This window comes from Schistocerca cancellata, chromosome 2 (assembly GCF_023864275.1).
Source record: "Schistocerca cancellata isolate TAMUIC-IGC-003103 chromosome 2, iqSchCanc2.1, whole genome shotgun sequence".
NCBI lineage: Eukaryota > Metazoa > Arthropoda > Insecta > Orthoptera > Acrididae > Schistocerca > Schistocerca cancellata.
In genome coordinates, this window is record NC_064627.1 from 324,563,376 (window position 1) to 324,707,554 (window position 144,179).

General features: G+C 42.8%; 1 protein-coding gene across 1 annotated transcript; it reads right to left on the reverse strand.

Annotated features, from left to right (window-relative positions):
* Positions 1-33,474: 33,474 nt before the first annotated feature.
* On the reverse strand, positions 33,475-83,785 carry LOC126153714 (uncharacterized). Its single transcript, XM_049916088.1, has 4 exons — positions 83,505-83,785; positions 67,364-67,560; positions 33,737-33,947; positions 33,475-33,631 (listed from the first exon to the last, which is right to left on the reverse strand). The coding sequence occupies exons 1-4, from the start codon at positions 83,783-83,785 to the stop codon at positions 33,475-33,477; spliced, it is 846 nt and encodes a 281-aa protein (XP_049772045.1).
* Positions 83,786-144,179: the final 60,394 nt, after the last annotated feature.

The following is a 144,179-nucleotide window of genomic DNA, read 5'->3' on the forward strand; positions in this document are numbered from 1 at the left end:
GTTTTAGTTAGCTGGTAAAATAACGTCGAAAAAGCAGTTAAGTTTACCATTGGAAATTTTATTCTACTCACAAAATATTGTCTATAAATTGCACTATTGATAAAAGGAAATATTTTAATACGGGATGATAAAAACCAACTGCGTTCAACAAAAATGTGAACGAATATTCCCTGAGTGGGTTTCCAAGTTCTATAATGGATCGAAGGATGACCTATGCCACATCACATCTATAATCTAGGTTTAAATTAAGTTTCATAAGAGATAAAACTATCAAAAATGGTCTAGAGTGACCCTCAGTTATCTTTAATTACTTATTTAACTTGTCGTAAATTACAGTTGCTGATGTGGCTTCTCAATAATTATATAACAGAAAAATCATCGCGTTTCAGATTTTAACTTCAAGTAGCAAATGTGAATACCACGAAGCTTAATTGACGATCGAAACTAGTATTATGTAAAAAGGGGATGTAACAGATGAGACTTCTGCAGTTCTGAGTGAAGCTTTATGCACACAAAAATGCGGCATCGCGTGCGTTCATTACCTTGTCGGTTTTCGTCAGGGGGCGGCGGCCAGCGCAGCTCCATCCAACTCGCCGTCTCGGAAGAAACTCTCCCCTAACTTCTCCTTACTACAATTTACCGAATTTGGTTTAAAAAAAAAAACTATCTGGCTGTGTTTTCATCTGACCAATCAGGGTCTCAATGTTAACTTTAAGCTCCGCCTACAAAAATTCTGTCTATCCAATGAGAAACGTTATACTTTTCGTGGTGGGGCAATGTTTTTAACGTTTGCAACGTAACAGAGACGCGAAAAAGTCTCACGCTAAAACTTGCAGCTGGTGTGGCCCTTTTAGTGTTATCGTAAGATCTATACTGTTCTTCTGGTCCTGACGGTTACTTTTCGTGGTGGGGCAATGTTTTTAACGTTTGCAACGTAACAGAGACGCGAAAAAGTCTCACGCAAAACTTGCAGCTGGTGTGGCCCTTTTAGTGTTATCGTAACATCTATAGTGTTCTTCTGGAGAGCTCTAGCTTTGAACATGGGCTAGGGGGTGGTCCTGTTGGTTAGCTGGTGACGTGGGTGACGGTCCCTTATTGTAGGGCCTTCTAGCTTAACACGATTCTGCTCTCGGCTTCTGTTCTCGTTTCTCCCCTCGGAACTGCGTCTGTCTCATGGTGGGAAGGTATGACATGCATTTAGGCATTCTTGTGTTAGTCTGTGGTATTCCATTTGCCCACTCGTTACTCGTATTACTTTGGTTAATTTAATGTCACGATTTATTCGGAGCTATGTGACATACTACTGGATTTGCTTATCATGTCAGGGTTTTCATGGAAGGTGTTGGATTTGCCTGACACCTTACAACAAGCAGTCGCGACGTGGCACCTTGGAGGAGTCGCAGCACTGTCTCTAGAAAGTCATGACTCACTCTATCAAAGGGTGGCCGAAGTCCACTGTCACTAAGGCGCCGCGACTGTAATCGCTGAGTGCTGTCTGAATGTTGCCGACACCGCTAAAGTACGTTTGATCCATAGAGATGACTTGAGGGACAGAGAGCCGAAGGAGAGCGGCAAGAATCCGTCACAATTTAACGTCATCAACGACCGATGATGTCCAACTCCCCGACCCCCAGACGGCATCGGGAAAGGGATAAGCAGACCTACCACGAATTCCGTTGGGATGGGATGGTCAGGGTTCGTCAGTTCTTAATACATTCCAGCCCAGCGTGAAGCCATGATGTCGTGGAATACGCGGTGTTAAGCCATGATGTCGTGGAATGCGCTGTAAAACTCCAGCGGAAAGCTATCAGAACCTGGGGCTTTGTTTGCGAAGAGCATCATCGACGTCTTCATCCGTAATCGTCGCTGTGAGAATCTCCAAAGCAGCCCCACCAAGGGTTCCTGTCAACGAGTGGAGTACATCGTTCATTACCGCGGCGTACCGGTCCTCTGCTGCGAAGGATAAGTAGTGATATCTTCTGAACAGAATGGCGACCGTTCCCGTTGCTTGGCCGAGCCCGACAGTGCGTAAACATTGATGATTCGGACACCACGGAATATCACAGCAAGACCCCTAGGCGATGGTAGATGAGCCACTTTGTCAACCTCAATGCCGTCCTTTAATAGGATAGCCGTCTCACTACCACTGTCAGCACAAGGCGTGAGATAAGAAACGTAGCCATAGATTGCAGGAAACGTCGCTAGGTGAACTTACTGAGGAAAGGCAACATCGAGGTTCGACGCCCTCAACATTTCGCGGAGCAATTATAGTTTGACAGGGGTGCCAATGGTGTTGACACTGATCGAGCCACTCTTGTAAGCTTGTCGCGGAATTGTGACTACTGGGGCACTCACTGAGGCAGAAAGAGCAGCTGCGAGCAGGAATGTCGTCCCAGCGGGCGGCACATCCCCATCTTATACCCTATCGATTAGCAGTTGTGATTTGAACGATAGATATTTCGTCTTCTGCATCATCAGACCACCCAAAGGTGTGTGGATGGTCTGCGTCCAGTGGAGTACCTGTCAAGTCCAAAGACGTTGTTACTTCGGTAGCGGAAGACTTGTGCTGGCTCAGCTGCTATTCAACATCCATAGGCACAGCGCCTGGTACGTGCGAAGATGGTTGTACCTCCGATGGGGAGGCAGGATGGTGGTTCCACCAAGGAATCGTCCATCGGGAGAATATTTTGAGAGGTGCGTTCGTCGTCGTCTTGAGATTGCGTCCTGCCAGCGTCAGACGGGGCGATCCGCCGTTTCCGACGTCTCTTCGGCGACCGTTGCTTGCGTACGTGATCTTCAGTGTCCGAAGATGCCTGGGGATACTGGTGGTCAGGCACAAAAGCGTCGGTAGGCACAACCATAGAATCAAGGGCTCCAACTTTCTCTTACGAATACGAAAATATTTTGTTGGCGCCCAACTAAATAGGGAGGAATGATCATCATAATAAAATAAGGGAAATCAGTGCTCTCACAAAAAGATGGAAGTGTTCGTTTTCCGGCGTGCTGTTTGAGAGTGGAACGTTAGATAAATAGGATGAACCTTCAGCCAAGCACTTAAGTGTGAATTGCAGAGCAATCATGTAGATTTAGATGCAAATTTGATAATTTAAAAAGTTGGTGCTACACTATTCATTCCTTTCTCAACATGTACCACAGCCCCATCGTTCTCCCCTAACGTCAGTTACAGACGCCTCTATCACTAGTTCGCAAGTGGCATTGTAAGATTTGTGTGGTATGTCAGGAAGATTAATTTACACACTTATGAAATAAAAACTCCCGAAAGCGCACACTGATGAGTAAAATGCTATGGGATATGCAGGCCAACAGAAAATAATTCTGTTAGATATATGGGAATGGGTTTGCTGTGGATTATGGTCATTGACTATGTCATGGCTATTGTATCTATAATCGGGATCTGGATCTGTCACCTTCGGATCGAGGGTCATCGACACTCGCCATTGTAGCCACTGCATCTTACAGTTATAACAATTTCATTTCTACCTTCAGCTTCTGTTTGAGAGTGTTGTAAGTGGCTCTGCTGAAAGAATAAAAGGAAATATCTGAGCTCCTATTATTTTACAATCCTTTCGCTGTCGCCCCTTCCTCTGGGAACTGATCAAGTAGACGATAACGACCGAGACCTAAACCAGTTACCTAAAGTTTCAGTACGTACTGCTCCTTCCTCCGTGGCACGGTAGTTCATAGAACCACTGAAATGTTCCAACACAGTGCAAAGATTCGCCATGGGTGCCACTATACCAACCAAAGTAACACAATTCTACTAACACCAAATACCAGCTCTATTCTGAAAATTATTTCATTTGGCTGTACTGTTCGCCAACTATTTTTGTATTAGATCAGACGCACAGGTTTAGCGATCACTTTCTCATTCACCTTATCAGGTTTTTCCTACTGCACTAATAACTTAATTCGTTTCCAGATATTGCAAGTATACGTTCACGGTGGGTGTATAATACACAGCATGGAATTTTCTACGTAAATTTTTGAGATAAATGCACTATGTGATGGCAGTTAAATTCTCGGGAGACTGTTTGAACACGTACCATCCAATGTTTTATGACACTAAATAAGCTCAGAATTTAGAAAACGTGGTTCAGCTTCCCATAAATAACAAAAATTTTAGTTTCAAAGACGTTAAAGTAGTAAAGACATTAAGTTACAGATGTTATGTAGATTATATTGCTACTGTAGAATAAATATTTACTAGAACTATGAGACTAATTTAAAGATCGAAAAGTGAAGTAAAACTGTGTAGAATAAAACCTAATATAACGTTATTGTGAGCAGCTAAGATTACAGAAAGAAATATTATATACCCAAACAAAGAAACGTTTATAGGTGGGAACTATCTAATCAGATCTTATTACACTGTAATCAATTACAGTACTTGTGCTTTGAACAGAACGGGAAATGAGCGCGTTCAAGTATAAGGAATTTGTACATTAAATAGAACTAACATTGAAGTGTTGAATGATGGTACTACTCAATGTACAACGACTGCACTGAACACTGAGGTGACCGAAGTGTGGGATAGCGATATATACATATACAGATGGCGATAGTATCACGTACGCAAGGTATAAAACTCCAGTGTACTGGCGGAGCTGACATTTGTACTCAGTTGATCCATGTGAAAAGGTTTACGAGGTGATTATGGCCTCACGACGTGAATTAACAGACTTTGAACGCGGAATGGTAACTGGAGCAACCCGCATGGGGCATTGCATTTGGAAAATCGTTATGTGATTCAGTATTCCGGGATCCACAGTGTCAGTGCCGAGAATACCAACTTTCAGGCATCACCTCTCACCACGGACAACGCAGTGACTGATGGCCTTTACTTAACGACCGAGAGCAGTGGCGCTTCCGTCGCGTTGTCAGTGCTAACAGACAAGCAACACTGCGTGAAATAACCGCAGAAACCAATGTGGCAATGCAGCGAAGTATGGGGAAATTGGTTATGGTAGCAGACGACCTACGCAAGTGTCTGGTAACAGCACAAAATCATCTGCGGCATCTCTCGTGGCCCCTTGACCATATCGGTTGGAGCCTAGACGACTGGAAACCATGACCTGATCTGACGAGTCCCGACTTCAGTTGGTAAGAGCTGACGTAGTGATCGAGTGTGGCGCAGATCCTATGCAGTCATGGACCGAATTTGTCAAGAAGGCACTGCGCAAGCTGGTGGTCGTTCCGCGATATTATGTTTACATGGAATGAACTGGGTCCTCTGGCTACTTGAAGACCATTTGTAGCCATTCATGGACTTCATGTCCCTCCCTAAAAAACGATGGATTTTTTATGGATGACAATGCGCCAAGTCACCGAGTCACAAGTGTTGGGGATCGGTTTGGAGAACATTCTGGAGAACTCGTTCAAATGATTTGGCCACCCTGATCGCCCGACATGACTCCCATCGAACGTTTGTGGGACGTAACCCAGAGGTCAGTTCGTGGAGAAAATCCCGCACCTGCAACACTTCAGGAATTATGAACAGCTATAGACTCAGCATAGCTCTTTATTCACATGAAGTGCTGAGTGCTATTGACATGGGATTTCAGATCGATTCCGTATTTCTGGATTTCCGGAAGGCTTTTGACACTGTACCACACAAGCGGCAGGTAGTGAAATTTCGTGCTTGTGGAATATCGTCTCAGGTATGTGACTGGATCTGTGATTTCCTGTCAGAGAGGTCACAGTTCGTAGTAATTGACGGAAAGTCATCGAGTAAAACAGAAGTGATTTCTGGCGTTCCCCAAGGTAGTGTTATAGGCCGTTTGCTGTTCCTTATCTATATAAACGATTTGGGAGACAATCTGAGCAGCCGTCTTCGCTTGTTTGCAGATGACGCTGTCGTTTATCAACTAATAAAGTCATCAGAAGATCAAAACAAACTGCAAAACGATTTAGAAGAAATATCAGAATGGTGCGAAAAGAGGCAGTTAGCCTTAAATAACGAAAAGTGGGAGGTCATCCACATGAGTGCTAAAAGGAACTCGTTGAACTTCGGTTACACGAAAAATCTGTCTAAGCTAAAAGCCGTAAATTCAACTAAATACTTAGGTATTGCAATAACGAAAAACTTCAATATGAAGGAACACATAAAAAATGTTGTGGGGAAGGCTAACCAAAGACTGTGTTTTATTGGCAGGACACTTAGAAAATGTAACAGACCTACTAAGGAGACTGCCTACACTACGCTTGTCCGTCCTCTTTTAGAATACTGCTGCGCGGTGTGGGATCCTTACCAGATAGGACTGACGGAGTACATCGAAAAAGAAAGGCAGCACATTTTGTATCATTTCTGTGACACTCTCTCCCATATTTCGCGATAATACAGGATTTGGGATAGACATCATTAAAACAAAGGCGTTTTTCGTTGCGACGGAATCTTCTCACGAAATTCCAATCACCAACTTTCTCCTCCGAATGCGAAAATATTTTGTTCACACCGACTTACATACGGAGGAACGATCACCAAGATAAAATAACGGAAATCAGAGCTCGTACGGAAAGATATAGGTGTTCATTCTTTCCGCGCGCTATACGAGATTGGAATACTAGAGAATTGTGAAGGTGGTACGATGAACCCTCTGCCAGGCGCTTAAATGTGATTTGCAGAGTATCGATATAGATGTAGATGTATTTCTGCAGGGGCTTCCAACGGCTACGTCAGGCAAAAGGAGGTTCGACACGATATTTGGAGGTATCTCATGCTTTTTGTCACCTGAGTGTATATTGATAAGAATGTAATTATCATTGAACGTGATCCAGTGTATGTATTTAAATTCAAGGTAAAAATAATTCTGTGTAAATTTACCAAAACATAAACGAAAACATCTTTGTTCATCTTAGTGCACAGAATCAATAACGGCTACTAAGCACCAGCAAGAAATCAAGAAAATCTTTTAGAGTCATCTGAAAATAGATTCGTGATAAATACGAAACCGATTCTGGAATACTTTTAACCATATGTGTGGCTGCCTGCTTTTAAATCATAAACAACTGACATCTATTGTACGCTACCGGCGGACTATCGATAGCTGCTTGAAACGATACGCGGCTGTTTTTTTTCCCTTTTATTCTGTCGTAGATGCTTCCTGAAACATCGAGGCCCTTTTGTCGACACGACATTCGTCCACATCTCCTGGGGCACGAGTCCCCCATGTGTTTAAGCAGCATGTGATGCTCTGAAATGACATACTCGTCACAATACGGAGAGGGCCCGAGTAGACATCACGTTAATCATTGTACTGCTGACGGATTATCTATTGGCTCTGCTCCGAGCTATTCCTATTACTCCTCCGTAACAATTGCCCTGTCTTCTCGTCTCAAAGCATTTCATCCAACAGATGCCCCGGAGATGGATCCTTTACAATGCCACTCGCTTTAAGCCCCGTACTCCAGAAATTGAATCTCAACCGAAATATTTCTCAGCCCATCGACCTTCGGGCCGAACTACATTACGAGTGTCTCCTCCGCGGCCGCGCCTTCATTGTCGACGAGAAGCGCCCAGTTCAACTTGACGGGCGCGCCAGCGCTCGTGAAAAGCTCGGCCCGCAAATACGTCGCAGCTGGATGGCAACTTGAAATGCCACTGCTGCCCCCGGCGGCCACAATGAGGCCCCAGCGTGGGCGAGCTTCCTCTCCCATTTGTCCCGCTGAAAAGCCACGCTGCCCGAGAATGCGTCGCGCGCGGCTGGCCCGCCATTGTAAACAAACCTGAGATATAGTTATCCCGACAGCGGGGCTCGCCGGGATCGTCCGTCTGCGGCAGGGCACTCATCATTCTGGTGGCCGCTCCCGGCTGCGGGCAGCCCGTGTATGGTCAGCACACACACCTGCTCCGGTCGGCCACACAACGGAATTACTGTGCACGTAGGTCAGTTAGCTGCCTCCGATGGCCTTGCCTTGTCAGCGCGCGGTGCGGGCAGTTTATTCGGTGAACCACTGAACATACCGAGAAAGGAAGAAATGGGTGTTTCTAATTACGGTACCGTGCCTGGTCTGCAAGAAGATTACCTTGAGGTTACCTGGAGGTCTGTCTGCACAAAAATTGTTCAGCAATAGGCGCCAAGGTTCTTTCCGCTTCTCTATGTTCACGACAGTCTGTAGTGCACCATGTCATCTGCAAACTTCGATCTCAGCGTTTGTTGGCAATGTTCTGAAGCACTTCTTTCTGTCGCCCTCGTAACGCTTCTTTCTCGATCCATTTCTCAGCCATTCGCGTCTATTTCTTTCCCTTATCTTCACTGTTGTTTGGTGAGGGATAACATGGCCTTGAAGAATGCAGCGGTTCAGTTATGATAGGTTATAACACTGCGCGTTCAATAAGTAATGTAACACTTTTTTTCTGAAAGCATGTCAGTTTTATTCTCGATTCCTCTACACCACATTATTCCCCATTCTTTCTGCTATAAAAGCCTATTTCTCAAAATAGTGTCCGCCACCATTTTGAGAGGGCCTGTATGCTCACATCGTATCACACTACTGGGCCACGTCGGAGCCAACGTCTTGATCCGGGCTCTAGGATGGATGAGGAAGAACAGTCCAGTGAAGTTCTTTAAGCCTCTCTCGGGTGGGCAGACTTCTGTAAGCCTTGAGTTGTCATGGAGCAGGAGAATTTCGAAAGAATTTTTGTGGCGACAAACACGCTGTAGTCGTTTCTTCAGCCGGCCGGGGTGGCCGAGCAGTTCTAGGCGCTACAGTCTGGAACCGCGCGACCGCTACGGTCGCAGGTTAGAATCCTGCCTCGGGCATGGATGTGTGTCATGTCCTTAGGTTAGTTAGGTTTAAGTAGTTCTAAGTTCTAGGGGACTAATGACCTCAGAAGTTAAGTCCCATAGTGCTCAGAGCCATTTGAACCATTTGAACCGTTTCTTCAGTCTCCTGAGGGTTGCACAATGCGCTTCTGAGCATGAGGGAGGACATGAAACAGAATAACCCCTTTATAGTTCCAGAAGACCGTCGCTATAACTTTATCGGCCGAGGGTGCTCGTAACGCGCAAGCAATGCTGCACTGACGGGCCTTCGTTGTTCCTTATAGTCTTCTGTTAGGCCTCAAGGAACATATCGGGCGCACACTTTTCAGTACCTCAACTGGTGGACGAATGTGTCAGCACTACTAGCAGAGACGTCCAGGCCGCGCTGAATTAGCCGAGCTGTCTTCGGCGCTGCAGCCACGGACTGTGCGGCTGATCCCGGCGGAGGTTCGAGTCCTCCCTCGTGCATGGGTGTGTGTGATGTCCTTAGGTTAGTTAGGTTTAAGTAGTTCTAAGTTCTAGGGGACTGATGACCACAGATGTTAAGATCCATAGTGCTCAGAGCCGTTTGAACCGATAACATTTTGCACACTCTAAGTAGGCTGTTTAGGTTTTTATATTGGTAACGCCACATAGCGCTCTGTATGAAAATCACTGGCTGTGCTGTGTGCAGTCTGTGGCTGGGTGGCATTGTTGGAATAGTCGCTATTGTAGTGTTGGGCAGTTGGATGTGAACAGGGCGTAGCACTGCGCAGTTGGAGGTGAGCCGCCAGCAGTGGTGAATGTGGGGAGTGAGATGGCGGAGTTTTGAGAGCGGGTGATCTGAACGTGTGTCCATCAGAGAGAGTAAATTTGTAAGACTGGATGTCATGAACTGATATAATATGACTTTTGAACACTATTAAGGTAAATACATTGTTTGTTCTCTATCAAAATCTTTCATTTGCTAACTATGCCTATCAGTAGTTAGTGCCTTCAGTAGTTTGAATCTTTTATTTAGCTGTCAATATTGGCGCTCGCTGCATTGCAGTAGTTCGAGTAACGAAGATTTTTGTGAGGTAAGTGATTCATGGAAGGTACAGGTTATTATTAGTCAGGGCCATTCTATTGTAGGGAGTGTTGAAATTCAGTTTGCGTTGCGCTAAAAATATTGTGTGTCAGTTTAGTGTTGATCAGAATATGTAGAGAGAGTAATGTCTGAGCACGTTCAGTTTTGCTCAGCTGTTTGAAAAACAAATAACATAGAGGTTTATCAGCACAGTAATTCATAAATTTTTCTAAGGGGACGTTTCAAGTTGTCATGGAGCAGGAGAATTTCGTTAGAATTTTTGTGACGACAAACACGCTGAAACCGTTTCTTCAATCTCGTGAGGGTAGCACATTGGCTATTGAGTTGATCGTTGCAGTATGAGGGAAAACAAGAAACAGAATAACCCCTTTATAGTCCGAGAAGACCGTCGCCGGCCGAAGGTGCTCGTAACGCGCAAGCAATGCTGCACTGACTGTCCTTCGTTGTTCTTTATGCTCTTCTGTTAGGTCTCAAGGAACCTAGCGGGCGCACACTTTTCAGTACCTCGACTGGTGGACGAGTGTGTCAGCACTGCCAGCAGAGACGTCCAGTAGAGCAGCGATGTGTTGGACTGTGATCCGTCGGTCACTTCGAATGAGAGCGTCCGCAAGTTCCAACATTGCTGGAGTCACAGCTGTGTGCGGTCGGGTGGCACGCGGGAGATAGGCCGGCTCTGGCCGACCTTGTTGCGATGATGACAGGCGCCTTACGCAACGGCTCACCGTGCTTTTGTTCACTGACAGGTCTCCGTAGATATTCTGAAAGCACCTATGAATATCTGCGATGCACTGGTTTTCCGCCAAAGGAAAATTACAGGCCTCTGCTTGGCACGTACCTCCGCTACAGAGGCCATTTTGAAGGCTGCGTATAGCGCCGCCACATATTGGAACTTCACGGAGTTACACGAGCTGAAGCAGGATTATTCCACGATATCCCACAAAAAATTTCGCATTTTTTTCCACTGAATCTGGTCGTGAAAAAAAGAAAGTGATGCGTAGCTTATTGAACGTCCTCGTATGTTGTTGTTGTCCTCAGTCCTGAGACTGGTTTGATGCAGCTCTCCATGCTACTCTATCCTGTGCAAGCTTCTTCATCTCCCAGTACCTACTTCTGAATCTGCTTAGTGTATTCATCTCTTGGTCTCCCCCTACGATTTTTACCCTCCACGCTGCCTTCCAATACTAAATTGGTGATCCCTTGATGCCTCAGAACATGTCCTACCAACCGATCCCTTCTTCTGGTCAAGTTGTGCCACAAACTCCTCTTCTTCCCAATTCTATTCAATACCTCATCATTAGTTACGTGATCTACCCATCTAATCTTCAGCATTCTTCTGTACCACCACATTTCGAAAGCTTCTATTCTCTTCTTGTCCAAACTATCTATCGTCCATGTTTCACTTCCATACATGGCTACACTCCATACAAATACTTTCAGAAACGACTTCCTGACACTTAAATCTATACTCGATGTTAACAAAATTCTCTTGTTCAGAAACGCTTTCCTTGCCATTGCCAGTCTACATTTTATATCCTCTCTACTTCGACCATCATCAGTTATTTTGCTCCCCAAATAGCAAAACTCCTTTACTACTTTAAGTGTCTCATTTCCTAATCACCCTCAGCATCACCCGACTTAATTCGACTACATTCCATTATCCTCGTTTTGCTTTTGTTGATGTTCATCTTATATCCTCCCTTCAAGACACCATCCATTCCGTTCAACTGCTCTTCCAAGTCCTTTGCTGTCTCTGACAGAATTACAATGTTATCGGCGAACCTCAAAGTTTTTATTTCTTCTCCATGGATTTTAATACCTACTCCAAATTTTTCTTTTGTTTCCTTTACTGCTTGCTCAATATACAGATTGAATAACATTGGGGAGAGGTTGCAACCCTGTCTCACTCCCTTCCCAACCGCTGCTTCCCTCTCATGCCCCTCGACTCTTATAACTGCCATCTGGTTTCTGTACAAATTGTAAATAGCCTTTCGCTCTCTGTATTTTACCCCTGCCACCTTTAGAATTTGAAAGAGAGTATTCCAGTCAACATTGTCAAAAGCTTTCTCTAAGTCTACAAATGCTAGAAACGTAGGTTTGCCTTTCCTTAATCTTTCTTCTAAGATAAGTCGTAAGGTCAATATTGCCTCACGTGTTCCAGTATTTCTACGGAATCCAAACTGATCTTCCCCGAGGTCGGCTTCTACTAGTTTTTCCATTCGTCTGTAAAGAATTCGTGTTAGTATTTTGCAGCAGTGGCTTATTAAACTGATTGTTCGGTAATTTTCACATCTGTCAACACCTGCTTTCTTTGGGATTGGAATGATTATATTCTTCTTGAAGTCTGAGGGTATTTCGCCTGTTTCATACATCTTGCTCACCAGATGGTAGAGTTTTGTCAGGACTGGCTCTCCCAAGGCCGTCAGTAGTTCTACTGGAATGTTGTCTACTCCGGAGGCCTTGTTTCGACTCAGGTCTTTCAGTGCTCTGTCAAACTCTTCACGCAGTATCGTATCTCCTATTTCATCTTCATCTACATCCTCTTCCATTTCCATAATATTGTCCTCAAATACATCGCCCTTGTGTAGACCCTCTATATACTCCTTCCACCTTTCTGCTTTCCCTTCTTTGCTTAGAACTGGGTTTCCATCTGAGCTCTTGATGTTCATACAAGTGGTTCTCTTATCTCCAAAGGTCTCTTTAATTTTCCTGTAGGCAGTATCTATCTTACCCCTAGTGAGATAAGCCTCTACATCCTTACATTTGTCCTCTAGCCATCCCTGCTTAGCCATTCTGCACTTCCTGTCGATCTCATTTTTGAGACGTTTGTATTCCTTTTTGCCTGCTTCATTTACTGCATTTACTGCGTCCTCGTAGTACAGTTGATAAACATAACCTGAGAACCAGCTGACAAATAACATTCCAGTCTCTTTTAATATAGTAAAAGAAATAAATAAAATTTTTAGCCATGTCTGGCCTTGTTACGAGACATACAACCCTGATAATACTTGATGAACACTCATCACCAGTAGTGTAGAGGCGCCATTATCTCTCTGTGCTTTGTAAAACATCATTTTCCACTGTGCTTACAGTCAGTGACACCTAGCGGCGAAGCCCCTCAGTTGTTTGTTTTGTACCGTCAGGCACAGAGCGCTAAGGGCGACCACTAAATGACCGGCCATCAGTGTTCATCACGCAATCTAAACCAATGTGTCTACCTCCAGTACCTAGGCTTAAAGTTGTATCGTGCCTTTAGCTGCAAGAACATTGTATAGAGATCATAAAGAAGGTGTGCAGCAGGAAAATCTTATCTGCAAACTGGCAAACACCAATGGGGAGCACAGAACAGTTGCCTGCGCACATCCCCACTTGCTCTGTGGTTTTCTGCTGCGATGCAAGCCGCACCAGTCTGGAAGAACTCTGAACATGCCACACTGATGTGGCTCTTTATGAGGCAGACCATCTAGTCACAGAGTGCCTAGCACCAATCCCAGTCAACTTTTCACTCATGGGTGTACCACCTGCAGATTAAGAAGACAAGTAGCAGCAGAGAAATAAAAAAAAAAGGAGCAAGAAACAGATAGGAGGAACCCAATGTTCATGAATCACGCTTACCCTTCACAAATGAAATACAGAAAAAGTATCCTACTTTCACCGCAGTTCGAACTTCAGTAGAAGCCCGCCGAACAGGGCTGTGAAGAACGAAGTTTCCTGTAGTATTACATACGTTAAAACAAAAGCTACTATAAGGCTGCCATATCCTGAAAGACCCTCACTGAATTAAAAACGGGAGTGATAAAGGCAAGACTACTTTGAAGAAATGGTGTAACAGTGATGATGAATTTTGTTGAGTGTGGCGCCAGGTAGGCTCTGAACAGTTGTTAGTTTGTCGTAATCTGAGCGAAACCTGCGACTTGGAAGACTAGTTTGTATCGAACGAAAGTGTCATTCTGGCGGCTGGACTCGTGAGGTGTGAAATATTCTGTAATTAATATTAGATTGCAGTTTTAGATGATATTGTATTTTAATGTTATCATACGCTTCTCGAGTTATGTTTCTCAACGCCACTACTCATACTGCAAAAAGCTATGTTAATTCTTTTACTCATAAATACGCATGTCCTCTCTTTTTTATTTGGATCTGACGTTGATTATAATGATCGAAACCGGTAATTAAATTAAATAAAGAAATTTTCCAGAGAAGACTGTTTTAGTTTTGACAAATTCATTGTTTTTTTATCAGGCTCCTCTTTCTCTCGCACTTCCACTCTTCCTAGCGGTTATAGTTTAAATCTACTTTCCTGTAAAATGTATGTGTCTTCTCATAAGGGATGCAAAGTTTGTGTGTGTCTTTTTTGCACTATCGTAATTTTTAAACGTTTTATTCTACATCAGATGTAACTAAGGGGTCCCAAAGTAACAAGAGCACATAGTTGAACATTTTGTCGTTCGCAGCCTGACGTGATCATAAGTTGTATCGCTCAGTTAAAGTTTGTGTTATTGTTGCGGTGTTAGATTAAAGTTTTGTTTCCAGATACCTGACTGTGCCGTAACTGAATGAAATTCGTACGATAGGAAGACAAAAGACGCAGATATAATCTAACTACCATTCATTTACGAAAAATTTCATCTGCAGAAAGGCTGGATTACCAAGTGCCAGCGGAAATATCTATTACTGTTTCGACATCAACCATGTGTTCTTTATATTTGACTATTACAGAGACTGGACAAAATCATGGAAACACCAAAAACACATTACCATGTCTAATACGGTGTGGGGAACGTTTGGCATTCAAAACAGCTTCCATTTGTCTGGGGAGGAATAAATACAGAACCTGTGGGTTTTAATGAAACTCTTATACCACTCTTCCTGCGAAACAGTGGCAACTTCAAGCAATCATTATGATGACGCATATTGATCACGAACCCTTCTCTCCAAAGTAGACTACAAAGGCTCTATTATACCGAGATCTGGTCACCGTGGTGGGCAGAGGAGATGCGACAATTCATCCTCGTGCTCGCAAAACCACACTAGAACGATGAGAGCGGCGCCCTCGTCAGTTGCGCGGTGACTTTTGCAGCTGCCGCCCTGTTATTTATCAGAACAACCCTCTTAAATGACCGTCCGTCACGCTCACTCAACACAAACTTTCGTCCGCGTTGTGACTTAGCCGATTAAGTTTTTCACCTATCACTGTTTACGGTATAAATAATAGATACTCTTCCTCTTGAAACACACACCATACGAGCACCAAGAATTTGCCCAAGTTCGAATTCAGTTAGCTGTGACATAATGCGCTCACAACTACACAGACACTGTTCGGACCACGAATGACGCTTGCAACGTATTGAGCACATGGTACAGGTGCTGTCCGTGGTCAAATACATCAGCGCAACCTGCAGTTTGACTAGCATCTGCATTTACGTTCGAGGCATGCATTTTTCGCAATGTTCTGATATTTTTCGATAATTTTGTCCATCCCCTGTACGTCAGTGACTTGATAGCGGAACTTAATCTACCACCGAGAAAAATACTTAAACCACACGCTGTCCTGAGGATAAATACACACCAGAAGTATCACCAGTAGGAATACGATTGAAGAGTGGGCAGGCGAAAAAAAAAAGACAATACGACAGCTGCAAAAGAGTGTTGCGCTGATAGTAAACAAATTCGTGAAATTAGTGAACTCACAGAAAAATCAGAATATAGAAACCGGAGACTGACAGTTACTTGTACAAACGAGAGGTATAGGGGAAAGTGCCTAAAAGTAAAAGTAAAAGCTTCTGTTGGGAAACTAAAACATGAGCAAAAGTGTCAAAAAAACTAAGTGCAGGAGAAAGTCGCCATAACTTTATGCAAACTGTCCCGGTGAAGTAGTGATTGGTAAACATTCCAGTTTCAGTTCATATGGCTCTGAGCACTATGGGACTTAACTTTTGAGGTCATCAGTTCCCTAGAACTTAGAAGTACTTAAACCTAACTAACCTAAGGACATCACACACATCCATGCCCGAGGCACGATTCGAACCTGCGAACGTAGCGGTCGCGCGGTTCCAGACTGTAGCGCCTAGAACCGCTCGGCCACCCCGGCCGGCCCCAGTTTCAGTAACACAAGCTTCGATGAGTAGTATTTTGGAAATGAAACTTAAGTATAATGCAGGTTTTGGAAAATTGGCTGGAGTTTTTAGTACCGGTATAATCTACACAACGACAGAAGAAGTCAAATTTAACGAAAAGTGGGCTTGATTGGTTTTTCAACCCTGTGCAGTTATGTTGAACTTTTACTTATAAGATATATTATTATCATTATTATTTGACCATGAATCGTAATAGTTAAGGAAACACTCACTTGACACACTACAGAACGACACATCAACAGTGGGAGTTACAGCCCGCTCAAGATACCAAAAATCGCTTAAGCTGGAAACTAATATGCAAGTAAATGGACTCTAAAAGTCATGTTAAAAAATTAAAAAATTATTTGATAATGTGACTACCTGTTGTGTCACATACTGTGGCGTGGAAGTCTGTTGCCGCCAGAGGCTGATTTAGGTCTGTCGGATTCCCAGTGCAGCTAAAATTCTTTTTTCGGTATGGTCGGGAACCACGTGTACTCCTGAGCTGTTTCGCTTGGAGTATCACCCACTAGTTTTCTAAAAGTATTGACAGAAATCCAAAGTGGAGTTTGAGTTCATTATTGTTCTTCCCTTTTAGTTTATGTGAGAGACTCAATCCTTTTTGCATCACGAATGGTTTTTGCTGGTTGGCGAGTATCATCTAATTGCTGGTTAAATCTGTAATTGTGTAAGATTTATGTCGGCCACACGAGTAGTTTTTCTTGAACCATAACAGCATATGTTTAAAAATTTTATTTTAGTGTAAGTCCACAGCCTTAACGTGTTTTGAGAATGAAAACATGTTCCAAGTAGGTTGTAGACTTCATATTATCCGTGCAATTGCCCAGTTTCAACCGTGAGTCATTTTCAAGCTTGAAGCTTAAAATATGTGCTTCAAAAGACCCACAGTAAAACTGGCCAATTGCACGAATATTAAAAAGAATACAGCCTACCTGGATCGTGTTTTCATTCTCATGACAGCATGTCTTCGCCATCCATTGCTAGGCACTGATCATTATTTAATTCATTTATTTAATTTTTTCGTTCAGTCCCCTCCGTATTACAAACTTCTGCAGCAGGAAAGCGATGTCTGTGTCTCTTGTGATTTTCAGCTTAATTAAGATAAGTTCACCGAGTTATGACCACGTGAAGTACAGGTTCTTTTTGTGATTCAAATGTGGAACTCAGTCGAGGCCTGTGGAGACAGCACACCGTGCTTCAATGAGGTTGTAGACAAATCAACAAAGGTAGTATCTTTTCCGTGGACCGACAGATAATTCAGTTGGGATATCACTATCACAATCAGCATTTGTTCTGTGATTTACAGACAAATCAGTGGAAATATTATCATTATAGTAGTCAGATGTGTGTATACTTTCTTAATTAAAAAATTTTCAGTGATGTTGAGCCACACTCATACAGTATTTTTTTAAGGAATACATCATTATTTGACCTTATATTAATGTGCACTTCCTGTGTACAACCCAGATGTCGCCTTTCACGCTATTATCGAGTACAAAGATCTTAGACACAGCAAAGTCTAAGGTCACTGAACTCGATAACAGCGTAAAAGCCGAAATCTAGATTGTACGCAGGAAATATACAGAAATATACAGTCAAATGGCGGTCTATTCCTTAAAAGACTTTGTTAGCTATTCTTTCATGTAATTATTGATCTAATACAGACAGCACAAACATGTGCCTTGCACAGGTTGTCTCTATGAGGAATAATCTATTTGCTCTATAATATAAACAAATGCCACATAATTGCAGGGCTAACCTTTCAGTTGATTATTGGGTTCTATCTCCATTCTTTTTACTACAAGACCAATTCAGTAATTAAGTCAGATGGTGGTTTTTACATTTGTAAACAACTGTTAAGACAGGTAATTTGTCTGTTTAAGTAGGTACATTTCATTTGGCAACTCCTGTCAAGATTATTCACTGAATAGTTCAAATAATAATTTTATGCACGTATGTGTCAACGTTTAGGAAAAAACTTGGCATCTTTTAAGGGCTCAATCTATGCTTCCGGCATCCAGATGGAGTATTGGAAAAATTTCAAATAAAATTGAAAAGTACTTGCAGTTTACCTTCATAATTTACTAAAGCATGAAAGTCCAAACAAGCAACTCATTTAAGAGAACCCTGTCCCGAATACTGGCTCAAGTCCAGTAATACTAGAAGAAGTTAAACAAATATTTTTGTGTTTGAGAAACAACAGTGCCTCAGGAGAAGACAGAACAATTGCGGAAATGTTGAAACTAGGTGATGACAAGTTGACAAAATGACACTGGAGGACATCTGGCGAACTGAGGAGCTCCTCCGCCCCACCCTCCCCCCTCCCAACCCACAGCTAAAAAAGGAAGGTTTGCATTAATTTATCAGCTTCACAAAAAAGAGCTAATGTAAGCAACAACAGAGAAATGTCCTAGTCGGCTTCAAAATCATGAAAATCATAATAGGTTGGTAGGACGATAGACCTCTTACTTTGAGACTGCCAGGGAAGATTTACAAAAAACAGACTGACGAACAATTCCTAATCCTTATAATACAACTTTCGAATTCGCAAAAGCAAACAAACAATACTCATATTTGCTCAAAAAAAGATGCAGGATTGTTGCCTCGTGACGTCTTCGATAAACAACAGCAAAAGAGGTTATCGAGGATATCACCCGGCTGTATTCCCGTAAGTTGTTTCTAGATTTTACACGCCGGGAGAAATTCAAGTTTCACTGTGATCACATTTGTTGACTTGAGAAAAGCGTATTATCCATAGACAGACACTAAAGTACTAGGGTAATTCACAGTTGATAAAAAAAAACGAGCGATTCGATCAAACAAAGCAGCACTGACACAGAAACGAACACTAGATTTTGGGACAACTTCCTGTACCACTCGAGACCAAAACAGGGATCAGACAGGAGGGTGTTTTCTCCCCACTACTGTTCATTTTAGTACTGAAAAAAAAAGGTATTGGAAAATGGCCAAATTAATGCAAGGCTATAATTATTCACCTTGATTGCCTACAATTTGCTGACGATATTACAATATTCTCTAATAACAGCAGGAAAAAATATTTAGAGAATTACACAAAATAGTGGTGAAACAACGATTCAGAATTTTTACAAGTATGGAAGCAGCCAGATCGGGATTCAGCAAACAGCCTTTATCTATCAGACATGGGAGCAATGTCCCAAGTGGGCAAATTGAAATGTTTAGTTGAGAGTACTGAATCAACATGGCATCTTTGGGAAGCTAACAAAGAGACAGTTGCAAAATTACGAAGACCTTACAGCCTATTTGGAAAAAACTTAGTAAAATTTTTTTTATCAAAACTACATTGCAATACAAAGAAAAGGACAGACGTATTTTACACACCCGAAAGTACCACAGTCTTTAGCAGATCTCGAATTAAAAACAAGAAAGAAAAATTTAGAGGAAAATCATACAACCAAAACGAGACTGATACGGCATGAAGAAGAAATCAAAGAAAATCGATAAACTTACAGAAAAAATGAAAAATGCATCAAGGGTGATTACAATTCGTGGTCACTTACGGAGCCTTGCAAATAATATTCTGTACTTATATCCATAAAAAGCAAAGCAACAGGCTAATACATGTGCATAAAGACCTCAAGAAAACCATCTATGAAGGAATCTTGCAAGATTAGCTCAAAATTTTGTTTTTACTTGACAGTCACAAATTTGCTGAGGAGTTTCCTCAGAGAAACACAAAATGGACAGAAAAACGGATGGAGAAATACAGCGATTGAGTGAGGAGATAAGGAAAAGAGGAAAATTCTACATAAGCTCAAACACGCTCCTTAGATGAGCGCAAGGGAAATAAAAATAATAATAATAAAAAAAAAACATTCGTGGATAAGAGTCTTAGTGAGTCTCACGGCGAAACAGGTACGACATTCCCAAAAATAATGTTGTCCTATCCTACGAACCAAAGTGTGACAGCAGAGAACGAGATCGTGTATCCTTCGACCCGACGAAAAAGAAATCAACCGGCCGCATATATTTGGCTGAGTACCGGCTGGACTACACGGCCGTCCCACCGGGGCCACCAGGGACAACTCTGTCCGCTCCAGAAAACACCGTAGTACAGCACTCCCACACAATCCGCCACTCCTTTCATTTCTGTTGCTTGGTCCGTTAACGCGCTACCGACTCACGCTAACCAAGGGCGACGTGTTCCTAAGTAGCGTCTTCTGAATGCAAAGGTTGAGGTCAAGTTGAAAATCCCCACAAAGCTACCTACAGATGTTTCCGAAAAATACGATGGGGTGGATTCAGGGAACCTGGGGATATGGGCTTTATACTTATTATAAAATCGTTGTTGTGAGTTCCTACCAATGCTTCTCTGCGATAGGCAATGGCAAATGCTGTATTTCTTCCAGTGTATTTCTGTTTCTTCACTTTGAATATAATTAATTTGGCATTTTTTTCTTGATCATATGTGTTGTTCCCCAACAGAATTGTCTCAGTTGTTCTAATTTTGTTGTTGTTGTTGTGGTCTTCAGTCCAGAGACTGGTTTGATGGAGCTCTCCATGCTACTGTATCCTGTGCAAGCTTCTTCATCTCCCAGTACCTACTGCAAACTACATCCTTCTGAATCTGTTTAGTGTATTCATCTCTTGGTCTCCCTCTACGATTTTTACCCTCCAATACTAAATTAGTGATCCCTTGATGCCTCAGAATATGCCCTACCAACCGATCCCTTCTTCTAGTCAAGGTTACCAACCCAACATTATAGGTGCGCGAACAAAAATATTTCTTGCGAATAAATCATTGAATATCCTGAATTTATTCATGAAATGGGTGTACTTTCAGACCAGTGCATCAAAACAGAGTCATTCATATTCATATTAATGATATAAAAATTCACTACAAGAAAAAAATGCAACACCATCAAGGACAAGTTCATTTTAATCACAATTAAGAGTATATGCTAGTAATTTCAGATCAAATGAAACACACACGCTACAGCAAACGGTACCCAAACAGTCGCATCAATACACAGTGGCGGCACCGAAGGCGCCGCAGACATGCATGCAGACATAAAGGCGACGTATGGTACCCAGAGATAGCCACAAGCATCTTGCGCCTTTTCTTACATTTCAGCAATAGTCTTTCAGGCCCTGGAGAACCCGCCTCATTATGTCCCATACATGTTCAATTGGCGAGAGATCTGCTTATCTCGCTGGCCATAGCAGTTTTACACGAAGAACATCACGTTGCGTCGCGGCAGCCGTATGTGGACGTGCATTATCCTGTTGAAAAAGCGTGTCACTTCCCTGTTGAATAAATGGCAATAGAACGATAATAACAGCTTGCTCAACGTAGCAGGCACTAGTTACTGTACCCTGCAGAAGCACCAAATGTTATCGCGAGCTGTAACTGGTGGCCCCTAACACTACGAATCTGGGATGGGAGCTGTGTCTCGTGGCGAATGCACTCTGGAATAGGCAGCTCACCGGGTCTACACCATCACTCGCATTCAGACAGAACCTACACTCATCACTGAAGACAACAGAGCGCCATTCCGCTCTCGAGTCGATTCTTTCACGACACGAGAGTAGTATGAAGTGGTACTACATGTGTTTTAAATTTTGGTCATGATCGTTCCTGGGGTCTTATTCTATGAAATGTTAATTACGAGTTCCGTCCCTAAACTCTAAAAAAAAAAAAAAAAGGCACGAAATTACTACTCAGCAATAGATGTTGAACATAAACAGAGAATAAAAATGATTTGTGCCTTTTTTAGGTGCGCAAAGAAATGAGTTAAGTTTGATATGACTGTCATTGGAAAACGTCGAGCTGTTAATTTGCAGCAAAACTTCAAATGCCTGGCGTGGACTTCAGCAGACGAAAATTCAGGCAAGCATGTCAGCAGACCTGTGGTGTACTGGACGCTTTAAAGTGACTTACAAAAGTTTAATATCTGCAGATAGGGAGGCGATTCAAAGAATTGGGGATGGGGTCGCGGATGCCGATTAAAGTCGACCACACATCGTGAAGCACCCCTTGCATATCCGTCGTCGCTGCTGCACACGCTGAACGACTTGCTACATCTCACGGAACGTGCAACCACAGCGCTCTCCAGTGGCAGTTGTCGGCTTCAGTTGGTGCGCTAATCACACCGTTTGTTTGCCCAAAGGGACAAGCGAGAAATTGTTGCGTTTGTTAGCAAGCACCTGAATGGCAAAAGGGTTAGCGTCACTGTCCTCGATGTGTAAGAATCTGCGTTCGTCTGCCCGTACCATCTCAGACTGGGTATGAGGTCCAATCAGCCCTTGTGAGGCCCAATGAGGAGATTCTTGAATGAAGATGTACCGTCAGGATTCATCTACTGACAATAACGGCTGGAAGGATTAGCGACACACTGATCAGGTGTTCCATGACCAATCACTGACCATACACTGACCATACACTGTCCAGTGACAGTTATGCGACCACCTATCAAAAGCCTCACCTTTCGCAACATGGACCTCTGCGAGACCTGCAGGAAAAGAGTCAGTGAGGTTGTAATGTTACATTAATTTGCTATGAAAGCGGTGCTGATAGACAATAAAAGCGGGTTAAAATCTTTTGATAGTCATACGACAACCGGTGATATATATATATATATATATATATATATATATATATATATATATATATATATATATATATATATATATATATAAAAGAGAATTTAAATAAAAAGAAATAAATCAGTTTACATTTGAAAATTTATTTTAAGATTGATCATTAAATTTCAGCATATTAAACTTGATTCATAACTAAGCTGGTGCCTTATTTAGGACTGTGAAAATGTGAGTTTGTAATCTTACGGAACACATCAAATATGGAGCCAAGATTGGGAGACTGCATACAACACTGCATTCATAAAATAACACACGAAGAACGTTGAAACATATGCAAGAAGAAATTAACCACAACCAACCGATTCAATTTTCACCCAAAGAAATTACGTTTGTAGCACAATCCTGTCCGTCATGTAATTACCACACACTGGTATACTAAATTCATTCGCATTGAAGATTGATGATGCTAGTTAGAGTTACTGATCAACACGTGGTTCCACTTTACTCATAAAGTAGTGACAAAGTAACTACCGGAATATATTCTGAACTTCACACTCGAATTACACTGCGTTGCAATTTAAGATAACATCAGATATTTTAGAGCTAAACCTGAAATAAAGGTGATTAAATTTTCAGTTAGGCTGTACTTAAGAAATCCATTGTCCTACGGACTTAGCAGACACACGCTTAGCCGGAGATCTTACCACTTCAGACGCTCGCCTCGGACAGACTGACCTGGTCCCTTCGTGAGGGTGGCTCACAAATACAAACGGAAGTGGCCAGAGGGGCAGCTTCCTATACCAATGACAAGGGACGGACAGGACCATAATAAGGATAGAAACCTCTTTGCTTTTAGAAAGCGTAGCTACCTGTTCCGACGTTGGTCCTACTGTTCTCTAGCAGACAGGCTTGTCTGCTACCCTCAAGCATGCAACTAGAAAAACATTTGCTCATTCATCCTCTCACACAGAAGGGAAGGGGGATGACAGTATCTTATCATACACAGTATATAAAAGAAAGCGTATGTAGGTTCCGTATGAGACTGTGTGACATGAATTACATATAAACTGTGTTTTAAATTGTAGTAGTGTGACAGATCGTTCTTGTTTATGTGTAAAAGTAACACGTTTCACTGCTCAGTCTGCTCCCAGATAGTCAGAAACACCACCGTAAATTTAGAAGAGGAATTTATGCCGTAAATGACAACAGATTTAAGAAATTAACATGAAAGGAATCCAACAGAGACCTTTCAAGGTTGTGGAAAGTACTATCAGGGATGCGGAGCCATGCCTATTCCATTGACGCGATCAGCTGCGCTAGGTTTCTCGGTTAGGATCCATAGCCTGAACAGGTGTTCCGACAGACTCTCGATAGGATTTAAACCCGGGGAGTTTGGTGGCCAGGGGAATACGATAAACTCGTCCTGTGGAATCTAGACTTTGATACCACATGCCAAGGAGAAACAAAGTGCATGTGGGGTAGACATGATCCCCGTGGATAAATGCATATTTGTGCTGATCCACTGAGCTTCCAGAATGACGAAATCACCCATGCAATCTCACTAAAACACGCCTCCGACCATAATGCTTCTTCCTCCGGCCTGTACCCTTCCGAATAAGTTTCAGGGTGTTTGCTTTCAGACGTTTCATGCTGTGTACGCCTGGCGTATATTTAACATATAACAAGAACCAAAATATATGTTTTACAGACGTCACGGTCATTTTTCACTGTAAAGGAAACGTATTCATAAAACTCGCTATTGTGATTTTCGCCCTGTGGCCATTATCAGGTGGAGTACTGCGATAACTGAGCATCTCTGTACTCCACATGACAATGGCTGTTTTTTTTACAGTCGATGGGTGTCATGTATTTTTAAAAAATAAACAAGATTGTGACCTCCAACCCAAATACACTCCTGGAAATGGAAAAAAGAACACATTGACACCGGTGTGTCAGACCCACCATACTTGCTCCGGACACTGCGAGAGAGCTGTACAAACAATGATCACACGCACGGCACAGCGGACACACCAGGAACCGCGGTGTTGGCCGTCGAATGGCGCTAGCTGCGCAGCATTTGTGCACCGCCGCCGTCAGTGTCAGCCAGTTTGCCGTGGCATACGGAGCTCCATCGCAGTCTTTAACACTGGTAGCATGCCGCGACAGCGTGGACGTGAACCGTATGTGCAGTTGACGGACTTTGAGCGAGGGCGTATAGTGGGCATGCGGGAGGCCGGGTGGACGTACCGCCGAATTGCTCAACACGTGGGGCGTGAGGTCTCCACAGTACATCGATGTTGTCGCCAGTGGTCAGCGGGAGGTGCACGTGCCCGTCGACCTGCGACCGGACCGCAGCGACGTACGGATGCACGCCAAGACCGTAGGATCCTACGCAGTGCCGTAGGGGACCGCACCGCCACTTCCCAGCAAATTAGGGACACTGTTGCTCCTGGGGTATCGGCGAGGACCATTCGCAACCGTCTCCATGAAGCTGGGCTACGGTCCCGCACACCGTTAGGCCGTCTTCCGCTCGCGCCCCAACATCGTGCAGCCCGCCTCCAGTGGTGTCGCGACAGGCGTGAATGGAGGGACGAATGGAGACGTGTCGTCTTCAGCGATGAGACTCGCTTCTGCCTTGGTGCCAATGATGGTCGTATGCGTGTTTGGCGCCGTGCAGGTGAGCGCCACAATCAGGACTGCATACGGCCGAGGCACACAGGGCCAACACCCGGCATCATGGTGTGGGGAGCGATCTCCTACACTGGCCGTACACCACTGGTGATCGTCGAGGGGACACTGAATAGTGCACGGTACATCCAAACCGTCATCGAACCCATCGTTCTACCATTCCTAGACCGGCAAGGGAACTTGCTGTTCCAACAGGACAATGCACGTCCGCATGTATGCCGTGCCACCCAACGTGCTCTAGAAGGTGTAAGTCAACTACCCTGGCCAGCAAGATCTCCGGATCTGTCCCCCATTGAGCATGTTTGGGACTGGATCAAGCGTCGTCTCACGCGGTCTGCACGTCCAGCACGAACGCTGGTCCAACTGAGGCGCCAGGTGGAAATGGCATGGCAAGCCGTTCCACAGGACTACATCCAGCATCTCTACGATCGTCTCCATGGGAGAATAGCAGCCTGCATTGCTGCGAAAGGTGGATATACACTGTACTAGTGCCGACATTGTGTATGCTCTGTTGCCTGTGTCTATGTGCCTGTGGTTCTGTCAGTGTGATCATGTGATGTATCTGAGCCCAGGAATGTGTCAGTAAAGTTTCCCCTTCCTGGGACAATGAATTCACGGTGTTCTTATTTCAATTTCCAGGAGTGTATATTAAAGGTCACTGAAAATGCTTCGCATGCACTCTAAATGGAAAGTGGGGCACCATGAGCACGAATCCGATATTTACCAAACCTTGTGTAGATGTTCATCGGATAACGGGTATTAAATGATTAAAACTTTCTTTCATTTTGTAACATGTCCCCCATCAACATAAGGTGCTTTTCCACATGCACAAACGCAGCATTGTGTCCATGGCAACAAACCGCTTCCGAATGTCTTGAGGCATTTCTTGACAAGCCTGCAACATGTGTCATTTCACATAGATGGCTGCCTGGAGGCTGATGCGAAAGTACACGTATTCCTACCGCAAGCGAGGCGTGCTCTGTGGGTGACGTGTCAAGGAACAGAGTAGGACAGTGAGGGATCCTCACATTCCTGCAGTGTTTACGGCAGTGTGAGGGTTCGCATTTTCCTGCTGCAGTATGCCTAAAGTACCCTGATCATCGAAGGTATGAAAACAGGGTTTACAGTTGTTGCCATATCCTCGTGGTCACTGAAAGTCTCTTCAGCAATTACAAATCGGTCCCGTTAGCATGCCCATTAGCTCTCTGCACCATGGTCCCAGGAGATGGAGAGGTATGGGTCTGAAGAATCGCCGCTTCCTGTGGCCTTCTGCGAGCTCGTCTACGGATACGGTGGCGCCAGACACCACAGACAGGCGAGAGTTATCGACGAATGATGCCACAGAGTGCTTCAACTGACTCTGGCTCTGCAGAATTTAAGTCTTGCTGTGTGTAGTACGGAGTTAGCGGTAAAAGCCGCCGGGCAACTCGAGACAGCTTTAAGCAGTCTGTTCCAATGGTTCACGGTGACACTCCGACTGTAACTTACAGACAGATTGCACCTGCAGTCACCTGTCAGAGCCAGTCGAACAACCTTACGATGTTCTCGCGGTGTTTTCTTCACACACGTCCCGAGTGCATCTCATAACGACTCGTCTGTAACAACTGCAATACAGCCAGTTGTTTGTGTGACCTGCCGGCATTATCCTTCCGTGTAAGTTTCTCAAAGTCTGAAAGATAGTGTTAATCTGCACCAGACCGTCGTCTGAACCTGTTGTTTTGCGAGATCCACCTGAAAAGTTCCAATACCTCTAGAAACAACCAACAGCAATCGTATACTCACATCAATCGTCTGTAGGAATGTCATTTTTTCTTTTGGAAATACGGAAAATAAGGTTGCAGAAAGATGAAATTACAGCCAACATATCCCTCAGTCTTTCTCTTGGTTTACGTGTTGACAATGAAGATGGGCTCTTGGAGGTCTGGCTGTAGGCTGACACTAGTGGAGAACATTAAAAATAAAGGCTTAAGAGAGTATGATCTTGGGCACCACTATAACGGATACAATCGAAGCGAAACTATTGATTTTGTATGGGCATATATGATATTTGGGTGAGCAGAGATGGCCTAAGAAGGTGACAGAATGGATTCTAACAACTGGGAGAAGAAGAAGAGTACGCCGAAAACAGCATGGGAGGGAGGAATCAGAAGAGATACGTCGAGAGGAATCTGCAGGTGACAGATTGGAAAGATAGGCTTTGGTAGCTAGGTTGTAAGAAACAACAAAAACGTGTTAAATCGCTATGAAAGGTGTACATACGCCTTTTCTACAGACACGGATGTGTAGGAATATTGGTTTAGTTGCGTTCAGTCAACAGTCAAGGGTCTATGGTGCAACGCTTTCCATCTCCGTCCGTGTAAAAGGGGCGAAATGTGTCTGATGACGAAACAAATAATCTTTCTTACTGGGCAATCGTCATCGTTGTGCGGTCGTTCCCCATAGCGACGTTAGACATCTTCAGAGGTTTTTGATGGTGCATCACTAAAATAGACGTGCGGCTGCGGCTGGTCATAAACTGGTAGAAATAAGGAGAGCCAACAGCTGTACTTTTTTATAAAACATATTTACAATAAGTTAGGGATCTGGTGTTGAGTGGAAGGGAACTGGGCCACACATTTACATACTAATATATTTAGTAAAAACGCAAACCAATTTATTAAAACAAACAAAATGTTGCAAGACAATCTAAGCAGCTACCCCCAGAACTACTTAAATGTGATAGTATTACATACACTACTGGCCATTAAAATTGCTACACCACGAAGATGACGTGCTACAGACGCCAAACTTAACCGACAGGAAGAAGATGCTGTGATATGCAAATGATTAGCTTTTCAGAGCATTCACTCAAGGTTGGCGCCAGTGGCGACACCTACAACGTGCTGACATAAGGAAAGTTTCCAACCGATTTCTCATACACAAACAGCAGTTGACCGGCGTTACCTGGTGAAACGTTATTGTGATGTCTCGTGTAAGGAGGAGAAATGCGTACCGTCTCGTTTCCGACTTTGATAAAGGTCGAATTGTAGCCTATCGCGATTGCGGTTTATCGTATCGCGACATTGCTGCTCGCGTTGGTCGAGATCCAATGACTGTTCGCAGAATATGGAATCGGTGGGTTCAGGAGGATAATACGAAACGCCGTGCTGGATCCCAACGGCCTCGTATCACTAGCAGTCGAGATGACAGGCATCTTATCCGCATGATCCGCATGGCTGTAACGGATCGTGCTGCCACGTCTCGATCCCTGAGTCAACACATGGGGACGTTTGCAAGACAACAACCATCTGCACGAACACTTCGACGACGTTTGCAGCAGCATGGACTATCAGCTTGGAGACCGTGGCTGCGATTACCTTTGACGCTGCATCACAGACAGGAGCGCCTGTGATGGTGTACTCAACGACGAACCTTGGTGCACGAATGGCAAAACGTCATTTTTTCGGATGAATCCAGGTTCTGTTTACAGCATCATGATGGTCGCATATGTGTTTGGCGAAATCGCGATGAACGCATATTGGAAGCGTGTATTCGTCATCGCCATACTGGCGTATCACCCGGCGTGATGGTATGGGGTGCCATTGGTTACACGTCTCGGTCACTTTGAACAATGGACGTTACATTTCAGATGTCTTGCGACCCGTGGCTCTACCCTTCATTCGATCCCTCCGAAATCCTACACTTCACCAAGATAATGCACTACAGCATGTTGCAGGTCCTGTACGAGCCTTTCTGGATACAGAAAATGTTCAACTGCTGGCCTGGCCAGCACATTCTCCAGATCTCTCACCAATTGAAAACGTCTGGTCAATGGTGGCCGAGCAACTGGCTCTTCACAATACGCCAGTCACTCTTCTTGATGAACTGCGGTATGGTGTTGAAGCTGCATGGGCAGCTGTACCTGTACACGCCATCCGAGCTCTGTTTGATTCTATGCCCAGGCGTATCAAAGCCTTTATTACGGCCAGAGGTGGTTGTTCTGGGTACTGATTTCTGAGGATCCATGCACCCAAACTGCGTGAAAATATATTCATATGTCAGTTCTAGTATAATATACTTGTCCAATGAATACCCGTAGATGTTATGATGAGTGTGCTAAGAATCAAGAACCAACGGATGCTATTAACCAGATGCCCTTGCTTCCGCTTCTTGAAACTGGCAGACAGAAACTCAACCCGGCACCACAGTGGACACAGACTTCTTGCAAATTCAAATGCTGAGATCGTCCGGTTCCGTGTAACGCCCAGAGATATCTTTTTCAACGAGCAATCTCCACGACTCCAGCCGACACTCAATCCCATCGAAACTGCAGCGACCGAAAACCCAAGTTTTAGCAGCGGGCCAAGAATACTATCGGCCACGAAGTCACGGCGGTTCCTTCACCGCTGTCAAACACACCGCTCAGCCACTCGTGAATTCGAGAGCGCCTCTTGGCGGCGACAGCGTTTGAATGCTGGCCAATGGATCTGCCCTCTGCAGACCGCTCGAGAAGCTATTGCGCCCAGAGAGGCTGGTAACAAGGGGGAACTACCGATATCAAAACGTGTCTGCACGGCACAATATTAATTACACTACCAGTTTCGCCACTACTGTAGCTCCATCTTCAGGTTCAAATGGTTCCTATGGCTCTAAGCACTATGGGACTTAACATCTGAGGTTATCAGTCCCCTAGACTTAAAAACTACTTAAACCTAACTAACCTAAGGACATCATACATATCCATGCCGAGGCAGGATTCGAACCTGCGACCGTAGCAGCAGTGCGGTTCCGGACTGAAGCGCCTAGAACCGCTCGGTCACAGCTGCCGGCCCATTGTCAGGCGTCTATAAAAACTGAATGGTGATATCCAAACCTCGATGCGTTACGACGGATACCATGCATATTGACTGGTCTCATAGATTTCTATTTACACGATTTGTGAACTCCAACCCTCTAATAACAGACGCTAGCTTCAGAGGTGTTGCTAGCCCCGATGACTCTAGCCACCGGACTAACGAAACCAGGAGAACCGACTGACCAGTGGAATCAAGAGCATTTCTGGAGATGTCCAGTTCAACCCTGTACGAAACGTCAAGAAGGAAAAAAGATTGATGGACTATGACCACACATCTCGGAAGATTCAGCAACAACGAAGACAAATAATCTCTGCTGATCCATCATGGACAGGGGACATCAGCTAGTTAAGTAATTGTCAATGTCAATGAAGTTCTCCAACAGCTGTATAACTGAGATGTTGTTTTATTTTATCTTGACGAAAACCACTTTTGGCATTTCACTATGTCATCTTCAGGCCCCATCTGCATCTCTCAGCCGGCCTCTGTGGCTGAGCGGTTCTAGGCACTTCAGTCCGGAACCGCACGACTGCTACTGTTAGATTAGATTAGATTAGATTAGATCAGTACTTGTTCCATAGATCATGAATACGACACTTCGTAATGATGTGGAACGTGTCAGGTTAATAAGTGTCTATACAAGATATTACATTACACAAAATATTACATGACACTCAATATTTTTAATTTTTTTTGTGGGGGTTGGGGAAATTACCGACTTACTATACCCAAAAATTAATCTAACGAGTAGAAGGAGTAGCCATTAAGAAATTCTTTTAATTTTCTTTTAAATGCTATATGGCTATCTGTCAGACTTTTGATGCCATTAGGTACGTGACCAAAGACTTTTGTAGCAGCATAATTTACCCCCTTGTGAGCCAAAGTTAGATTTAACCTTGAGTAGTGAAGATCATCCTTTCTCCTAGTGTTGTAGCCATGTACACTGCTATTACTTTTGAATTCGCTCGGATTGTTAATAACAAATTTCATATATATATATATATATATATATATATATATATATATATATATATATATATATATATATATATATATGTATATATGTATATATGTATGTATGTATGTATATTGTGAGGCTACAGTGAAAATCTCTAGCCCTTTAAATAAGTGTCTGCAGGATGATCTTGGATGAGCTCCAGCAACTATTCTGATTACACGCTTCTGTGGAATGAATATTCTTTTACTCAGTGATGAGTTACCCTAGAATATGATGCCATACGAAAGCAGAGAATGAAAATAGGCGTGGTAAGCTAATTTATTCAGATGTACATCGCCAAAATTTGCAATGACGCTAATACCATAAGTAGCTGAACTCAAACATTTCAGCAGATGCTCAGTGTGTTTTTTCCAGTTCAACCCCTCATCAATGCATACACCTACAAATTTGGAATATTCTACCTTAGCTACTGATTTGTGATCGAAGTCTATATTTATTAATGGTGTCATTCCATTTACTGTGTGGAACTGTATATACTGTCTTTTGTCGAAGTTTAATAAGAGCCTATTTACAGAGAACCACTTAATGATTTTCTGAAAAACATCGTTTACAATTTCACCAGTTAATTCTTGTCTGTTGGGTGTGATAGCTATACTTGTATCATCGGCAAAAAGTACCAGCTTTGCATCTTTGTGAATATAGAATGGCAAGTCATTAATATATATTAAGAACAGCAGAGTGCCCAAGACCGAACCTTACGGCACCCCATTCTTGATTGTTTCCCATTTTGAGAAATCACCAGGTTTTTGCATATTATGTGAACAGGTTCGAATCCTGCCTCGGGCATGTATGTGTGTGATGTCCTTAGGTTAGTTAGGTTTAAGTAGTTCTAAGTTCTAGAGGACTGACGACCATAGATGTTAAGTCCCATAGTGCTCAGAGCCATTAGAACCATTTTTTTGAACCTCAACTGTTAAGTCCACTAGTGCTCAGAGCCATTTGCATCTTTCAAAACAAACAATAATGCCATACAGCACCAAAACCTTGCATTTCGAGAATTCAAACCATTTCACAAGTCCCTGTTGTCGTCAAAATAAAATGAAATAACATCTTAGTCACACCGATGTTGGAGAATTTCATTGATATTGACAATTACTAAGACGACTCCTCGTGATAGTCTTCAGCGTATAAGCAACCTTAAGCAACCTTACGGGGCTCCGGAAAGGCTCAAAATCATGAAAAGTTCAATTTTTACTTTTTTGCGTTTTCTGAATCTGCAGACTATTATCTTTTAATAGATATATAATTTATTCAATTCCAAAGACTACAACTATTTTTAAATGTTTTTTGAAATGTGTTCTACATGGGCGTGACCCACTGTGGCGCTGTTAAACTGCTGTCAAATGGTGTTATTATTAACGTCCGTATTAATCAGGTACATTTTAGTGATGTGAGATAAAGTATGTGTTCTGGCTAACCTGTGATGGTTCAATATATGGTTCAATATATATCGCTGGTGTGATTGTCGATTGTTTCATGTTTATTTACTCTGTCGTTATCTCGAAAATATTCGTAATTAATTCTGTTTCTTGAGTCTCTGTTTTGTTGAAGTATAATAATGAGTAAAAGTAAAGTTATTAGAAATCCTCTGAAGGCTTTTAAGAGAAGGAGAAATGTTGTTTAGAAATATGGGAATGAAGATAGGTTCTTACATGGTACGAGCGATGCTTGCTTTAGACAAGGAACGCCTTCGGGCTGCAGACAGGGCTGTAAAGAGTCTAGAAATACAAGGAAGAGTAAACAGGAGGAGGAACAAGAGGAAGCTGGAGGAGGAGTTTGCAGAGGATGAAGATAATCCATCCTATGGACCTGGAATGCACTAAAAAGTTAATCCAATCTTTGTCGCTCGATTCCCAAAACTTTTATTTTCTCATACTAATTACATGTTTTCTAAGCATCTTCCAAACATATTTGTTTCAAACTTTGAGTAAATGTTACACAGTACCTTCTGCATAATTTAACACAGCCTTTTTCCAAAAAACTGTATATTTTTGAATATATAAATAAAAAATTGCAAAAAAATGTTGTGAATTTTCATTACAATTGAAAAAAAAATCATCTCTAATAAGTTAACTAAAATTTTGTAAAATCCCTGTGTTAAGTTGTAGCCCATATTCCAATAAATAATCTGTAAAAAGTTCAACTTCCTACCTCAAATACTTTGTGAGGAAAGATGTAATTTATAAGCGTTATTTTAACATTGCAAGTATAGGGGGTTCCGCTAGTGAAGAACGTGATATGACAGAAGGTATAAAAACTGAGAGTTTTTGCTACGCCTTCATTCATCGAGCTGAGAGATAATACGGGCGATAGAGGCTGTGGAAAAGTATTTTTTTGCCATCGGCTGTTGACGACGGGTGCAGTGTGCAAGCTAACGGTGCGGCAGGTGTGGCGGGGAGGGCGCGGCAACAGGATCCGACAGAACAAAGCGAGAGGCGGGAGGCGCCGGGCTCCCCCAGCGGGCCCCTGCAGCAGCAGCAGCAGCAGGTGTCGCCGCGCCGGTGGCGGACCGTGGGAACGGCGCGGCCCTCGCGAGCCCGCATGCAGGCGGCATTCCGGCGGGACCGCGGCAGGGCCGGCCGGCCGGGCTACTGGCTGGGCACGGGCCGCGCCGCGCCGCGCCGCGCGCTGACCTGGCAGCCAGCCACGCACGCGCGCCGCACACGCCGCCCGGCCGCGCCGGCGGCAGCGGCAGCGGCAGCGCCTCGCCTCTCCTGGCCTTCCCACGGAGCTGCGGCCTTGCGGGCGCCTGCACGAGCCAGCGGCCGTGGGACGCGCCTCCTCTGGCTGCCAAAGGGCCCCACGGGTTGCCAGACCCCGGCACGCGGGACGCCTCATTAGTCACTGTCGTTACCAATATAAAAATATACACTACCTGCCATCAAAATTGCTACACCACGAAGATGACGTGCTACCGACGCGAAATTTAACCGACAGGAACAAGATGTTGCGATACGCAAATGATTAGCTTTCCAGAGCAGTCACACAAGGTTGGCGACGGTGGCGACACCAACAACGTGCTCACACGACGAAAGTTTCCAACCGATTTCTCATACACAAACAGCAGTTGACCGGCGTTGCCTATTGAAACGTTGTTGTGATGCCTCGTGTAAGGAGGAGAAATGCGTGCCATCACGTTTCCGACTTTGATAAAGGTCGGATTGTAGCCTATCGCGATTGCGGTTTATCGTATCGCGACATTGCTGCTCGCGTTGGTCGAGATCCAATGACTGTTACCAGAATACGGAAACGGTGGGTTCAGGAGGGTAATAGGGAACGCCGTGCTGGATCCCAACGGCCTCGTATCACTAGCAGTCGAGATGACAGGCATCTTATCCGCACCGCTGTAACGGATCGTGCAGCCACGTCTCGATCCCTGAGTCAACAGATGGGGACGTTTGCAAGACAACAACCATCTACACGAACAGTTCGACGACGTTTGCAGCAGCGTGGACTATCAGCTCGGAGACAGTGGCTGCGGTTATCCTTGACGCTGCATCACAGACAGGAGCGCCTGCGATGGTGTACTCAACGACGGACCTGGGTGCACCAATGGCAAAACGCCATTTTTTCGGATGAATCCAGGTTCTGTTTACAGCATCATGATAGTCGCATCCGTGTTTGGCGACATGGCGTTGAACGTACTTTGGAAGCGAGTATTCGTCATCGCCATCCTGGCGTATCACCCGGCACTTTGAATAGTGGACGTTACATTTCAGGCGTGTTACGACCCGTGGCTCTACCCTTTATTCGATCCCTGCGAAACCCTACATTTCACCAGGTTAATGCACGACCGCATGCTTCAAGTCCTGTACGGCCTTCCTGGATACAGAAAATGTTCGACTGCTGCCCTGGCCAGCACATTCTCCAGCTCTCTCACCAACTGAAAACGTCTGGTCAATGGTGGCCGAGTAACTGGCTCGTCACAATAGGCCAGTCACTACTCTTGATGAACTGTGGTACTGTGTTGAAGTTGCATGGGCAGGTGTACCTGTACACGCCATCCAAGCTCTGTTTGACTCAATGCCCAGGCGTATCAAAGCCGTTATTACGGTCAGAGGTGGTTGTTCTCGGTACTGATTTCTCAGGATCTATGCACCAAAATTGCGGCAGAATGTAATCACATGTCAGTTCTAGTATAATATATTCGTCCAATGAATACCCGTTTATCATCTGCATTTCTTCTTGGTGTAGCAAGTTTAATGGCCAGTAGTGTATATCCATCTCAACAGTGCTTTTTATAAACACATGTTTTGCCTCATTCCCCAAAATACGGCACTCTCAGGGAAGTGAAAAATCTGGTGGACGAGGAGCTGGAGACGTCACAGTGTGGAATTTCACATTCCACTGCTCTGCTGACATGTCGTTAGCAACACAAAAATTTATTTCCGACTCGACCTCACCTTTTATTAACGTATGTCCGATTTCATTGCCTAAAAGTCACCCCACATGCAATTTGAAAAAGCGCATGCTTGAGGATCTCGTGATGTCACAGTGGTGAAATTTGAGGCGTATGAGAAAGACAGGCCGTGGCACGTACGTCACAGCACCTGACACTGCATGTATTAAGGCCCGCGCACTCCAGGCCAACGAACGACGGAGACTGCATTCGGCCAAATGTTGGTCTCCAATGCTCTGGCCTTCGGCTCCTCATCCACACCAAACGATGGGCTTGAGGCCAAGGCTCAAAATGGTTCAAATGGCTCTGAGCACTATGGGATTTAACACCTATGGTCATCAGTCCCCTAGAACTTAGAACTACTTAAACCTAACTAATTTAAGGACAGCACACATCACCCAGCCATCACGAGGCAGAGAAAATCCCTGACCCCGCCGGGAATCGAACCCGGGAACCCGGGCGTGGGAAGCGAGAACGCTACCGCACGACCACGAGATGCGGGCTGAGGCCAAGGGATTCGGCCATGTGGACCGAGCGAGGTGGCGCAGTGGTTAGACACTGGACTCACATTCGGGAGGACGACGGTTCAATCCTGCGTCCGGCCATCCTGATTTAGGTTTTCCGTGATTTCCCTAAATCGCTCCAGGCAAATGCCGGGATGGTTCCTTTCAAACGGCACGGCCGACTTCCTTCCCCGTCCTTCCCTAATCCGATGAGACCGATGACCTCGCTGTCTGGTCTCCTTCCCCAAAAACAACATTCGGCCATGTGGATTCTGTTATGCCTTGCTTTGCACGCTGTGTGTGAGGAACAGAGTCTGTTCATGAACAGATACACATTTATTCTAGATCCTGTAACACCGAAAATACAGATAAAAATCGGAAGAGTTCTCGGGAGATACGGAATTAAGTGTGTGTTTCAACCATCTGTAAAACTGAGAAACCTGTTGGGTTCGGTCAAGGATGACCATCGACTGGGGAAATGTGGCGTGTACAAGATTCCTTGTCAGTGTGGGGCAGCGTATATAGGCCAGACATGCCGCACAGCACATGAACGCTGCGATGAACACCAGCGTCATAATTGCGGAACACTGCCCGAATACAGGACATCGTAAGACTTATGAAAAGACGGAGGTTTTATCTCCGGCATCATCCTTCTGGGACAGCGTCATTAAGGAAGCAATACATATCCTTACAGCCGATAATCTCATCAATACGGGATCTCAACTGAGCACAGCCTGGAACCCTGCATTGGCTGCTATTAAATCACGACGCGAAAGTCAAGATTCTTCCATAACAGGCCCGTCATAACACTGGCCTAGTACGGCCGTTGGTAAGTAACGTCTGGCCGCACTTGACAAACGCTGCGTACAGGGCACGCGCGGGAGAGCCGCTCTGCGATTTCGGCAGAGGGAGTTTGAATAGGGCAAATCACTGCGCATGGGCCGTTTCCGCGGCTGCGCATTCTTAGCGCGCGTGTTCTAAAAACGGGGCGTCGGTGTGCGGATACCGTCAGTCGTACCTAGCCACGAGCAAGGTTGAACCACCTGAAGATGTCGCACAGTTGCTCCGAGGAAATATTGTGGAATTTGCACTACGTGATCCTGCAGCAAACCCGTGAAGACTATTTACAACACATCCGCTGGGAAAGCTTGAAGAGTCACACCTTCTGCACCGTCCAAAATTTCCGACCTTTAATATTCGTTCATAACTTGCACTGTACTTTTGATTTTGAAGCCATAAGCTGCATTACAGAAACTATAGGTAACACGCAATCCATGTACTAGTGTATTTAATTTTGACTGTATATAACTGATCGTAATTAAAATGAAAATATTGTAAATTGCTGGATAATAGCCAAAGGAACCTTATTGACGTGTATCGATAGCAACGACGAAACGGCAGCAGCTGTGCCGTTGTTTATCTTTGGGTGTGGAGAGTCTCTGTCGCGATGCGAGCAGAGAGGAAGGAGAGTAGCCTGAGTTGTGAAAGAGTGCGGGTGTGTTTGTTGGGCGCTCCCACCGCCGCGGTGTGCAGCTATGCTCGTGCCGATGAAGACGCGCCTCTTTTGTTAAGCCGCGGGTATTGAGTGCACGGCAGGAGCGGACAGGCGGAGGAAGCTGCAAGTCCAACTACTGACTGTCCCATAACTATCCTCCGCTCTGGAGACGACTCGGAGTTCTCATTGTGCAGCAGCAGCAGCAGCATTGTCGTCGGCTATATTCTTCGTCTTCCGCACAGCTACAACATCATAAGACTGTTAACTGACAAACTTAGTAATGTAGAGCCTTTGCACAGCAACAATCCTTTCATAAAGTATGAATAATTTGAATAATAACTTACAATAGTTAAAACATGTAGGGCACATGTGTTGTCGTTGTCCTCAGACATTATTATCAAACAGGGTCCTTTTCCTTGCCATGCAATCACAATGTGTCCTAAGAACATCAAAAATTAACCATTTACTGCCAGTTTCAGTCTAAATTTTCTGCCTCAGTAACTGTTCATTAGCCGGCCGCGGTGGCCGAGCGGTTCTAGGCGCTATAGTCCGGAACCGCGCTGCTGCTACGGTCGCAGGTTTGAATCCTAGCTCGGGCACGGTTGTGTGTGATGTTTTTAGGTTAGTTAGGTTTAAGTAGTTCTAAATCTAGGGGCCTGATGTCCTCAGATGTTGAGTCCCATAGTGCTTAGAGCCATTTGAACCATTTTGTTACTGTTCATTTTTGTACTGCATAACAGAGGCTATTTAAAGTAAAACAAAATTTCACTGGCAAAACTAATAACTAAAGATACAGCACAATTTAAGAGTGAGAGTGCAATTTCGTTTATTGTGTATTTAGCTTAGCGAGTGACTTCTGCTCGATTGGTATGTATTTTATTGTTGTTGTTTTAAAAGTAAAATCAATAGCTCATTTGCTTACAATGAATTCTGTTCAAACTTTCAATATTCAAAAGTAAATTGATTGCCTTTTTCTAAATTTTGCATTACATTACACTGAGGTTACTGAAACCTATTTTTTTGCATAACAAAGTTCAAGCGAAGCCAGTCATTTATTAAACCCGTAATTTCATTTAACGTTACGTTCAAAATTTAATATTTCAGAATAAGTAACTGAAAACTCACTGCTTTTTGATTCATTTATTTTCTCGTCAACTGTTGTGCTGAGGAACACGCAATTGATGTACTTGCGTATTTCTTTTTGATTGTATATAACTGATTGTAATCAAAGTGAAAGTATTGTAAATTGCTGGATAATAGCCAAAGGGACTTTATTGACGTGTATCGATAGCAACGACGATATGGAAGTAGCTGTGCCGTTGTTGCCAAGCCAGTGATTATTTGCTTAAATTTCTTTGCATTACCTTTCTGAAGATTCTGGAGATTCATTGTCCTAGCGAGCTCGCGTTTAATTAGGCCTATCCCTTTTTTTAGGTAATCAGTGTTTTCTTTGTGTGATCAGTGATTTTTGTAGTAAATATTACTTGGTACCCTTTTTTCCCATGTTTAGTTCGTGGGCGATTGCACCATATTCCACCCATTTCAAAATTATCATTTACATTCAGTTTGAATTTAGAATAGATTCTTCTTTCAGGAGAGTCTGTTGTACACATTCCTCCAACTAATCGGCGTTATTTTCCTTCGTAATGACAGCCTATTCACTGTAAAATTTCATTAGGCATATACGATCACTGTCAGTTATATCGCAATCCAGTAGGCAGATTAGGAAGGGGGAGGTTACAATCTAACACCAAATAGTTTGCGTAAAAATAATACATAACCTCGTTGCTGTATTAGCAGCGTCAGTTGTAGAAATATATACAGATACAGAAGCTTTATAGCTTACATGTTGATTAGCTTACATATATATTTCCCGTGGGCTCTGCAGGGAGCCTAGCGTTTGCGAAGTGTGAGCAACAAGCCGACTAGTCTGACGTCACGAGTTCGTTGAGGAGCCCGCATTTCTCGTGGGCCCCAGTGCAGTTCCATGTCACTCTACACTGCGGAGCGTAAAATGACGAATCCGGCATGTAAGACTTCTGCAGTGAAAGTACGACACCAATCATTTTTACCTCACAAGCATAACTGAGGAGCTACCACATTATACTGAGTTAAAATACGTATTTGATGGATTTTCTTTATCACAGAGCTGTTTCAAAGCATCAGCAAATCGAGGATCTCTCGAACAGGCGTCATTTTATATGCGATTTTTGTAGTAAAGTGACACATAACTACATGTCGGTAGATAAAGGCTTACTGTAGTTGATGTTTTTAGCGTTACAACTTTTGTGCTACGAAAAGACACCGTTCCAGCGCTACGGCACATCGATAACCTATCAAAAGCTCGTCGTTTTGATACAGTTCGCCATAGTTAACTATCAAATAATGACAGTTGTAGATACAGTAATTAGACAGTGTATACCTTATATAGAAACAGGCTGCCATCTTGAAAAAAGGAAAGGTGATAGTGTCGTATGTTATGAGCCTCCAAAGTAGCATGTTCGCGTCCCTCTCTTTCCAAATTTTCTTTTTACTTTCTGTTTTCTAAAAGATTCTGGTCTTTCTTATTAATTTAATACAAGTATTATCTGCAGTAATTCATTATAAATAACGCGGGACTGCTACGGTCGCAGGTTCGAATCCTGCCTCGGGCATGGTTGTGTGTGATGTCTTTAGGTTAGTTAGGTTTAAGTAGTTCTAAGTTCTAGGGGACTTATGACCTAAGATGTTGAGTCCCATAGTGCTCAGAGCCATTATAAATAACGTAAATGCTGCAATTATTGTTGAAAAGGCCAACGATTGGAATGTTCCCGCAGTGGCCAGAAATCTTCACCAGCTGACAGTCTGTCACGAAACACAAGTTACGCACTGGAAGGTATTGCCGTTATCAAACTCTCTAAAAAAAAGGGATATACGATGTATTAGTTTTATGGACTGCCTCATATTTGTATCCTGTTGGTAAATACTTTTTCAATGATGGTGAGCTACTTAGAAAAAAACCTCCTCCTCTACTCAAATGAAACTAAGAAACGAATCTCGATCCTGAATTTTATAAGTTGAAGTACATTGCTTTAGAGTGATGTTAGTCAATGCAATATGGATACTAAGGATGCGCAAACTGGCATTAGATACTATACTTTTATTGTATTCAGTTTAAAACCGAAAGTAGGATGAAGATAACATTAACTAATAACTTCTTCTATTATGTACGACAGGTCGCTGTACAGCATTATTCGCTATTCAAGCCATCTACGAGCCCAGAATCTTCTTCGCAGTTTCCTCCAGTTTTCTTCGACAGTCGCCAACACAGTAAAGGTGGCTTTAAGCGCGTTCATTTTCGTGAAAAGAAAAGAAAAAAACGGAAATGAGCTTTTGGCGTCATTGGCCGGGAGGCCCCTTACGGGGCAGGTCCGGCCGCCTTGGCGCAGGTCTTATTACATTCGACGCCACATTGGGCGACCTGCGCGTCGGACGGGGATGGAATGATGATGAAGACAACACAACACCCAGTCCCTGTGCGGAGAAAACCCCCGACACAGCCGGGAATCAAACGTGGGTCCCTTAGGACGGCAGTCCGTCACGCTGACCATTCGCCTATCGAGGCCGACATTTTTGTGAAGAAACAGTGTAATTTACGCGCACATGCCGCAGAAGTGGCTGTAGAGCGATGTGACAGGTCGTTGCAGAGCGTGCAGCAACCGCGACGGACTGATCGTCTGTCGTGCTTCGTGGGGAGAAACACATGCGATGTGAGAACGACCTTTTAGGCCTGCGCTCACAGAGGCATCGAAACATGTGGATTCCGCCAACGAAGACGACCGATCGTTTCGAATCAATACTGAGCCGTGGCGCGGCTCTCGGGCGCAAGACGCTATCGATTACTCCTCTGGTCGAGGTTGGCACTATGTGCGATCGCGAGCGCCTCCTGTCGGAGCGGGTCCTGACGGGGGAGTGAGTGCGAGTAACGAGAGTCTGGGGGCGGACAGCAGGGGAGAACGCACATTGCGGCCGCATTCTGAGGCGACAAGAGAAGAGTTGTTGTGCACGGCCGAGAAGGGAGCGTTGAGCAAGGCGGCAGGCAGCATCGCTTTCCGGGGGACAGAGTTGCGGCAGTCCAGCGAGCGGACACCAGCTCCGGGAACAGTGCTCCGGTTTGTGGACGTGACGTGGGTCGTATTTTGGCGCAGTATAGTTTGCTTGGTACGCATCTGCTGCTCCCTTTATGCCCACGTGTGTTGTTCTGTCCGTAAGTGCATTGAAAAGGTTACGCTCCGGCTGGAACAGTGGCTTGTGCTTTACGTTCATGCACCCTGATTCATTTGTTTTGCTGCAGGCAGCTGTAATTTCAGAGACTTTTTTTTTTTTAAATCGCGATTGTCTTAGCCCGGTGGTGCCTAGTATCCGAGAACAAGACAGCTAACGTGTGACCTGTTTTGCGTTTTGGTGGAGTCCTGTTTGGGCAACCTAGTTATCGCGCACACAAATGTATTGCTGCCGAATGAGGTTAGCCCTAATCTTGTGAAACTGAGCTTTCAGTGACTGGCTCTTCTGCAAATTAATTGATTTAACATTTGTGGTGTATTTTTTTTATTTTTTTTATTTTTTTGCTTTCAATGGTGAATTTCTTGTCATTCATTTGTGTATGTTTCGCCGTTAATGATAACTGTAAGAAAGATAGCAAGGTCTTGAAGGGCTTGCGTATCGTGACTATATTTTGGCTACTGTTTAATTTGATTTCTTGTTTATCGGTCTGGTTAAAACTTATGCCAAGTTTACTAATTTCCGCCTGTGGTCCGGAAGTTGGTTTGAAGGTAAATCCGTGGGTAAATCTTCACTGGACCTAACTGTTAACTGATCTGGCATTGAACTAATGCCATTATTAAATCGTTTCTTTTGTGCTATAAATTGTATCACCATAGAGAAGGAGACATTGCACGTTCTGTGGTCGAGGGGTAGGCACGGTTGCTGCTTTGCGCGTGGCGTCTTGTCGCTCGCTATCATTTCCCGCGTTAGTACGGGCGGCGTGAGATTTGTTTGCTCGCGGTTGTATGGCCGCTAGTCAGCTGTGCCTGCTCCCGCTTCAGGGTGTGCCGTGTTTCGTAAGGCGTACGCCGACTTTCAGTCACTGTCACTCCTGTGTTGCTGTCGGTCGCTTACCGAAACGTTAGTCTGTTATAGCACGGCGGCCACTGGGGCGTGACGATGTCGGTTGATGACCAGCGTTGGGGCGGTCGTCCGCTCTGAGTGGCTTCGGTCGCTTCGACTTAGCAGTTACCTTTTGATTAAACAGATCAAATTTGTTTATTTTCAGTAAATTCCTCAGTAGTTTGCGAGAAAAGTTGTAACTGAGCTTTTCATAATTTTACACAATTCAAGCATTTTGGTAAGGCATTTTCCTATATATGTTTTATTTAAATGAGAATTCTTTATTGGGGTTATTCACCTGTTGAAGCTTAACATAAAATTTGTAACTTAGCTTTTATGATTTTATTTTATTTAAATATTCTTGTGAAGCAGTCCTTTATCTACGTTTTATTGACTGGTAAGTCATTGTGTTATTCATTGGTTGAAGGTTAACATATGTTTGTAACCAAGTTTATGTCCTTGCTTAATTGAGATTTGTCAAGAGCCTTTATTGGTGGAAGATCATTAAAGCTTGGGTGCTTGTAATTGTGAATACTGTTGTCTATGTTGTGGGCTACCCTTCCACTTCCGCAGCCAAGCTGTCCTATCTACCAGTACAAATACGCCTTTACATGCGCGGTCACAATGCAACTGCTCTCATCGTCAGAATGAACAGACTTCAGATGACAATCGGTGAAATTCAATCCTATATTCTTTGGTATAATCGGTCGACATAATAAATACGGATTCCGATCAACTCTATGTTTAGTCCAATAAAAAAGAAGTTTGTGACATCCTGAGGATGAAAAATATTGCATTCGGTTTACAACTCGGGCCAACGGCCCTGCCGCAGTGGCAACACCGGTTCCCGTCAGTTAAGCGCTGTCGGGCTGGGCTAGCACTTGGATGGGTGACCAGCCGGTCTGCCGAGCTCTGTTGGCAGTTCGAGTACACTCAGTCCTCGCGAGGCAAACTGAAGAGCTACTTGATTGAGAAGTAGCGGCTCCGGTCTCGGAAGCTGACATACGGCCGGGAGAGCGGTGTGCTGACCACATGACCCTCCATATCCGCATCCAGTGACGCCTGTGCGCTGAGGATGACACGGCGGCCAGTCGGTCTCTTTGGGCGTTCATGGCTTGTGCGGGAGGAGAGTTATAGCTCGGAATCTATGGACTGAAATTACAGCTTATTATAAACCACGGGTAGACAAAATTTTTGTCGGAAATTATAGTCGTAAATTACACAGTCCAGTCACATTAATGTGACCACCTGTCAAAAGTCTTTTGCCGTGCGGACGTGCAGGAAGATAGTCATTCAGGTTTTGGAAGGTACCGGAAGGTATGTGAAACCATACCAACTCCAACACCGTGGCCAGATGCGTTAGGTTTCTCGGCTGAGAATACATGGCGCGAACAGCCCGATCCAGGTCGTCCCACAGATTCTCGATTGGGTTTTAATCTTGGAAGCTGGTGGGCAGGGGAGTACGGTAAACTTCCTGATGCTCTTCGAACCACACACGTACACTGCCAGCTATGTGAAAAGTTGCATTGTCTTGTTGGTAGATGCTATCGTGCAAAGGTAAAAACAAACGGCATGTAGGGGTGGACATGGTCCCTAAGGACAGATTCACACATGTGTTGATGCACTGTGCCTTCCAGAATTACGAGATCACCCATGGAGTACCATGAAAACATTCCCCAGGCCAAACACTGCCTTCTCCGGCTAAGACTCTCCCGACAGTCGCTACAGGCCATATGCGTCAATGGCCATCTGTCCGATGGAGACTTATCGAAATATTCAGCAACCAGTTTCACAAAAGAAATTTAATTTCCTTAACCGGCTTCAGGCATCTAGTGCCCCTCTTCAAAAGGCTGTTCCGAAAAATATGCCACAAATAAGTGGAAATTAGATAAGAATATTACAATTAAGGACGAAAGTTTTTAAGATTTTTAAAATTTTTAGAGATAAAAATTGTACTTACTTATTATTTGCAACGTCAACAATAAGTTGCATGCGGCATATTGCTGTGATCCTACAAAAATTCAAAAGCAGTAAGTAATACAATAATGAATCCATTAATACAATAAGAGCTCGTAAATGCTTACATGTGGTTCGTAGCGCCTGTACAAAAAATACCAAACAAATGCAGATATCACGCCAGAAATGCAGCTATTCTGCTAATGACCTCCTTATCTTGAGAATGGTTTCACGGTGGGAATGAAAGTACGATAAAATAATGATAAAATAATAACGCAAAATCTTATACAACTATGGTTGTCACACAAAAAAGTAAGAGCACATACGCAGGATGGTAAGTATTATAGAAAAACCTGATGATAAATAGTCTAACATAAGTTAGCACCAACGACAAGTAGCGCTGTGGATGGAAAATTTGGGAGCTAATCTCCAAACGGTTGCCTGCGATCAGTAGCATGCTAGCAGGGAAGCTGTCAGCAACAACAAATTGCGAAGTGCATCATGGGGCTGGAAACTTTAACTGTAGTAAGTGGAGAGACAAGTCTCAGTCACCGGCTAATATTAACTATCGGAAAGTGACTGTAGAGGAAAAGAAGCGTGGGCACAATTATATCATAGTAAAAAAACGAGTACTGGATTATATGCAGGGCGCAAGTACGTCTCTTGAAAGAACTGTAACTGAGGGCATTTATACCAATTGTACGGTACTGTAAGTTTTAGAACACATCGCTCAACTTGTGTACAGATGCCAATAGCTTGGCAGCAGAAATACGGCCGCATAAACAGCGCGGGAGACGCACCAAGGGGCGAGAAGTAATAATGGGAATATATGGAAGAACAATTGCTAGTCAGTAGGTAAAACGAAGAGTCGAATATAACTATAGGAGAAAGAAAACGGGGGGGGGGGGGGGGGGGATTGTTGTACACTTTTGTTGCAGTGAAATAACTAGTTTAGTGGTCACAGTTCGTACTAATTGACGGAGTCATCGAGTAAAACAGAAGTGATTTCTGGCATACCCAAAGGTAGTGTTATAGGCTTTCTGCTGTTCCTTATATACATATATAAACGATTTAGGGGACAACCTGAGCAAAGGTCTTAAGTGGTTTGAAGATGACGCTGTCGTTCATCGTCTAGTACAGTCATTAGAAGGTCAAACACAATTGAAAAATGATTTAGATAAGATGTCTGAATTATGCAAAAATTGGCAATTGACCGTAAATAATGAAAAATGTGAGGTTATGCACATGAATGTCAGAAGAAATCCGATAAACTTCGGTTACACAACAAATCAGACTTATAGGCCGTAAATTCAGTCAAATTTCTAGGAATTACAATTACGATTAACTTAAATTGGAAAGAACACGTAGAAAATGTTGTGGGAAAGACGAACCAAAGACTAAATTTTATTGGCAGAACACTTAAAAGATGCAACAGATCTAGTAAAGGGACTGCCTTCATTACCCTTGTCCGTCTTCTTTAGAGTACTGTTGCGCGGTGTGGGATCCTTAACAGACAGGATTCACTTAGTCCTTCAAGAAAGTTAAAAGAAGGGCAGCACGTTCTGTATCATCGAAAAATAGGGGACATGATACGGAATTTGGGGTGGAAATAATTAAAACAAAGGTGTGGCTCGTTCCGGAGGAATCTTCTCAAAACATTTGAATCACCAACTTTCTTCTACGAGCACGAAAATATTTTGTTGACGGCGATCTACATAGGACGAAACAATCATCACAATAAATAAGGGACACCAATGCTCGCACGGATATAGTAGGTGTTCGTTTTTTCCGAGTGCTGTTCGAGAGAGGAATTATAGAGAATTAGTAACCCTCTCCCAGGCTCTCAAGTGTGATTTGCGGAGTAACCATGTAGAGGTAGATGTAGAAATGTATACAAAGTCCTAAATACGCTTCGGGAAGTAAATGTAACCAGCGTCATTCACGCAAGTTTTGTGAAATCAATACAATAAGTTTAAGTGTCTGACCGTGAATGAGTGAAAGGGCTTATTAACCGTTAACATTATTTGTAACTCAAAACTAGAGCATCTGACTTTATAAATAGAATGTCTATAGCTCATTGTTTAATATAGCTAAGCACCTGTACTGGAGATAAATCCCCATCTCTAGACTGTAGATGTTTTAGTTAATAAATGGTAACCAGCGGCAATGTAAGTAGCTAACCACTTAGAAGTGAAAATGCTTCACCACTTAGTACTGTGGATCTCTAAAAACTTGTAACTAAAGACGATCAAGTTACTACAAATCTGTGTAAAGAAAGTTAAACTAACCATATGGCTCAAATGGCTCTGAGCACTATGCGACTTAACTTCTGAGGTCATCGGTTGCCTAGAACTTAGAACTAATTAAACCTAACTAACCTAAGGACATCACACATCCATGCCCGAGGCAGGATTCGAACCTGCGACCGTAGCGGTCGCTCGGCTGCAGACTGCAGCGCCTAGAACCGCACGGCTACTCCGGCCGGCTAACCATCTGTAACAAATGTATCAACAGTAAATGATTGACTAATTGAAACTGTGAGAAGCTGTTTAAATGTGTCTGTATATAGGTAACTAACAGCAAGTAATTGTGTCGGTATATGGCCAAGCTATAGTGTGTAAAATATTACTAAAAATTTACTGTTTACAAATAGCTAATTAGTGAACATATGAACATAGCCACTTACTGTTAATTATTGAAACTAGTGTAGTGAACGTGACCTGTTGAGTGCAACTTACTGAAGATAACTGCAAACAAGTAGTTGTATTGGCGGCTGTAACTTACCGAATGACAGTATTCTACATATGAAAATTAATAGGTTCACATAATTAATTATCTATGCCTAAGAAATCCAATTATATACCAGAGGCCGATTATATAGCACTGCAATCGTAGTAGATCAATAATAATAATATGTTAAGGGGAAGTTGGGGAAATTTGCGGGGGGGGGGGGGGGGGGTCGAATGGGGGAGGAAGTGGGGCCGGCCGGTGTGACCGAGCGGTTCTAGGCGCTTCAGTCTGGAACCGCGCGACCGCTACGGTCGCAGGTTCGAAATCTGCCTCGGGCATGGACGTGTGTGATGTCCTTAGGTTAGTTAGGTTTACGTAGTTCTAATTTCTAGGGGACTGATGACCTCAGATGTTAAGTCCCATAGTGCTCAGATCCATTTGAACCATTTGGGGAAATGGGGCACGGAGATTAGTTTTAAATACACAGGGGGAAGAAAGAGAGAAGCTAACTACATATGCTAAAGGGTGGGAGCAAAACATAAAGTGTAAGGGGAATGGGGGAGGTGGTTGGGGGCTGGAGAAGGGAGAGGTGTGATAGAGTGGTAAACGGGGTGGGATGGAGTTGGTGGAGTGGAATGGTGGGTGTCGGAGGAAGAGAGGGGAGGGGGGGGGGGGATGTGATGAATAGGAACAAAATTTGCTTCTGTCAGCTAAATTCTTATACTGATGAGGTGTAGCATTAGTAGTAATTAGTTGCTACGTAATTAAACCAACATTCTGCACCCTATTGAAAATAACATACTAACTGTAACGAACTGGCCGTAATGTACTCATTTAACTATAATGGAATGATTGTGGCATTAACTGTGGCTAACGACGTAATTACATTCTATCTAAGAAGGTCGCCAAGTTCTTGTAACTAATTCTGTGCAAGAGAGGAATTAATTATATACTAGGAAATGATAATAAAGCACTGCAACTGCAGCAAAGCAATTAAACGGAAAAAATATGACTGATCTGAAAAAGCCACACGTCGCGAGTTACTGGACATCCAGTTGCGGTATTGGCGTGTAAATTCCAGCTTTCGTCGCAGATGAACAGCAGTCAGTATGGGTCATAAACCAAAAGCCTTCTGCAGAGACCCATACGCAGCAACGTTCACTGAAATGTCGTTCGAACAAACACTGTTGGTGGCCCCTTGGATCACGTGAGCGGTCAGTTGCTCATCAGTTGCGCCTGTATTACCCGCGCCGGCCGCTGTGGCCGAGCGGTTCTAAGCGCTCCAGTCCGGAAACGCGCTGCTGCTACGGTCGCAGTATCGCATCCTGCCTCCTTAGGTTAGTTAGGTTAGTTAGGTTAGTTAGGATTAAGTAATTCTAAGTCTAGGGGACTGATGACCTAAGAAGATAAGTCCCATGGTGCTCAGAGCCATTTCTATTAGCCCGTATACGTCTCTGCAGCCGTCGTTCATCCCTGTCATCTATGGCGTGGTGCACGACAGTTCCCGGTTTTGGATAACGTCGTTTTGCCATGCACGGTATACTTTAACAACGGCGGTAAGCGAAAAGTTTATAAACTTAACTGCTTCGGAAGTGCTTCAACCGCTGGCCCGGAAGCCAATGACCATGACCTTTTGGACGTGAGATGAATCACTCTGTTTCCGCTTACCACAACGAGTGGTTCAAAATGGTTCAAATGGCTCTGAGAACTATAGGACTTAACTTCTGAGGTCATCAGTCGCCTAGAACTTAGAACTAATTAAACCTAACTAACCTAAGGACGTCACACACATCCATGCTCGAGGCAGGATTCGAACCTGCGACCGTAGCGGTCGTGCGGTTCCAGACTGTAGCGCCTAGAACCGCTCGGCGACTCAGGCCGGATCCACAACAAGTGCACTGTTGTCCGCGTCCCTCCGACACGCTTTATGGTACGCCCTCCACTGCTAGTGCTGCCACATGCCGTCTGTGTGTGGTTGCTCGTTGACCTCGAACGTAGGCGGTGGTCGCATTAATGTGACTGGACCGTGTATAACCTCAAAAAATAATTTGTTATAGTGAGAGGGGTGGCTTGCTTAAAGTTACTGTAGTGGTTTTTTTTCGGGTTGCGCTAGATAGGCATTAGCTGTCTACGAATTATTATTACTGCTTAATGGCGTTTTTATGCAGGTGGGATGGTGATTCTGTTGTTTGATATTGTTTGCAAATTTGTTGTATTTGTTTCCACTTTTCAGTGGTGTACGTTCAAAACGTCTTATTTTAAAATTCATATTTGTCATTCACATGATAGGTTAATTCACATAATTATGTCTGTTTTGCTGAATTTCTTTGAAGGTCGCAGAGTGCTCGTAATGAGGAAAGAGTATACAGTACTCGCCACTTTCTTTTCGAGACAGATGTAGATCAGTCACATGCATTCCGCATCTTTTTAGTAGTAAATGCCATTATGCAGCACTCGTCTCCAAGCACGGATGTGTGGCGGCATCCTTCGGGCCCAAGGAGGTTAAAACATATTCTAACTTCCTTGACAGAATAGATTCTGACCTAGCCAAACCTCCTTCATATCGTCAGACACTGACAATGATCGGTCGATGTTATCGGAAAGCCTCTGGCGACGACATCTGGCGACCACTGTCGGTGCCTATATGAAAGCAGCCTTATACACTATCACCGTATGTAAGTCCGCCCCCATAACTGAATGGTCAGCGTGACGTACTGCCGTACTAAGGGGCCCGGGTTCGATTCCCGGCTGGGTCGGGGATTTTCTCGGCTCGGGGACTGGGCGTTGTGTTATCTTGTTATCTGCATCATCATTTCATCCCTATCCGGCGCGCAGGTCGCCCAATGTGGCGTCGAATGTAATAAGGCCTGCACCAAGGCGGCCGGACCTGCCCCGTAAGGGGTCTACCGGCCAATGACACCGAACGCTCATTTCCATTTACCGTATATAAGAGACACGCCTCCTTAGCGAAGCTATGGACACACGCCTGACCGCTGGCACTCGTCTACTGGTTAAGTCTGTTGGAATCCTGGCGATGGACGAAATTTTCACGGCCATTATGCGGCCGGTAAGGGCAGGAGAGGTGGTGGCACAAAGTTCCTGATCACGAGTCTTTGCGCCAGTGTCCTGGATTGAATTTACACTTCTTCAAAGTGTCTCATGACGTGAGAGCATGTGACACTGCTCGTGGTTTCCGTTTGTCAAAGTGGGACGTTAAACAAGGCGGCCCACTTGGTCCTTTTAGAGAGGACTGTAAGTGCTGGCATCAGTCTGCACCCCTTCCCTTCTCTCATCATCATCACCGTCATCATCATCAACATACAGCTACACTACACACACACACACACACACATATATATATATATATATATATATATATATATATATATATATATATATATATATATATATATATATATATATATATAGGGTGAGTCACCTAACGTTACCGCTGGATATATTTCGTAAACCACATCAAATACTGACGAATCGATTCCACAGACCGAACGTGAGGAGAGGGGCTAGTGTAACTGGTTAATACAAACCATAAAAAATGCATGGAAGTATGTTTTTTAACACAAACCTACGTTTTTTTAAATGGAATCCCGTTAGTTTTGTTAGCACATCTGAACATATAAACAAATACGTAATCAGTGCCGTTTGTTGCATTGTAAAATGTTAATTACATCCGGAGATATTGTAACCTAAAGTTGACGCTTGAGTACCACTCCACCGCTGTTCGATCGTGTGTATCGAAGAGCACCGAATTACGTATGCATCCACAGGGAACGGTGATGGACCTTAGGTACAGAAGAGACTGGAACAGCACATTACGTCCACATGCTAACACCTTTTTATTGGTCATTTTCACTGACGCACATGTACATTACCATGAGGGGTGAGGTACACGTTCGACGGGCGTTTCATACGACGTGGAGGACGCATTAATTGGCCAGCCCGTTCTCCTGATCTTACACCTCTGGACTTCTTTCTGTGGGGTACGTTAAAGGAGAATGTGTACCGTGATGTGCCTACAACCCCAGAGGATATGAAACAACGTATTGTGGCAGCCTGCGGCGACATTACACCAGATGTACTGCGGCGTGTACGACATTCATTACGCCAGAGATTGCAATTTTGTGCAGCAAATCATGGCCACCACATTGAACATCTATTGGCCTGACATGTCGGGACACACTGAATTCCACTCCGTAATTGAAAACGGAAACCACGTGTGTACGTGTACCTCACCCCTCATGGTAATGTACATGTGCGTCAGTGAAAAAGACACATAAAAAGGTGTTAGGATGTGGACGTAATGTGCTGTTCCAGTCTCTTCTGTACCTAAGGTCCATCACCGTTCCCTTTGGAACCCTACGTAATATATATACAGGATGAAGAGAAATTCACACACTCGGGCTTCGCAGCGCGACTCCTCACATGCCAGCGATAAAAAAATGTCTGTCACAAAATTTCGTCCGGCTAGAACATCCCGGAGAAAAAGGACGTTAAAGAGTGGCAATCTGGCCACACTATAATCACATGTATAGTACCTAGCTCTGTCGAAACATAAGGTTGCGCTGTACAGTTGGTGCAGTGGATACAGTTTTGGGTGAGAATGCAGAAGGTCGAGGGTACGATCCTGGGTTCAAGTATGTGTTTTTTATTTGGTAAATGTAGTCCAAGTGGTACGGTATCTGGCATCTTAATCGTGTACAGTGATTGCAGCCGGTCCTCCGGAAACATTTGCACTTATCTACGACAATCGTAGAAATGGAACATTGGTCAGGTTGGAAAGATGCCCTTTCTACGTCGTGGGCTCGAATTTACTCGCACCATTTCCTCTACTAGAAGCGAAACCTCTTTTCTTTGTACCCTTTGTAATGGCCACATAGATTAGTACCAACTATTATTCTTGCCTCGTTCAGGTCCATTACATTTGGCGTTAGGACCTTATGTTACCAGTAGGACTAGCAACGTGCTTTGCGAATAATGTCGAAACTCGGTAACTATTTGTATGTGTTATCACCGTGGTCCCATTAATTGTTTCGACTGTCTGTTTCTTATTAGTCTAACCACGCTGAAGCGCTACAAAACGTTGTAAATTTAGGGTACATGTGACATAAGAAACGGTGCATATTACAGTATCAAATGTCAGAATGAAATCAGCAAATAAAAAAATTCACTCCCACCCAGGATTGAACCGTCGACCTCCTGCATGCTAACCCAAAACTCTAACCACTGCACCAACTGTGCAGCATAAATGAAAATTTCCTGTCACAGGTAGTTACCGTACGTGTTATTACAGTGTTGCCAGATTGCCACTCTTTAATGTCCTTTTTCTGCCGGATATACTCGCCAGAAATTTTGCGAAAGACCTTTTTTTTTATCGCTGGCATGTGAGGAGTCGCGCTGTGAAGCCCGAGTGCGCGAATTTCGCTTCACCTTGTATATTGCGATCGCCTACAAACCATATATACACGTACGACAAGGAAAAGGGCAAAAGTAAACGGAGGAAGATCTCTCTTCCTGGTAGGCAGCTGAACCCACCCCATAAGACATACCATATGACATTTAATTTTTATTGAGATGTGCTTGTCTGTGAACAGCATATCAAGACGTACTGCAGTACCACTAGTAGAATTTGTAAATAATGGTGGTGCTTTGTACAACGAAGTTTATCATATGTTAACAAAAATACTTCGCGATCGAGAGGGAAGTAAATCTTCGTATTACTAACAGTGAGGGTTACGGGAGAACATGGGCTTGCTACTAGTAATGAGAGAGGAGAAAGCCTAATTAAGTTCTGCAATAAGTTCCAGCTGGTAATAGCGAATATTCTGTTCAAGAATCACAAGAAGAGGATTATATTTGGAATAGGTCAGCAGATTCGGGAAGATTCCAGTTACATTACATCATGGTCGAGCAGATTCCGAAATCAGATACTGGATATAGATTCAGATGCCAATTTAATAGTGGCGAAGAGCGGGCTGGAGGTAAACATACTAGTCAGGAACAATCAATACGCAAAGATGTGGGATATGGAAGTACCGAGGAATGAAGAGATACGCTTGAAGTTCTCTGAGGCTATAGAGACCGCTGTAAGTAATAACACAGTGAGAAGTTCAGTTGAAGAGGAATGGACGTATTTAAAAAGGGAAATCAAAGAAGTCGGAAAGAAAAACAGGCACAATGAAGGCACCTGCGAAGGAACCATGGGTAACAGAGGAAATACTTTAGTTCATCGTTCAAAGGAGGAAGTACAAAAATTTTCAGGAAAATACAACTCACTTATTAATCAAGTAAATAATAAGTGCAGCGACGCTAAGGCGAAATGACTGCATGAAAAACGTGAAGAAATAGAAAAAGGAATGATGTCGGAAGCACTGGCTCAGCATGCAGAAAAGGTAGAACAACCTACGATGAAATTAAAAGCAAGGGTGGTAATATTAAGAGAGCAATGGGAATTCCACTGTTAAACGTAGAGGAGAGACCCAATTATTTGTATGAGATGAGCGACTCCAGTTGTGATTCTTTGATATTGGAGGTTACTACCATTTTACGCTTTGTCAGCTGCACAGTTTTACATTTATAAACACATGAGATCAGTTACTCCACTTCTAAATCTTATGGAGATCTGAAAGGATATTTGTGCATGCTCTCTCAAATAGTTCTTTATATTGAATCACCTGAAAAAAGTCTGGGGTGAACCTACCGACGATGACAAAAATGGGCTGTTCATATCCGGCAAATAAAAACAATAGGTGGACCTGAATTCCCAGAATTCAGTCAGCGAACATGGCTGTCGCTAGTTTTAAAACCAAACAGCGACGAGACTTAAAAGAAAGACCACTCAGCCAGTCTGGGAGAATGTGAGGAGTAGGTGGTTTTGGACGCCGTTACAGGAATTACCATCGGTCATCCCATTTTCACGCCAGTACCCGTTAGTATCCTCTCCACGCTATAGACATTACTTTTAATGTATCCAATCGTAGATTTAAACTTATTCGGCGTTACGCTACTCGGTTATTACAGTGAGTCCAACTGTACAATACTCATACTTAAAAAGGGTATCTACTATCGTTGCTCACAGCTATACGTTACTTCTGCTTCGAGAATACTGGCGGTAAAATTTCGTCTTTTTTTTCAGTGGTTTGCTGTGGACAATCCGCTGCACCACAAGCAACAAAACTGCAGGAAAGATTAACACAAGGCCAACTGATGTTTTACTACTTCCTCTTAAATGAATCTCATGTGAGGAAAACCGACTTTTTTAGTTCCTTTGCAACATGCGGGTTGTTCGTTAACATGCTGGTGGCAAGCGTTTACTTTATCCTCCTATGGACGGTGTACTCGCATCTCTCCGGATCGGTCGCAGTTGTTTCATAAGTCATGTCGGAATTTGTCCGTGGTCAGTTTGCCAGTTACGTTTCTTGAGAGTGGTTCAGTAAGAACAGACAAGGTAGTTTACACCCTTTTCTACTAGAAACCAACGACCCACTATCCTCCTGGAACACTGCCAACAGCTAGGTATCTCCGATAACTTCAGTGTTGAGGAGGGTGTATTTCCCCCAGCAGAAACAGTTCGAAAATCAGTAGCAGGGCAATGTTTACTGCTGTGGTTGTGATTTAGTTGAACTTCGTATTCGACCATAAACAGTGAGAGGCAGCTAAGGCAGGCTATCCCAGATACTCTGCTTGACAAAAAAAAGTCGAGCACCCAGAAGGGAAGAACAAAACACAGGCGATGAGATTTTATGTCTGTGATTAAACGTAAAATATGCAAAGAACTTGGCTAATGACCCAGCTTATCAGTACGACGTTGCATCCTCTATGACCTTGATGCACGCTTTAAGAGATGGCGCCTGAACTGGTTCCACACACGTTATATCGGGTACAATTCTGGGGAACTTGCTGGCCCGGGAGTACCTCAACTTCATCAAGACAGCTGTTAGGGAAACGTCTCATGTGAGGATGAGCATTGTCCTGTTGAAAACTGGTACCACGATACTGTTACATCAAATATAACAAGTGAGGATGCAGGATATCCGTGACTTACCGCTGTGCAGTCAGAGTTCTCTCAATCACCACCGGCCGAGACCTGTATACCCGAAAAAACATTGCATTGTACTTCTTAGCGCCTGCTGTTGACAGCAGTAATTCCCTGTTCACTCTTTACCCTCAAGTTTACATTCAATACTGCACGGTTCTGCCTGGTGTTCTTTTTCAGGCAGTGTTAATTGCACGTTGACAGCGATACACAGCAGTACAGGTAGGTTTAATGATGAACAGTTGTCAGATATTGAAATCGTGTTTGGGTTCACTGAATGTATAAAGCGGTGGCACAACGAACTTATGGAGGACTGGAGACATACTAATCCTCAAGAAAAAAAGGAAGTACAAGTAATCCGCTGAATTATAGAGCCATACAGTGACATAGATTGTAAGTAGGCTGTTTAGGTTTTTATCTTGGTAACGCCACGTAGCGCTCTGTATGAAAATCACTGACTGTACTGTGTGCAGTCTGTGGCTGGTTGGTCTCATTGTTGGAATATTCGCTATTGTAGTGTTGGGCAGTTGGATGTGAACAGCGCGTCGCGTTGCGCAGTTGGAGGTTAGCCGCCAGCAGTAGTGGATGTGGGGAGAGAGATGACAGAGTTTTGAGAGCCGACGATCTGGACGTGTGTCCGTCAGAAAAAGGAAATTTGTAAGGCTGGATGTCATGAACTGATATATATATATTATGACTTTTGAACACTATTAAGGTAATACATCAAAATCTTTCATTTGCTAACTATGCCTAACCGTAGTTAGTGCCTTCAGTAGTTAGAATCTTTTATTTAGCTGGCAGTAATGGCGCTCGCAGTATTGCAGTAGTTTGAGTAACGAAGATTTTTGTGAGGTAAGTGATTCATGAAAGGCATAGGTTACTGATACTCAGGGCCATTCTTTTGTAGGGATTATTGAAAGTCAGATTGCGTTTCGCTAAAAAAATATTGTCTGTCAGTTTAGTGTTGATCAGAATAAGTAAAGAAAGAAATGTCTGTGTACGTTCAGTTTTGTTCAGCTGTTTGAAAATCAAATAACGTAGAGGTTTTCCAGCACTGTCGTTTATAATTTTTTCTAAGGGGACGTTTCAAGATCTGCACCAGGATTTTGGAATTTTTTTATTTATTTGTCTTTTTTTTGTTTCATGACCATATAGCGGACAAAAATGTATACATGTTAGTAACAACTGCCAGTTTCCACGGCAAAGGAGGTATAACGTTTATAAAATCGTTGTGTTTACACTACGCAAATCTATGCACAAAATTTAAATTAAACTCAGTTACAACAAAACGAGTATTATTTACTCGAAGCGATTCTTCGGTTCTGCTTTGCTCCCTCCGAGTGGCCGCTCTCGCATATGGTCTCGTGTTGCTGGTCTCTGCTGTGTAATATATATAAAACTACTTGTCATACTGATAGGATATGAAATTTGCCGCGACGAATCTTATGAACACGCCTAATTCTTTGAGAGCTGTGTACGTAAGTTCATACAGTCTAACGTCTTTGGTTCACAATGCAATTGGGCGGGGGGGGGGGGGGTTTCGCAGCCCATAGCACTTAGTTGTGTAACATCCTCTTGACATTGTATGCATCATATACCAATGCGTTAACGGGATCGTAGGGTATATCGTTATATAATATTTCCTTTACCATTTGTTCGTCTTCTCCACATCTGGTCCCACCTCATTAGGATTTTGGAATAGGCCTGTATACTGTGTTGCAACATCACGAAATACCTCGAAGAACACGATCTGTTGAGACATAACCAGCACGGATTCGTAAAATATCGTACTTGTAGAACGCAAATGGCTCTTTATTCACAGGGAATCTTAAATTGATCCCACGTTGTTAGATTTCCGGAAGGATTTTGACACTGTTCTTCACAAGTGTCCAGTAATCAAACTGCGTACCAAACCGAAGTTTTGTGTGGGGATTCCCAAGGAAACGTTACAGGTCATCTGCTGTTCTGAACGTACTTTAATGAGAACACACATATATATATATATATATATATATATATATATATAGAATGGATGAAAATTGGGGAAGAAATAGCTTTAAATATTTTTGTTATTTACTCTTTCAGTACGAACTTTGTTGTAGAACCCTTTATTTACGTAAATTCATTTAGACAGAATTAAGCAAATTTAAAATTATGTGAACCTTAGCAACCCTCTCCTGCTGATAAATTCAAACTAACTGATTAATAACATTTATGACTTTGAAAATTATTTAAATTAAATTTTTTACGCATTTCGGCCTTCGCACACATTTTCTAAATGCAGTGGTTTTTTAAATATTTACTGAATTCTTTCCTGTCGTTAGCTATGGAACACAAGACTGTCTCTGTTAGCATAAAATGGTTAAATATTGCCAAGCCGACCTGAACATTTAATTATCATTGACAAAACACACTTCACTATACGTTTAAGTTATTTCCTTTAGATATTGAAAGAACCAACAGATTAACAACTTCAACGTTAATTATCCGCCTACGAATTCACAAATGTAAAACCAGTAATAAATTCAGTCAGCCTCAGGATCGCTGTAAAAGAAAAGTATTTCGTAATTCACTGCTAATTTTACCTGCTCCCGATTTACGGGTTTGGTTAATTTTATAGCGAAACAATTTTTTTAATGTGCCGCCGCTGCAAATCGTTCGGTCGCGGCACAGCCCAGCAACACCAACGATAATCGCTAAAAGTGCTGAAAATTCTTTAAAGAAATATTATAGATGACATGGGCAAGCTAATTTACATTAGTAATACACAATTTTTGATAAATTATAATGTATTTAGACCATAACAATAATTAAAATTACACACCTTTATAATTTCTCCTCTAATGGCGGCTAAAGATAGATACAGACAAAAAAAGTCGACTCATTCATATAATGCTACGTCACGGGTTCCTTTCTCTCTCTCTCAGCTCTCGAGGAAGACGACAAAGATTGCACATTATGTAGTGCTTTTTATAGTATTGCTGATAAAGAATATCTCTTTGTAATCTTACAACATTATTTTCCTCTGTGGCTACATTTTACATTTTTTCATCGCAGATATTAACATATTTCGTAATTACATTATGAGTATAGAAATATTACAATCATAAATACATCGAGAATATTATTACAGAAAATATTACAATAATAACGAACGTCCTTTACACAAAATTAAATAATATTTTTGTTAAACAATTACAGTACATACGAATTGCTTTTTTGTTGGTATGAACTGTACGTAGTGTTCTCATTACCGTACACGTTCCTTCCTAACAGGCGTGCCACAGTTGTTGTTAAGCATTTGCAAATGTGCACGCTCGAGTTCAGCAATTCTGTGTGTCATTTCATTTTAATAATAGTGTGTGTGCTGCCAGGGAACGTTATAGTACACAAATAATTTAGGGGACAATCCTACCAGTACTCTGAGATCGTTTGTTGATCATGCCATCGTTCGTCGCGTAGTAAAGTCTCCACAAGATCAGAACTAATTACAAATGACTTAATCAGTTTATAGGTACTGCTACAAGAGAAAATCGAACATGAACAATAAATGTGAGATTCTCCACTCGAGTACTAAAACAGTTCCTTTAAATTTAGATTAAGCTATTCATCATACAAATATTAAGGTTACCGATTCTGATAAATACCTAGGGATTACAATTACGGACAACTTAAACTGGTGACATACGTTAGAAAGTGTTGTAGGCAAAACGAACCAAAAACCGGCGTTTCGTTTGCGAACACGTAGAATGAGCAAGAAAGCTGCTACAAAGATTACCCTTGTCGTTCTCTTCTTTACTGTTGCTGTCCAGAATTGGATCTTTACCAGACAGAACTGTTGGAAGACACTGAAAAGTTTAAATAAGGGTAGCTCGTTTTGTATTATCACGAAATAGCGCAGAGAGTATCGCAGATGTGATAAGCGAGTTGGGGCGGCAGTCATCAAAGCAAAGACTTTTCTGTTTCTGGAAGACCTTTTCAAGTAATTACAATCATACTGTGATATCGTCGAGAGAATGTGGTATCACACCAAAGTCAACAAGGTGAATCGATTCCACAAACACACACGACGGCTCCCTGCAATCCGCAACAACCAACGGGAGGCACTCTAGAAGTCACGCATTATAGCAGTGCCCTCACGGTAAGGTCAATATCAGGTGGAGCATGCAAGAGCTCAGCCCTAATTCGTGACCTCAGTTACAGGAGTCAGCATCATCTTGTAGGACAGTGAAAGTTAAAATTTCTACTGACACGATGTACTTCATAGTACATGAGAACAGTTTGTTAATCTGTGCATCAAGTGAAGCTTTCATACACAATGACAGTTGTAAATGACCAGGCAAGCCCGTGGCAAAGGACTATATCAAAGTTAAGTAAATCTTCCATTTCTTTGCGTAATAAAGTAAACTAATATTTCATGTGTTCTAGTTTGATGAGTCTTCTTCCAGAGCAGTCAAAGAACCCACAGTTATGGCCAGAAAAAAGTACTTTGGTCTGGTCACAACACATCCATTCTTTCCGCCGTACACAAACTTTTTTGGTGACTTCATCTACGGAAGGACAAGAGACCATCGTGACAAAATAAGAAAACTTAGAGCAGGCACGAAAAGAATTAAGTGTTCTATAATGACGGAAAAATCGCAACTTCAAACGTAATTAATGTAGTGTAATGAAATTTCGTGATCTACATCTACATCCATACTCCGCAAGCCACCTGACGATGTGTGGCGGAGGGTACTTTGAGTACCTCTACCTGCTCTCCCTTCTATTCCAGTCTCGTGTTGTTCGTGGAAAGAAAGATTGTCGGTACGCCTCTGTGTGGGCTCTAACCTCTGATTTTATCCTTATGGTCTCTTCGCGAGATATACGTAGGAGGGAGCAATGTACTGCTTGACTCCTCGGTGAACGTGTGTTTTCGAAACTTCAACAAAAGCCCGTACCGAGCTACTGAGCGTCTCTCCTGTAGTAGTTTATCTATCATCTCCGTAACGCTTTCGCGATTACTAAATGATCCTGTGACGAAGCGCGCTGCTCTCCGTTGGATCTTCTCTATCAACCCTATCTGGTACAGATCCCACACTGGTGAGCAGTGGTCGAACAAGTGTACTGTAACCTACTTCCCTTGTTTTCGGACTGCATTTCCTTAGGATTCTTCCAATGAATCTCTGGCGTCTGCTTTACCAACGATCAACTTTATATGATCATTCAATTTTAAATCACTCCTAACGTCTACTCCCAGATAATTTATGGAATTAACTGCTTCTAGTTGCTGACCTGCTATATTGTAGCTAAGTGATAAAGGATCTATCTTTCTATGTATTATAAGCACATACAGTTGTCTACATTGAGATTCAATTGCCATTCCCTGCACCATACGTCAATTCGCTACAGATCCTCCTGCATTTCAGCACAATTTTCCATTGTTACAACCTCTCGATATACCACAGCATCATCCGCAAAAAGCCTCAGTGAACTTCCGATGTCATCCACAAGGTCATTTATGTGTATTGTGAATAGCAACGGTCCTACGACACTCCCCTGCGGCACACCTGAAATCACTCTTACTTCAGAAGACTTCTCTCCACTGAGAATGACATGCTGCGTTCTGTTATCTAGGTACTCTTCAATCCAATCGCACAATTGGTCTGATAGTCCATATTCTCTTACTTTGTTCATTAAGCGACTGTGGGGAACTGTATCGAACGCCTTGCGGAAGTCAAGAAACACGGCATCTACCTGGGAACCCGTGTCTATGGCCCTCTGAGTCTCGTGGACGAGTATCGGGAGCTGGGTTTCACACGATCGTCTTTTTCGAAACCCATGTTGATTCCTACAGAGTAGATTTCTAGTCTCCAGAAAAGTCATTATACTCGAACATAATACTTGTTCCAAAATTTTACAACTGATCGACGTTAGAGATATAGGTCTATAGTTCTGCACATCTGTTCGACGTCCCTTCTTGAAAACGGGGATGACCTGTGCCCTTTTCGAATCCTTTGGAACGCTACGCTCTTCTAGAGACCTACGGTACACCGCTGCAAGAAGGAGGGCAAGTTCCTTCGCGTACTCTGTGTAAAATCGAACTTGTATCCCATCAGGTCCAGCGGTCTTTCCTCTTTTGAGCGATTTTAATTGTTTTTCCATCCCTCTGTCGTCTATTTCGATATCTACCATTTTTTCATCTGTGCGGCAATCTAGAGAAGGAACTACAGTGCAGTCTTCCTCTGTGAAACAGCTTTGGAAAAAGACCTTTAGTATTTCGGCCTTCAGTCATCTTCTGTTTCACTACTATTTTGGTCACAGAGTGTCTGGACTGGATCCACCTACCGCTTTGACATAAGACCAAAATTTCTTAGGATTTTCTGCGAAGTCAGTACATAGAAGTTTACTTTCGAATTCATTGAACGCCTCTCGCATAGCCCTCCTCACACTGCATTTCGCTTCGCGTAATTTTTCTTTGTCTGCAAGGCTTTGGCTGATTATTAGATTAGATTAGATTTACTTCCATTCCAATTGATCCGTAGTGAGGAGGTCCTCCTGGATGTGGAACATGTCAGAAAAACAACAATACATGACAAATATTTACAACTAAAACAAATAAGCTAATGTACCATTCCACAGGTCCCAAGTGGAATGATCGTCATTTTTTAATGAACACTAAGAGTCATTTTACAAATACTAATGCACTGAATTTAAAATAAAAAAGTTTTTTATTTATTTATAAGGTAATAAACATGTAATACAACTACTGTAATACTTATTTACAATGAACACATTACTGCACTGAAATGGTGCAGAAGTTAGATTATACTTACACACACACACACACACACACACACACACACACAAATTTTCAGTGAACACATTACTGCACTGAAATTGTGCAGAAGTTATGTTGTACTTATATACAAATCAGTTGGTTTTACTAAGAAATTCATCAATGGAGTAGAAGGAGTTGGCCACCAATAAATCCTTTAGGCTTCTCTTAAACTGAATTTCATTGGTTGTTAAGCTTTTTATGGCTGCTGGCAAGTTATTGAAAATGTGTGTTCCTGAATAATGCACACCTTTTTGTACAAGACTAAGTGACTTTAAATTCTTGTGAAGATTATTCTTATTTCTAGTATTGATTCCATGAATTGAGCTGTTGGTTTGAAAAAGTGATATATTTTTAATGACAAATTTCATTAAGGAATAAATATATTGGGAAGCTGTAGTTAGTATCCCTAGTTCCCTAAACAGGCTTCTGCAGGATGTTCTTGAGTTCACACCACATATAATTCTTACTGCACGTTTTTGTGCCCGGAAAACTTTAGCTTGGCTTGATGAATTACCCCAAAAAATAATCCCATATGACATTATGGAATGAAAGTAAGCATAGTATGCCAGCTTTTTCATTTTTATATCCCCTACGTCTGACAAAATTCGCATTGCAAACAGAGATTTGTTAAGACGCTTCAGCAGTTCTGTGGTGTGCTCCTCCCAATTGAATTTATTATCAAGCTGTAATCCCAAGAATTTAACACTGTCCACTTCTTCTATCTTCTTGTCATCATATGTTAGACATATACTCTTGGGACACCCCTTACAAGTTCTGAACTGCATGTAGTGTGTTTTTTCAAAGTTTAGTGACAAAGAATTGGCTAGGAACCAGTGATTAATGTCCACAAATATTTTATTGGCTGATCTTTCTAAGATTACACTTGATTTGCTATTTATTGCAATGTTTGTATCATCGGCAAACAAAACAAACTTGGCATCTGGTAATGTTACTGATGAAAGGTCATTGATATACACAAGAAAAAGTAAGGGCCCCAAAATGGAACCTTGTGGGACCCCACATGTAATTAGTTCCCAGTTGGATGATGCCTGATAGCTTGATACATGTCTCTTTCCTAATAACACCCTTTGTTTCCTGCCAGAGATATATGATTTGAACCATTTTGCAGCATTTCCTGTTACACTATAATATTCTAGTTTACTTAAAAGGATATTGTGATTTACACAGTCAAATGCCTTTGATAGATCACAAAATATACCAGTTGCCTGCAATTTTTTGTCTAATGAATTAAGCACATTTTCACTGTAAGTGAAGATAGCCTTCTCAATATCAGAACCTTTTAGAAATCCAAACTGTGACTTTGACAGTATGTTATTTGAGATAAGATGGTTATAAAGACGACTGTACATTACTTTTTCGAAAATTTTTGAGAATGCTGGTAACAGTGAAATTGGACGGAAATTTGATGCTATTTCTTTATCTCCCTTCTTAAACAGTGGCTTAACTTCAACATATTTCAGCCATTCAGGAAATATTCCACTGATAAACGACTGGTTACACAGATAGCTTAATATGTTACTTAGCTCAGAATCACATTCTTTAATTAACTTTGTTGATATTTCATCATACCCACTAGATGTTTTTGATTTTAAAGATTTTATGATGGACATTATTTCTGTTGGGGTAGTGAGGGTCAAATTCATATTATGGAAATTACTTGAAATGTCTGGTCTAAGGTAATCCATAGCAGCATCTACCGAACCTGACAACCCCATCTTTTCAGTAACAGTTATAAAATGTTTGTTAAAAAGTTCTGCAACACTATACACATCTGTCACCAATGTATCATTTACTCTTAATGCTATTTGTTCCTCTTCATGTCTGGTTCTACCGGTCTCCTCCTTCACTATATCCCATATTGTCTTTATTTTGTTATCTGATATGACTATCTTTTCCTTGTAATATATTTGCTTTGACATCCGTATTACAGTCTTTAATATTTTGCAGTATTTCTTATAATGTGCTATAGCATCAACATTGGAAATGTTTCGGATTGACAGATACAGTTTTCTTTTTGTTTTACAAGATACCCCTATTCCTCGAGTAATCCATGGCTTCTTTGTAGATTTTCCTCTAACCTTGGTAAGTTTTGGGGGAAAGCAGTGTTCAAATAAGGTAAGCACTTTATTAGCAAAAATGTTATATTTTTCATTCATGCCATGAGCACTGTAAACATCAGTCCAGTGAATGTCTCTGTGGAGTGTCCTAAAATAATCAATTTTTGGCTTACTGATTACCCTCTTGAGCTCAGATTTAACAGATTTTATATCCTGTTCAGTATTAACATTTAACAGAAGGAACTGCATGTCATGGTCTGAGAGGCCATTGGCTATTGGTTTTGTAATATAATTTTGTTCATTGGACTTTTCTATAAAGATATTATCAATGGCTGTTTGTGAGCAAGTGGCTATCCTAGTGGGGAACTTTACTGTGGGAATTAAGTTGAATGATAGTGTTACTAAATCAAATAAGTTCTTATTCGGAGAGTCTTTAAGGAAATCTACATTGAAATCACCAGCAACCACTATTTCTTTGTTTTTGGTTGTTAAATGGGCCAGTACAGCTTCAAGGTGGTTTACAAACAGATTAAAGTTACCTGCAGGTGCTCGATATACACTTAATATTATGAAAGATTTTTTGTGAAAATCTAATTCTGTTGCACATGCTTCCATATGCTGTTCTAGGCAAAATTTATGAATGTCTATGTTCTTAAATTTATGACAGTTCCTGATGAATGTGGCAACTCCTCCTTTCTCCATTTCTGATCTACAAAAGTGAGATGCTAACCTAAACCCTGTAACACTTAAAAGTTCTATACCAGTGGTCACATGATGTTCAGAGAGGCAGATTATGTCAGCTGCGTTTGAAGACTCTAATTCATCTATGCAGATAGTTAATTCATTAATTTTATTTCTCAGTCCTCGAATATTTTGATGCAACAAAGAGAGCTGACATTTCACAATGACTGAGTTAAAATTGGGTGGAGTTAAACTATCTGCTGACAGTTGAAAATTTTTAACCAATGGCTGTTTATGCTGATGTAATAAGCTGGAATTATGTTTTTTGATTTCTTTCTCAAACTGAAGGTTTGTCTCAGTTCTAACCTCTCTTAAAATTTGCTTTCTTTCTGTCCTCCCTACCCTAAAAAATGGTCTTTTCTGAATCCTATAACCACTGGTATTTTACCACTCATGACAGTGCCTCCCCCCTTTAACTTTCCTGCTATTTCCCCAGCCAATTTACCCTTCCCCTTCCTGTTGAGGTGAAGGCCATGCCTAGTATAATCCCACCTACTGAGAGAATCAACATGAACCACACCAATGTGTGACCCCGCACCCGACATGAGCAGCCGTTCCAGCTCCAAATTAACTCTCTTGACAGAAGAGTTCAAATGAGGTCGGTCATGGCGCCCAAGAACAGATACAAACTCAACACTAGTATGCTTCGATGCTGATGCAATCTTCGCCAGGTCACACTCTATACTGTACCCAGGATCTCTGTCAATACTGTTACCTGCCCCACCCACTATAACCACGGTGTCTTCCTTAGTGAAATCTTTGCAAAGTGATCCTAAATCCTCTGTCACCTGCTCCAGACCAGCACTAGGTTTAAAAAAATTGGTGACCTGGTATTCTGATCCTAGTTCATCCTGCAAGAGTTGGCCAACACCTCTTCCATGGGAACTACCTAACAACAACACTTTCTTTCTCTTTTCTGATTTCCCTACATTCTTACTTTTCAATTTGCTGCTGAAAGTTTGTTGTGCCCTGTCTACACCTGCAACTGCTTGAGGCTCACCAGCTTCTAACTGAAGCAACAGGTCAAATCTATTTTCCACATTCACCATAAAGCTGTCAGACAAAGTTCTAGGCCTGTTCCTCCTGTTGCCTGTTGCCACTTCCCACCTCTCTTTACCCTTCTCCCTCCTTAACCTGTCAAGATCTCCCCTGGCCTTGTCTAACTCAGCCTGAAGGGCAGCAATTTTCCCCTCCTGTTCCAGTATCTTCCTATCTCTACTACAAATCCTACAAAACCACTGATGGGTCTCATTTACTTCCCCTATTCCCACGCCACTACAGTCACCCACATGGAAAAAACTACAGCACCCATCACACCAAAGCCCCGACCTAACAATTCTACGGCAAGTCAAGCACTTTTCACTCATGATAAACGTAATAGTTGATTAAGAATAAGTCAGTTAAATTACAGATAAACACGAAAATATGGTTACACAAATTTGGCCTATACGCAACTGTGTGTAAACAAAAACAAAAGTGCAAAGTTTCTGAAACAAGTTAAACTTTACGCTACTTTCCGGAAATGCTAGTTAAATAATGAAGAGGTAAGCTAAGTTAAATTGCTGGAGAGAGCAAGGAACAACTAAACGAAATTCTATAGATTTGCTGCAGCAGAACGTAAACAAAAAATACGACTGTACGGTCTTTTCGCGTTTTCTGCTATATTACGTAAAGAAAAATGAAACCTTTAATGGTACACTTAAACGGCACACTAATACACTTATTTACCACGTAATCAGTACTAATCTATATGTTTTATAATCTAAAATAACTTATCTTTACGAGAACACCAAAACTCGCGCTAGTCGCCTGGCTGCAGGGCTGCCAGGGCTGCCAGGGCTGGATGGCTCAAATGGCTCTGAGCACTATCTGAGGTCATCAGTCCCCTAGAACTTAGAACTACTTAAACCTAACTAACCTAAGGACATCAGACACATCCATGCCCGAGGCAGGATTCGAACCTGCGACCGTAGCGGTCGCGCGATTCCAGCCTGAAGCGCCTAGAACCACTCGGCCACAACGGCCAGCTGAAATTTCGGGAGTACATTTGTCTAGGTAACATATTTACTTCATGTGACTGGCTCAAAGTTTGAATAGACATCATCTTTGAGACGTAGAAATACGCCTACCAACTTCCGTTTATATCCACGACTCGTTGGTGTTGCGATTTTTTTCTTTTCGGTCAGTGTATTTTCCCCACACGCTATTCGGGAGTGGAACGGTAGACAAAAAGTAGGAAAAACTGAAGTGTGCACTGTAGAGCAATCGTGTTTATTATTGGCGAAGCCACACGAGGAGAAGAGGCAGAAGAAGACGCGGCTGCCAGTGGGGGTCCGTGCCTGCCGGCCTCCCGCGGCTCGGCGCCGGCAGCTGTCGCCCTGACCTTGCCCGCAGCCTCTTCCCGGGACCCGCTGGCCCACATATCGCACGCACAGGCACGCAGCTCGGCCTTGGCGGCCTGCATACACAGACTGCGTGCCGCAACCTCCGTGTCCGCTGCCTGTCTTTTGTCGCGGCTGCGGCGCGCCGTGACGCGTGCTCTGTTCTGACCGGCAACTGCAGGGACGTACTGGATGCTGTTTCTTTGTTATTTCCTTTCTCCGCTTCTGACACTACAGCAAATTTCAAGGTGTGTTTACAAGATAATACCCACTGTTTTAGAAATATACTGAAGAGCCAAAGAAACTGGTACACTTGCTCAGTATCGTGTAGGGCGCCCGCGAGCACGCAGAAGTGCCGCACCACGACGTTTTGGCATGAACTCGACTAATGTTTGAAGCACTGCTGGAGGGCACTGAAACCATCAATCTTGCAGGGCTGTTCATAAATCCGTAAGAGTTCGAGGCGGTGGGGATCTCTTCTGAATAGCAAGTTGCAAGTCACCTTAGATATGCTCAATACTGTTCATGTCTGGGGAGTTTGGTAGCCAGCGGAAGTGTTTAAATTCAGAAGAGTGTTCCTGGAGTCATTCTGTAGCAATTCTGGACATGTGAGGTGTCGCATTGTCCTGCTGGGATTGTCAGAGTCCGTCGGAATGTACAATGGATATGAATGGATGCAGGTAATTAGACAAGATGTTTAGTACAAGTCACCTGTGAGAGTCGTATCTAGGCGTATCATGGGTCCCATATCACTCCAACTGGACAGGCCCCCCGCCATTACAGAGCCTCCACCAGCTTGAACAGTCCCCCTGTTGACATGCAAGGTCCATGGATTCATGAGGTTGTCTCTATACCCGTACACGTCCATCTGCTCGATTCAACTTGAAACGACACTCGTCCCACCAGGCAACATGTTTCCAGTCACCAAAAGTCCAATGTCGACGTTGACGGGCACAAGCGAGGCGTAAAACTTTGTGTCGCGCAGTCATCAAGGGTACACGAGTGGGCCTTCCGCTCCGAAAGTCCATATCGATGATGTTTCGTTGAATGTTTCGCACGCTGACACTTGCTGATGGCCTAGCACTGAAATCTGCAGCAGTTTGCGAAGGGTTGCACTTCTGTCACTTTGAATGATTCTCTTCGGTCGTCGTTGGTCCCGTTCTTGCAGGATCTTTTTCCGGCCGCAGCGATGTTGGATATTTTATGTTTTACCGGATTCCTGATATTCACGGTACACTCGTGAAATGGTTGTGCAGGGAAATCCCCACTTCATCGCTACCTCGGAGATGCTGTGTGCCATCGCTCGTGCGCCGACTATAACACCAGGTTCTAACTCAATTAAATCTTAATAACCTGGCATTTTAGCAGCAGTAACCGATCTGACAACTGCGACAGGCACTTGTCTTACATAGCAGTCAGAGAAAAGTAAACACTGATTTTTCATCTGCCACATTTTTTATTTTTTCCAAACATCAATATTCCCCCTTCAATTCAATTCCCTTCGGCAGCTATACACTGGCGGTCTCCTTTTTCTCAATCTCGGTAGTAGCACTGAAAGCCTTCAGCTGTTAGGACCTTTAACGTGAAAGTCTACTGCAAAAAAAAAAAAAAAAAAAAAAAAAAAAAAAAAAAAAAAAAAAAAAAAAAAAAAAAAAAAAATGCAGAGCAGCATTGTTTTGATCTCTTAATTGCTCATTCAAGTTATTTGCGATCGAGGAAATATTTCAGTGTGCCACCGCTCACTTTGCAACTTTGTCTCAGGAAGGTACTAAAAAAAAAAAAACTTCGGTATTTATCACCTATGATCACACAAGTGAACCATTCGTGGTCATTGGCAGTCCTCTAAAGAAAGTCAACGCACATGATTCCTCCATTACTTTTCTTCCAAATTTTTTTGCATCATTTTGGGACAGACCTTTCCTATGTGCGGGGCAACGGCCTTGCCGCAGTGGCTACACCGGTTCCCGTGATATCACCGAAGTTAAGCGCTGTCGGGGTTATTTGGCACTTGGATGGGTGACCATCCAGGCCGCCATGCGCTGTTGGAATTTTTCGGGGTGCACTCAGCCTCGTGATGCCAATTGATAAGCCATCATAACGACCGGGAGAGCGGATGACATGGCGGTCGGATGGTCCCCATGGGCCACTCGTGGCCTCAAAACGGAGTGCTTTTTTTCCTATGTGCAAAACTTTGGTGAACATTTTACATACAGTGAAAGAGCTTACGAGTCACAGGTCACCCATTCCTTATCCTTAAACGTCGGTCTGCTCTCACAAGAGTATGTATGCACACGTTCGAAGTCTTCGTCGGTTTTTGACGTTGGAGGTCTCCCTGAGCAAGGTTCAGCTTCAACGTGTTCTCGGCCTTCCAAAACTGATTTGCGTCAGCGAAAAACTTGTGCTCTTGATAAGGAAATCTCCCCATAGGCCTGTTTCAACTTTCCAAAAGTCACACTCGCGGATTCCCCAAGTTTAACACAAAATTTTATGGCACAACATTACTGCAAAATTCGCTGCTCCACTTTCTTAATACACGACAAAAATAGAACTTCACTGACGACGTTCTCAAAAATCACATGATAGCTTCACGGAGCTGAAACTCGAACTGAGCATCTGGAAGGGATGAAGGCATCGGTCTACAGAAGTAGCATTGCCAGATTGCTCGCAGTGTTGTCAGTCTCATTATTTTTCTCACATATTTAGTATTTATTTTGGAAAGAAAAGTTCAATGGCCACTCTTTGTTTTTATTTTAATTAGATCGTTGGATGCTGATTGGCATTCTGATGTGAAGGCTGATGGCAGCATGTCATGACCTCACACAAATGCAGGACGCTTCTCGATTGGTATCCCTGAGATTTGCAGTGGGATGATGGAGGCTAGCACGAGTGAGGTGGTTGTAGGAATCTGGAACACTCTGTATAATTAGTACTGGAATACTTCACTAAATAACTTTTACTTAACTTTGTCCTGCTACTGCACTCCAGGAACATAAACTAATAACAACTAACTTTCTTGAATACAATTGACTCATTAACAAACATTAACTGGATTATACAACAAGCAAGGTAACACAATTTTGGTATTTCGTGCATAAAACATGCGCGAACTAGAGGCTTTGAACCTAGCGAGCTGAAGGCTATGCTAACCCGACTTCGCTCACGACATGTAGCTGACTCGGCCGGTGCGATCTGCAAGTCTCTGCCATACGGCGGCGCTGCAAGCGCCAGCGAGTCCAGAGAGGTTGCAAAGAAGGGAAAGCAGAAAGGTGGATGGAGTATATAGAGGGTCTATACAAGGGCGATGTACTTGAGGGCAATATTATGGAAGTGGAAGAGGATGTAGATGAAGATGAAATGGGAGATATGATAGTGCGGGAAGAGTTTGACAGAGCACTGAAAGACCTGAGTCGAAACAAGGCCCCGGGAGTAGACAACATTCCATTAGAACTACTGATAGCCTTGGGAGAGGCAGTCCTGACAAAACTCTACCATCTGGTGAGCAAGATGTATGAGACAGGCGATATACCCTCAGACTTCAAGAAGAATATAATAATTCCAATCCCAAAGAAAGCAGGTGTTGACAGACGTGAAAATTACCGAACTATCAGTTTAATAAGTCATGGCTGCAAAATACTAACGCGAATTCTTTACAGACGAATGGAAAAACTAGTAGAAGCCGACCTCGGGAAAGATCAGTTTGGATTCCGTACAAATACTGGAACACGTGAGGCAATACTGACCCTACGACTTATCTTAGAAGGTAGATTAAGGAAAGGCAAACCTACGTTTCTAGCATTTGCAGACTTAGAGAAATCTTTTGACAATGTTGACTGGAATACTCTCTTTGAAATTATGAAGGTGGCAGGGGTAAAATACAGGGAGCGAAAGGCTATTTACAATTTGTACAGAAAACAGATGGCAGTTACAAGAGTCGAGGGACATGAAAGGGAAACAGTGGTTGGGAAGGGAGTGAGACAAGGTTGTAGCCTCTCCCCGATGTTTTTCAATCTGTATATTGAGCAAGCAATGAAGAAAACAAAAGAAAAATTCGGTGTAGGTATTAGAATCCATGGAGAAGAAATAAAAACTTTGAGGTTCGCTGATGGCATTGTAATTCTGTCAGAGACAGCAAAGGACTTGGAAGAGCAGCTGAACGGAATGGATAGCGTCTTGAAAGGGGGATATAAGATGAACAACAACAAAAGCAAAACGATGGTAACGGAATGTAGTCGAATTAAGTCGGGTGATGCTGAAGGAATTAGATCAGGAAATGAGACACTTAAAGTAGTAAAGGAGTTTTGCTATTTGGGGAGCAAAATAACTGATGATGGTCGAAGTAGAGAGGATATAAAATGTAGACTGGCAATGGCAAGGAAAGCGTTCCTTAAGAAGAGAAATTTGTTTAAATCGAGTATAGATTTAAGTGTCAGGAAGTCATTTCTGAAAGAATTTGCATTGAGTGTAGCCATGTATGGATGTGAAACATGGACGATAAATAGTTTGGACAAGAAGAGAATAGAAGCTTTCGAAATGTGGTGTTACAGAAGAATGGTGAAGATTAGATGGGTAGATCACATAACTAATGAGGAGGTATTGAACAGGATTGAGGAGAAGAGAACTTTGTGGCACAACTTGTCTAAAAGAAGGGATCGATTGGCAGGACATGTTCTGAGGCATCAAGGGATCACCAATTTAGTATTGGAGGGCACCGTGGAGGGTAAAAATCGTAGAGGGAGACCAAGAGATGAATACACTAAGGAGATTCAGAAGGATGTAGGTTGCAGTAAGTACTGGGAGATGAAGAAGCTTGCACAGGATAGAGTAGCATGGAGAGCTGCACCAAACCAGTCTCAGGACTGAAGAGCACAACAACAACAACTACAATCTCCAACATGTCACTGTAGGGGCCGTGAAGACGAGATTATTATTCATTACAGTTCGCAGATAGGCACTCAAATATCGTTCTTCCCGTTCTCCATACGTGAATGCGTGTTGCCGTAGCAAAAATGGTTAAAGTTTTACTATTAAAAGTTATTATAATTATGGCAACAGACATACGGAAATGTGTTAGACTCTATCTCTGACAATGTTGTCGTTATCTATACGTTTTGTCTAAAAACTGCTCGGCTATCTATTGGAACTTTATCATCGTTATCATAAAATCTGATAGGTAGCCATACAACTTGTATTACGAAAACCCTTATTCCGAAACTTCAGTATTCAAACATTTTCTGGAACTTCCTACTATCAGACATATCAGTACTCTGATAGAGGAAGAAAAACAGAAATTAATTACTCTTTCTATAAATAATGAAAAATCAATTCTCTTCAATCTAACTGCTATTATTAAAATATTCTCGAACACTTCCTAATAATTATACTGTAACGCTCCTGCACGCAACAGACAACTTACCTCACCTTACCGCTGCAACTGCATTAATATTCTGCATCCAGCAACATATTGAAATAATTCAAAACAAGTACCACTATCCATGCACAGTGCAATGCATAATGCATGTTCACAACTACTGATGCAGCTACAGCCCTTTTCTCTTTTTTTATAGAAATTAAATGATCAGGAGGGGTTCAGTCAACAAACATTAAACGATGTAAAAAATGAAGCGAAGCAATAAAAACGTATAATTTACTATATTCCGAAAACTAACAATTCGCACACTGACAAACTTTACTAAGACCTTTCTTTTCCTTGGACAATTTGACTAGCAAAAACTTTAATTATTCCACAATCTTTTTAATCAATACTCACATACCTGGTCACAACCAAGATTATTACTTTCTATTTATTCATATACATATCTGACAAAATCCCTCCAGTGCGCAAGCAAGGAACTACTACCCACAGCAAAAAGGAAAAGTACCAAAAGTCCTCGATCAATACAAAAATGTCTGGCGCCACTCGCACTGTCGGGACAGGCTGCGATTTCTCTGACGCCCGGCTTCTCTCCACGACAGGCGGCGTTCGACTGCCCTCAACTGTTCGCTCGCTACCACTCGCAGTAATAATATCTCAGACTCAGAGTCTGTGTGTGCACGCATCAGTAAAACAGTCACAATGGTTTGCAGAGTGTGGATGTAGATGTACATCTGATTGTAGACGTGAATTTCCTGGAGTTATGACCGGTAAATAAGATGATTCGGAAATCTTACCCTGCACGCTTCGCTATTTCGAGAAACATTTCAATGGAGTGAAATAGAGTCATACATAAACGTGACACGTAAAAGAGCGAATGATGATGGGGCATATAAGTAACACCCATTAACGTCGAATTGCGGAAAAACAGAAGCAAGTATGCAATTTGATTTTCTGTTTACTCCGACTGGCGTTGGAAGAGGTATACAGTTAGCGGTTTTACTAGAAAGGTATTCAGATACACCGCCCTCAGCAGCGTCACCAGCGATGCGATGTACTCTGCTGGATAAGTTTGTCTTCTAAAGTCTTCTGTGTATTGCAGTCTTATATTACGCACATGCCTGTTGTTATCCACCCTCCAAGACCTTATGTCTTCGTATTTTCATATATCTTATAATAAAGAGAAAAACAGCCTCAGGCTTCCTTAACACCCATCCACTCACCTCTGTTTCATTTTTATTACAGTCAAGTTACGTTATCACTCGAGTCTATTTAAGGGCGAATCGTATTTTAATACCAGCCTCATAAAGTGAAGGTCGTGAGACATTGTGTTGTCTGGGGCATTTATCTACCTTACAGATGTTCTTTTACTGTGTACATCCAATGTATTGAAAGGTGGCTACACTGAGCCACAGCGCCAAAGATCGCGCCAGAGAGTATTGTTCTGCCGCCTCCACTGGCAGTGCTTATTGAGACGTAGCGGCAGGCATGCTGGCCGAGAAGTTGTGGTGGACACTGCATGTCGTGAAGTCAGAGTGAGATGTGGTAGTGGAGAGTGTTGTTCCATGTTTTATGCAGTGGTTTGATGGGAGAGAGAGCAGATGTTGTTCTAATGGAGATATTGTAATGGTCAGAGTGCATTTCGTCAATATATATGGAGGTATTTTCTTTTATTCTTTTATTCTTTCAGTGACCTGAATAATGTGTCATTACAGGTTCAGTCAACAAAGCATCTGGCGTGTGTTCTTGTATTAGAGTGTAATTCTGATTTTCTTGCGCAATCATAGTATTTCTAATTTTCTTTTATCACGTCAGTATAATTAGTATTTAAAAATTCTTGTCTTGTTGAAGAAGAACTGTGCCAGATGTGTACGTTGAGTCATACTTCCACACACAGAACAGCTACACTTGTACTATGTTGGCTTCGTAGATTTTATGGTTGCTGGGGACTTAATTAATTAACTGTGTTAACGAAAATTTTCTTACATTCTTTGTTGTCATTCTAAGCAGTCAGATTGCGTACTAATACTAGTCAGGGCAAGCCGTTTACGAGACTTGCGTAATCGGACTTACAGCTACAAAAAAAAAAATATTTTCATTAATATTTAATAAAGCCCCCATGCAGTATACATTAGAATGTAATTCATAACCTATATCTGTTCAAATTTCATGTGACGGAATGCATTGAAAAAATGTAAATAGTCCATTACAGTAATTGAATACAATAAGTGTTTGAGTGAGTGTAAAAAAGGACAGCGATTTCAACATGGATGTGATGGTTGTGCGGTCCATTAACAGAGAGCCAAATTTAATAACAAAAAAGATCATCATTCGTAAAGAAACGCGGCAAGGCCTCCTCACGTGAGTCAGACGTACTTCATTTTTACTGCCGGCCGGTGTGGCCGAGCGGTTCTAGTCGCTTCAGTCTGGAGCCGTGTGACCGCTACGGTCGCAGGTTCGAATCCTGCCTCGGGCATGGATGTGTGTGATGTCCTTAGGTTAGTTACGTTTAAATAGTTCTAAGTTCTAGGGGACTGATGACCTCAGATGTTAAGTCCCATAGTGCTCAGAGACATTTGAACCATTTTCATTTTTACTTGTGCGTCTTGATGAACAGAAATTGTTGACGATAAACAGTCGTCCGAAATTATTTCGAAATAAATTTGCGAGCTCGAGATAAACTGGAAATTTGGGTGCGAGGCCCAGTTCTGGACAAATTTTCATTTCATCAATAGATAGTACATCTACACCTAACACAGATGAAGCCAAGTTATATGCATTCAACGAATTTATTTCGAGGTACATGATTTTCTTGCAGTAAGACCTGGCAGAAGCTACAGAAGATCTGTCAGTGGATATACTGCAAGAAATGTGGCTTCAGCACGATTTTCATTTCTGGTCTGAGACTAAATGAGTGTCGACGGTAAATGATAACAGCCAAACAGTTGCAGGATGAAGATTTATTGAAATCCTTGACCACGGTTTCGATATATCTAAATATACCTTCATCAGAAGCAAAAGTACACTAAAATCACATCCTGCAGTGGAGATACATTAAACAATCGTGCCAACGGCGTCGTCAGTAGTTAAAATTAAAATATCACCTCCATCTGTACAGCATAATCATGAAGAGAAGGTCGATGCGAACACGGCGTATCATCAGTACTGAATGCTACCGAGCGGGTTGGCACAGTGGCTAGCACATTGGACTCGCGTTCGGGAAGACGACGGTTCAGTCCCGCGTCCGGCCATCCTGATTTAGGTTTTCCGTGATTTCCCTAAATCGCTCCAGGAAAATGCTGGGATGGTTCCTTTCAAAGGGCACGGCCGACTTCCTTCCCTAATCCGGTGAGACCGATGACCTCGCTGTTTGGTCTCTTCCCCCAAACAACCCAACCCAACTGTGTGCCACACTTGTCTACAAGTCCCTGCTTACCTATCTACAGTGGATTGATGCATATACGTTGCTGTAACGCACTCAAACGGAAACTTTTTGATCATGTCTATAGTATCCGCCCCCCAGTAGCTGAGTGGTCAGTCGCCTTTCGGCACGCTGGCGGCGCGGACGTCTTGTTTGCGTCCTCGCCGCGCAGCTCGCTCGCGCGTTGTCGCCTTTTTTTTTTTTTTTTTTTTGGTCATCAGTCTACTGACTGGTTTGATGCGGCCCGCCACGCGCCACGAATTCCTTTCCTGTGCTAACCTCTTCATCTCAGAGTAGCACTTGCAACCTACGTCCTCAATTATTTGCTTGACGTATTCCAATCTCCGTCTTCCTCTACAGTTTTTGCCCTCTACAGCTCCCTCTAGTACCATGGAAGTCATTCCCTCATGTCTTAGCAGATGTCCTATCATCCTGTCCCTTCTCCTTATCAGTGTTTTCCACATATTCCTTTCCTCTCCGATTCGGCGTAGAACCTCCTCATTCCTTACCTTATCAGTCCACCTAATTTTCAACGTTCGTCTATAGCACCACATCTCTTCAGTTCCGGTTTTCCCACAGTCCATGTTTCACTACCATACAATGCTGTACTCCAGACGTACATCCTCGGAAATTTCTTCCTCAAATTAAGGCCGGTATTTGATATTAGTAGACTTCTCTTGGCCAGAAATGCCTTTTTTGCCATAGCGAGTCTGCTTTTGATGTCCTCCTTGCTCCGTCCGTCATTGGTTATTTTACTACCTAGGTAGCAGAATTCCTTAACTTCACTGACTTCGTGACCATCAATCCTGATGTTAAGTTTCTCGCTGTTCTCATTTCTACTTCTTTTCATTACCTTCGTCTTTCTCCGATTTACGCTACGGTCGCAGGTTCGAATCCTGCCTCGGGCATGGATGTTTGTGATGTCCTTAGGTTAGTTAGGTTTAAATAGTTATAAGTTCTAGGGGACTCATGACCTCAGCAGTTGAGTCCCATAGTGCTCAGAGCCATTTTTTTTTCTCCGATTTACTCTCAAACCATACTGTGTACCCATTAGACTGTTCATTTCGTTCAGCAGATCATTTAATTCTTCTTCACTTTCACTCAGGATAGCAATGTCACCAGCGAATCATATCATTTGATATCCTTTCACCTTGTATTTTAATTCCGCTCCTGAACCTTTCTTTTATTTCCATCATTGTTTCCTCGATGTACAGATGGAAGAGTAGGGGCGAAAGGCTACAGCCTTGTCTTACACCCTTCTTAATACGAGCACTTCGTTCTTGATCGTCCACTCTTATTATTCCCTCTTGGTTGTTGTACATATTGTATATGACCCGTCTCTCCCTATAGCTTACCCCTACTTTTTTCATAATCTCGAACAGCTTGCACCATTTTATATTGTCGAACGCTTTTTTAAGGTCGACAAATCCTATGAGAGTGTCTTGATTTTTCTTTAGCCTTGCTTCCATTATTAGCCGTAACGTCAGAATTGCCTCTCTCGTCCCTTTACTTTTCGTCGTTCTCGCTTCCCGAGCACGGGGTCCCGGGTTCGATTCCCGGCGGGGTCAGGGATTTTCACCTGCCTCGAGATGACTGGGTGTTTGTGTTGTCCTCATCATTTCATCATCATCCAGGAAAGTGGCGAAATTGGACTGAGCAAAAGTTGGGAAATTGTACGGGCGCTGATAACCACGCAGTTGAGCGCCCCACGAAACCAAACATCATCATCATCATCATCATTACTTTTCGTAAAGCCCAACTGATCGTCACCTAGCGCATTCCCAATTTTCTTTTCCATTCTTCTGTATATTATTCTTGTAAGCAGCTTCGATGCATGAGCTGTTAAGCTGATTGTGCGATAATTCTCGCACTTGTCAGCTCTAGCCGTCTTCTCAGTTGTGTGGATGATGCTTTTCCGAAAGTCAGATGGTATATCGCCAGACTCCTATATTCTACACACCAACGTGAATAGTCGTTTTGTTGCCACTTCCCCCAATGATTTTAGAAATTCTGATGGAATGTTATCTATCCCTTCTGCCTAATGTCCCCAAAGGTTGTTTTGACTTTCCTGTATGCTGAGTCTGTCCTTCCGACAATCATATCTTTTTCGATGTCTTCACATTTTTCCTGCAGCCATTTCGTCTTAGTTTCCCTGCTCTTCCTATTTATTTCATTCCTCAGCGACTTGTATTTCTGTATTCCTGATTTTCCCGGAACATGTTTGTACTTCCTCCTTTCATCAATCAACTGAAGTATTTCTTCTGTTACCCATGGTTTCTTCGCAACTACCTTCTTTGTACCTATGTTTTCCTTCCCAACTTCTGTGATGGCTCTTTTTAGAGATGTCCATTCCTCTTCAACTGTACTGCCTACTGCGCTGTTCTTTATTGCTGTATCTATAGCGTTAGAGAACTTCAAACGTATCTCGTCATTCCTTAGTACTTCCGTATCCCACTTCTTTGCGTATTGATTCTTCCTGACTAATGTCTTGAACTTCAGCCTACTCTTCATCACTACTGTATTGTGATCTGAGTCTATATGTGCTCCTGGGTACGCCTTACAATCCAGTATCTGATTTCGGAATCTCTGTCTGACCATGATGTAATCTAACTGAAATCTTCCCGTATCTCCCAGCCTTTTCCAAGTATACCTCCTCCCCCTGTGATTCTTGAACAGGGTATTCGCTATTACTAGCTAAAACTTGTTACAGAACTCAATTAGTCTTTCTCCTCTTTCATTCCTTGTCCCAAGCCCAAATTCTCCTGTAACCTTTTCTTCTACTCCTTCCCCTACAACTGCATTACAGTCGCCCATGACTATTACATTTTCGTCCCCCTTTACATACTGCACTACCCTTTCAATATCCTCATACACTTTCTCTATCTGTTCATCTTCAGCTTGCGACGTCGGCATGTATACCTGGACTATCTTTGTCGATGTTGGTCTGCTGTCGATTCTGATTAGAACAACCCGGTCACTGAACTGTTCACAGTAACACACCCTCTGCCCTACCTTCCTATTCATAACGAATCCTACACGTGTTATACCATTTTCTGCTGCTGTTGATATTACCCGATACTCATCCGACCAGAAATCCTTGTCTTCCTTCCACTTCACTTCACTGACCCCTACTATATCTAGATTGAGCCTTTGTATTTCCCTTTTCAGATTTTCTAGTTTCCCTACCACGTTCAAGCTTCTGACATTCCACGCCCCGACTTGTAGAACGTTATCCTTTCGTTGATTATTCAATCTTTTTCTCATGGTAATCTCCCCCTTGGCAGTCCCCTCCCGGAGATCCGAATGGGGGACTACTCCGGTATCTTTTGCCAATGGAGAGATAATCATGACACTTCTTCAAATACAGGCCACTTGTCCTGTGGATACAAGTTACGTGTCTTTAATGCAGTGGTTTCCATTGCCTTCTGCATCCTCATGTCGTTGATCATTGCTGATTCTTCCGCCTTTAGGGGCAATTTCCCACCCCTAGGACAAGAGAGTGCCCTGAACCTCTATCCGCTCCTCCGCCCTCTTTGTCAAGGCCGTTTGCAGAATGAGGCTGACTTCTTATGCCGGAAGTCTTCGGCCGCCAATGCTGATTATTTATCAAAATTTATGCAGTGGCTGGGATCGAACCCGGGACCGAAGACGTTCTGATTGTGGATCAAAGACGTTACCCCGAGACCACGGGTACCTCCCGTCTTAGCGCGCTATATTTCCTGCGCCAGAGAATGGCTTATGCCCACTGAAAATCGACACTGAAGATTAGCTTTGCGACAGAGTATGCCCGACCAAAAGCACTGGAAATCGAACAGTTTATCAGAGATGAAGTCAAGATGTTTGCAACGATCTTGTTGGCATCCACCTGTCTATAGTGAGCAGTGTGGCATACGTGAAACTGTTTGACGAAGACGTATGTGACAAAATTCTAAGTGCAACTCGAAGTGGTCTCAAGATCCGTCACTCTGATGGACACTTCGGTGACGTAACTGTGGGACATGTGGTACTTGGATTGCAGACCATACGTGTATTTCAACTCCCTTTCGAGGGGCCTTCAGAGGTAGAGGTATCTGCATTCCGACCATATGGAAAGGTGACTAGTCATACAGCTGAAAACTGGTTTCAGTTCACTACATACCCGGTTCTCACTGTAGTACGACAAATCCAAATAGAGCTAACCAAAAATGTGCCGTCCTACTTATATATTGGTGGCTGCCGTGCAATTATTATTTATGATGGCCAGCTCAAATGGCTCTGAGTACTATAGGACTTAACATCTATGGTCATCAGTCCCCTAGAACGTAGAACTACTTAAACCTAACTAACCTAAGGACATCACACAACACCGAGTCATCAACCCCGCCGGGAATCGAACCCGGGAACCCGGGCGTGGATGGCCAGCTGAAGACATAGATAACTTTTGTTTAAAATAACAGCACACAGTGTTGCAACGGATGCGTGACCTGAGTTGCCTTAAAATCTTACACTTAAAATGGTTATGTGGTCTTCCGAAAAGCTAAACATTTCAGGGTATCTTTGATAAGCTTAAGCAGGATAAAATATCATTATTCATGGGTGTCACGCGGCGGAAGTGTTGTCTCTTCGTAAATAAACGTAAATTATTTTATAATGATTTTATTATTTTTTACCTGAAAATATTGCCTTTGAATTGGTAATGGATCGCCGTGAAGCAGCCTATTTGGATCGCTGAACTGACAGTCCATAAATAACGATAAATACTGCAAATGCCTTAAAACTACTAATATAGCCATGCAAGGTCTGTCAAAGAGAAATTATTTGTTCACTCTCAGCCGTTTACGACTGAGGAAAGTTGTGATAATACTAAAAGAAATGTTACTGACGGCCAACAATAGGTTTTATTGGTTCAAATGGCTCTGAGCACTATGGGACTTAACAGCTGTGGTCATCAGTCCCCTAGAACTTAGAACTACTTAAACCTAACTAACCTAAGGACATCACACACATCCAAGCCAGAGGCAGGATTCGAACCTGCGACCGTAGCAGTCGCGCGGTTCCGGACTGCGCGCCTAGTAGGTTTTATTGTCGTGATCTTTTTGCGCTGCCGCAAACACTGAAAATTGGAAAAGTTACTACTTCCTGTATGGGAAACGACTGTCTAATCAAATGAAACAGTAATAACTGTCTCTCTAATAACTTTCGGCAATCATTAAATTATTTCAATGTTCAATGGCGAACCATTACCTTCTTTCCAGAACAAGAGAAACCTAAAAGTAAATTATTTGTCCTTGTACAGTGATTAACTAATATACTCTTTTTATTCTAATTACATAGAACGTAGAAAAGTATACAATTTCTACGACGGTGTTATTGACATTATTCTTATATTAATATTAGTTTCTTTTTTCTTTACACACGGCTCTATCAAAGTCTTTGCTTATAATCAAAAATATTACAGCAAATAAAAATGCTCACTTTATTTAATGTCATCAGTAGGTATCGGTTCAATGTACCTTTTGTCCTGATTCACCCTGTTTGTACTGGGTGGTTATAACTAAAGTTCAACTACTCACGGAGGTCCAGTGTGGGCTTTAATTAGTGTATGTCAGCTAAAATTAGTAGATATGATAATGCGGAACCGATTTATGCTGGAAAAAAAAAATTAGTTCCAATTTTGACCAACAGGTACAAATCTGGCGCTGTAAGGTATCTCGTGCTCATATTGAATAGGTTGTGACGATGATGATGATTTCAGTTTCTGGGGTACTCAATGGCGTGATTGTCAGCACCGGTACAAATTCCCAATCTTTTTCACGGTCCAGTTTCGCCATTTTCCAAGATGATGATGGAATGATGAGGACAGCACAGATACCCTCAGTCCCCAGACTGGGGGAACCCCCGACCTGGCAAGGAATCGAACCCGGACCCCGTGATCTGGAGGCAGCAATGCTGACTACTAGACCACGAGCTGTGAACTGAACAGATTGTGTAAGCGGCGGTGCTAATAAAATCAACAGTATGACTTTCTCACTTGTTTGTCCTTTCCTGTCCGTGATCCACTCCTAATCCATTACGAATGGAAACATTTCGACACGTCATTCTTGCATTTACAGCGCCAAATTTCCATCTAGTGGCCAAAATTGAAACTAATTTTCTTCAGCATAAATTGGTTGCGCATAAATGCATTTGAATATTTGCCACGTTTCGCTGCCATACGATAATTACAGCCCACACTGAGTAGCTGTTGTGTACATAGTTCCACGTAGTCAGCGCCTAGACAACTTTCCCACTAGAGCGCGCCCCGCTAAGCACAACAGCGCAGGCGCAGCCCTCGTCCGTCTCCGCACTACGAGATGGTGCTGCTTCCGCCGATGCGCGTATTAATATGTAACGCAGTCAATGAGACTGCTGCTAACGTAGAACCTCTCCTCCTCGCGGATCACACTCGCACAGTGATACCTGAATGCGCGAGATATTATAACGATTGTACAGACCTCCGATCAGTCAGTCTGCATTTATCTGCATTAGTCTGTACCAGTCTACATTAGTCTGTACCAGTCTATAGTCAAGTATCAGTCTGCACCTAATAAGGTTATCGTATTTGTCAAGTATCAGAGATATGCGAGAATAAGATTAATGTACCAAGACCAAAGGAACTTCAGATTGTCAGTTGTAAACAGCATCCAGAATCAAGTTACGAAATGTCTATGCTTTTTATTATTTTAATAAATGTGTGTGAAAATTAATCAAGTTCTGTTTAAAGTTGGTCACCGTCAATCTGCTACTCTAAGCGTGCAAGTGGCATTTCTGTCTGACCTAACGACAGAAGATAAACACGCCACGATAAGACCACGAGACATATTGCTGACACTCGCCTACTTCGTTAGAGCGACAAGTCAAATAATCTGATGGTGTGTGTACCGAAGGTCTTACAGTACGCACCCCACAGTAGCTGCAGTTTAATTATAACTACCCAGCATGTCAGAGAGAGCTGGGAGTCCAAGAAGTGTGTCTTATATAATTGCATCAGACGTTGAAGGTATAAAAAGTGAAAGATGAGGCAGTCTTTGTAGGGTGACGGTAGGGCTGCGCACATCAGCGTCGCTTCCTCACGGGTAGTTCTTGACGCGACACACCGCATAGTAGCGATGTATTTCTGCGGCCCCTTGCGTCACCCCTCGCGAGCCACCCGCGCATCCATCACGCCGGAATGAGAGATGGCGGTCCGCATCCGGGAGCGGGCCGAGCCGGCAGGCAGGCAGGCGGGCTGGCTGGCGTCCCCTGGGCGGGGCCGGGTTCTGAGGCGACAGTCAGCTGTCAGCTGCGCAGCACATGTTGCGCAGGCCCGGGCCGTGGGAACGCCGGCCGCGGCCGGGGCTCGCGCCGCTATTTCGGGAAGGCAGGCAGGCCGGGCTGTTTACACGGCGGCCCGCGAGCAACACGTGGCCGGCGCGAGTCACGCAGCCGCCACGGCCCAAAAAACGCGCAGCCGCAGCGCGCGAGCGGAGCACACTCAGCGCCAACTCATCCCCTCCCGCCCTCCGCCTCAACCCGCGGCAGAACTCCACACAGCGGCCGCGCCAGCTGACGCCGGGGTCGCGGCTCTCAGGCATATTCGCGAAGTCGGTGGTCGTTTCTTACCTCTCACTAAGCACCCGACCTTTAGCGACACACATTGTGCATAAAGCATAAGACCTCATACTGCTTGTTTATTCGTTAACTTATCAGTATACTAGCTTAGCGCTCGCGTTGCTGCCGTTTGCATAGTAGGTAGAACAGAAATAATTTTATAGATATGCTGAAAAATTAATGTACTCGTATAAATGAGCCGTTTCTTTTTCTATGGAATTCTGACAAAGACTATTAGTCGTGGTGACTGTTAAACAGCTTCTTTGATTCAGTTCCCAGCTTGTTACACTTTCCATATTTTTCATACCAATTTAGGGGAGTCGTACTGCCCTATCTCGACAATGTTAAATTGGCTATGTAAATGCCCTGTTCTCTCAGGAACTGTTGAGTATATAAATGTGTTTTTATCAAATGTTCTCCCATGTTTTGTGACTGTATTGCTCTACAATCTTAAAATAACAACTGAACAAAAGTTATGATTTTTTCCCTAAACATATAATTTTTTGGTGTAAATTTGCACAATTTTCATTCTTGAATTTTAACTATTACAGTAAATACTCCTAAAGTTGAGCTACAACATCATTGTACTATCTATTTTATGTGGTAAATAATTAATTGATGTAGATTCACAAGTTTCTGAGAAAAAGGGGCTTTTACACTAAAAACGTCATGTTGAGAAAATTGCGTTTAAAGAAAAAAATTTAATATACAGCCAACTGATACATAAAAAATGTTAGAATCCTCCTGGATGGTAGTCCTCATCTCCTCCATCTTCCTCACCCAGTGCTGCCCTCCTTCTCTTGGATCTGGCTTCTTTTGACATATTGTTTGTTGCAATCTCTGCCTTCATGATTCCACGTCCATCACACTTTTGGTGGTATTGTAACCTTTATGAATGCCAAGATATTCCAAAACCTGTAGTCTTCCAGAATAGCCATCAAAAAGTAAGAACAGCATCCAAAACACGAAGTTCAAACACTGACCTTCCAACAAACACATTTTTTGGTATCCTTGACCAAACAACATTGTTAAATGATTCATTCTCATTTTGTGTTTTGCCCTTGAGAAATTTCTTCAACAGCTCTGGTTGGGCAAGATTCTGAAACACAGGTTTCATGGCAAGCATAACAGCATTTGGTATAGTAATTTTGTGCGAGAAAGTGTCTACTTTACCCTCCTCTTTTGCCTTCAAGTATTTACACCATTCAGTGGAACACAGGTTGTGTATTGGTTCAGCATCCGTAGACAGCTTGTGAAAATAAATTGCCCAAACAGCTCTCTTCATACCATCTAAATTATCTCTGTTACTTCTAATAGCCGTACCATAATATGGTGTAATATCATCAATTTGTTTATCAGTCAGTCGACGTCTTACACTTAGACCATCATATAACTTGGTACTTCCCAACTGCTGTTTGAGTCTACGTAGTCTTGTGCTCATCCTCTTTTGCACATGATTAATGCACTCTAGTTTTGTAATTGACAAATCACCATAGGGTTTACTATCCACCACTGCCTTGTACGATAGCGAGTCTCCATCCCCAAAAAAATTATGTAGCGAACAGCACGGTCATGCTGGGAACGTTGGAACATTTTCACTGCACAAGCAACCTCCATCCCTCCTCTAGTTCCTTCATAGTTTCTCTGACAATTCATTTCAAGCTTAGTTTGCTTTTCAGTACTCTTGCCTGCTTGCCTACAACCCTGACAGTACATGGTCAACACATCAACATCCAACACATTCCCACTGTCGATGCTGATAATAGAAGCACATGAATTCTTTGACTGGAAACCTCTTTTTTGCCAGGATCCGTCGAAAGATATTGCTATGTCAGAACTACCATTATCTGCTACAGCTTGCTCTGCTGCTGTGGTCATTGACTCCATAGCACACGCCTTGACACTACTTCTTACTATGGAGTTGTATATGATAGATTTTGTAGGGGGCCTAGGGAGGTTCAGCAAGCCACAAAGAACCTTACCAGCGTAATGGCCTTTTCCTATGCGTCTGAGTCCATAGAAGTATCTTAGATTGGTGTCAAAAAGTCCATTTTTTACACTTACTTCTGAAGTCTTGAAAGTCTTTTCGCTTTTACAGTTCAAACACATAATTTTAAAGTGCACACAAAACCATTGCGTTGAGATAGCTTTTCAGAAATTTCAATTTCCACTCCACATATACGACAACACACTGTTTCACACAAATCTGAAATAAGTATATGGAGATTAATAATGATATTGCAGTTTGTTTCACTGCCTGAAGCTGCGTTGTATTTTACATCATTACCCGGCGGTTTTTCTTGGAAGCACTTGGAGGAGTAGGACTGTCACTATTTAAAACCAAATTATCACGCCCTTCGGCGCAAACCACTCTTTTTTACTGCTGCTATATTTGTTCTGTAGTATCTGTTTCCTTTGTTTCGTATTTTTTTAAACATTCCTTTTGGTATAGTCATGACGAAAACTATCACAGGAAACACAGAAACTAAAACGCGGCTTGTGGATAACTGTTGTTGTCAAACAAAAACAAATGTACAGTTTAAAGAGTTTACTGCGAAGTACCGCCAGTGTAGGCAACTTATGAAACGAACAGTTCTCTAAAAAACAAAAGAAACCACAGCCTTCTAGACTATATAGTTCCAGAGAAAAATGCCAATATGCGAAATGTTGGAAAACAAAATTCTCGGAAATGTCATTGCATGATTATTTTCAAATATTTATTTAAAATAGTAAATAATCCAATATTTCAATAAAACCAACACTAAATTAGGCGTAAACAACCATATTTTCATAATTTTCATAAAAGTAAAAATGTCAAATTTCTCATTTTGGGCGGTACGACTCCCCTTAAGTAAGGCCATGGAAGTTTGATCTTTTTCGAATGTATTTCTCACAAAAAAGCGATTCTAGTACCTGGAGTCGGAGATTTATGTTAATCATGCCTTCTGTTATTGTGGTGGTATTTCCACGGAAGCTTTCACCCTCTAACACATGTTTCTCCACCTTTTAATCGAAAAGTTGCAATGGGACATCCTCCTCTAGCATTACTTTTCCTCAACTGTAATTGTCGATACCAGTATTATTTTTTCGGATTATGGACAGATCAGTATTATCTCAGTTGCTTTTCTGAAAACTTTCATATAATTTTATACACAGTATGTTATATTTCAAGCTAAAATTTATGAAAATGAATGACTTTATAAAATGTTTTATACTCTATGCTATAATCGATAAGAACTAGTTCTGAATGTGCAGTTAAAATTACTTTTTTAGAAACATTTGAAATTACAATCTATAGGCACAATGTAATTTCGGCTTTGTTAACGCGAAAAATCAGAAGAGTATATGATATACTAAAATGTGAGAAAATGGCCCACTACTGTACTGGTCACTATGTTTATTTCTGGATTCATTTATGAAATAACAATCCGAAAGTAATAATGTGTCAGAACAAGTAGAAATTCATTTGTTAAGAAAAACTGTAAACCCTTTGGAATATGGTTATTTTCCACAGAGCCATTGATGTGATCGGACGTATTTTTGTATTTTGTGCGAAAAATGTAATTTCGGCTTTGTTAATGTGAAAATCAAAAGAGTATATGATATACTAAAATAAGAGAAAATAGATTTCCGTAAAAACAAAAAGTATGCAACAACAGTCTCCAAATTTATGTAGATCAATCCAACCGTGAAGACCTAAAAAATTTCAGCTTCAAGAATCAGACCCGTAGACAAGGTGAACTGGAGCCAACATGAAAAGCTAAGTAAAATAGAAAGTTTATTGTAACCTTCGCTCCTCTCAAATTTTTCATAAAAATTTTTCTAATCGTAGACAATAACTGCAAGTAAGGAGGAGGGTGTAGATTACAAAGTCAAATTTCAATTTTCATAGATTTAGTTTTAAGAAAGTTTTAATACTAACAAATATTTGAACAAAAATTTTCGTCCCCTGTTTCACTCACCCCTTTAGGTGTTGAATTTCCAAAACCACTGAAACACATATTTTAATTTCTAGATGAGAAGCCAAATACAGATTTTCAGAGACGTAGCTTTAAAAACGCTTTCATAATGAAATATTTTCATAAAAGTGTTCATCCCCTATTCATCCCCTTAGTGGTTGGATTTCTAAAAATGCTGGATCACGTATTTCTTATTTTCGTAGTTGTGGCTTCAAAATTGGTTAATAGTGGCATATTAATAAAATATTTTTTATCCCTTGTTTCACCCCCTTAGAGGTGGAATTTCGAAAAATCCCTACTTAAACGATGCCTACCGTATAAGATCAACACCCTCACCAAATGTCAAGTTTCTGTCTTTAGCGGTGCACGCTGGGAGATGATGAGTCAGTCACTGAGGACATTTCCTAAAAATGGTTCAAATGGCTCTGAGCACTATGCGACTTAACTTCTGAGGTCATCAGTCGCCTAGAACTTAGAACTGCTTAAACCTAACTAACCTAAGGACAACACACACATCCATGCCCGAGGCAGGATTCGAACCTGCGACCCTAGCGGTCGCTCGGCTCCAGACTGTAGCGCCTAGAACCGCACGGCCACTCCGGCCGGCCGGACATTTCCTATTATATGTGGAGGTTTCTGTCAAAATTCTTCATTTAAAGACGCTATACACGATCCGGTCGCATTACTATCACCACCACCTATGTTAGATGTCAACGTCCAGTTTCCACTCACAAGTAGCATGTGGCAGCATTAGCAGTGTAGGGTATATAAAGCGCGTTCGTGGAGGGGCGGGTGGGGGGGGGGGACAGTGCAGGCGCTGTCGTAATGCGGATACGGAGCAGTTTATGTGACTTCCAAAAGAACTCTATCATTGGCTTTCGGACCAAGGTCGGAAGCTCTTACGAAACTGCTAAGTTTATAACCGTTCGCTAGCCACTGTGGTTAAAATATACAGTGCATGCCAAAATGACTGGATCCAAACCCGGGTCCTAGGAAATTGCGGTGCACCACGAGCCATTAATGACAGGGGTGAACGAAGGCTGCGGAGATGTGTACGAGCGAACAGAGGTGCAACTGTTGAGCAAATGACAGCCCAGATTAACCAAGAGCAGTCTCTCCTCAACTATCGTTAAGTTAACGTTGCTGTGTATGGACCTCCGCAGCAGCCGCCTGGTTCATGCACCCATGCTGACTGGAATTTGCACACCAATACCGCAGCTGGACGTCCAGTGAGTGGTGACAGGCGGCCTTTTCAGATGAATCGCGTTTCATTCTAAGTCGGGCAGATGCACGCAGCCTGATACTTCTGAGAAAAACACACAGCAAAATCGTCGGAAGTGTCTAGGCCAGAAGGTTTTCCCCGAGTGATCTCGTAATCCTCGAAGACACAATGGATCAACAAAAATTTGCATCTATCCTTGGAGATCATATCCACCCCTGCATGAAGTTTGTTTTTCCTTGGCATGATGTCTACTACCAGCAGGACAGTACTATACGTTGCACAGCTCAAAGTGTACGTGCGTTGTTGGAGGAGCATCAGGATCGAGTTTACCGTTCTCTCCTGACCACCAAACTCACTTTCACCCACTCAACAATCTATGAGATGTCCTCGATCGGGTTGTTCGCGCCATGGATCCTCAAACGGAAAAACCTAGCCCAGCCGACCACCGCTCTGGAGTCCCCATGGTTCCACATCTCTGCTGGTACTTTCCACAATGTCTTTGACTCTATACCTGCACGTCCCGCGGCGGTCCAAATGGTTCAAATGACTCTAAGCACTAAGGGACAACATCCGAGGTCATTAGTCCCCTAGAATTAGAACTAAGTAAACCTAACTAACCTGAGGACATCGTTCAAATGGCTCTGAGCACTATGAGACATAACATCTGAGGTCATCAGTCGGCTAGAACTTAGAACTACTTAAACCTAAGAACATCACACACATCCATGCCCGAGGCAGGATTCGAACCTGCGACCGTAGCGGAAGCATGGTTCCAGACTGAAGCGCCTACGGACATCACACACATCCATGCCCAAGGCAGGATTCGAACCTGCGACCGTAGCAGCCGCAGCGGTCCACATTGGAAAAGGTGGTTATCCACGCTTTTGACTATAGATCACATTAATCTGACCGGACAGCGTACAATGCTCGTAGAAAGTTTAAAGGCACGTTTTAATTCCGCTGAATCCGCATGTGTCCCCAAAGCAACAGCTTTTTGGTCAACGTTTGACAGTGTACGGTCGTGGAATCACGTGGAAAACCAAGGAGCCGCCAGCACAAGCCACAATGGGCCAAAAAAATCTGGAGATGGCTTTAACGTAAGCCGAAACCGGTCATAGTAAAGAAATGTTACTGCGATCTCGACTGTTGTTTTAATCAAAGCATAGCACCAGATCGCTGCTCTCCACGGACAGCGTTATCTAAATTTATCCCACTAGCAGTGTCACAAGTTAAACATTTCGTCCTTTATCGAGAAGATACGATCCTGTACAAACACAAAGAACCCCATGACACCCCATTACAAGATCACTGGTGAAGACATTGAGCGCGTCACATTTTAATTACCAAAAATGCTGTACATCCATAACGGAAATTGCATCCAAGACGCTAGTGTGATCATGTCCGGAGTATTGTTCAGCTGTATGGAATCCTCACGAAGAAGGTGTGGCAACAGACCATGAACGAATTCAGAGAACCGATGGTAGGTTCCCACCAGGTCGATATGGCTCATGCGAACGTGTAACAGAAATGCTCGCGGAACTTGAATTGCAGTGTTCGGATGAAAGACGATGCAGTTCTCACTAAACCCTGTTGAAGTTTAGAGAACCGGCACTCGATGGAGACATCAGCATCGCAGTTCTACTTCCGCCATCATGTGTCTCGCCTAGAGGCAGTGAGAATAAGGTAAGAGAGATAGTGGGGCATGTAGAATGACACAATCGCTTTTCTCTATGCCAATGGAACAGGGCAGAAAATTGCTAATCTTAGTACCAAGAACCCATCTCCATGCACTGTGGTATGAATTGATCGAGAATGAGGCACATCATTGAGGTCCAGTGCTGAATTTAATATGAGCGACGGAACTACTTACGCTTTAATTTATTGGCCCTAACGATAAATATAAAGGTTGGGAATTGGCATAGTATTTATCGTTGAAAGGAAATAGTTGTAATATTAAACTTAAGATTTAAGAAGCACTATGGTTTATTATAAAAGACACATGAGTAATAATGCAACAAAACACAGTAATGTGGACAAGTACTTTACGAAAATGTAGCTTGCTATGAGAACAGCAAACTAAAACTCTGACTTGCCAAAGATATTGAAAGAGTTGGAGTTCCATAAAATTTCGGGTTTAATTCCGTAATTTTTTTATTTAATTACTCGATCGGCATTTACAAGGCGAAATATTAAACTAGGACGTTATAGCATTAAAATGATACATTCAACATTGCTTAATTACATAATACAAAATATAAAATACAAATTTGTTTTAAGACATTCAAGGGCATTGTCCGTGAGGTTATGTATGTCCTCCAGTTCACCGTTAAACCAGTTTTCTGTTCTTTACTGTGTTTCTACTCCATAAACTTTTCGATACATTTATTGGGTCGAAGGGAAACACCTCTTCACCTGTTTGCCATAGAGGTGTCCTTGATCTCAGGCGATTTTTTATATTAGGTCCTGGTCTATGGGAAGGTTTGGGTTTGCCAGTATTTTGCTATATTCTCTTGATAGTAGCTGATATCTTCTGATTTCAGGTGGTGCTATGTTAGACAGTACGTCTAAGTGCTCCTGATATTATTCTCATTGCTTCCCTTAGCTGGATATCGATTTTTGATACATGCACGTTTCTGGCCCATACAGGTGCACAATTTTTGGCCACGCTCTATGCCAGTGCCAAGGCTGAAGTTCTCGAGGTATTGCATTACATCCCCAGTTGGTTCCGGTGAGTTTGACAAGAATCGCATTTCTACATTTCACTTTTGATTGTTATCATCTAGAAGGGTTCTGTATGTTAGGGACGAGTCGAACTTTACTCCAAGGTACCGAGGATTATCTTCATGTTTAACGGTCTGGTTATTCATGCAGATGTTCAGCTTTCTATTGGTTTCTCTGTTACTGAGATGCATGTTTACACTTACTGTCTTGTCTGGATTCGGGCGTAGATGCCATTTGATGTAGTATAGGTGCAACAGGTTTAGATCTTCGTTCAATTTCCGCTCTATTTTTCCAAAAGATTTGCTTTGTAAAGTTATTGCCATATCGTCCGCGCATATAAACTTACTGGACGTTGTTTCTGGTATAACCGCAGTGTACAAGTTAAACAATAAGGGGGCCAGTACCGAGCCCTTTGGGAGTCCGTTGTTGAGCGCTATGCATCTGCTGGTTTTGCTGTTAAAGAGTTACTCTAATTTTTCTTCCCGATAAAATGTTCTTCATAAGTTTATAGATCTGGCTGCTCTGAGTTTTTCTCTCAGTTTATAAAGTAGGCCATTCCTCCACACTGTATCATATGCTGAGGTTAGATCCAACAGGACAACGCCAGTTTTCTTCTTATCCTGATAGCCCTTTTCGATAAAGGTTGTGAGGGCAAGGACCTGACGACAGCAATTTCTTTTAGGCCTAAAAGCTGCTTGCTCCAGTGCTAGGGAGGGTTCTATATATGGGGACAGACTGGTCATCAGAATTCTCTCAAATAATGTGTACGCAGTGCATAAAAGAGAAATTGATGTAAAATATTTGGGGTTGTCTCCAGTCTTCTCTGGTTTCAGCACAGCGACTACCTTGGCTTCTTTCCGTTCAGTAGGTAGTTTGTTCTGTGAGCTAGGTACAATCACAGTGGCTGTTTGTCTGGAACAAACGCCCATGTGCTCTCACTTCCCTAAAATGCCGGAGCTGTAAGCAATGCTTACCATTATCTTCAATCTACTGTGAATAGAGAAGTGATATAGCGATTCTGCGACTCAAGAGTGCAGCTCCCGGAACTAGCCGCTCTTGGTAGCCGCGTGGTCTAGGCGCCTTGCCACGATTCGCGCGGTTTCCTCCGTTCTCCCTGTGGCATGGGTGTGTGTGTTGTACTTAGCGTAAGTTTGCTTAAGTCACATTAAGTAGTGTGTAAGCCTAGGCACCGATGACCTCGCAGTTTGATCCCACAGGAACTTATTAACACCTCCTGGAACTCCCCCACCTTCCACGTCTCTTCACCCTCTGCGCCCGACTGTTTTTCAAATCTCCTTGCAGCAGTTTACTCTTGTCTTCCTGCTGACACAACGCAATCACACCATGTTGCTACAGCCCGCCAAGTGGCGTTATTGTTTCATTGACATTATTTGGCGCTCAGAAACAGAGAAACGTCAGCAAGCCAATGACTCCAATTTCTTCCTCTCGTTTCTGAAAAGCTTTCCATCGAGTGTCGCATCCTCTTGACGTTACTACTAACAGTCCACTTGTTGCTCAGATATCCTTGCATTACAGGTCGCGAGAAATGTAAAAGAGGCTGCTAAGAGGCTAGCAACCAACTCTTAATATGTGTCCGTTACGTAGGTCAGTCTGTTTTGTGAAGTTTTTAGGAAAACCAAGAGATGTTTATCTGTGCAAGTACATCATTTAACAAGCTCCTAGCGCCTATGACCCGCTGACAGAGTTCCACTTTCTGGAACGAAGGCTTTTTTTCTTGGGCACCTGCAGACTGACCTATTATTAGACAATGGCCCAGCTTCCTGGTTGCCATGTGGCAAAGCAGTTTCCACCCCTGGCAAAGAGGTGGGCGCCGTACCTGCTACTCGTATTCTTTCTCCATCTCTGCGAAGGCCTAGGCTCTCACGGCCCCCCGTGGCTTCTTATACTGAGCCTCGCAACGCATCGTTGTCTTGTATTCACAGCACTGAAATCATCATACAGTGTGATGTCATGACCTTCATTAAACTAATTCAACTCCCCTGGTGAACAAAAATTGCAAGAAGCTAGTTAAAGGGGTTGCCGCGTTTCATCTTGGCCAAGGAAAGCTACGCTAGCGAAAAACTAACAGGAGTATAATTATACGATATCAGGAGCCAGAATGCTGCTCACTTCTTCGCTACAAAAATAATGAGACAAATTATAAAGTAATACTCAGCCACTACATTTGTTTAAGATAAGACAAGCGCAGAAATTCAGCAAATGTTTCACCCACGTGAAATGTAGTCAACGAAAACCGGTTCTCATTCGTTTTTAATTTTTGCAAGACGATAAAAGACTAAATTAAAGGGAAAAAATCTGTCGGTATTAACTTTTCTTGCTTACATAACTTACTTCTTGAGATCAGGTTTTTCTAAATTTACTGTAGAACTTTCTGTCGAAGAGGAAATGGCAACATCATCAACAGGTTTTTCTGTTTTGCAACTGCTGAACGTGATGGGTCTTTCAGATGAACTACGGCATGGTATTCATTAGCCATCTCTCCTCTCATTCCTGTTTTCAGTTCGTAGACATTTTTCGGTTCTTCTGTTCCGGAGTAACAGTTTCTGACAGCTGTTTATCTAAGAATGCATTACCTCCTGGAGCAGGCAATCAAGCTGAATGAAGTGTTTATTCACCAAAAATGAATAGTAAGATTATTGTGTAAAGTACATAAACATAAACGGTACAGAATGATTTTTAAGTCCGCAGCTCGTGGTCGTGCGGTAGCGTTCTCGCTTCCCGCGCCCGGGTTCCCGGGTTCGTTTCCCGGCGGGGTCAGGGATTTTCTCTGCCTCGTGATGACTGGGTGTTGTGTGATGTCCTTAGGTTAGTTAGGTTTAAGTAGTTCTAAGTTCTAGGGGACTGATGATGATAGATGTTAAGTCTCATAGGGCTCCGAGCCATTTGAACCATTTTTTTTTTTTTTAAGGCCCTCGGAGTTCTTCTCTAACTTCCCAATGCATGTACTCCTTAACAGTTTTTGACAGTCAACAAAAACAGGTTTTAGATGAACTGTGATGTGCACGATACAAAACATTCAAAATAGGCCTAATCTTCATGTGCAGTATACCTTCTTGCTCAGGGTTGAGACTGGGGGGTTATGGATTCTCTTACAGAAGTATGGGATTCAAGAAGCTCCTATCTAATACAAAGCAAGAAATTGGGAATGCCTAAAAGTTAAAAGAAAAATGAACTTCGTTAGCCAGTTTTTCTGTAAATTATCTGAAGAGCAAGACTCAAAGATTACAGAAGTCTGTTAGGTACTTAGGAGGTAAGAGTGTTTGTTGAAAAAATATCTACTAATACACGCCGCCCGGAGTGGCCGAGCGCTTCTAGGCGCTTCAGTCTGGAACAGCGTGACCGCTACGGTCGCAGGTTCGATTCCTTCCTCGGGCATGGATGTGTGTGATGTCCTTAGGTTAGTTAGGTTTAAGTAGTTCTAAGTTCTAGGGAACTGATGACCTCAGAAGTTAAGTCCCATAGCGCTCAGAGCCATTTGAAGCGTCTACTAATACACTGCAGACAGTACTCATCATTTACCGATGGCACAAACTAGTTAGACTGATAAATTCGAGTGTAATCAAGTAAATATTGAGCTACTAGTAGGACATAAAAAGCAACTGTTTAGTATAACTGTGGATACAGCATATTTTTATCAAAGTAGCAACTTCCCTTTTGTTTTCTTTTTTTAGCTTTAGCTGGTGTAGGCACGAATAATACTTTGTTAGAAACATAGTGATAGGTAGATTAGCATTAATTCAGATTAAGATCTACAACTTGCCTGTCTATTGTTAATGATACTCTTCACTCATTCCACACCCCAAAAGGTTTTGCCTCCCAATGGATTTTGTCAGACTTTTTTTTTTTTTTTTTGCTTTCAGCTAGATGCAAAAGTAAGCACCTTCATATATGCTCAGAGTAGTGTTGTTCTACACCCGACGATTTAGGCAAAATCTCAGTGGTTAAAGTGAAATATTTCACAATCCTTCCCGAGATATTTGTAGAAGTTGAAAGATAGGATGTATGTTGGTCCTTATATGTAAAACTCGAGGTAAGACTGAGATTTTAAGAAAACAGAATAATAATATCTACAGCAATTTTTCTCTAATCAACGTTTTGTTATATATTATTGAAACGTCCTCTTAGAACAATTATACAAGACTGTGCTTAAACTGACACACAATATTTTTAGCGCAACGCAATCTGACTATCAAAAATCCCTACAAAAGAATGGCCCTGACTAACATTAACCTATACCTTTCACAAATCACTTACCTCACAAAAATCTTCGTTACTCGAACTACTGCAATACAGCGAGCGCCACTATTTCCAGCTAAATAAAAGATTCAAACTACAGAAGGCACTAACTACTGATAGGGATAGTTAGCAAATGAAAGATATTAATAGAGAACAAACAATGTATTTAACTTAATAGTCATAATATATATAGCAGTTCATGACAAATTACAAAACTCCGCCATCTCTCTCCTCACATCCACCACTGCTGGCGGCTCACCTCTAACTGCGCAACGCTACGCGCTGTTCACATCCAGTTGCCGCTGCCTAACACTACAATGGCAGACAACAATGCAAACTAGCCACAGACTGCACACAGCACAGCCAGTGATTTTCATATAGAGCGCTACGTAACGTTGCCAATAAGAAAACATAAACAGCCTACTTACATAGCCCCCATGCTCCCCACAAAAAATTTTACAAAATATTTTTGGGCAGTGGCCAATAATGATTTGATAAAATTTTTCATAATTACAATAACAAAGATATCAAATGCACACACTTATTTATACAATGTTGGTCAAAAGCTAAAATTTTCTCACAGTCCATAAAGACAGTCCAGATTGTTCATCACAGTAAATTTTCAGTGTTTTGTTTTCAAAGTCTGAGCAGTAAAAGACAAAGCACACGGAAGTAATGGATTTCCATGCAGTCTTGAAGAAGTAGTGTTGTCCTGCCAACTGAAAGACAGTGCTGACTCTTGACATGCAGACAGGTAATGGGCCACAACAGAGCAAACCCACAGCAGAGTCATTCGATGTTTTGAAGAATATTGGTAGGTAGGTCGTCACAGAGCAGACCCACTGTAGTCCTGGTAGAGAATATGGTATTGGTGGGCCACCAGAGGCGCAGACCCACTGCAGTCCTTGTAGAAATAATGGTATTGGTGGGCCATCAAAGATACAGACCCACTGCAGTCCTTGTAGAGATGGCCAGCAGCCATCTGTTGCGACTGTGCAGGTGCACAATCACCATTAAAGAGTCTTGCGGATAATATAGCAAGTCCATAAACCACCACTCGTGCACTCACAAAGTTTTTTTTTTTTTTTACTAATTGTCCTTAGAACCAGCAATGCTGTTATCCAGTCCCTTGCTGAATTATTAACACACGTGCAAACACTAACAGTCCCTACTTCTCACATATTGTCCATATAATATGACCAACAGAAAAGTGTGCAGTGAAATGAATGCTTACAAGTTACTTAATTTGATTAACAGGTGTCAATTACAATATTATAACATGAGAATACAATTACAAAGGTACAAAATACATCATTAAAGAACATAACAATACAGATAACATTTGTAGTACAGGCTTTACAACAGAATAGAAATAAACATATACATCAGTGTTACAGGAATTATGACCTAAGTAAATACATAAAAGATCAGAATAACTTTTGAAACATCAACTTTACACATGAGCATTAAAACAAAACAGAATAAATAATGTCTAAGCATATTTACAAGGTAAATAACATATTATTAATGCAAATTATATTTGAGGATAACAGTATTCCTCATCATAGTTCATGTAGCGGAGTATTAGAAAAATTCTACAACATAGCTCTCATCAGCTAAACACATAAAGACAGGAAAAACACAAATACACAATGGTACACAAACACATAGAGGGATAAGACAAAAGGAAAGGACAGGGTTTGTTTTACTGCAGTATTTTGCATGGAGATCTCCCTTCGTTCATCATTATTCACAAAAAGTCCTATCTAAGCCTGCTTTCTGTATTCTGTTCATATCTCTTTCAAAATAAGTATTTCTGATTGTACAATACTTATTTTGGGCCCAAATCTTTTTCATATGACTTCGCAATGCATTCTTTACCTATTCTCCATAGTCAGTTTCTTATATAGTCTACCCCCTCTTAAGCTAACTTAAATCTACTGAGCTCAGATGCTAAACTAAGGGACGAGGCAATGCAGCAGCATACAACAAATCAACACAAACAGCAATGACAAAAAATGCCAATTTGCAAAGCAAGCAGCAGTAAATCTAAATTAACAGATAAAATGCAAAATTACAACTAATATGAGCCAATGTGCAGCAACAAGAAAACTAAATCCGTAGTAAAACTGGCTTAACAGCGTAATACAAAGTCAAATTCTGTAACACTATGCCTGGTAAACAGCAGCAACTTATACCTAAACATGACATAGCTCAAGCAGAAAAAATATTACAGTAAAAACAACAATGCAGATAAGGGAAATGTACGAGGGCGGTTCAGAAAGTAACCTCCGATCGGTCACATTGCGGGTTGTGGGGGGAGTAGCGACGTCATCTGTGCGTTCACGCACTCAACAGGTCAGTCGGCATCAAGCCGTGGTCGAGTGAACGTCGTACCTGCGCTAGTTTAGTTTTTGTGGCAGTTTGAAATGTGTGCTGCAATAGAAAAACCCGCCAAATGTGAAGTGCGTGCTGTCATAAGGTTTTTTACAGCCAAAGGATATTCTGCAGCAGCTATTCATCGTGAGCTTTGTGCCGTGTACGGACCAAGAGTCATGAGTAAAGGAGTTGTCCGTGAATGGGTACGTTTATTTAAAAGTGGACGAGAAAACGTTCATGATGAAGAGAGGAGTGGTAGACCATCATTGGTGACTGACGAACTCGTTCAGACAGTTGATGCAAAAGTTCGTGAAAATCGACGTTTCTCAATGTCGGAGTTGTCTACTGGTTTTCCACAGATTTCTAAGACTCTCTTGTTCGAGATAGTGACAGCAAGATTGGGTTACCGTAAGTTCTGTGCACGATGGGTGCCCAAAATTCTTACCGACCACCACAAAACTCAAAGAATGGCCTCTGCATTAGACTTTCTGTCACGTTATGAGGACGAAGGAGAACCATTGTTAAACAGAATCGTGACCGGTGACGAAACCTGGATTAAGTACGTGAACCCTGAGACAAAAGAACAATCAAAGATATGGGCACATTCAAATTCGCCTACCAAACCAAGAAAAGCCTCGCAAGATTTTTCTGCCAGAAAACTGATGGCAACGGTGTTTTGGGATGCCAAAGGGGTGTTGTTGGTTGAATTCATGGAACGTGGTACGACCATTAATCAAGACGTGTACTGTGAAACAATAAAAAAGTTACGACGGGCTATACAGAACAAACGCCGTGGTATGCTGACTTCCGGTATCGTTTTTTTGCACGATAACGCCCGTCCTCACTCTGCTCGCAGAACAACGGCCCTTCTTGAGTCCTTCAAGTGGGACGTTATCAACCATCCACCTTACAGCCCAGACCTGGCGCCAAGTGATTATCACCTCTTCATGCATTTGAAGAAATGGCTCGGGTCACAGCGGTTCGATGACGACGAAGAGCTCAAAGATGCGGTCACAGACTGGCTCCAGGCACAAGCGGGTGATTTTTATGCAGGAGGAATTTCAAAGCTTGTGAAGAGATACGATAAGTGCCTCAATCGCTATGAAGACTATGTAGAAAAATAGTGCAAAGATGTAGTTGTAAGATGTATATATTAAAATATTTTTATTTAACTTGGTGTATTTTTTAAATCAACCGGAGGTTACTTTCTGAACGGCCCTCGTATATTCACATCTTAATGTCTATGTAATTAAAGTGGTGCACCACAAAAACTAATTGTAAAAAAAAATATTACCATGTACTTGAAAAGAAAATTATGTGTCCAGTTACTGTTACTAGTCCCTTCTTATTGTTCTTTCCTTTCCAAGTGCTCCTTTTTTTAAAAGAATGTGGATTACAAAATTATTATTTAATAGATCTGTTGACAGAAAGTGTTCACATTAGCAAATGCATCTAAGTTTATTTTATAAAACTAATGCTGTAACACAGCTGGAAACCAGATATTAAATGAAATGTGTAAATAAATACATAAAGCAAGCCATATGGCATTTTTCTCAACTAGCAAGACAATAGCCGTGAAATGTTTCTCATCGTTTCATTAGGCATTTCAGTAAATATCATAAATTACGAGCTCCACAGTATGCTTTCAACAAGGAAATGTCAATAGCGAGGACAATGGCCTCCCCTTTCTCTTTTTTTTTTTACCTGTGCTTCTGACGAGGCGCTCACTAATGACTTGTTCTCCCAGCGTCTGACACAGCTGCGTGCCCACGACGCATTACGTGCAGGTGGTCACTTAACTTTCTTACGGAAATATTTACGACAGCAGTTTCCGCTACAGTGACAGTCTCATATACAAAATTTCATGGGTCGAGAATTTGCGTTGCAAATGTGTAGAAACAAAACCCTATAAATATAACAGTGTCCAAAAAAATTTTCACCGGCATTGTGATACATTCACGCATTTACACACATTTCATAACTCTTAAAGTACGATTCTTGGTTTCCAACATCCTTTTTCACAAGTCAAGAGTCCCTGACTTCTATTCATTATTCATATACATATAAACACGTAATCACATTCCTCATATATGGTAGCATCATCTTATTGACATAAACATACCTCAACAGCATAATACACATCGTCGTCATAAAAATATCATAACAGCTCAGTCAATTCTCAAAATCGTCGTAGCTTCCTCCAATAATTTAAAAACCTAAAAAGAATTCTCTGCTCACTTACGTAGTGTCATCTACCTTAAACGTACTTTAAAAATCATGATCTCATACCAAATACATCATTAAAAGCTCTCATAGTATCACAATGGGTCCGAAAAAATATGAACAGTTCACAAAGTACAGACAAAATACAATTTCGTAAGTGTGAAGTAATCCAACTCTGTAATTGCGTAAACATGTGTCACTGACATAATAAAAAAGTTTGTCTCTCTCAGTTAAATGATCAGATAGCTGTGTAATTTATATGTTAGAGAAATATGGTACCGATGTGTTAAGTTGTATAAGCAAATACCATATTAGCTAGGGCTCCTTGTGCTTGCCACACACATGGTACACAAAGTAGGCGTGTACACCCCTGAGGATTAATGTAATTATACCCTCAGGTGTTACAGATTACAGCAATGGAATGAAATGTATCACGGAAAACTTTCTTTGTAATTCAAAAATCTTTAAAAATAAATGTTTTAAGTACAAAATTAATCACTCAAATGCGTGTCCTGTAGCGCTAAAGGTGCATCTTGTTGTAAGATAATCTCTGTGGAAGTGTCGTAGTTATTTTCCTCCGAAAGCTAAGTTCTGCAGAAGCCAATGTACTTACCTCATGATAAACAAAAGTGAAATGCTTGGCGTAGAGATATCTTAGTTATTACGCTTATTGTTGTGATGATGAAAGTACTGTGCTGTAACGTATTGTTATGCTATGGAAAAGGCTGTCTCCTTGTAGCTATACCACAAAAGTTACTAATAAAACATTTTTTGCTTTCCAGAAGAATTCAGAAAAACCGTGCAGATATAAACAGATACACCGCAAAAGCAACAATGTAAATTGTCACTCATTAATAGCGTCGTGATAAAATCGTGTAGCTGTCACACAAACTAACCACTGTGTCATCTGGTATCTCACAGAAAGTACCTTAAATCCAGAATGTATTTTCCAGTAAACCAAAATGTTGCATTAGAATCTCATTAGCAGTACTGGTAAATGTTCTAAGTATGTCAGACTTATAGTCGTTACGTAATCGTGCAACTAACAAGCAAGAATGTATAAATAACAACACTGTGTTGTCTGTTCGCAATAACAATGCATTCGTAATTACTTGTCTAAGTTACCTATGTTCTTGACTGGATAGTTAGTTAGCTTTAAAACATAGTTGCATGTTAACAGTTTGTAAGTGTGACAAATTGTACAAGTAGCGTGAAGTGAAAATTGCAAAGACTAGGTTAAAAAGCAGATTATCTGTCAATAGACGGTTTTACATGTGAAATGTGATGTAGCCCTTTGCTCTTCCTAGTATGCAGAGTTTCAACTTGAATGCAATTATCATGCGGTATTCGTCCGTAAAGAATACTGGAATTTCGCTCAAGGTTAGCGTCAATGTTATTTTTCCCTGAGCCAGTGGGCGCAAGTGGCTGCCTGCGGTGCGAGTCATTGTCTGTTTCTTTGTTGGCGCGAGTCGTTATTGGGATTTGGAGACCTAACTTCTAGAAATTCACGTTGCCCAGAGGGCCCAGCTCTGTTAGAAACCCGCCAGTTCTGATGAAATTCACGTCTGTCGTTTTGTCGGTAGTTTACATAGTTTCTTTCTTGTCTGTCACGAGGTGGAGAATTTCTCCCTGAGTCATAACTGTGCGCTGGACCGTTGCGTCTAAAGTTATTCTGTCTCCCTTGATAATAATTATTTTGGTTCCCATATTGCCTGTTTCTCTGATTGTCTCTGTGATAGTCATTACCGTGGAGAGGTGATCTTTCCCTGTAATTATTACTACTCTGCCAACGGTTGTCATATGGGTGGTATCTGGTTTGGTCACGATTTACGTTATAAGAATAGCCTTGTCGTGTCCAGTTATTGTTTCTGTCGTCACGGAATTGTGACGGATGTGACCGGTAGTGATTGTTTTCCTGTTTTCGCATCCCGTGACTGTCTGTGTCAATTTCTAATTCTTGTAAGAGTCCCTGAAAAGCTTCAATGTCGTCTTTGCAACGCCCTGCTAAAATAATATGTCGTAAATGTTCAGGCAGTTTGATTAAGCAAATGCGGATGAGTTCTGAGGGGCTGTATGGGTTAGACAGGTACTGATTCTTGTGCAACATGTCTTCAAAATATTTGACAAGACTGGAAAATTCAGATTGTTCAAAGTGTTTCATCATCATGATGCTATGTTTTACTCGGTCTTGTGTAGCTTGTGACCAATATGCCGAGAGGAACGCATGGTAAAATTCTCCTTCACTGTGACAATCGTGAATGACCGATCGTATTCTTACAGCTGGTTCATTCTCCAAGTAGCCACACATAAATTCTAATCTGTGTTCTAATGACCAGTTGGGAGGAAAACAATGAGAGAATTGATGGAGCCATGCTTGTGGATGAATGTCGTTGGCAGAATTCTTAAATGTTTTGAATTTACGTGTAGTAATGAACAGCTTATAGTCAAAGTCATCGTGTCGGCGAGTAGCATATCGGTCATTGTTACGTCGTGTCGGCGGTTCCATCTCAAGATTCGGTGCACATTGCCAATTTCTTTCATAACTTCCGAAATGCCCTGTGTTATTATTTTGTGACTGTTCCGTATTTCTATGTCCCTCTTCCCGTATTTGAGCGCGAGTGTCCTCTGAAATACGTAATTCTTGTATTACCTGTGTCAGCTGATCTTGTACTTCCCGGATTTCTCTTTGGTGTTTTGTATTAATTTGATTCAGATTTTGTTTCAGTTTCCTAATTTGTTCGCACTCTTCTGTGTCATTAAAGACTACCGGTTTTGTGTCATTCAGATTATCATCTACCTTCGTAGATAAGTTAGTGACCTGATCCGGAAGTTCGGCTACTTTCTCTGATAATGAACTAATTTCCTCCATGTGTCTTTCTGAACCAATTTTCAGAGTATCTACTGTGTGTGTCCTTTAAGTTTTCCTGAGTTTTTGCAAGTTGCGTAACCGAATCGGTAGATGCAACTAAGTCCATTTTAGCTTGCAAGGTCTCATGATTTTCATGAACAATAGTTTGCAGTTCTTTTATGGCTGCTTCGTGATTCTGTAATGCATTTTCATGACGCGAAAAAATAGGTTGGAAATGCTCACAAATTTGTGTTTTTACGTCATTACAGACTTTTTGACATTTCGATTCAATGTTATGTAACTCAGTAGTTAAATCTTCACGTGTTTGTTCAAGCGTGGTGTCTAACTTTTGAAGCTTTTGCTGTGTTTGTCTCTGATTTTGTTCCATTGTGTGTAACTGTAGCTGTGTTTGTTTCTGGTGTTGTTCCATTGTGTCTAACTTTTGAAGATTTTGTTCCATTGTGTCTAACTTTTGAAGATTTTGTTCCATTGTGTCTAACTGTTGCTGTGTTTGTTTCTGATTTTGTTCCATTTGTTGCATTAATTGCAATAATAATGTATTAGTGTCTGGAATCTGTTTCTCTATGCTTTTTGGCAGTGCGTTTTCACCGGCAGCATTCACATTTTGACAAGCAGAAAATGTGTCTTGACTCATTTGAGAAAAGGGTGAGGACGCAAAACCTGAATCTACAGTATTTGCAAGATTGTGTCCTGTCATTTCGGATTTCTGAGCGAGCTGTTGCCGACCGATCGATCGATAATGCTTCCCTGTTCACTAATTGTTTCATTGTCTACACCATTGTTTGCAGCCCGCTCCATTTCCCTATGTATAATTACCAAATTACTACTTTGAACATTAGTTAATTCATTACATGGTGGCGCTAACACACTACTTTCGTCTTCACTGTCATTTCTCAGTTTACTTTGGAGCCTAATGTTACGTTTTTCACACGCCATTATTGTGACAATATTTCACACGATAACACAGAAAAACACAATTTGAAGAGCAAAAATGAGAGAACACATTAACATAGCACTGAAAATAATATCTAGTTAATTGCAGCTGCGAAATACTTGGTGCAAATCTACATGCATGCCACAACTGTTTTACTGTGCAACAGTGAAAAACCACAACTACCAAGGAAATTCTCTCTATAATTACGCGCTAGCAATAAACAAAAGCTACACTAAATACACAAACTACAAGAAAAAATCAGAAGATTCCAGTGAGGTATCCTAGGCTAAGGGTCGCCACATGAAACGTCCCCATAGAACAATTATACAAGACTGTGCTTAAACTGACACACAATATTTTTAGCGCAACGCAATCTATCAAAAATCCCTACAAAAGAATGGCCCTGACTAACATTAACCTATACCTTTCACAAATCACTTACCTCACAAAAATCTTCGTTACTCGAACTACTGCAATACAGCGAGCGCCACTATTGCCAGCTAAATAAAAGATTCAAACTACAGAAGGCACTAACTACTGATAGGGATAGTTAGCAAATGAAAGATATTAATAGAGAACAAACAATGTATTTACCTTAATAGTCATAATACGAGGGCGGTTCAGAAAGTAACCTCCGATCGGTCACAGTGCAGGTTGTGGGGGGAGTAGCGACGCCATCTGTGCGTTCACGCACTCAACAGATCAGTCGGCATCAAGCCGTGGTCGAGTGAACGTCGTACCTGCGCTAGTTTAGTTTTTGTGGCAGTTTGAAATGTGTGCTGCAATAGAAAACCCCGCCAAATGTGAAGTGCGTGCTGTCATAAGGTTTTTTACAGCCAAAGGATATTCTGCAGCAGCTATTCATCGTGAGCTTTGCGCCGTGTACAGACCAAGAGTTATGAGTGAAGGAGTTGTCCGTGAATGGGTACGTTTATTTAAAAGTGGACGAGAAAACGTTCATGATGAAGAGAGGAATGGTAGACCACCATTGGTGTCTGACGAACTCGTTCAGACAGTTGATGCAGAAGTTCGTGAAAATCGACGTTTCTCAATGTCGGAGTTGTCTACTGGTTTTCCACAGATTTCTAAGACTCTCTTGTACGAGATAGTGACAGCAAGATTGGGTTACCGTAAGTTCTGTGCACGATGGGTGCCCAAAATTCTTACCGACCACCACAAAACTCAAAGAATGGCCTCTGCATTAGACTTTCTGTCACGTTATGAGGATGAAGGAGAACCATTGTTAAACAGAATCGTGACCGGTGACGAAACCTGGATTAAGTACGTGAACCCTGAGACAAAAGAACAATCAAAGATGTGGGCACATTCAAATTCGCCTACCAAACCAAGAAAAGCCTCGCAAGATTTTTCTGCCAGAAAACTGATGGCAACGGTGTTTTTGGATGCCAAAGGGGTGTTGTTGGTTGAATTCATGGAACGTGGTACGACCATTAATCAAGACGTGTACTGTGAAACAATAAAAAAGTTACGACGGGCTATACAGAACAAACGCCGTGGTATGCTGACTTCCGGTATCGTTTTTTTGCACGATAACGCCCGTCCTCACTCTGCTCGCAGTACAACGGCCCTTCTTGAGTCCTTCAAGTGGGACGTTATCAACCATCCACCTTACAGCCCAGACCTGGCGCCAAGTGATTATCACCTCTTCATGCATTTGAAGAAATGGCTCGGGTCACAGCGGTTTGATGACGACGAAGAGCTCAAAGATGCGGTCACAGGCTGGCTCCAGGCACAAGCGGGTGATTTTTATGCAGAAGGAATTTCAAAGCTTGTGAAGAGATACGATAAGTGCCTCAATCGCTATGGAGACTATGTAGAAAAATAGTGCAAAGATGTAGTTGTAAGATGTATATATTAAAATATTTTTATTTAACTTGTGTATTTTTTTAAATCAACCGGAGGTTACTTTCTGAACGGCCCTCGTATATATAGCAGTTCATGACAAATTACAAAACTCCGCCATCTCTCTCCTCACACCCACCACTGATGGCGGCTCACCTCTAACTGCGCAACGCTACGCGCTGTTCACATCCAGCTGCCGCTGCCTAACACTACAATGGCAGACAACAATGCAAACTAGCCACAGACTGCACACAGCACAGCCAGTGATTTTCATATAGAGCGCTACGTAACGTTGCCAATAAGAAAACATAAACAGCCTACTTACATTATGATCTATATTGCATCGGTATCTGTTCTTGATTAAGCGAATGTGATAAAATACATTTTTTGTTGTTGTAAAAGTCAGACATTATGGATATAAGCGGATTTCATTTCTTGTAAAACCATAACAAAACATTTCAGACGTATTGTTGAGGAATCGTCAGAAAACTAATGCTGCCTACATACCGTGAGAGCGGTAAACTAAGGGACTCATAGTGCAACAAAAATAGGTACTCACTGAAGAAATGTAGTTGTTTTGCTTGTAAAAAGAACTGTCGATACGTTTCACATGGCCGCATGTAAACATAACCAACGTATTAAAAATAGGAATATCAGAGAGATCACGTTAACTGTGTTACTACATTTGTAACAGCAATACGAGAGATTTTTATCAGTGCTAGGTTTTAGCCGTAAATGAAGAAAAAACTAACTCTTAGCTCCACTTCACATAGCTCGTAATGATGGAATCTTGGTGTCCTACTCAGAGTCACGTGACTTATATGTTGGTTTCAAACCCTAACACGGTAGAAATTGGAACGTGCGCGGTCTATGTTGAGATGAGACACTTTGGTCTTACTGCATTTGGAGGTTTTACATGCCTACATGGACAACATCTTTTCAGTAGCATTTTTAAAATCACAGTAGTCAGGTGCATGCATTGGAATTACATAGAATTGGTTCACGTCTTTACCTGACTCAACAGTCTTGTGGAACAAAGACCCTGCTTATCTTTCTTCTCTACAAATGCAATATCTTCCTTCCGTTACGAAGATGTTTTACTGGTGCAAACAATAGCCTTCATGCACTATGCTTACCACACAAACTCTGCAACCACTAAATAGAGGAGACCTGGATACATGGTTCAAATGGCTCTGAGCACTATGGGACTTAACAGCTGAGGTCATCAGCCCCATAGAACTTAGAACTGCTTAAACCTAACTAACCTTAGGGCACCACACACATCCATGCCCGAGGCAGGATTCGAAACTGCGACCGTACCGGTGGCGCGGTTCCAGACTGAAGCGCCTAGAACCGATCGGCCACCACGGTCGGCTGTGTACATGGTGTTTGGAACTCCGGAGAGAAGCATTATTTGGCACAAATGCCGTGCAGCATCTCGTACTAAATGTTTGAAATATTTTCTACATGATTCGGCACGTGGATCAAGTCTACAGACATGTAACAGAGTACTGTGAACACAATAGCACTGAACATCCGTTTCGGGAAAATACAGGACTCGGAACGATTGACATTTTCACTCTTCAAATGTGAGGGGTCAATGCCGTACTTAAGTAGCATTTATCGTGAATATCTCGTCCAGTGCTATCATTTATCAGGTAGCTCTCGCCCAGCACTAAGTTTCCAACCGAATGGAAAAATCGGAGTTGACTCCTGTATAAAAGAAGGGTAAGGGAACGTACCGGCAAAATGACAGACAATATCCTTGACACTGGTTTGCTACAAAATTTTTGAATATATTCTTAGTTCGAATATAGTAAATTTCCTTGAGACCGAGAAGCTTAGGTCCACGAATCAGTGCGGTTTTATAAAACATCGCACGTGGGACAGATTCTACATTTCTAGATTCCTCGAAAGCAATTGATACGTTGCACCACTGAAGACTTTTAACGAAGGTACGGGCATATGGAATAGGTTCCCAGAGCTTGAGTAGCTCCAGAACTTCTAGTTTCATTGTATTTCTTCATGTGACCAGTGGAAATACAGTGTCCGGTGACAGCTGACTTATGGCTTAGAGGAGGCTAGTCCGCCGCCGAAGTTCTACAATGCGAACCTGCACAGAGCGCGTCGTCTTGCCCTCTATAATATTGGCTGCATTCGCACGAAAGCCTGCAAACATCTGCCTTGCACTCCGTCTTCAGGCCACGAGTGGCCTACCGGGACCATCCGACCGCCGTGTCATCCTCAGTGGAGGATGCGGATAGGAGAGGCGTGGGGTCAGCACACCACTCTCCCCGTCGTTATGATGGTATTCTTGGCCGAAGCCGCCACTATTCGGTCGAGTAGCTCCTCAATTGGCATCACGAGGCTGAGTGCACCACGAAAAATGGCAACAGCGCATGGCGGCCCGGATGGTCTTCCATCCAAGTGCCGACCACGCCCGACAGCGCAGAACTTCGGTGATCTCACGGGAACTGGTGTATCCACTGCGGTAAGGTCGTTGCCAAACATCTGCCTTGCGCAACTTTATTTGTAACATTTGCCAATGGCACCGACGTATTGGAGGAGGCCGAAAGATTGCTTTAATTTTTTGTCTTGTTAATATTCAGCTAATTTTGCCTAAAACATTTCCAGTATATGATAGATAAGCAGTCGTTTTGTCCGCTATCGCCGAACAGTAGGATTAACTAGTCATTTCACTTTTCGAGATGAGGAGCGGTGACAGACAGGACATTCGGCCACTCTACACTACGTAACTGACTGACCATTCATACAGTTCACTCAGGTGACGCTAGTCATGGTATAGCTCCTACACCGTGCTGAACTTATTCTGCCCGAGGTAGTTCAGCAACTCGTCGTGGCATGGACTCAACAAGCCGTTGGAAGTCCCCTGGAGAAACATTGAGCCACGCTGTCTCTACAGCCGTCCTTAATTGCGAAAGTGTTGCCGATGCAGGATTTTGTCCACGAACTAACCTCTTGGTTATGTCCCGTAAATTTTCATGACGGAAGATCTGGGTGACCAAATCATTCGCTCGAATTGTCCAGAATGTTCTTCAAACCAATCGCGAACAACTGCGACCCGGTGACATGGCGCATTGTCATTCATAAAAATTCCATCCGTTGTTTGGAATCATGAAGTCCATGAATGGCTGAAAATGGTCTCCAAGTGGCCGAACGTAACCATTTCAGTTAATTACCGGGTCAGCTGGACCAGAGGACCCAGTTCATTCCACGTGAACACAGCCCACACGATTATGGAGCCACCACCAGCTTGCACGGTGCCTTGTTGACAACCTGGGTCCCTGGCTTCGTGTGCTCCGCGCCACACTCGAACCTCACCATCATCTCTTAGCAACAGAAACCAGACCACGGTTTTATAGTTTGAGAGGCACCCACATGCCTTGCTCATACTGTGGCATCAAGCAGTCAGGCCTGCAAGATGAGTGGTCTGCCAAGCGAGTGGATTCATTCTTATCTGTCGAGTAACATGAACTCTAGTACTCACAATAAAGATACAAATTATCCTCCTGTATGAATAATGCGCAACGGAAACGCTCATCTGACTATCAGCAATTTACAGAACTCTGACTGTTCACTACGCACTGGCATTACCACATTTTCTTTTTTCATTTAACGTCTTTTATCAACATGTGGCCATCGCACTGAATATGAGTGGCGCACACATTATAAATTCTGGATATCATGACAACATACAACTCGAAGGAAAAGGCCACCAATCTTTTTCTTTTCACTATCTTATTTATTCCGATAAATTCTGTTACCTAAACACACAAATTCTATAACCTACAACAATAACACATGAGAAATTCCGCCCAGTGGGCATGGCTTAACATTGGTGAATCTCTATCTTATGGTCTCGTAATTATTTAACGCTACAGTGCACTTTCTGGATAGGATGGTGGATCTTTTGCTATATCTCACACTTCGACTCTCACAACCATCATCACGAAACTTTCCTCCAGACCGAGCGGTACAAAAGGAACATGCATACCCACTACCTCTGAAACTACCTTGCTACTCTCCCATGCAAACCACACATACTTAAATTACATGACATACACCACACTACAACATGAAATACAACACAGTAAATAGTCACAACACTATCACTTTCAGCTTTCCCATTTCAATTAGTATTTATCCCAGTTTCACACGACACTGCCCCACTTGGTAATACTACTTTCCTACTATGAACTCTGGAGATATATGCACGTCTTCCTGTGCAATGCAAGCCAAGTGGCGTTGCTGGATAAACGGCCGACTCACCTTGCTTCTCTCTCAGAGTTTGAATCTAGCGTCACACGGAATCATATCATGCTAAGTAATATTAAGAACATATTCATCACACACGCGAGTCCTCAACTGATACCATGGACGAGTACTTCACTTTATCCTTTGTCTCATACACAGATTGAGACTCACACAGTACTCACCACGTGGAAGTACTCGTCTCTAATTTCAAGTCTGCACACGCCATTTCTTAAATATTTCAACTTATGGTACACACGCTATTTCTTAAATATTTCAACTTATTGTACATGCGCTAGTAATTCAGCTTAACTTAGCACACGGAAGTATTTCAACTTACTGCTACACGTGGTTTCATTGTGAGCGTTGGTCGCTTCCGAGGATTACTACGATCCCATTAATATTACCTGCCTGACATTTAATTCTCCCCACAAAAGTTCCTGAAATAGAGAAATTATTATTTCAAACTACTCTTAAATATTCCACATGTCTCCACTCTTTTGTCTTTACGGAGCACAACTAAGACAGGTCTTAACAGCACAAGATCCAACGGCAGAGTGCTGAAACATGGCCGTTCTTCAGGTTCTCTCGCACCTCTGTCGAAGTGGGGGAGCACCTTGCTACCGTATTGGTCAGCCACATTTCAGGCGCTCAAAGCTCAGGTAAATTTCATCTCTTTGGTCCCACCAAAGGTGGCCAAAGGATCTTCTGAAAGATGATCATATATTCACATTCACTATCTGCGGTTAGCAGACGACCATACACTCATTCATTTCACAGATCTCACCAAACTGGATGTAGGGATGTACTTTGTGGGAGTGCACATGTGCTCAATTAAATAAATAAATTGTCATTCTTTCCCACACTGGTATCCGGCTTTGCTGTATTAATTGAAATTGAGTTATTTTACAAAAAAATGTGTTGTTCTGACAAAAATAATGAAGTATGTTGTACCTATTTTCAATGTCGGGCGGTACTGTACCCTTTCAAGTTGTCTAGGGACCATCCGACATAGTGACGAGCCCAGGAGAGGCTTTGCACGCGATGCAAAGGAACTCGCGTCGGTCCTCTGCTGCTATAGCTCATTAATGCCAAATTTCGACACACTATCCAAACGGATACGTTCGCCGTACGTTCACATTTATCCCCGTGGCTATTTCACGCAGTGTTGCTTGTCTGCTAGCACTGACAACACTAAGCAAACGCCGGTGCTCTCGGTCGTTGTCCATAGTGAGAGACAATGACTGAAATTTGGTATTCTCGGAACACCCTTGACGCTGTTTATCTCGGAATACTATAGTGGCCATGGATTTCTGAAATGGAACGTCCTATGCGTCTAACTCCAACTATCATTCCGCCTTCAAAGTCAATTAATTCCCGTCGTGCGGCCATAATCACATCGAACACCTTTTCACATGAATCACCTGAGTACAAATGTCAGCTGCGCCCTTGCACTGCTCCTTTGCACCTTTTGTACGCCGTACCACCGTTACCTGTATAGGTGCATATCGCAATCACCATGACTTTTGTCATCTCAGTGTGTAACACAGGTGTTTACGTTCAGATGTTAAAGATGTACAACTTTGCTTCCGCCGTTTTTTCCCCGACATTTGAGGCTTTAATGAAACAAATTGGTTACTACTTTCTCCCATCTTTCGGGCTGTGTACGAATCCCGCGTCGAAAAAATTGTTCGTCTTTTGAAACGATCCACGAATCGATCCAATTTGTGACTTCTTCATAAGATCTGAAGTGTTGGTCAGCCGAGCCATGCGCCATTGATCTAAATAGGTGATAGTGTGGAGAAAACGTCGGGTGGGGTAGGACTTCCCATTTTAACGTTTCCAAGTACGTTTTGACCTCTTTTGCAACGTGGGGTCGAGCGTTGTCGTGCTGCAAAATCACTTTATCGTGCCTCTCCCTGTATTGCGGCCGTTTGTCTTTTAATGCTCTGCTCAAACGTATTAATTGCGTTCAATAACGAGCACCTGTGATAGTTTCACTCGGTTTTAACACCTCATAGTACACGACGCCGAGCTTGTCCCACCAAATACAGAGCATGATCTTGGAGCCGTGAATATTCGGTTTGGCCGTCGACGTGGAAGCATGGCCGTGATATCCCCACGATTTTTTGCGTTTAGGATTATCGTAATGAACCCATTTTTCGTCTCCGGTCACAATGCGATGCAGAAATCCCTTCCGTTTTTGCCTCTGAAGCAACTGTTCACAAACACACAAACGCCGTTCAACGTCTCTTGGTTTCAGTTCACACGGGACGCCAACTTCCTTCTTTCTGAATCATGTCCATAGCCTTGAGACGTTTTGAAATGGCTTTCTGTGTCACTCCCAGTAATCGTGCCAATTCCTCTTGAGTTTGAGACGAGTCTTCACTCAGCAATGTCTCCAATTCTACATCTTCGAAAACATTCTCTCTTCCACTACTATGCAGGTGTAAGACGTTAAAATCACCGTTCTTGAAACATTGAAACCACTCACGACACGTTGTTTCCCCAATAGCGTCCTTACCATACGTATTCGAGAGCATTCGATGAGACTCAGCCGCTGTTTTCTTCTTATTGAAACCAAACACCTCCCGTAAATGACGAGAATCAGGCTCGTAAACTGATATTTTCAATCAAGAACAACTTTATGATGCAGACGCAAATCGACTAATGTTTGACTGAGGTTATGTTGACCGAGGTCTAATCTAACTGCCTGACAGTTCAAAAATGGCTCTGAGCACTATGGGACTTAACTTCTGACGTCATCAGTGCCCTAGAACTCAGAACTACTTAAACCCAACTAACCTAAGGACATTACACACAGCCATGCCCGGGGCAGGATTCGAACCTGTGACCATAGAGTTGGCGCGGTTCCAGACTGTAGCGCCTAGAACCGCTCGGCCACTTCGGCCGGCTATAACTGCCTGACGTGTGCGATCTGTTCCTTTCGACCGCTACTTACCGTTGTCGCCACCTATCAGCAAACGGCGGAAGCAATGTTGTACACCTTGTAACATTATTAAAATATAAAATTGAACAAAAAGTCAAATAGTCCTCAATAGTTGTATTTACTGAATTAGATTACAGATTCACACAACTGGTTTCACAACTTAAAGTTGGATCTTCTGGTGTATATTGTGATATGGTATAGGAAGCTATTACAGAATTCTGCAGAGTAACAGTTGGCGTGGTTAGGCGAAGTACTCACCCTGTAAGTAGGCTGTTTATGTTTTCTTATTGGCAACGTTATGTAGCGCTCTGAATGAAAATCACTGGCTGTGCTGTGTGCAGTCTGTGGCTAGTTTGCATTGTTGTCTGCCATTGTAGTGTTGGGCAGCTGGATGTGAACAGCGCGTAGCGTTGCGCAGTTGGAGGTGAGCCGCCAGCAGTGGTGGATGTGGGGAGAGAAATGGCGGAGTTTTGAAATTTATAAGACTCGATGTCGTGAACTGCTATATATAGTATGACTTTTGAACACTATTAAGGTAAATACATTGTTTGTTCTCTATAAAAATCTTTCATTTGCTAACTATGGCTATCAGTAGTTAGTGCCTTCAGTAGTTTGAATCTTTTATTTAGCTGGCAGTAGTGGCGCTCGCTGTATTGCAGTAGCTTGAGTAACGAAGATTTTTGTGAGGTAAGTGATTTGTGAAAGGTTTAGGTTAATGTTAGTCAGGGCCATTCTTTTGTAGGGATTTTTGAAAGTCAGATTGCGTTGCGCTAAAAATATTGTGTGTCACTTTAGTGAATGTATGAGTACGTTCAGTTTTGCTCAGCTGTTTGAAAAGCAAATAATGTAAGAGGTTTATCAGCACAGTAATTCATAAATTTTTCTAAGGGGACGTTTCAACCCTTCCTCAGTTGATGAATGTCCAGTCTGTGTTAAAATCCCTATGAAATGTCATCACTTGATCGATTAAACCATGTTCCTGTGGGCCTATGTCAAGCAATGGACGATGCTCTTTACTGCTAACATTGCTTAATCCAGATTAACATTCCGACCCTGTGTAGATACGAGATAAGACCAGGAAAAGCAGGAAAGAGGAACTGTGTATATGTCTCGACGCAGCGTAACTCAAGGCTTGCAAATTACCCAGAAAGTTTCAATCCAGTATTTGAGATTGAAAGCACTTAGCGACTTCCAACAAACTTTTCACAAAAGTTCAAGACTTTGTTTACCTTTTATCGCTGATACTTCCCACAAAATAATGAAAGAAAGAAGTTTGTCATTTACAACATTTTCATGTTCTTATAATAAAGCTTCAGGTTCAGGGCTGACGTTTTAATTTACTTCGTCTTTAATATTAACTCAATTCGCAACACATTTTGCTGACAATATCCAAATCTACCGCTGGCTGTACACTCTCAGCCAGAATATTATGGCCACCTACCTAATACCAAGTATGTCCACCTTTGGCACGGATAACAGCGGCGACGCGTCGTAGCTGTTACCAAGGCTTGAACCCTTGGTAGGTCGCTAGAGGGAGTTGGCACTACACCTGCACACACAAGCCAGCTAATTCCCGTAAATACCGGGAAATGGGGCGATGAGATCTGCAGCCACGTTCAGTCGCTTCCCAGAGGTGATCGATCGGGTTCAGACTTACATATTTGGGGGACCGACACGTCAATTGGAACTCGCCAGTGTGTTCCTCAAACCACTCCATCACGCTCCCGGCCTTGTGACGCGGCGCATTATCTTGTTGAAAAATGCCACTACCGTCGGGAAACATGATCGTTGTGAAGGGGTGTACGTTGTCTGCAAATAGTGTACGATACTCATTGGCCATCGTGGTGCTTTGCACGAGCTTCACCGGACCAATGGAAGCTCACATAAATGTCCCCCAGACCATAAAGGAACCGCCGTCAGCTTGCTTCCGTCCCACAGTACAGTTATCAAGGTGCTGTTCCCCTGGAAGAGATGAATTCCCGCCCTCCCATCGGCATGATGAAGAAGGTACCGGGATTCATCGGGCCATGCAAGACTCGGCCGCAGTTCGCCGCCTGTCCTGTTTTACCATCCTGCCCAGCCTACAACGTCCGATATCTCAAATGAGGGGTGGCCGCCCAACCCCACGACGTCTGGACGTGGTTTCACATTGGTTTCGCCACGTCTTGAAGACACTCAACACAGCACTCTTCGAACACCCTAAAAGTCGTGCAGTTTACGAAATGCTCGTGCTGAGCCTCAGGTCCGTCACAATCTGCCCTCGGCCATACTCAGATACATAACGCGCCTCCCCTATTGTACACGGACGTCACGCTCATTCGTACTACATGGACCGTGCGTGTGTCTGACTAGCAGTCACTCCTCGCCAGGTGACGCTAATATGCCTTTGACGGGTTTGTATCTACAGCAGGTCGGTGGTCATAATGTTCTGGCTGATCAGTGTAGTTGTATAATTATATCATTTTGCGACTTAAAGTTCAAGAGATATGCCATGATAGACAATGAGATATGTGAGAAACTAGTTTTTCATAAAACGGAGGGCATATTACACAGTCTATACTCATCCACTTCTCGTTTCTCCTTTTTCATTAGTCTATCGATGAAACACGTAACTAATAAAACCACATAATTAGGATTTTGAGCCTAAAGCGCAAAGGTTTTTCATGCTTAATGTCAAATATTTGACAAATTAGCTTATTTGGAATGTAACCACACGTTTCAAGTCGTTTTAACATGGGAGTTCTATTCTTCGAAGAATACATTATTTGTGTGGGGGAGGTTGCTGGTACCTACTAAAGCAATAATAATGTCTGACTCTCTTGCATTCGTTATCCCAATACAACTAACTATCCTTCTTTACAACCAAATCTTCAATATTTCCCAAAGCTCAGTATAGGTAAATCTCGCTTCCTCAGAACTCGCTCCCCAAATAACATCGCTTTTGTACCGCTACAAATAGATTGGGTATCTGCAACTATTGCTGTTATTGTTATTATTATTATTATTATTCATATTGTTATTATTATTAGTGGCAGCAACAGAAGTAATACTGCCTCATTAGTTCTTAATGCTGTTAATCACATTGTCTTTACATTTATTTATATAATTTTAAATTCTGTTATCATATTATTACTACTTTTCATTTAAAATTATCGGCATTTCTTACGTAAATCTGATGAGAAAAAATACTATATTCCGTGCTTCGCCATATCTTGAAATCCAATTTTTTTAAATTTATTGAGTAATCTGTAAAGAAAACAATATAATTATCTTTGAAACTTCCTTGCAGATCAAAACGGTGTGCCGGACCGAGACTCGAACTCGGGACCTTTGCCTTTCGCGGGCAAGTGCTCTACCAACTGAGCTACCCAAGCACGACTCACGCCCCGTCCTCACAGCTTTAATTCCGCCAGTACCTCGTCCCGAGTTCGAGTCTCGGTCCGGCACACCGTGTTGGTCTACCAGGAAGTTTCATATCAGCGCACATTCCGCTGTAGAGTGAAAATTTCATTCTATAATTATCTTTGTTAGCGGCATCCTGCAACATCTGCTGAGGTCATCCACGGAATTACCTCTCTTGAATGTCCAGTTTTGCCTACATAAAGAGATGCTGCTCTCATACTTTTTTTTGTTGGACCTCTCCTCCTTTTCTCCGTACAGGAGGACGCCTCTCAACTCCGTGTCAGATAGTGTTCTTGGAAATATGATAAAGTAGGCAGTTCCAGTTGTCCAGCGGAGAATATGGGAACAAAAATATATTCCTGTATCAATAATAGAAAATATGTGCGTCTGCTCGAAATTAATCAATTAAGTCATAAACAACCATTCTCCTAGCGCTTTATTCATTAATGGAAACAAAACAGAACCCTCTGTAATTTATTTCTTAGAGCTTAGTTAAGTGAACTCTCACTCCTCAGTAATCCCGTGGTGCTGACATTCCGTTTTAAACCAGGGCACAAATGTTGTTACGTCTTTGTCTAATCCCAATCAAAATTACACCTGTAGCTTTCCCCTGTTTTCGCAGAATTTCGAACATCGCGCACCATTTTACATGGTCGAACGCTTTTGCCAGGTCGACAAATTGCATGAACGTTTCTTGTTTTCACACTTACCTCCATTGTCACTCACGATGTCAGAACTGTCTCTCTTGTGCTTTTAGCTTTCCGGAAAACTAACTTTTCGTCATCTAACAGGTCCTCAGTTTTATTTTCCATTCACTTCTATATTATTCTTGTAAGTAATTTGGATGCATGAGCTGTTAAGATGAGAGTGCGATAATTCTCGCAATTGTCGCCTCTTGTAGTCTTGGAAACTATGTGAACGATGTTTTTCCGAGTGTCTGATGGTATATCGCCAGTCACATACATTCCACACACCAAAGTGAATATTCGTTTTGTTGCCACTTCTCCCAATAATATTAGTAATTCTAATGGAACATTATCCGTCCCTTCTGTCGTATTTGACATCAAGTCATCCAAATAAAATCCCTGGGCTAGCAGGACAGAACGGATGAGCTTATCTTTGCGGAAAGGGGCCAAAATAAGTTACTGTCAGTTTCACTCAACTTATAAACTTTATTTGTTAAAACTCACAATCACACAAGCAAGAATCAAAAACTCTCAAGGTTTCAACGAAAGACCTCCTTTGATTTAATTTAGATAGGCTGAAGGCCACATCAAAAATCCAAGGCACAAGGCCTATGCAAGGAATTGAAGTACAAGAGTTCTTCTGGAGGTTTCACTTCTTTAGAAAGAAATTTTTTATCTTCAATATAAATATGATGAAATCCTTAGGTTACATTTTTCCCACAGAACTCGGCTGAAGGCCACACATTAATCAAGAACAGTGTTTCGGCTTATGGCTGAGACAAAGATTTTCAATGTTTAGTCTAAATAGGCTGAAACTCGGCTGAAGGTCGCATATAAACAAAACAACTTAACGGCTTAAGGCCTAGGAAGAAAAGCTTTCAATTTGAAGAGGCTGCAGGCATTAAAATATTTCGTGTAAAAAAACGCCGGAAGGCCTCATACTAAAGAATAACAATCTTATGACTTAAGGGCAAAACAAGGAATTTGAATTTTGAATTTAAGAGAATTAAAACTCTGCTGAAGGCCACACACCATGCAGAAAACAATTTTACGGCTAAAGGCCTAAAGGGAAGAGCTTCTAAATTTCAACTTAAATAGGCTAAAGGCTTTATCCTAAAATGCTTCACATGAAACTGGGCTGAAGACAACAAACGAAACCCAAAAAATCTCACGGCTTAAAGCCGAGACAAAGAGATTTCCCATTTTTAATTTAGATGGAAATCTCGGCTGAAGGCCGAAAATACTTCTTACGGCTTAAGGCCTAGACAAAGTTTTTTTTTTTTTTAACCTTTAATTTGAAAAGGCTGAATACTCGGCTGAAGGCCACATACCAACCTGAAACAAATTTACGGCTTAAGGCCTAGACACAAGGAATTTTCAATTTTAATTTTGAAAGGCTGAAACGCGGCTGAAGGCCACATACAAAACAAGAAACTTTTTTCTTTTACGGCTCAAAGCCCCAAAATAAAGCCTTGCAATTTTAATAAGCTAAAACTCGGCTGAACGCCACACAGAGTACTTAAGACTAAAAAGAAAATCACTATGTAAAACACAAGGAGTGGCGCTCAGAAGGTTCCAAGGGTCAGCCTGGGAATGTAGGTGAGAGAGGCAGCCAGACCGACAACCTCTTAATCGGAAGGCAACCCATCAGCAAGTCAGCCGAATATCAGTTCTGCTCCACTCGACCAGCATAACAACAACAAGATGTTAATAGCACCACATTCTGGATACTGGCACCCAATCCAGCCAAGTCAGAATAAACGCCAAAGGTACCAACAACAGCTCATCTCTCGAAATACACGCCGTGCTGAATAGCATCAATACGACGAGGAAAATACACTGCCGAAAAAAACTACGTCAACGACCAGGACAGGTAACCAGAACGTCAACGGCCACAAGGCAGGAGATACCGCTGGTACACTTAATTAATGAAGGAATGAATTAAATTAAGTTAAACACCACATAGGAAAACGGTTGCAATTCTACTGTAGCCGACTTCAATGCACACGCCTTGCTGCTCGCGGGAATATCCCAAAAAGCGACAACCAGGATCAAACAAAGAGATGTGATAGCAGTTGAGGCTTGATAGTAGGTTAAGTGAGCACTCAACTTTAGTGTCCAGGATCGGTGGGCGACGAACTTCGTAACCCTTGCAAGAAACACCTTATAACTCCAACCGCGCTTGCACGCCGCCAGCAGCTTCGGCCTGACCACGCGCCATGGAGACTTCCTCGCTGCTCTACCCGAATCGAGCGACTACCACACACAGCACACCCGGAAAATATATCCGCCACAATACAGCAGTACTAGTATCGATACACACTGCTGCTGCCACTCACGGAGAGAAGACAGCAACGTTATGGCGGTAACCGAAGAAAAAATGGTTCAAATGGCTCTGAGCACTATGGGACTTACCTTCTGAGGTCATCAGTCCCCTAGAACTTAGAAATACTTAAACCTAACCAAGCTAAGGACATCACACACATCCATGCCCGAGGAAGGATTCGAACCTGCGATCGTAGCAGTCGCGCGGTTCCAGATTGTAGCGCCTAGAACAGCTCGGTCACCCCGGGCGGCGGTAACCGAAGAAGAAATAAGACACCGCTGGACTGCAACCAATGACAAAAAAACAAGCCATGACGCGAGCCATCCACGGCTCACCAGAACTCTTTTAAATTCCTGATTCTAATATCAGATAGCCTATCGAGTCATGTATCTTCGGGACCGATGACCTCAGCAGTTTGGTCCCTTAGGAAGTTACACACATTTAAACAAGTATCTTCTTCTATCACGTCATCAGACAAGTCCTCCACGTCAGAAGCGGAACTCCAATGTCGCCTAATCTCAAAGTAGGTTTTTTTTTTTGAAAGACTTGTTCTGTGTTCCTGCTCTTCCGACATCCTTGGGTGAACTGCGACGCCTCCTGGCAACAGCATGAATGTAGCAATTTCAGATATGTTCGCGTAAGAGTGGGACGAGTGTGACTTTTATCATCCTTTTTTTTTCTTTTTTTTGTATTAATCGGTTTCGGGACGAGCCCGGACGTCTAGTTGCCTGTAGGCGTTCCTTTCATCCGTCCTCTGAGATTCCATGGCTTTGTAACAACAATAACACTATACTATTGTACTTATAATAAATTTTTCCCCTGAATTTCAATAAATTATCCTAATCGATATTCTGATTTCATTTCTTTTTTGTTTCATGCCATTATGTTGAAGAAGCTATAAACAATTTTCGATGTAAATTTTAATATTTATGTCAAATTTCAAGCAATGTTGTAATCAAAGTGAAGTGTAACTAATGTTGGAAATATTGTAAGATGTTAAAGTTGTAATTGTACGCCTGGTCCATACGTAGGCAATGTATTAGGATATGTGGAATGCAAAACCTTTGGTGAATACCCTGTCTGTAGGGGAGCGGTAAAAGGTGGAGGCAGGCGAGCGCGGGAAAATGCACACGGGCGCGGTACGGCACAACGGGCTCAGCGGTAGTAGTAGTCTGAGTTGGGCATCGGTCTGAGAAACACGTTCTGGGTCGAGGAGGCTCTCCTGGAAAACGTGGTTTCGTTGAGCCCCGTATGCGCCGTTTCCGACGCCTATACAGCATGGCAATATTCCATAGGCACTAAATGGAAAAGTATTGCGACGCTATGAAGAAGTAAAGTGCCAATATTTCAAGAGCCATTGCTGTAATTGTATGTGTGCTTTGTGCCTCGCCATCTCGCCGCCTGCCGACCGCCTCATCGATACGAACAGGTTGAAAATTTTAGTACTGTATTCGTGTGGACCAGTGTTACTTTTGTCCCATACTGTTCAATAACAACATAAATTTTACCAGAACTGTCCTATCAATTAATTATCCTCACAATTAACCTAGACAGGGTCCTTTCCACATGTTGTGCAATCCGAGTGTCCCAAGATGAAGATTTAAAGTTTATGTTAATAATAATTATCTGCAGACCTATCAATGTTAGAATGATGTTTAAAGAACTTTGTTGTTAATGAATACTGGACGAATAATATAGGTATGACAAAGTTGGAAGATAATGTTGAAATTGGTTTAGTAATGAAGTTTATTTAAATTGAGACAAAAATAACGGTAGTTAAATGAGCAGGAAATAAGACAAAAAGAGTGGTAAATCATATATTGGAAATCTTGAATGCTTAATGCTTTCAATAATCAAACTTTCACTACAGTGATCATAACAGTTTCAGGGTCTCCCCCCCCCCTCCTTTCTTTCTTTCTTTTCTATTCATTTGAATTCTGAAGTGTACTGAACTGCTTTGATCAGCAAAGTTAAAGTCAATATAAAACCTAAATTTATCCGTGTTTTACCCTTCTTAAAATTGACATTGTATGTTGTTTCGAAAGTGTTATTTCTAGGGTAACCTATGCCCGATTTCAATCAGATCAATAGATAATACGAATTTTATAGTAAACATTATAGTGTATTGTTGTGTATTTATGGTGTGTCCATATTAGTACAGAAAATGAGATTCTTAGTTCAGTAGATTTTCTGGTTCTAAATTTACCTTATAATGTCGTGTTACTACGTATTGTTGTGTTTGAACGTACTTCCACTTGTACAGGGAAGAAACTCAGTTAATGCCTAATTAGGCTGGCGACCGTACTATTAACAATTGGTAGCATCTGCTGTGTATGTTTCTTGTCCGTCCTAACGTGCAGTTGCACTTTAGACTTGCTTGACGTATCATTGTTGTTACTGAGTGGGTGTAAGTCTGATTTTGCCTCCATTCAGGTACACGCGGTCAACATATTTACTAAAATCCTTTCTTATAAGGTGAAGCCCGTTAACTTACCATAGTATAGGCTTTAAAGAGTTAACGTACGCCAGAGCGTACTCGTTACAGCTTCGCGCGGAACCACACTCGCGACGACATCCTGAATTCATCCTTTCTTGGTGTCGTGCGGCGCGCGAGACAAATTACGCGATGTACTGTTCCGCGGACCTAATCGGAAACGGTTACTGGCGGACACGGATTAATTTCTTAAACTGCTACACGTGTAAGATTAGTCTAAATAAGGACCGCCAGCCTCTCTTTCATCCGCGAGACTGGATTGAACTGAGCAACTGGAAAGTCAATACTTAAGAGCCGTGTACCTATCTAACTACACGGTTCAATCACATTAATGTGACCACCTATCAAAAGCCTGTATATCCACCTTCTGCAGATCGGACGGGCAGGAAGGCCAACGAGGTTCTGGAAGCCGACTCCAGTGATGTGGCCAGCTGCGCTAGGCGCGGGCAGCCCGGTCGAGATCGTCTCACAGGTTCTCGACCGGGTATAATCTGTGGAGTTTGGAGGCCAGGAGAGTATCATATTCTCATACTGGTGCTCTATGAGCCACGAACGTGCACTGCGAGCTGCGTGACACATTGCACTGCCCAGCTGGTAGAAGCCATTGTAACGAGGCAAAAACAAACTGCATGTAGGGGTGGACATGGTCCGCAAGGACAGATGCGTACTTGTGTTGATCCACTGTAGTTTCTAAAATAACGAGGTCACCCAATAAATGCCACGAAAATTTTCCCAATGTTTCACACCACACAGGCCAACGGCAGTCTGTCCGATGACCAGGATGTCTGAAAATGCGACCTGTTGCCACTCAGTCGAAGTGAAGTTGCACTACTGGCGTGCAAATTCCAGCCTTCGTCGCCGATGGACAGAAGTCAACATGTGGGCATGAACCAGAAGCCTGTTGCAGAGGGCCATAAACAGCAACTTTCACTGACTAGTCACTGACGATACATTGTGCGTAGCCCCTTGGTTCATCTGGGTGGTCAGTTTATCAACAGTTGCACGTTTATGTTCAAAAATGGCTCTGAGCACTATGGGACTCAACTGCTGAGGTCACTAGTCCCCTAGAACTTAGAACTAGTTAAACCTACCTAACCTAAGGACATCACACACATCCATGCCCAAGGCAGGATTCGAACCTGCGACCGTAGCGGTCTCGCGGTTCCAGACTGCAGCGCCAGAACCGCGCGGCCACTTCGGCCGGCGCACGTTTATGTGTATGGGCACATCTCTACCGCCGTCGTTTATCTCTGTCATTCACAGTTGCCTCGGCGCCGGTTTTGCATAGCGCCATTTTGTCACATACATCTACATGTACGTCTTCATGATTACTCTGCAATTAACAATTAAATTCAAATGTGTGTGAAATCTTATGGGACTTAACTGCTAAGGTTATCAATCCCTAAGCTTACACACTACTGAACCTAAATTATCCTAAGGACCAACACACAGCCGGCCAGAGTGGCCGAGCGGTTAACGGCGCTACAGTCTGGAACCGCACGACCGCTACGGCCGCAGGTTCGAATCCTGCCTCGGGCATGGATGTGTGTGATGTCCTTAGGTTAGTTAGGTTTAAGCCGTTCTAAGTTCTAGGGGACTTATGACCACAGCAGTTGAGTCCCATAGTGCTCAGAGCCATTTGAACCATTTGACAAACACACACACCCATGCCCGAGGGAGGACTCGAACCTCCGCCGGGACACAATTAAGTACCTGCCAAGAAGTTCATCGAACTACATTCAAGGTATTTCTCGAGTGTTCTGTCTCGAAAGGTACGCGTGATAAACGAGCACTTAAATCTGTCTGTGCAAGTTCTGATCTCTCTTATTTCATCGTAGCAATCATTTCTCTCTGTGTAGGTGTGCGCCAGCAAGACATTCTCGCAATTTCAGGACAAAGTTGATGATTGAAATTTCACGAGCACATCCTGCTGCATCGGAAAACGTCCTTGTTTTAATTGTTGCCGCCCTAACTCACGTATCATATCCGTGACACTTTCCCCCCTGTTTCGCGATAATACAAAACGAGCTGCACTTCTTTGAACTTTTTCTCTATCCTCCGTCAGTCCCATCTCGTGCGGATTTCACACCGCACGGCAGTACTCCAGAAGAGGGCGGACAAGTGTGGTGTAGGCAGTCTCTTTAGTAGATCTTAACATCAGCAACACGCGAACAGTTCACAAACGTAACCGTTTCGGAAATGCTTCCATCCTTCAGCTGAAAGCCAATGATCACGCCCTTTTGGAAGTCAGATAATTCGCTCCGACAATGACTACGACTGCACTGTTCTCTGCGTCCTCCTGACATGCTTTATCTGCTCTCCACTCCTAGAGCTGCCACCTGCCGTCTGTGAGTGGTTACTGCATGTTGACGTCGAACATAGCCAGTAGTCACATTATTGTGACTGGACTGTAAACGTTTCTGGGAAGATTCTGAGATCCGCCCGATGTACTGGAATGTGTCCACCACTATCACTGCAGTACACCGTCTCCGACTAACTACCAGTAACTGTCACTGATTAAAACCATCGCAACAATGCAGGAACACAGTTCACAGTTAATAGGAACAAGGTCACCCAAAAAAACAAAGCTCACATTTGCACAGAGACAAATGAAATTTACGTACAGTACCAGTACACACACACACACAGCATATCTGTGTATTCTGCATGGGTGAACGTATGCAGCACGTTGGTATTCATGGACACAATGGATGTGCTCAGTTAAACAGCACTCAAACAAGCCGGCCGGAGTGGCCGAGCGGTTCTAGGCGCTACAGTCTGGAAACGCGCCACCGCAACGGTCGCAGGTTCGAATTCTGCCCCAGGCGCATGGATGTGTGTGACGTCCTTAGGTTAGTTAGGTTTAAGTAGTTCTAAGTTCTAGGGAAATGATGACCTCATAAGTTAAGGCCCGTAGTGCTCAGAGCCATTTGAACCAATTTTGAGCACTCAAACACGACACGCACACGGCCTCACGACTGCTCACTGATCCAGTACAAGATTGCACACTGGGTACACTTGCAGCTGTAGCCTCAGTGCCACGTCACAATGCTGCCATCTGTTGGAGGAATCCACACTTCTTCTAGGATGGATCATTCATCTGTCCCACCATTATCCTGTGCATACTGCGCCTACATAGCATTTCGGTAAGTAGTATTCACACTTGTCTTCATTCATGGATGTGTGTAGTCTCCAAATTGCTCCAGTTCCGTAACGATCGAAAATCGGACACGTGTTCATACGCCTGTTTCGGTTATTTTCACATGGAGAATCATCTCACAAATTCCTCCCGAATCACCCTGCGTATACAGGGTGATGATGATTAAAGTTAAACTTTCAAAACGCTGTAGAAATAACACCACTGGTCAGAATGACGTCAAATTGCAACGGAATATTATCGGAGAAGGGGGAAAGCGTATGGTAGAAGAAAAAAAGTGTGAAAATTGATCAAAAGATGGCGCTGTATGTGTCAGAATACGTTAATGAAAACACCTGTCATGCGCACGATCCATTCAAGTTGATATAAACACGCTAGGTACACGGCTTTCTCTCTTTTCGCGTCGAACATTTATGGGAGATAACCGGGAGGTCAGTTCAGTGACAAAATCCTGTGCCGACAACACATCCGCGATTATGGACGCCGACTGAGGTAGCGTGAGTCAGTATTAAAAAAAATTTCCAGATGTGTGTGTGAAATCTTATGGGACTTAACTGCTAAGGTCATCAGTCTCTACGCTTACACACTACTTAACCCAAATTATCCTAAGGACAAGCACACACACCCATACCCGAGTCAGGACTCGAACCTCCGCCGGGACTAGCCCCACAGTCCAAGACTGAAGCGCCTGAGACCGTTCGGCTAATTCCGCGCGGTGAGTCAGTATTACTGTAGGACACTTCCATCGACTTGTTGAGTCCATGCCACGTCGAAATGCTGCACTACGCCGGGAAAAGGAGGTCCGACACGATATTAGGAAGTATCCCATGACTTTTGTCACCTCATTGTAAGTAAGTTTGCTTTGCCTCCTTGTACAATTAATATTAAAAATCAGTACTTGAGTTTTGGATGGTCACATATTAATATTATGTTTTATGTAGAAAATATGGTAATGTGAAATCTTTTTGGAAAAAGAGGGTAGCGTGGTTTTCTGTCGTAGGCCATTCACTGTCGGAAAGAAATCAGATACTGTGGCCACTGGCTGTTCGTTTTCCGTAGCATTAAGCCAGAGTTCTGTTTCGAGACATGACAAAATTTTCTCTTCATTAAACGAATCGTGTATAAAAACGATGATTATCTCTGAGGATGAACGACTTCCACCTTTCTCGATAAAGAAGGTACCTGTCACTCTGTAATTTATTCAAGCGTGTCTACATTTGATCATTACCGGTTAAGAATCAGAGCAAATTACCGATCACAACGAGCAAATCGCGCTGACGTATCTACGACAGCGCCGTGCAGTCGTCCTCTTGATTAGGCACGTGTCTGCACGTCAGACGACGTCCTGGAAATTATTAAGTCGAATATTTGTGGTCCTGTCTAAACTTCTTCTGGGGAGATACAACCAGAACTGTTTGTCGATTCAGGAATGTTAATTGAGACCGCAGAAGAAAAAACAGAGATGAAATAGTGGACAGAAGCATTAAAAATAATTAGGAAGAGAAGGGGCTGGCCCCGAGGAACAGATAAATCCGCCACGGAGCAGCCGGTAGCTAGCAGCCGACACGCGTCAGGACGCCCACGTGGGGCGGCCACGCGTGGGTCCGCAGGGGCCGTTAGCCGAGGACCCGAGTCCCAGCTCGTGCTGGACCGCTGGCCGCAGTGGCGGCGTATCTCATCGGATACCTGCAGCTAGCCAAGGCACAAGCGCTGAGCGGGTCACACTAAAGCCGTTCTCACACGGGACGAGGCAGCGAACGTTAACGTGGACTCGGACGGGACATCCGACGGCAAGTGATAGAGCACCTTCGGCGCACGGGACGAGCTGGTTTAACGCGACTTGCGCTCCCAGCGCTCTCCGGCGGCCGAAATCGTTTTATTTCTCTCCCAAACCACACAGTTTGTTTATGAAAACTGGCCGAGCCTAAAGTAACTACTTTAACTCTGTTGGCGATTGTTGAAGAAGAGTGGAGAAAATCGCGAACTGGTTTCTGGACTCCTCAGTAGCTTGAGCAGCGAATTACTGGCAGAGGAGCACGTACATAATGCTGTTGAACGATCAGAGATACATACTAGTAGATGTTATTCTTTAAATCAAATGAATTTTCACCCTCATTTTCGGTTTTAAATTCGATATAGTTGAGGTACAGTGTCTAATACCGGTTTGCTCAAGTTTAACATCCATATACTCGATATTGCATTGACTACAAAGGCTCTGTAATAATTTACCTCGTCACATAGATTTCAAGATTGGCATTTGTTCCGTAATTTGATTCGAATGGAAGAAGAGATTTTTTCGAAGCTGGTCACCATCACTGCCGGCCAATGTGGCCGAGCGGTTCTAGGCGCTTCAGTCCGGAACCGCGCTGCTGCTACGGCCGCAGGTTCGAATCCTAGGTCGGGCATGGATGTGTGTGATGTCCTCAAGTTAGTTACGTTTAAGTAGTTCTAAGTCTAGGGGACTGATGACCTCAGATGTGAAGTCCCATAGTACCGGGTGATCAAAAAGTCAGTATAAATTTGAAAACTGAATAAATAACGGAATAATGTATAGAGAGGTACAAATTGACACACAGGCTTGGAATGACATGGGGTTTTATTAGAACAAAAAAAAAAAAAAAAATACAAAAGTTCAAAAAATGTCCGACAGATGGCGCTTCATGTGATCAGAATAGCAATAATTAGCATAACAAAGCAAGACAAAGCAAAGATGATGTTCTTTACAGGAAATGCTCAATATGGCACCATCATTCCTCAACAATAGCTGTAGTCGAGGAATAACGTTGTGAACAGCACTGTAAAGCATGTCCGGAGTTATGGTGAGGCATTGGCGTCGGATGTTGTCTTTCAGCATCCCTAGAGATGTCGGTCGATCAGGATACACTTGCGACTTCAGGTAACCCCAAAGCCAATAATCGCACGGACTGAGGTCTGGGGACCGAGGCCACGCATGACGATTGTCATGCGCAGTCACTGACGTTTTGCTGTCCAGCGCCATCTGTCGGACATTTTGTGAAATTTTTTTTCTAATAAAACCCCATGTCATTCCAAGCATGTGTGTCAATTTTTACCTCTCTATCTACGTTATTCCGTGGTTTATTAAGCTTTCAAATTTATACATTTTACAGAAAGATTCATAATAGCAAGAATTTCTTATGAAACCTATGTGTACTTCAGAGACAATGAGGCAGTTACGTTATCTGGCGACTGGGGAAAAATTCCAGTTGTTGGCAATTGCGGTAAATACGTTATTTTTAACGAATGTGACATCCAGTTCTAACTACTAAAGCCACTAACTACTAATAGGCTTGTGATTAGCAAAGGAAAGATTTTGTTGCAAACCAAATAATATATTTTTTTACATTAATAATGTGACATACAGTTCAAACACGAATATAAATCGTCATTGACATCCAGTACAAAGATATATAATCATAAATAATTTTCAATCTACAAGTCGGATACTTCCAGATCATTAACCTACGCTACCCTCCATCAATGCTAACTTCTCACATTTAACATCCATCACTGCTGGCTGTTCATCTACAACTGCCCAACAGTACTTCATCACTGCTGGCGACTAACTTCCAACTGCCCAACACAACTGGTAATTAACTTCCAACAACGAGTCCAACCAGCCACGGAGTCTCTTACGAAGAAAGCGCAGTCAGAGATCCAATTCGAAGAGCTACGCAGCGCTGCCAACACAGAAGCAGCCCACTTACAACCCGAAGAGCTGAAACGTTTCCATTGATTGGCAGTCGAATCACGATGACCTCGTACCCACTCCAGTCGTAATTGACGATGTCGTTGGGTCAACATGTGAACACCTAGGCATGGTCGGCTGCGGTCTTCCACGTTCAACAGTGTACGATGAACGGTGTGCTTCATAACACTTGGTGCGAGCACCAGTATTATTCTCTTTCGCCAGAGATGCCGCACATCACCCTTTATCCTACTTTACAGAGCCTTCGAATCCCACGTTCTGTGAAGTGTCGTTGACGTCCAATCATTTAGCACCTAGTGGTAGTTTCACTGTTCTTCTACCTCTTTCCGTAGATGCTCACAACAGTAGCACTTGAACATTCGATCAGCTTCATCGTTTTCGAGATACTCGGTCACAAGCCCTGCGTAATAATAATATGCCCTTTGTCGTTGCCGCTTATCTCAATGGATTTCCCCATTTGCAGCCCATATCTTCGCTAAGGTGATCTCCCGTTCCTGTCTGCTCCGCTTACATACTTTTGTTGCAGCGTCGCGTGTCAGCAAACACCAGGCGAACTCTATCGTCGCGTTGGGCGGTGGTCATAACGTTTTGGCTTTGGTTTATGTGAAGACTTAACGTTATAAAAATATGGCGGCTCCTATGTTCTGCTTGTCACGTAAAACGAAGTCTTGTCCCATTGGCCACGTTCTCCTCCACGAGGTAACAGTCTGAGATGACACATTCTATTTCACACTGTGCAGTGTAGTGAAACGTGGAATTCCACGCTGTGACGTCACCAGCTGTTCGTCCATGTGCGTTTTCAAGTCCATTGAGAGGACCGCTTAAGCTTGTTCGTCCATTGGCGCAACACAAAAATCTTTCAAATGGCTCTGAGCATTATGGGACTTAACACCTGAGGTCGTCAGTCCCCTAGACTTAGAACTATTTAAACCTAACTAACATAAGGACATCACACATATCCATGCCCGAGGCAGGGTTCGAACCTGCGACCGTAGCAGCAGCGCGGTTCCGGACTAAAGCGCGTAGAACCGCTCGGCCACATCGGCAGGCTGGCGCAACACAACTGCATCGCGACCACAACGCGTCCTTTCGGCTACAGTTTGATGTGGGTTGCGTTAGACGTTTTTCGTTCACTGCTACTGTCCTTTACCGACAGGCGATCCAGTCAAAAGTGCTGATTTTTCTCAGTGTGTTCCACAGTGGCAAGCCACACATGTCGTAATGTTCTCGTTTCGTATTGGTACTTGAGACCGGTTAAGAGAAAGCGAAAATTTTAGATTCATCCGTTCATTCGTGATAATCACGAATTTGTGTCTGCATGGTGTCTGCAAGGTATCAAATAGATTATATAATGGTAAGACAGAGATTTAGGAACCAGGTTTTAAATTGTAAGACATTTCCAGGGGCAGATGTGGACTCTGACCACAATCTATTGGTTATGACCTGTAGATTAAAACTGAAGCAACTGCAAAAAGGTGGGAATTTAAGGAGATGGGACCTGGATAAACTGAAATACCCGAGGTTGTACAGAGTTTCAGGGAGAGCATAAGGGAACAATTGACAGGAATGGGGGAAAGAAATACAGTAGAAGAAGAATGGGTAGCTTTGAGGGATGAAGTAGTGAAGGCAGCAGAGGATCAAGTTGGTAAAAAGACGAGGGCTAGTAGAAATCCTTGGGTAACAGAAGATATATTGAATTTAATTGATGAAAGGAGAAAATGTAAAAATGCAGTAAATGAAGCAGGCAAAAAGGAATACAAACGTCTCAAAAATGAGATCGACAGGAAGTGCAAGATGGCTAAGCAGGGATGGCTAGAGGACAAATGTAAGGATGTAGAGGCGTATCTCACTAGGGGTAAGATAGATACTGCCTACAGGAAAATTAAAGAGACCTTTGGAGAAAAGAGAACCACTTGTACGAACATCAAGAGCTCAGATGGAAACCCAGTTCTAAGCAAAGAAGGGAAAGCAGAAAGGTGGAAGGAGTATATAGAGGGTCTATACAAGGGCGATGCACTTGAGGACAATATTATGGAAATGGAAGAGGATGTAGATGAAGATGAAATGGGAGATACGATACTGCGTGAAGAGTTTGACAGAGCACTGAAAGACCTGAGTCGAAACAAGGCCCCTGGAGTAGACAACATTCCATTGGAACTACTGACGGCCTTGGGAGAGCCAATCCTGACGAAACTCTACCATCTGGTGAGCAAGATGTATGAAACGGGCGAAATACCCTCAGACTTCAAGAAGAATATAATAATTCCAATCCCAAAGAAAGCAGGTGTTGACAGATGTGAAAATTACCGAACAATCAGTTTAATAAGCCACAGCTGCAAAATACTAACACGAATTCTTTACAGACGAATGGAAAAACTAGTAGAAGCCGACCTCGGGGAAGATCAGTTTGGATTCCGTAGAAATACTGGAACACGTGAGGCAATACTGACCTTACGACTTATCTTAGAAGAAAGATTAAGGAAAGGCAAACCTACGTTTCTAGCATTTGTAGACTTAGAGAAATCTTTCGAAAATGTTGACTGGAATACTCTTTTTCAAACTTTGAAAGTGGCTGGGTTTAAATACAGGGAGCGGACGGCTATTTACAATTAGTACAGAAACCAGATGGCAGTTATAAGAGTCGAGGGGCATGAAAGGGAGGCAATGGTTGGGAAGGGAGTCTATCCCCGATGTTATTCAATCTGTATATTGAGCAAGCAGTAAAGGAAACAAAAGAAAAATTCGGAGTAGGTATTAAAATCCATGGAGAAGAAATAAAAACTTTGAGGTTCGCCGATGACATTGTAATTCTGTCAGGGACAGCAAAGGACTTGGAAGAGCAGTTGAACGGAATGGATGGTGTCTTGAAAGGAGGATATAAGATGAACATCAACAAAAACAAAACGAGGATAATGGAATGTAGTCGAAATAAGTCGGGCGATGTTGAGGGTATTAGATTAGGAAATGAGAAACTTACAGTAGTAAAGGAGTTTTGCTATTTGGGGAGCAAAATAACTGATGATGGTCGAAGTAGAGAGGATATAAAATGTAGACTGGCAATGGCAAGGAAAGCGTTCCTGAAGAAGAGAAATTTGTTAACATCGAGTATAGATTTAAGTGTCAGGAAGTCATTTCTGAAAGTATTTGTATGGAGTGTAGCCATGTATGAAAGTGAAACATGGACGGTAAATAATTTGGACAAGAAGAGAATAGAAGCTTTCGAAATGTGGTGCTACAGAAGAATGCTGAAGATTAGATGGGTAGATCACATAACTAATGAGGAAGTATTGAATAGGATTGAGGAGAAGAGAAGTTTGTGGCACAACTTGGCCAGAAGAAGGGATCGGTTGGTAGGACATGTTCTGAGGCATCAAGGGATCACCAATTTAGTATTGGAGGGCAGCGTGGAGGGTAAAAATCGTAGGGGGAGACCAAGAGATGAATGCACTAAGCAGATTCAGAAGGATGTAGGTTGCAGTAGGTACTGGGAGATGAAGAAGCTTGCACAGGATAGAGTAGCATGGAGAGCTGCATCAAATCAGTCTCAGGACTGAAGACCACAGCAACAACATGGTAACTTGAGAAAGAAGAAGTAAAATTCAAGGGAATTAATAGGATTTTGAAGAAACTGTTCGAGGAGCTGGTCGAAAGTCTGTGTCCTGGTATTACGAAAGGGGGTACAAACTGCAGGAAAAGTATCTTAGCTCAAGAAAGACTACTGATTTGTTAATGATTGCAGTGTGCACAAAAATTGTGGAGAAAACATTAGATATACCAGTTTACTCTTAACCAGATCCATACAGTATACTTTCATATCCGAACATATTCCATGTGATACGGTTCTGCTGTATTTCAAGGACTTTTTTATATGAAGAAACGAAAAATAACGATGTGAGTTGTCAGAAACAAACATCTGAGCTGCCAGCATCACATTGCCACCGATTAATTGATGGTGCAATTAATTGATGAGAGATAGTGGGCTGTGGCATCGATAATTGAGGTTACATTTTCAGGCGTGAGGTGATGCATACGAAGCTATGGGCAATGTGACGATGACTAGTGAGTTGGAAGAGTCTGGAATGCCATCAGTAAATGGTAGCATTTCGCTTCTGAGCCGACGAAATTGTCAGTCACGCTTTCCGCATTTTCTAGCAGGGTTCGTAAAAAACGTTCTCTCTATCTTCTGCAACATTATTCTGCTGACCACAAGAGTCGATGAGAGCTTTCGTAGTTGCAGTTCTTTGCCGTTGGGTTTTTACCTTCTCCGCAGAGCGTTTAGCCTTTAGGAAGCACAGATGCAGGCCGGGACTTAACGCTGGATCGCGATGGTTGAGTTAGAGCTGTATTGTCTGGGGAAGCCTGTACCTTTGTTAACTCTTCAACAAGGATTATATAGACACGGATGCCACTCCACTGCTTAAGCCAGCTTGGAGCAAACCACGTGTTCCCAATATGGTATTGCTAACTTACGGCAAGAAAGGAAGAATGAATTGATTTTTGATGTTAATAACGATCATCCTCCTTTACCTCCTCTGCATTAGTGCAGATGACGTGTCACTGAGCACATTTGTTCTGTGCATGCAGTACACGTGAGGCGCCTAGTTGTTTCCACTGCACTGTGTGAAATATGAAGGTTCTGTTATAGTTCACTAACCTGCTGTCTTCAAGTTGATGTCTCCAGTGCAGAAAACAGCACGCAGGTCGTAGGTTCTGTATCTTGAGGCTGAAACTGACTTTTAGCGAGGTTCTGTTCTGAAATAATTTGTCACTTCTTTGGGGTGCCACTCGCGTATTTTAATATAGCCACACGAGAAGACTACATGATCTTAATACAAGACCTTCTGATACAGCAAAGTACATGATCAAACACAATGTTTACAAAAATGTATCTTTACACTACTTGTGGCACGTGTCTGTGCCTCATGACTACCGGAGTGAATCTTTTAATACTGAATACTGGCAAACACATCCTGCCACAGACACCATGACTGTACATCTCGACTGCCTAATCCAGAGTGACGAATAGGAACTTAAATAAAAATTGGAAACACATCCTACGACAGACGACATGCCTGTTCTTCTCGGCTGCCTAATCCAGAGTGACGAACAGCTCGAAACACTTCGCGCGCCATACTAGAAAAGGCGTGACCCGAACGCTTCCGAAGTGCTTCGTCTGCAATTTCGTCAGTCTTTTGTTTTTGATTTAAATTGTTTTTAATAATTCTACAATGACTGACTGATAGTCAGCTGTTGAGAGATATTTACATTAAAAAGTGTAGTCATTCCAATGAGTAGTTTAACTAATAATAATAACTGTACTTTAACGTTTTGGCGCCCTTGCTCCGAACACAGCAGCCAATCACAGAGCAGTAGCATTATGCAGGCGGTCTTTCTTACGGGAATTTGTCACAGGTACCTCACACCACATTTCATCATCTATGTACTTCTTGCATCTCCACTGCTCTGGGAACAGCTTCTTGGAGCCTAATACGATGGCTGACTAAGCCAGACATATTACAAACTATGAAGCAACACACGATGCATGGAGAGTCACAACAGAGTCTCCTGAGAGTCGCAATCCAAAGCATTTTCATCGGAACTGGTTCCTTGCGAGTCACACGGATGTTGCCTTGCGAGTGTGTTGCAGTTGCGCCGGCTGACGAAGTACGACAGGCGTTCAGTAAATAATGCAACACATTTTTGTCTCGGCCAGTTTCGGTTGAAAAAATTCGGAATTTGTTGTGAGACATTGTGGAATATTGCCGAATCATCCCCTATAGTTTCATGAAATTGCGATTAGTGGTGGCGCTATACGTGTAATTCAAAATGCGTCTGTAACAGAGGTGCGTTCCAAGCAGCTAGCTGTTACTGAATTTCTTTTGGCGGAAAACCAGCGCATCATCGATACTCATAAGCGCTTGCAGAATGTTTATGCAGATCTGGCATTAAACAAAAGCACGGTGAGCCGTCGAGTGAGGTGTCTTTCATCATTGCAACAAAGTCATGCAGATCCGGCGTTAAACAAAAGCACGGTGAGCCGTCGAATGAAGTGTCTTTCATCATTGCAACAAAGTCACGCAAACGGGCCCGATCTCCCGCGTGTCGGTTAGTCGCACACAGCTGTGACTCATGCTATACTGAACTTTGTATTCGTCGCCACAAATATGCGAACTCCTTTTCCATGACAACGCGTGGCAGCACACAATTCTGCTCACAGAAGTTCCTCCTCGCTCTTCCCGACTGCCATCTGTTTTTCCCAATTAAAGACGCACTCCGCGGGAAGCGGTACGTAGCTGGTGGGGAGGCTGTTGATGCAGCAAGATGGGTCCGACTTTGACCCGTAGTGTGGTACTGTTCGGTAATACAGGCCCTCCCTGTGAGGCAACGTAAGATCGTGTCATTGAAATGAGGTTGTATTGAAAAATAGGGATTTGTAGCCAAAAGAGTGGGTAATAATAAGGTGTATTTAAATCCTGAATAAAACCAACTTGCTTTTAGAAAAAAAGGCTTCCATTACTTATTGAACGCTCCTAGTATCTTTGCAGACGCCACCAAATCAGGTGGACCTCACCTGCGATCAGTGACTTTGCGGAGGTGGAGTACCCTGAACTTCCATTAGCCCCAGCTTGCTCGCAGCTGCGGGGACTCAACGGCTCTCCGCCCACGAGGACTGTGCCCCGCTTCAGCAGTCCCCCCTGCTCGTTACGGCTTCATTACGGACCAGACCAGCCTCGCCCACGAAGGAGGAGCGCGGGACACAAATTAACTCCGTGACAGCGCCACCGTGTTCGTATGTTTATACAGCAGCCAGACCGGGACCGAGCGGTGGTCTCCGGGAGAGCCCTAACTCCGTCGCTGTGACACAGCGCACAGGTACGGTCTGTAATGTATGTTACTGAGAATCACTCGGCATAATTAAACCGGCAGTTGCTCTTCCCTACCTAATCATCTTCTCGAATCTCGTTCCTGTGTCCACCGCGCTCAGAATAAGCTTGCATGTTATCAGATCAGCACCTACGCGTCAGCAAATGTTGCATATCGTGACTATACATGGAGCCAATAGTTGGTACAACTTTCACAGTATTCTTTTCTCTCAAGGAAAAAGCAAACCAACAAGATTTTTCTGCAGAGCCACACATAGTACCACGCCACACAGATCATCAGCAAATGATCTAACACATCAGAACGACATGTACATTTTCAGTTTCGTCGTCATGAATGTGATAATTACTTATTCACATTTTCCGCTATCAGCCGCATTTATTTATTTCCTGTTTCATTTAACACATTAACAGCGCGTTTCGAGGATGTTCCTCAGGTGTTTATACACAGAGAAAATTGTTACTTAAAAATAAAATGTCTTAAGCTAAGTTAAAATAGGACTTCCTGTTTATTGTTCGCTGATGCTGTCGCTTTTGGGAGTAATTGGATGACTGGGGAAGGGGAGGGGGGGGGGGGTAGGGACGGGCAGTAGTTGGCTGGAAATTGATGTCCAGTGGTGTCTTGTACTGGTTTCGAGCTATGTCTCGTTTGTTATGATGACACCACAGCCTGTGTGGGATGCAGGTAGTTTTGAATTAGTTGTCATGCTGGGAAAATCGTGTAATACACTTTTTTTTATTGGACAGTTCTTCACTTACGATTCTGGCGTTTCAGAGCTTCGTTTGCATCATTGGTGCAATGGTGGAGCTGTTGTGAGACATTATACTATTGCTCTACTTATTTTGGCACTGTTTTTAGACATAATTCACTGCATAATATTTCCTACATACATGTAACCACTATATACTTAATACAATATGGTGGCCTTGCAGCGTATGAATGAGTATCAAGCATCGTATATCACATCGATATTCGCGATACTTAACAGTCTGGTAACTGTTTGCTTCACATTGGCACATCTTTGATCTACTGCTTTAGAACTGGCTTAGGACTACTGAAGAATTTTGAGTTCTTGAATTCAGTTACTTCATTAAGAATATTATCTCCATATTTTGTATTATGAATAAAAATTTTCATTTCTTCCATGATATCCATTCTTATGATTTTTCCGATATTATGCAAATCTGGAGATTGTCTTCGACTCTCAAAGGGTGGCCTGTGCCTGGGTCTTTAATGTGTGTTGTTACTGCTGATCTGTTACATTTACAGTCAGTTGAGTCATACGAGAAGTAGTAGAAATGACAACAGCGAGAAACTTAACATTGGGTTTGATGCTCACGAAGTAGATGAAGTTAAGGAATTCTACTATCTAGGCAGCAAAATAACCAATGACCGACGGAGAAAGGAGGACATGAGGATCAGACTAGCACTGGCAAAAAGGGCTGTCCTAGCCAAGAGAAGTCTACCAGCAACAAACCTAGGCCTTAATTTGAGGAAAAATTTCCAAGAATATACGTTTGAGAGCATATAATATTGTACGGTAGTGAAACATGGACTGTGGGAAACGCGGAACAGAAGAGAATAGAAGCATTTGAGATGTGGTGCTACAGACGAATGTTGAAATTTATGTGTACTGATAAGGTAAGGAATGAGGAGGTTCTGCGCAGAATCGGAGAGGAAAGGAATATGTAGAAAACACTGAGAAGGAGAAGAAACAGTATGATAGGACATCTGTTAAGACATCAGGGAATGACTTCCATAGCACTACAGAGAACTTGTAACCGCCCAACAGAAAAATCATTATAATATTCACATTTAGTGTAACCTCCCAACAGAAAATCTTGTTTAAGTTCCCAATAGAAAAATTTCTTTCCAATAATAAAATTTCAGGTTTTATTTCCATTAAATACTGACTGCATATACAGACTGCATATCAAGATTAATAAGTTTTGACATCAGCAGCGCTGCGTCATGGCCCTGTGAAATCATCCTGAATAAACTGAAAAATTGTTACTTCACAATGATGTCGCCGGATAACGCTATCTATATATCTGCTCCTATAAAAAAATTTTTTGGCACAGCCCTGTGCAATGCTGGTCACTAGATTTTCATTTGCAGGAAAATGACTGGTTTTCTTTTGCTTAATTAACATGAGAATGCACAGGAAATATTCGTAAATTCTTTAAACTCAGATAAATGACTGGCAAAAGTTTTCTTCAGAACAAAAGTTATTATTGAAACATTTCTGCAAGGAATTACAACACTAGTCAATCGCTGCACTGCCCTGTCCGAATTCCAGAACTCAAGTGCTGTGTGCGAGCTACAAAACACGACCGCTCTCTGCGAGCTACTAAATTCGACTTACAGTCAACACTGCTCTGACCTGCGACTCTATTGTAGCACAGATATTCCATATCGCAGGCAGCGCGGGAGCAATCCATCGAAATTACATGTCCTCAAGTGCGCTAGCGAATAGTAATGAACCCCTGATGAACCCCTTACAAACTGAAGAGATCAAAAACTGTAGAGGAAGATAAAGATTGGAATACATCCAGCAAAATAATTGAGAACGTAGGTTGCAAGTGCTACTCTGGGATGAAGAGGTTGGCACAACAGAGGAATTCGCGGCGGGCCGCATCAAACCAGTCAGAAAACTGATGCCTCAAAAAAATGCGAGAAAGTTCATTTTACTGTGGTTTTTAAATAAAATGACCGTAATGGCATCCTCTGTAAAAATTACACTCCTGGAAATTGAAATAAGAACACCGTGAATTCATTGTCCCAGGAAGGGGAAACTTTATTGACACATTCCTGGGGTCAGATACATCACATGATCACACTGACAGAACCACAGGCACATAGACACAGGCAACAGAGCATGCACAATGTCGGCACTAGTACAGTGTATATCCACCTTTCGAAGCAATGCAGGCTGCTATTCTCCCATGGAGACGATCGTAGAGATGCTGGATGTAGTCCTGTGGAACGGCTTGCCATGCCATTTCCACCTGGCGCCTCAGTTGGACCAGCGTTCGTGCCGGACGTGCAGATCGCATGAGACGACGCTTCATCCAGTCCCAAACATGCTCAATGGGGGACAGATCCGGAGATCTTGCTGGCCAGGGTAGTTGACTTACACCTTCTAGAGCACGTTGGGTGGCACGGGATACATGCGGACGTGCATTGTCCTGTTGGAACAGCAAGTTCCCTTGCGGTCTAGGAATGGTAGAACGATGGGTTCGATGACGGTTTGGATGTATCGTGCAGTATTCAGTGTCCCCTCGACGATCACCAGTGGTGTACGGCGAGTGTAGGAGATCGCTCCCCACACCATGATGCCGGGTGTTGGCCCTGTGTGCCTCGGTCGTATGCAGTCCTGATTGTGGCACTCACCTGCACGGCGCCAAACACGCGTACGACCATCATTGGCACCAAGGCAGAAGCGACTCTCATCGCTGAAGACGACACGTCTCCATTCGTCCCTCCATTCACGCCTGTCGCGACACCACTGGAGGCGGGCTGCACGATGTTGGGGCGTGAGCGGAAGGCGGCCTAACGGTGTGCGGGACCGTAGCCCAGCTTCATGGAGATGGTTGCGAATGGTCCTCGCCGATACCCCAGGAGCAACATTGTCCCTAATTTGCTGGGAAGTGGCGGTGCGGTCCCCTACGGCATTGCGTAGGATCCTACGGTCTTGGCGTGCATCCGTGCGTCGCTGCGGTCCGGTCCCAGGTCGACGGGCACGTGCACCTTCCGCCGACCACTGGCGACAACATCGATGTACTGTGGAGACCTCACGCCCCACGTGTTGAGCAATTCGGCGGTACGTCCACCCGGCCTCCCGCATGCCCACTATACGCCCTCGCTCAAAGTCCATCAACTGCACATACGGTTCACGTCCACGCTGTCGCGGCATGCTACCAGTGTTAAAGACTGCGATGGAGCTCCGTATGCCACGGCAAACTGGCTGACACTGACGGCGGCGGTGCACAAATGCTGCGCAGCTAGCGCCATTCGACGGCCAACACCGCGGTTCCCGGTGTGTCCGCTGTGCCGTGCGTGTGATCATTGCTTGTACAGCCCTCTCGCAGTGTCCGGAGCAAGTATGGTGGGTCTGACACACCGGTGTCAATGTGTTCTTTTTTCCATTTCCAGGAGTGTATTTGCACGAAAATCTTCTTCCCGATTCAGTACGCAAAACATAGACAGTAGTATTGCACTTTCAGCTCTGCAAGGAGGCGTAAAACTAAGAGAACATCTCCACATAACAGGCAGGAAGAAATTCTATGCGGCGGCTCACTAAGTCAGTACGAGGACTGATTGGCTTACTTATCTCGTAACTCTGGTGGGAAAGCATGGCTAGCTACAACGTGCGCCCAAAAACCACCATCTACGACTCACCGGCTAAACTGAGACCTATCTGGAAGTTTAGTAGGAGTGGGGAGGTTCTTTCATTTGGCTTTCCTTGTGAAGACGAGGTTTTCGCAAATCTGGACAGATTATTGTGGATGTATCTTACACGTCGTCGTAATTTGGTCAAATTGCAGTGGGCGCGTCTTGCACCACAGAGCTCGTTCGTCTCGCGACCATCCATCCATCCTCCACCGCTGCCAGCAATCATGTACAGTGGAGACATTCCTACCAAGTCTTTCTGCAGTATCGCAGGAGGAACATCCAGTTTCTCGTAGTCGCTGTTACACGACCTGGTTCAAACTCAACGAGGTGCTGATAATAGTGTCTTGGTCGCCTTAAAGGCATTCTCGACTGACATCAACTCACCACGTCCAGTCTGACAGGTAACTAAGGGTCACGACTATTACGGTGAGTATTTAAAGCAAACCCGATTTGTATCCTCATAGTGGTGCTGCTAACGCCCCTATCATGCGACTGGATCGAAAACTGAGGAGACATCATGTTTCAGGTGTAGAAACACGGCTACCAACTTTTCTTTATGTCGCACATCTCCTTCTTCGCGTCACGTTTTTTTTTTAATCCGAAGTTTAACCTACAAACGTCTGCCTCTCCAATGTTATCAGTTACCCACATTTCTTATGAAAAACGTTGTCGAATATAACCGCCTTAGTAGGTCTACTACATGGTTTTTCCAGTTTAAGTTTTCATCTATATGCACACTTAACGAACAGTTTTCTGCTGTTTATCATTTCTTGTCGATATACTAGGTTAATAGGAGGTGGGATAACTTTGACCGTTGTAAGACGTATGTGTTGCCGGGGATGGGCGAGGCATGGCAGAGTCTCTGACCAGAGAGTGGTATGTAGTTAGTTGTTGCTTGTCGCTAGTCTTGAGTAGTCTGCACTAGTCTTCAGTAGTCAGTAGTAGTCGACTGTTGGCGCGTGCCTGCGCGTGTCGGCAGTCTGCTCTGGTCGGGACTTTGGAGGATGAGTATTATTGTAGAAGGTAAAGAAGCGGCCTTGCGCATATCTAGTAATGTATATTAACTGTCATTAATTTCTTAAAAAAATGCCCCAATAATAATTTTTATAACATAAAGTAATTTTTTTTAAGAAAAGCATTCATTTCAATTTAAAGAATATTTCCAATGCATGATCATTCCTTCCAAGAATAAAAAAATATATATATAGCCCAGCATTGCACGAAGCTGTGCCGAAAAGTTTTTACGTAATAGCAGATATATTCGCAGTTTTTATTGAGGTAAGAATTTTTTCCTTTTTTATTCAGAATACAGGGCCGAGGCGCAGCGCTGCTCTCATCAAAAAATTTACCAGGTTACTGAATTTTTTTTAATTATTTCCGGGTTTAGGAATTGAATTTTGTGGTTACATTAAATGTGAATGCATTTCTGCACAGAGATTATAAATGGGAGCCAATTTTGTTCAGAGGTTACAATATATAAAATTCATTTAATTATAATTTTTGTGCGGAGGTTACACTTGGTTCATGGTTTCTAATTTAAAATATTTCTGTGGGGAGGTTACACCGTTCAAAACTGGATGAGCTGTGTTTTTTCAAGGCTTAGCCCATTTGTGCAAAGCTAGTATCACGAAGTATTTACTGTTTTCTCTGTTGATGCTTCTTTGCTCAGCTTTATATCAGTGCTGCAAACAGGACTGGTTCTATCTCATGAATCAAATAAAATGGCGGATCATAACAGTAGCGGACAAATGATTGATCCCTGTGAGATTCCCAATGTAATTTCTTCCCATGCAGATGAGGTGGCGTTCATCTCTGTATTACTCCTATGGCCTAGGGTAATTTTCTGCATTCTGTTTCTTAAATTAGAAGCAAGCAATCCGTGTGCTGAAATACGTACTCCAAAAAACTTTAACTTCTGTACTACAGTATTACGAATAATACGATCAAATACCTTCCGTAAGTCACAGACTGTTGCAGCTGCTGATTTTTATCATTTAAAGATTTCACTATGTTGCCTCGTTTTCATAGTTTGCACGGGGAACAAACGTCACAGTACTTCACCTGGTAATGCCCGCACGACCAAATCTACAATAGTGGATTTATGAATAAATAGGTTTACTGTCAAAGGCGATCACGACACCTTTTAAAAAATTTTACATGACGGTGAGTTCCAGTCACGATAAGATAAAGAAACTTCAGCTCCATTTTTTACCTTTTAATCTATGCGAGCGTACGAGTTTATAGCGGTCGTCACAAAGGGGAGCTTGAGTCTACAGACAGGCACATTCTTGGGTGTATAGAGTCAAAAGGAGACTGCTTTTGGCTTCGTCGCCGCCGTCTCCAGATTTTCCGCTTGACCGCGGTGCTCCTGCGGGATCCATTCCCGAATTCAAAAGCGGCTTAGGATAAACGTCAGTCAACGTCACAAGAGAATGAGCATTTCGACTGTGGAGGATGACAAACTGTTTCGGAGCCCTTTTAATTCGCCCGGTTTTTAAATCGTGTTTTACAGGCCTCGTCCCCTTTTAAATGCAAATGCAGTCTCGTGTTCAGTGCGGCGAGAAGTTCCGGCTGCGCAGTGGGTCGTGTTTCTCGTAACCCAATGCTCCAGCCCTCGACTTGATATTCTAATGGCCCTCTGGCCCTCTGGATGCTCCCTGCACGGGGACAGTAAATCACGCTGTTTCTTTCTGAGCGGCAGGAATGCGGCTTGTATTTGCAGGCAACAGCTCCCACGTCGACAGGGCCATAATCTTTCATCTCGCATTCCGCAGAACTCAAATACATCCGGGCCGTTTCATGTAATGGCATTTTCAGTCATATTTCACGTTCCATTTTTGAAAGATAGGACACTATCTACGCTCGTGCAGGTCAGCGAGGTGGAGAAACAAAAATTCGTTGCGTAGATGGCAGTTACAATGGAATCTACTCAATGCTCACATAAGACGAGAGTCTCAGATTGTACACTGACGGGGGAAAAAAATCACAACACCAAAAGATAATTATTGTAAATGTGGCGTTTTATTTGTGTCGGCTCGATGGTGATGGTTGTCCCAGTCCGGTTGACATGGAACAGGGTCCGTCGATCGTGACGGCTACGATCCGTAACTGTTAAGCCGGCCTTGTGGCCGAACGGTTCTAGGCGCTACAGTCTGGAACCGCGAGACCGCTACGGTCGCAGGTTCGTATCCTGCCTCGGGCATGGATGTGTGTGATGTCCTTAGGTTAGTTAGGTTTAAGTAGTTCTAAGTTCTAGGGGACTCATGACCTCAGAAGTTAAGTCCCATAGTGCTCAGAGCCATTTGAACCATTTTGTAACTGTTAAACTCCTCGCTTGGTTGATTAGTTTCAGACATTATGTCCTTTAGACTGATATCAGCATATCGATGGAGCAGCACGCCTTAATGTGTAAGCAGCCCTTGTTTGAAATTGAAGCACTGGTGTTCGAAGTCTGTCGGTCTTCTATACTTCGAACCCACAGCGACTGCACCACTCGTTACCGCAACAACTCCCTTGATCTGAAACAATTAACCAAATATGCTCCACGTGTTCGCGACAGGCGATAGCTTACGCGAACTTGATAACTGTAGATCTTATGCCCGGTTTGCAAATGAGGGTTGAAACACAGATAATAGGATATCTTGAATTTTAAAGTTCATC

Excerpts from the sequence above, each read along its gene's own strand:
- LOC126153714 (XM_049916088.1), bottom strand. The coding sequence starts at position 83,785 with ATGCCTGAGAGCCGCGACCCCGGCGTCAGCTGGCGCGGCCGCTGTGTG. Across the intron at positions 67,561-83,504 it reads GGCCCGGGCCTGCGCAACAT|AGCACGCGTCACGGCGCGCC; the intron begins GTGCTGCGCAGC and ends CGGTCAGAACAG. Across the intron at positions 33,948-67,363 it reads CGCCGAGCCGCGGGAGGCCG|TGACTAATGAGGCGTCCCGC; the intron begins GCAGGCACGGAC and ends TGGTAACGACAG.